Genomic DNA, 144,179 nt, shown 5'->3' on the forward strand with positions numbered 1-144,179 from the left:
AAGGACATGTATTCCTACTTCTACAAGAGATATTTCAAGGTTTTCCCATTCCAAATGAAGAAAGGAATCTAATCTCAAGTTTTACAAGGAAACATGAAGCCAAAGATGAGCAGAACTCTTCCCTATATAAGGGAGCACGAATTTTACATGAAAGGAGAGTCTCGGAGCACATTGAAGATGCCTATTGAGTGGAGATGACTCGTCCATCTTCCCTATCTTTTTTCTTTCCATTCAATCTTTTCATGTTTTTCCTATGTTTTATTTAGTTATCTTTTGCTAAACCTTTTTCTAAGGTTAGGATGATACCCTATCATGATTGTTTATGTACTTTGATGTTTTATTGATGGATTTATAGTTTCTTTATGATGAATGCTTAACCACTATTTGAATTGATGCTTTATGTTTAAGTTCTTTGATTGATCACCTTAGGGCACTACTACAAAAAATGCATCACACAACGGTGGAAATCTGTTGTGTGATTTGGACCATGTATGTCGTCTATCTCGATGTTGTGTGATGAGCACACTCCAACAATGGTGTTTCACTGTTGTGTGTATATGATAGACACAACGCATAAGTTAAAACTGTTGCACCGATTCTGCACATGCCAATGCCAAATTTTGGATGCGGCGCATTTAATTATTGTTTCGATGGTGATCAGACAACAAAAGTTAGTACACGCTGTTGTGGGCTAACTTTTCACACAATAGAAAAATGACACTCAGACAACAGAAGTAATACCATACTGTTGTTGGTTAACTTATCATACAACATAAAAATATGGCAACTGTTGTTGGTTATTCCTTCACACAACAGATATCATAAAGTAATTGTTGTATGTGTGAGGCTCAGTGTTGAATTCTTCACAAGTCATACAACATATTGTTTGTATACCGTTATGTGATTTAACATGGGACAAATGATATCTATTCTTTCTGTTGTGTGAGTACTAATGAGACAACAAAATTTTATACAGACCGTTGTGTGATTTAACATTGGACAACTGATAGTTATTTGTTCTGTTGTGTGAAGTTTAATGAGACGACAAAATTTGCTTGGTGCAGTTGTGTGATTATGCGCATTCATACAACGTAATGTAATTGACTGTTGTTTGATTATTTTCAATTCTTGACCTGAAGTATTTGCACCAAAATAATTCGCAATAGATAAGATTTAGGCATTGAAATACTCTAATTCAACAATCTAATGTACCAAAAGAGGTAGTATTCATGTATCCATCCATCCCATAAAACCAAAAAAGAAGGCATTCTAGCTAATTACATTGAAAGAAAGCAAAAGCTAATACAACTTGATTGTTCCAAAAACATGCACATATGCTGCATGTGAATATATGTATCAGCATATATAACTGAACAAATTGCCCTCTCCTTCAACCAACTTGATGACTCCTACATATATGAGTTGACGACAAATTTTGCCCATTCATTCCGGATTACATCAATGTCTTCTTGGCTATACATGTAGTTGCTTCTCCTCTCCCACTAAAACAGTTTTAAGTTAAGAACCCAACATTACCATACAGCTCATTCAAACACACAAAATATCAACTTTAGTAACACAAGTATATATCATTATATCTAGCGTGTACCTTATGAACAAACGATAGATCCTTATCTTCAATTATATCTCGCATTTATCTCATCACGAAGTAGCCACACTCCGTAGAGCTAGGTTGGGGAGGAATACCCTAAGCAAGACAGATACATTTAACAACAAAAGAACATAATCAAAATCTGCAATAGTTTATAAGGCAATTTAATTCTAACCTAGCTCAGACATACTTACCGCTAAATTGTTCCACAAAACTGAACTCCTACCTTTCCTCCTGCCTCTATGTGCATTATACATAGCAATGGCACTAAAGAAAAAAACAAGCACATTATCACTTACACACATGATTTTTTCCCAACACCATGCAAACAGTGATGGATATATGTATATATTGGTTCAAGTATAAAGAAATTTTAGTGACTGTAAACATGAATTTAAAATAAGCAGGTACTATAGAGACTATGACTTACATATCAACAATTGATCTCCATTCTCCAGTGGGTAACCGCCTCTTTAATGGATCCATGAAATAGACAGTGGCTTCCTCCGGATTCACAATAATAAGCATCCAATGATTACTACGTATAATGAAATAATCAGATTTGTGTTCTGTACCCATATTTATCAATACTTAACACAAATGCCAAGTGTTATGTATGTAACAAAGAACCTTCATGAATCACTTACTCTACGTTATAAGGCAGCAAGAAAATCTGATTTGGTTTTGCCTTTGAAAGCTGGGACTTGGCATGGCTGTCCCCATACCCGATTGCACCGATCATTGAAGGGTCAACAAAAGCAATTATATCCAGCATTTTATATCAAGTCAATACGTCAAAAGGGTACCTAACATTCCAATATACCAAGTTTGAATTCATTTGCAACAAGAAATTCACATCTATACATGTAAGGAAATAGCGTATATTACAAAGAATATAGACATCAGTTTCTATTTACCTCTGGTATACCACTATGCAGTTTCCAGTAACTTCCCTCATGCTGGCAATTCTTTCAACATCTGATCCTAGTATAAACGTCTTTCGTTGATACCCAAATACTTCATACTCCATTTCAAATGTGATAGCACGCCCATCTTGAAATGCCTCTTCACCCCAATTGCAAAGTATCTTCAATGGAGCTGGCAAGGAAGGTGCTAAAGACTTTAAGCTTGCAAGTACCTTAGCATTTTCATCTTCTTCCATTACTAATTTTTTTCTCTTCCTCTTGTCAGCTTTATCCTTAGTAAATTTCTACAATAAATTGAACTCAACTGATGTAAGATTTTCAAATCTTTGTAGCTACACAATTGACCAAATTAATTTCAAAAATGAAACTTATTTGTTATCAATTTTAATGAGAAATTACCTTGTCATGTGACATTATGACCAGCTCTTTTGGCCATGCTACCCAGCTCCCCATCGCTTGCCTAACAGTTAGTATTTCATCGGCCACAGGAAATGGAACTAAGGCTTTCTCATCTAGAGCACAATAGACTGAAACTCGCACATTATTATCCCCTAGTGGATAATCATGACAAGTTAGGGAGGAGTCATCGCATTCCATAACAGTAGCTAGAGCTACAATATGGTCAATTGACCCTAATGCCAACTTGGCATCAATCTCAACTCCTATAACCTGAAACAAACAAGAATACAATCGTTTATAAGAAACAGCTCACACCATATATTCATTCATAAATTTCAAGTCATATATAACTGTACTACTTTGCATTTTACCTAAACCAACATATATACCTTTGATTTTTCTTGCTGTGTTGTCAAATCTGTAGACCCTATAGGGTCATCATGCACCTGAGCTTGATCTTCTTCCAATTTTGCATTATCTACCACCTCAGCCAACTTGCCCTGGTCATTCTGTTTGTGGTTAATGGGGACAGATTTGGCATCCTTCTCCTTCTTCTTGGAAACCCTTTTAGGCACCAGCTTTTCTTCCATCGTATCTAAAAATTTTTGAACTGATTTCCCATCAAAACGAGTCGCTGCTTCTTCCATTACATCACATCTCACTTCACCAACACCGTGAATAAAGGTTTGAAAACAACTACCCACAGAAACATGCAGATTACTTTTCTCAGGAGTCCCACTATGCCTTCCATCTACCTTTGCTTCTAGCTCTGTAAATTTAGCAACCCAAAATGCCCTTTCTTCTGCAATTATCTGCCCCTTGGCCTCTTCAATGATCTTCTCTTTGTGCTCTTGTAAAATCTGCTCCTTGGCTTCTTCAATGATCTTCTCTTTTTGCTCTTGTAGAATTTTCTGCACACTCACTTTCACCGCCTCTTGGATGCTCTCCTTTATACGTTTAGGGAAGTGGAAGTAAACGGAGGGGTTCACATAACCTCCAACGCCTCTCACTCTTCCAGGATGCTCAGGAGTCCCCATAGCCAACGTCAATACATCATCACTTCCACTAGTGTTTAGTTTTCCACTAGCAACCTTCTCCTTCAAGGTAACCTAACACATTTATTTTATAAAACTTAAGCGGCTCATCAACATAACATTAAATATAGGCATTGATTTGAATCTTGATTGCACTCACAATTTTTTCAGCGCACTGCTTTGTCTCTTCATCCTTAAAGGTGCCCTACTTGGTCTAACGTGCTTTAATCCATAGTGTTGCTCTATCAATTTCTTCTCCTCCATTGATTCAGACTACCAAAAAGAATAGTTAATAACAATCGAAGCTCAAAATAATCAAGTACCTAACTTGGAAGAAATATTGTTAACTAACCAGCTCATCCTCCAACCCAGCATATCCCTTACGGGACATTCGATGCGGATATTTATTCTTGCGGCACCGCAAGTGTTGGGTCTTACTCATTTCCTGCAAAAACATTTCCACTTAACTAAATATCTTTTCATATGCATCCATTACAAAAACAATGTAACAACTATAATGTAAAACATACTAGAAACTTTTCATTAGTCTGTTCGGCTACAAATGAAGTCCAATGATCTGCATTAATAAATCTGTAATCATCTGGAGGATACGTTAATGATTCTGGGTCATCCAAGAAAGGGATAATGTAATTTGTAGTGAGTCGAGACTTGAACTCCCTCTATTTTGATGGAGCAGATTCAATTACCATTTTTCTGTTTTCAGGACCAAGCACAAATGGCACTTGTTTACACAAAGCATACAACAAATAAATGGATAAGTTTCAACTATTCCTTCGATATATAATGAATCACTGACCCATTTAGCTTAAGGAGAGACCAATTTTAATAAGCACCGCATACACTATATACCTGCACATGCTGCCGAATTTTCTCCTTCTCCTCGGGTGTCACTTCTCTCCATGTTTTCCTTATTATTGGTATCTTTCTGCGAGCTAACACACCGATGTATGATTGCATTTCCTTTGCCACTTTCCCACATGGAGTCCCTTTTCTGTTAAAGAGAACTGTTTTCTTTTGTCTTGTGCTTTTGCGCTTTGAAATACGAGACATTGTGACACAATGCTGCTTCAGAAGTTTCAATCCCCCCGTCTCTTCATCATCCTTCTTCTTCTTAGATTTCTTCTTCTTCTTCGAAATAGATGCTTAAGAGGATCTCGATGATGACTCCCCTAACTTGGACTTTGTCTTTGTCTTCTTTGGTTTCAATGTCTTATCCTTAGATTTGCTTGGTGATTGGACAGATTTAGATGGCGCCATTTTCTGCACAAACACATATCAGATTAGGGACTTATAACAAAAGTAATTCATCAATTAACACTGCACAAAAAAAAAATAAAAACACAAATATACCTGGACAGAGAGTTATTTAAAGCACACAACATATTCAAAAAAGGTAATTAACAAGTACAAGATCCGCTAAGCAACATGCATATATTGGCATATATGAAGCTTAAGTTTCATTCAATGAATTAAAAACACAGATCAGAGTACATTACAAAATAAAGAAATAAAACAACACTATAATAAAAGCAACTGCCATACTATCCATCGACAAATATATCTTCTTTTCCAACTCGCAGGCAGCCCATTTCTTCCTCATTAGTTAAGTGACCATAGAACTCAATAGATGGCATCGCAGCAGCGATGGGATGGTGATCAATTAAAATGTTACCAATCTCATCATCAGTTTCAAAGTCATAGTAATCTCAGTGTAAATCCAAGATCATCTACTTGAATACCCCTTCTGACTTGATACACATTTACGCAAGCGCACGTATCGTTGTCAAGATAGGGAAATATTATGCCCAAAGTTTATCGTACCACGGGGATTAGTGGCTAACCCACAATCCTTGGGTAATCGGAAATAAAGACACTTAGCAAACAAAGAAAAAGAAAAAAAAGAAAATAAATAAAAATGCTACTCTAAGGCACCAGGCCTTAGCAATGCTCGGCTTTGGTTTGCACCGAAGCCTAATCAAAGCTATGAGCCTAGTGATGACTATTTACAATGAAGTAGAAATTGTCACTGAAAATGTAATTTGCATTTCTAATAACTAAAGTGCAAGAATTTAAATAGAAACTTTAATTAATAACTAAATTAAATAAAGGAAGGAAAAGTAACAAATGAATATAGATATGGGATTGGTAGTTAGGGGTGATTCCTAACCCTAATTCAATGCTCTAGATGCTAATTTGATTTACGTGCAATTTATTAAAGATGGTAGAAGCCGTACCCAAGGCTTTTCAAGGCTCAAGGGCCGAAATTCTCTTTCATGGTATTCCTACTCCGGTTCAAGGGCCGTAGGAACTCACTTGACATGAATTAGAGCCGGTTCAAGGGTCACTAATTCACATCAAGAGGCCTAGAGTTCGAGGAATTAGGCAACCAAGCTCACCATAATTGCGATCAAGCTAATCAAGTAGTGAACCATGCTTGTACTTCCCACGAATATTAAATCGGAGTTCTAGCTCTAAAATCTAAGGATGTCATCCCCTAAATTTTAATCTAGAATATTAAAACACATACCCAAGAGTTGACAATTCCTAAGCATGCATTCTAATCGATTATCACAAAACACAAGCATCCAATCATTAACAAATTTCATATATAAATAAAATTAAGCATCCATTACATCAAATTTGGGCTAGGGCACACAACCCTAACCCCCAGCAAAGAAATTACTCACAACCCATAATTATGAACATCAAAGATACAAAATTCAAAGAGAAAAGATTACAGAAGTGTAGGAGAAAACAAAGGTAGCCACAATTAGCTAGAAAACTAATATGACTTCCCTTGAATTACAACTCCCACAAATACCTAAAGCTTGAATCTTGTAGCTCTTGATGAAATCTTGAAGCTTGTGTGAGAAATTCTATGAATACCCAAAAGAAAACTAAAACTATTATGAAAAATGGAGGAGAAGAAGGAGAGAGAGCAGCCCAAAGGGGCTGCCTCTGTTTGGTGTGGTGCGGCTACTGTAGCTGTTAGGGTTCTCTCTCTTTTATTTCTACCGAACTGCAAATATATATGGAGAGAATGGGTCTTGGGTTTTTATTTTGTGTGGCTTTGAAAGAGAAGGCCCATGATGGTGGTGCAACACGTGGCTGGTCACAAAGAGAGAGAAAAGAATGGCGGGCTGACCTTTTCTTCGTGAGAAAGAAGAAATGAGAGATATGAGGTCAACTGACGTGTGGCAGCGTGCTAGTGGCCAAAGAGAAAACAATGAGGTGATGGTGGGTGAGCAGCACGTGTAATGCGTTTTGGTAGTAAAAGAGAGAAAGAAATGTTGTTCCTCCTTGAATGATTAAACCCCAATGTTTAATTGTATTGCCGCCACGTGTCAAAAGGATAATTAAGCAATGGGTGATTAACCCATCATTCCTTGCACATGCTGCACCTTTTTTTTTGTTCTTAATTAACCAATTAAGCATAATTGCATTAATCAATTAACTTAATTGCTCAATTAAGATTTCCACAATTTCGTTTTTTTGCTAAAAACTCCGAATTGCTCCATTTCGCGTCATTTTCTCATAATTTCCGTAATTCCGCTTATTTTCTGCAAAATAAATAAAAAATAGATTAATTACATAATAATTTACTTGAGGATTAACTTATTTATAGTGTTTTAGATATAATTACACACATATAAATGCGTATAATCACACCCCCACACTTGAACTTTGCTTGTCCCCAAGCAAACTAAATGTAAATTAATAGCTAAAAATCTACTAACTCAAACACATATGCTCAAACATAAAGAAAGTGCGGTATTAGCCTTTCCAACCATAATCCTCGGAGAACTAATTATGTACATGACCATGAAGAAGATGTAAGCACAACATAAGATTTTTGAATTTGTGAGGCAATTAAGAAGCACATGTGAAAAATGCTCAAGTATATGCATGTGTTGACCATGTGTCAAATCAATCCACCACAATCAAATAGGCACATAGAACACCCGATATAACCCACTAAACTCACATAGGTTCACTAAATATTACCGCTCAAGTGTTTAGGGGCTATATGTATTTCACTCAAAAGCAATTTCACAACACGCGTCACCATATGCTTGCTCTTCGATCTCATCTCCGCTAGATAGCTCACAACATTCAAGATTAAGAGGTCTTTTATTTGGTTGTAATGGGGCTAAAGGAAAATGGCTAATAGAAATGAAGGATAGGGAAAGACAAAGTCCATGGAAATCGGTGAAGCAACTCTCTCTTATAGAGATATATGACTTTTGCTTTCGAATGCTAAGTCACTCACTCTAATCCCGATGTACAACGCACACTACACTATACTAAAATAAAAATAATACTAGCTTTTTTTTTTTTTTTTTGGTTCACCTTTTTCTTTTTCTATTTTTCTATTTTTTTTTCGTTTGAACAACTTCTTTTTCTTCTTTTTTTTTTTTTTTTTTTGAACTTTCTTTTCCAAACACACACTCACCCCCACACTTATTCTTTTGTAACCTCACACTTTTGATTTTTTTCTTTTTTTTCTTTTGAAGCACTGAGACATAAAGTCATTCTCTCGAATCGCTTCACCAACTACCATGGAATGGTAGGATAAAAGTGTATAGGCTAGGTAGGGATTTGTGGTGGTAATGAACAAAAAGGCTAAAATATATACATAGGCTCAAAGTGGCAGTCTAGTGGTAAATATCTTTGGGCACATGCTTCTTTGGCCATGGTGATATATAGTCCTAATGCCTCCATCTTTTCTATCATGTCGCAAGCTAAAAGTAGCCTTGAGAGGTCTCAAGCAAGTTCTAGATACGCAATGTCATGAAATTGTACACACATGAAAAAATAAGTGAATGAACGATGCATACACTATAGATATAGGCACAAAAGCTCACAAATAAGGGCATGCAAGTTAATCGAATAATCTATATGCTTCTCTAATTATGATGAACGAACCTAGCATAGGCTATGTGCACACATATAGTCAAGCATAGATCACATATGCACTCAATTACAAAACAAATTCAAGGTCCTATATCATGCTCAATCTATCCACAATCACAACAATCTAAGTCCATGTCTCGTCATTGGGGTTGGAAAAGGCATTAATAACCACTAAATTCTAATTACAAAAAGCTAATCTAAAAAATTTTTTTTTTTTTTTTTCATAGGCGCCCGAGCCCTCACCCCCACACTTAAAACCAACATTGTCCTCAATGTTGTCAAGTGAGCTCGAAAGCTAAATCCGTGTCAGATTTAGGCATGAGAGTGAAGTTCGGGCGAAGGCACAAAAATTAACTAAGAAAGTGTATATCTAAATGCGGAGAAAAGCTACGGAAACCCCCTTTGTAGACATCACCATTGCTCACGACCTTCGGAGAAGAAAATATGAGACACCAACCTCAAGGCACAAGGCCTTGACTTCCTTAACGTATGCTCCAAGCTAGCTCTAGGTGCTCGTGAAAAGATCAACTCCATTGAAAAATATGTAGTGTCCAAGAGCAATGCGTCACAAATAGCCCATCAAAGAATAAGGACAAAGATCCTCCATTAAAATTATAGGCTTGGTCACCTCCAATACACCTCACAACATCCCTATAATGACCACCATTGAAGAATTGAAGTGCAAGAAGTCCAACCACCCCGAGTGAACACAAACTAGTGAGTGCAGAAAACTTCCAGTAATGACCTTTCTGTCTTCAAATGCCCATATCTCATACTCAAAAAGTGATAATCAGGTGAGGTCACTTGAAATGGAAAGTAGACTCAGAGAGCTTTCTATCATATAAAGTTAGCCACCTATCTCCAATTGAAATGAAAATTAAAGCTGGTCAAACTTGCCAATCTGTCATGAAGTTTTCTGCTGACCCTCAGTCACCAAAACTGTAATATCTGAAGCTCCAGAGGTGCAAAGAGGGTGAGACCAACCGGATATGAAATTAGACTCATGAATATATCTGAAGGTAAAATTTCACTGAAGTATCATATCTGAGTCAAACATCTTTGGCCTCCAAACTCACTGATCTGTTCTGCAGTTTCTGCTGTGCCCTGTTTCTGACCTCTGTTACTTGGAACACTATATCTGAAGCTAAGAAGGTTCAAATCAAAATCTGTTTCTTCTGCATATAGATGACATGAGAAAATACATCTCTGAAAATTTTTAGCTCCAAATTGCTTAGGATGTAGAAGGTGTAGCTTCCCAAAGTCACTCTACAGTAGCTGCCTCTGTTCTGAACTTCATGCATTGACCATTAAATAAATAGAGCTCCAGTGACTGAAAGTGGCTGAAATTTTGGTACAAGATAGCAGACCCAAAGATAATAGTTTCAGAAATTTTCAGCTCAAATTACCATGTATATTGAAAACTATAGTTTCCCAAAGTCAACTGAACATCTGAACAAAAACTGCCCACTGCAGAATGCATTCTTTCTTCACACTTCCAACTCCGAACATCTCCCATCCTCCCAAAAAGATGGTAAAAAAGCCTTATTGATGCAAAATGAACAAGTAAATTTCAAAACCACCTAGGGTTGCCTCCCTAGAAGCGCTTGTTTTTAAAGACCCCAAGCCGGTCCATAGAACATGATCTTGTTAAGGTGGATACTTCTCAAGTACGACCACCCTATTGTTTGGGGCTAAGGGACTCCTTGACGTGTCATAGAGGCAAGACCAAGAGCTACATAAGAATACTCCAATTGGTGGCCAAAAGTATAGCTTCTTAATCTTCCTCTTCTTCTCAATTTTTCTTCTAGGAGCTATCCATGCCTTCTCCTTCTCAAGTGGTGTAGAAATGATGCACATAGGAACAATAGGTGGTAGAAGCTCTTGAGAGTGATGGGAAAGGGTGAGTGCAAGTGCTCCACTTCCTTTCCAATCCATCACCTCATTGTAGAAACATTGACCACCTAATGGTGGATTGAGAGGTAAATTTACCTTGATCCCAATCCTCTCATTAATAACATAAGTGCTCAATATTCTACAATCCACCTTGGGAAGCTCATGATGGATCTCCTTGGATGTAGGAGGAGAGAAAGTCCTTGGCTTTTCAACTTCTTCTTTACAAGGTAGTGAAGGACTCTCTTCTTCGATGGGAATATCAACCTCAACAAATAAGGGATTATGGTGTATGACTTCGAGCTCCGCATCCTCCTCAATGAACAAAGGATTATGGTGTATAACTTCAAATTCCGCATCCTCCTCACTAGACAAGACATCATCTTCTTCGGAATCATCTTCAAATATCTCCCCTCCATTAGGAAGCTTAGATTCCCAATATTGCACCAATTCCTCCGAAGTGTAGTCACTCACCCTACTTGCATCGAAACTTTCATAACCAAGCTCACTTTCTTGTACATCAACATCACTATCATCATTTTCAACTTGCATAAAGGATTCTTGCTCAAGATGCTCGATGTACACTTCTTCTCTTGAAATAGGCTCCACTTGGTCAAAGAAAGATTCATGCTCATAAATGGTGAAGGGTGGCTCTTGTGCAAGACTAGCCTTAAGTTGGTCATTGGATTGTATAAGCATCTCTTGAGAAGCTTGCAATCGAGCTTGGGAGGCTTGCAAGAGAGCTTGAGAAGCTTGCAATTGAGCTAGTAGTCCTTCAACGAATTCCTTCCTAGGCTCATAAGCTTGATAACCTTCACCATATAAACTTTCTTGCTCATATCCCCATGGGTCTTCCCATCCATAGCTCCATTGATCCATAGCTCAATAAGATAAGAATTATGCACCTATGAGTTCCCAAAAGTAAGATTAGTAACAAAACAAAAACAAAAAAATAGAAAATATAAAATTGGAGAATAAGCAAACAAAATATAACAACCAAATTTTTTTTTAATTATTTTTTTTTTAATACCAAAACAAAAATATGCTAAAGTGACCTAGAACCAATTTACCAAGGGATTAAGGCTATTAAACCCTAATCCCCGGCAACGGCGCCATTGACTTGATACACATTTACGCAAGCGCACGTATCGTTGTCAAGATAGGGAAATATTATGCCCAAAGTTTATCGTACCACGGAGATTAGTGGCTAACCCACAATCCTTGGGTAATCGGAAATAAAGACACTTAGCAAACAAAGAAAAAGAAAAAAAAAGAAAATAAATAAAAATGCTACTCTAAGGCACCAAGCCTTAGCAATGCTCGGCTTTGGTTTGCACCGAAGCCTAATCAAAGCTATGAGCCTAGTGATGACTATTTACAATGAAGTAGAAATTGTCACTGAAAATGTAATTTGCATTTCTAATAACTAAAGTGCAAGAATTTAAATAGAAACTTTAATTAATAACTAAATTAAATAAAGGAAGGAAAAGTAACAAATGAATATAGATATGGGATTGGTAGTTAGGGGTGATCCTAACCCTAATTCAATGCTCTAGATGCTAATTTGATTTACGTGAAATTTATTAAAGATGGTAGAAGCCGTACCCAAGGCTTTTCAAGGCTCAAGGGCCGAAATTCCCTTTCATGGTATTCCTACTCCGGTTCAAGGGCCGTAGGAACTCACTTGACATGAATTAGAGCCGGTTCAAGGGTCACTAATTCACATCAAGAGGCCTAGAGTTCGAGGAATTAGGCAACCAAGCTCACCATAATTGCGATCAAGCTAATCATGTAGTGAACCATGCTTGTACTTCCCATGAATATTAAATCGGGGTTCTAGCTCTAAAATCTAAGGATGTCATCCCCTAAATTTTAATCTAGAATATTAAAACACATACCCAAGAGTTGACAATTCCTAAGCATGCATTCTAATCGATTATCACAAAACACAAGCATCCAATCATTAACAAATTTCATATATAAATAAAAGGGAAAATTTCACAAACAGTACACCAAGTAAAGGCCACTAATAATTCTTATACATAAAGTTTCAAACCAATCATTTCGGTACACGAAATCTGAAACTCGATCCACTATCAGTACATGACGTTAATGACACCGTTAATTTGACACCAAAATGTCTATTATGCCCTCAATTCTTTTTTTTTTAATAATTTTTTTTTTCTATTCTTTTTTTTTTTCCTTCGTTTTTATAATTTATCTCTTTCTTCTTCCTTCTTCCGGCTCCAGGATGTGAACTTTGCCCATCAAATTATTAAATTAAAGTCCTCCTCGCTGTATACTATATCCCAACCTCTTGTCTCTTCCTCCTTTCTTCTTCTTCTTCTTCTGCTTCACTCTCCCTGTTGGAGTCCAGATCGCTCTGGTCCGACCCGGAAGTCATCAACTCATGGGAGCTCAAGGCCGGCCTCGACGCCAACAGCTTCCGGTTCTCGCCGCTCCTGCCGCCGAAACCCTTCTCGATTCGGACCCCGAAAACCGCGGATAAAGAGAACTCCAACCCGAACCGGTCTGTTTTAGTCAAAGGCCCGCTCGACCGGTTCGAGAGTATATGCCCGCCGGGGGGAGAGAACAAACTGGTGCTGTATACGACGTCATTGCGGGGAGTGCGGAAGACTTTCGAGGCGTGCAATGCGGTCCGGGCGGCGATGGAGAATCTCGGCGTGATGGTCTGCGAGAGTGACGTGTCGATGGATCGCGGAATCTGAGAAGAGTTGAATGACTTGATGGAGGGGAAAGGCAGAGACGCGGCGGTGCCGCGGAGGTTGTTTTTGAAGGGAAGATATATGGGTGGATCCGAGGAGGTGTTGAAGATTGTGGAGGAGGGGTTGTTGGGGGAGATTCTAGAAGGTCTACCCAAGAAGCGGGTCGGGTCGGTTTGCGAAGGGTGCGGAGAAGCGAAATTCTTGCCGTGTTTTCAGTGCAATGGGAGTTCGAAGATGGTGCTGGTGGTGAAAGAAGACGAGGTGGTGGTGGGGCAGAGGCAGGGAGGCGGCGGCACGGTGGTCGTGAGGTGTCCCGAGTGTAATGAGAATGGGTTGGTGCTCTGCCCAATTTGTAGCTGATTTTTCTGATGAAGCAGAAAGCTCAAAGCTTGGGTTTTGTAAGATTTTTTGAATTCTGTCTATTATAGTAAGATATTTAGTTTCTTATTTGGGGACTCTTCTTGAGTTTCTGGGAAATGACTCTCTCTCTCTCTTTTTTGTCTGTTTATATATGTATGTTGTGGTTTGAGAAGATCTTCTATTTGCTTCAACAATGCATAGGTTTAAAATACATGAACAAACAATTAGAGAGATAAAGGAGCAGGCTTTTCATTATAGAACTATTGATTCATAATGCCAGGTTAAATTACATGGAAAGAACGGAGTGACTGAAACTGAAGAACAGAAGGTGGGTTTTCATCGTGGGTGAGCTCGGAGTGATGGGCAAAGTTCACATCGTGGAGCCGGAAGAAGGAAGAAGAAAGAGATAAAAACGAAGGAAAAAAAAAAGAATAGAAAAAAAAATTATTTAAAAAAAAAAAGAATTGAGGGCATCATAGACATTTTGGTGTCAAGTTAACGGCGTCAATGACGCCGTGTACTGATAGTGAGTCGAGTTTCAGATTTCATGTACCGAAATGATTGGTTTGAAACTTTATGTATAAGAATTATTAGTGGCCTTTACTTGGTGTACTGTTTGCGAAATTTTCCCTAAATAAAATTAAGCATCCATTACATCAAATTTGGGCTAGGGCACACAACCCTAACCCCCAGCAAAGAAATTACTCACAACCCATAATTATGAACATCAAAGATACAAAATTCAAAGAGAAAAGATTATAGAAGTGTAGGAGAAAACAAAGGTAGCCACAATTAGCTAGAAAACTAATATGACTTCCCTTGAATTACAACTCCCACAAATACCTAAAGCTTGAATCTTGTAGCTCTTGATGAAATCTTGAAGCTTGTGTGAGAAATTCTATGAATACCCAAAAGAAAACTAAAACTATTATGAAAAATGGAGGAGAAGAAGGAGAGAGAGCAGCCCAAAGGGGCTGCCTCTGTTTGGTGTGGTGCGGCTACTGTAGCTGCTAGGGTTCTCTCTCTTTTATTTCTGCCGAACTGCAAATATATATGGAGAGAATGGGTCTTGGGTTTTTATTTTGTGTGGCTTTGAAAGAGAAGGCCCATGATGGTGGTGCAACACGTGGCTGGTCACAAAGAGAGAGAAAAGAATGGTGGGCTGACCTTTTCTTCGTGAGAAAGAAGAAATGAGAGATATGAGGTCAACTGACGTGTGGCAGCGTGCTAGTGGCCAAAGAGAAAACAATGAGGTGATGGTGGGTGAGCAGCACGTGTAGTGCGTTTTGGTAGTAAAAGAGAGAAAGAAATGTTGTTCCTCCTTGAATGATTAAACCCCAATGTTTAATTGTATTGCCGCCACGTGTCAAAAGGATAATTAAGCAATGGGTGATTAACCCATCATTCCTTGCACATGCTGCACCTCTTTTTTTTGTGCTTAATTAACCAATTAAGCATAATTGCATTAATCAATTAACTTAATTGCTCAATTAAGATTTCCACAATTTCGTCTTTTTGCTAAAAACTCCGAATTGCTCCATTTCGCGTCATTTTCTCATAATTTCCGTAATTCCGCTTATTTTCTGTAAAATAAATAAAAAATAGATTAATTACATAATAATTTACTTGAGGATTAACTTATATATAGTGTTTTAGATATAATTACACATATATAAATGTGTATAATCACCTTCCATTCTCTACCCAATCACACTTAAATATAGGGATCCTAAATTTTTCATAGTCGAGCTCCAATATTTCATTGATCACCCCATAGAAGCTCATGTCATCAGTAACCAGCCCTTTACCCCTAGCACTTGCAACTTGTGATGTCTCAGCAAGCAAGTATACACCACTGTTTTGCGTCGATCGAAGATCATCACGAGCCTTTGTGTTATACTGAACTCCCCTTATTTTGTAACCACTAAACTTTGGAACTTCATTGCTTGGTTTATCTGCAAGCCACCTCACAATCTCGGGAATGTCACAACTTGGTTCACTGAGTTGACCAGCAACTTGCATAATTAGCAACATAACAGTTAATGTCTTATAATTAGAAATTTATATGAGGTAATGTCTTATAATTAGCAATTTACTGAAAACATTTACCCTCACCTTCAACCAATCAGCAAATGTTTTGTTTTGCTTGTCCGTAGGCCACTTTTTATTATTTTTGAATCTTGGAAACTTATTCTTCAAATATTCCATGTGTTCACTGCAACAACCAACGAACAGGGTATAATTAGTGAATATAGTGTCTACTTTACTTAAAATTTTAACATAAATCATAATATTAGACAGAGGGGCAGTAAATTACCTAAAGTAGCTTCTGATTTCATCTGTGTTTTGAAGCACACAGAGATGAGCTTGGTCAAATAACTTGCCATAGACACTGACAACAGTAGCTCCTGAGGTCGGCTTGTCTTCTCTGTTTGGGGCAGTTGGGATGCCAACAGTAGTATCATTGAAAAAACTTTCTGCTATAAATTCAACCGCCTCTTCAGCAATATAACACCCGGCAATACAACCTTCTGGCCGATTTCTATTGCGAACATATCCTTTACATACCTTCATATACCTCTCGAATGGATACATCCATCAAAAGAAAACCGGTCCACATAACTCCACCTCTCTAACTAGGTGGACCGTTAGATGAACCATTATGTCAAAAAAGGATGGGGGGAAATATTTTTCCAATTCACACAATGTTTCAACAGATCACTTTGGATTTTTGACAGGCTTGACACATCAATAGTCTTGCTGCAGATTTCGTTGAAAAACAGGCATAGCCTAATCACATCAATTCTAACCGGCTTTTCAAGCACATCTCGGATGGCAATAGAGAGGAGTTGCTGCATTAAAGCATGACAATCATGGGATTTAAGTCCACTAAGCCTTAAATCATCCATGGAAACTAGATTTGATATGTTGGAAGAATAGTCTTCAGGAACCTTCATATTAAAAAAAGACCCATACATACATCTTTTTTTCATCTACAGTTAAGTTCCAACTTGCTAATGGCAAGCGCTGTTTTCTGGGACCTTCAAAATTATGCTGCAGTCCTAATCTAATACCCAGTTCTACCAAATCCAACCGTTTTTTCACCCAATCTTTTGTTTTTCCAGGAATATTTAACAAGGTCCCTATTAGACTATCGCATACATTTTTTTTTTCAATATGCATCACATCAAGGCAGTGCCGAACCGATAGAAATTTCCAATAAGCAAGTTCAAAAAATATAGACTTTTTCTTCCAACAAGGCCTGGTTTCATCCTCGGCACCCTTATATGGAGGATGAGGATATTTCTTCCCAAAAGGCCACTTTTCAACTTCCTCCTCTACCCTACACAATACTTCTTCACATGTCAAAGGCACAGGAGGAGGTGAATGCTCAAGGAAGTTGTTGAAGGCAGCATTCTGCTTTCGATAGGGATGGTTTCTGCCTAAAAATCTTCGATGCCCAATGTATGCCATTTTCCCTCCATTAACTAGCCTTGTAGGTTTTGTTTTTTCAAGGCAAATAGGGCATGCATTATACCTCTTAACAATACTCCCAGAAAGGTTACCATAAGCTGGAAAATCATTTATTGTCCAAAATAGTAAACCCCTAAGAGTAAAGTATTCATTTTGTCTTGCATCATAAACTCCCCTAACTCCTTCCCACAACAATTTTAAGTCATCTATTAAAGGTTCCAAGTAGACATCGATGTCATTTCCTGGTTGTTTTGGCCCTGATATCAATAATATTAACATCATATGTTTCCTCTTCATTATTAAACATGGAGGCAGATTGTAGGTCACAAGAATTACTGGCCAAGAACTATACTTGCTACTTAATGAACTATGGGGATTGAACCCATCTGATGACAATGCAAGTCTAAGGTTTCTAGGGTCAGAACCAAAGTCCGACCATTTTTCATCTACTAACTTCCATGAAGCTACATCTGCCAGATGACGCATCAAGCCGTCATGTTTTCTATCAGTAGCATGCCAAGTCAGACTCTTACAAGTTTCACTTGATTGAAACATTTTTTTGAATCTAGGAATAGGGGGAAAGTACCATAGTACCTTTGCAGGTACACCATCCCTCTCTTTGAAGTTTTTACCTATTTTCCACCTTGAAAGACCGCATCTAGGGCATTTAGTTTCATCAACATACTCTTTTCTATACAGAATACAATCATTTGGGCAAGCATAAATTTTAGTGTAATCCATTCCTAGAGCACTCAAGGTCTTCTTTGTGTTATACACAGAGGCAGGTATCTCATTGCCTACTGGAAGAAACTCTGCAAAGGCAATCAACCAATTAGAGTAAGCACTATAACTCATACCATGCTTGGCTTTCAAGTTGTAAAGTCTTACAAGGACATTCAACTTTGTGTGCCTATCACAACCCGGGTATAACGATTTATTGGCATCATCAACAAACTGTCTAAACTCATTACACTCATTTGAAAGCCCTTCATCCTCATCATCTTCCAACTCCATGTCACTACCTAACTCTACTTCATATTCTGCCCCCTCATTACACTGCACAGACTCAGATTGATCTGAATCATATTCCATGCTATTGGTATCTTCATATGTTCCTGAATCCACGACAGCCTCCCCATGTCCAATCCATTTATCATAACTCTCATCAATTCCATGTACAAATAAATGGTCCCTAATTACTAAACTCGAGAACTATTCTACATTTCCACACTTCGTGCAAGGACAGCTAATGTGATTGGGGTCTCTAGCATTATCCAAGGCAAACTTACAGAACTGAATCACCCCTAACTTATATTCACGAGATCTCCTATCTGCAACCATCCATGTTCTATCCATCTATACTACGCACAAACAAAAAAGCAATCAGGAAGACAAGCTTAATCAATGCTATATCAACAGGAATGCAAACCAGAAAACACAAAAGCAAATTTTTGGGTTTCTTTTAAACTGTCAATACTGGAACAGGGAATCTCAGTGTGCAATGGGCTGAAATAGCTACCAAGCCAAGATTATGTTTTATCCGATATACCTTTAGTAAAAAAAAAAAAAACAAAGAGAGACGGAGAGAGAGAGATAGAGAGAGAAAAGTAGAAAAAAATAAATAAAAAAGGATTAAAAAAATAAAAAGAGAGAAAAACAGAGAGAGGAAAAAAAAAAAAAGGAAGTGAGGGGTATAATAGTCATTTTGGACCTGTTGTGTGAGAATTCGAGAGAATAAGAACTAACTTGTTTAATTTAAAAGGTGAGGGACTGAACTGTTTTCTGGAGCAAAGTACAGGGAGTAACAAGTATTTAACCATTTTTGTTAACTCTCGAATAAATGTTGGATTCATTCTTGGTAATTGTGCTAATCTTGATGTCATGAAAGTATGAGATTTTTGAGACTAACATTGAAAGGCTTAGTGTGTTTTTGTTTGTTTTGTTTTGTGTTTTTAGTTTTCATTGTTTTGCTCAAGGACAAGCAAAGTCTAAGTGTGGGGGTATTTGATGTGCTCATATTTTCCTGTATTTCTTTGCCTCTTAATCTTGGTTTTTATGTTAGTATGGCAAAGAAATAGCCACTATACTAAAACCGCACGACTCGTTAGTTATCTCTCTCTCACAGACGTCAAACTGATTCAAAACTGTTCGTCCCTCCATACACGACTCTCTCTCTCTCTCTGACCTCAATACTCACCGTTGAACGGCCACTACGCTTGCAGGTCTTGCAACGGTTCTCCCTTTTTCCGGCTTTGGAGGTATCGAAACAGGTAAAAATTCAATTTCTGACTTCATTTTTCAGAATTTCATGTTTTCAGCGGACTCTATTGCATAAAACTTTGATGTAAACATGTTAATAGCTTAATTTGGGTTCATATTTTGTGAAAACCGACTTTGGATGAGTGGAAATCTGTGAAATCTTCTGGATCATACTTGCGAAATACAGTTATGAAAGTTGGTTTTTGAACATAAAGTGAAAATTGAGTGAAAATGCAGACTGATTGAAAGCCTATTGTGGTGTCCTAACCATAAAAGATATAACATTATTGCCTCCCAGTGGACTTTGTATTAGGGGCCAAGATCTATTCTCTGTTCAACAATGTGAGCAATCTGTTATTGGATAAGTGGGCACAAACAATTAAAGGTGGAGTGATTGGGGAAATTATTGCAATGTAAATGTGGTGTTTTTTTGCTGGTCTACTGGGGGGGGGGGGGTAGTAGACATATTATTGGCCCCCAGTAGACTTTGTACTACTAGGGGACAATGATCACTTTTATGTTCATTAAATCGCAGTAATCGGATATTACAATGTAACTGTAGTGTTTTTTTGTTTGTCTATGGGGGGCCAATAGACATATTATAGGCCAATGTGTGTCAGTGGTTCATTAACCAACTGTAATCAAGGCTTTCAAATGTCTTCTTTTTTTTGTGCTTGTTAAAAGGCAGTAGTCTGTAAATGACTTGAATCGAGCGGTCAAATGTTGGTCTAGTAGAGGGTAATGACAGGTTATTGCCCTCAATAATTTGGTGCTTTGATAGGTTACCTGTTGTTTTCTGTGTAATAAAGTCCAATACTCTATGAATCCTACACATTTTTGGTGGTCTATTGTGGGGCAGTAAAGACATTATTGCCGCCCCATAATTTCTTTTTTAGTTGTCAGTATTGTTTTCTTTTTTACTATAAGATGATCATTTTGGTTTTGCTTGTGCGTAGAATGGCTAGACCAAAGTTCACCTTGATCAGTGACTCCGAAGAAGATGTATGGAGTTCTGAGAGTTCTGACCAAGGTACAAAGTCAACATTTGACCAGCCTCTGCAACAAAAATTAGACCAAATAAGAAAGAGGAAGAAGCAATTTCCGATGAAGAATCTGCTGATGAGGACGTCAATGATGATTTAGCCAATCAATTGAAGAAGAATCATGTGAGCCCCGGAAAAGTGTGTTGAGCTTAGTGGAGATCGTTCGAGAAATTGTTTAACGATCTCGGTAATTATCCATGCGCTTGAGAGAATTTTCAGAAATTTTCATAATGTGAAATCCTCAAATTTAAGAGTTGGGTAATAAAGTACACGTCATGACGAGTTCGTGGAAATTTTCGTGGAATTTTCCGGATACCCGAGCTATTTATAACAATTTTCCGAAGTGGTGGAATTTTAGAAAATAAATTAAAGAAATAGAATTTTTGCGGTGAAATCCTAGCCGTTGATCTAACCACCGCTTCATCCTAGCCCTTGATTTCAATTGAGGTTGGGGTATTTATATTCCTTGATCAGATCAAGGATGGGGGATTAGTTGCAGAAAACACGAGAGGGAGAGAGAGCTGGGAGCTCTGACCAGGACACCACCGACCGGAGAAGGAGACCCGGCCGCCGCACCACCGTCCGGCCACCGATCGCTGACGGGCGACCACCATCTTCTTCGTCTTGCCATCGCCAACAGCCTCTTATCCTTGGATTGTCCATGCACTGAACGCCCCAAACTGCACCTCGCCAGCTTGAGCACGTCACAGTGCCGCGAGACTCTAAAACATAAACCGAATGCTCAATTTACATTCTAGAGAACCGCAAGGCATTTTTGTTGATAAACTTTTCGTAAAACGCACAGCGGAGATTTTGGAATACTTTTGAGGTGAAAGCTTCTTGAAATTACAATATTCACTTTGTTCGTCTAGAACTTGTCATTTTTGACTGGTCGAGGGTTAATAGGCTTAACCACACAATGAACATTTAATAAGAAGTTTCGGAATAGCCTGGATCAAGAAATAACGATCGAGAGTACATCTCTACGTGTTAGGATAATTGGTTTTCAAAATTGATGGAGTTTTGTCGACTTGGTTTCTGGGTTAGCTCGAGTTTGACACTGCTGCTTACGCCGGCGACATTCCCGACGGTTCTCAGTTCGTTTCTGCTTGGTTTCTGGTTCGAATTCTCCTGTAGACGAGGCCTAACTTCGATTGAAAGCTGAAGTCAAAAAGTGTCTTGGTGATCGGGTTTTTGGTTTCGATATCAAAACAGGAACTTGGAATTGTGGACGTTAAGGCTTGGATTACCAATCCATCATCGAGTTCTTAGAAGACTACCGTGAGGGAGTTGAGGTTCACCTTGCAGGTTGCAGTGCCGAAGGTAAACCCGAGTTCTAGATGGAAATGTTCATGTTTGTTTGGTTTGAGAGAGTGAATAAATTGTTGAAATAGATGTCTGCTGATGTATGAGTTAATTGTATTGAGTTGTTAAGATGGAAAAGTGGCTATGGTTGTTGTTAGTTTGAAGTAAAGGTACAGAAATTAAGAATCGACTGTGAATTTTGGGAATGGCCTAAAATGGTATTATGGGTGTCCATAGTAATTTCCGTCGAATTACTATGTGACGAAATTATTAATTAAAGAAAAAGAAATAATATATTGGGTGGCCTTAGTAAATTATGGGTACACCTAATATATTTAAAACTAAGTCATTGCTTGATTTACTTCGACGTGGTCGTAATTGGTCAAACAACGGTCAAATTTGGTCAACTCCTGGTTAAACCCGGAAAAGTTGGTTGTATGATTTGTTTTGTTCAATGCGATATTAACTATCGAAATGTCGGAATTTAGGACTCCAGCTACCCGAGGAACGGAAGGTTCGTGATCTCCGAATAATGTGAAATGGTAAAGCTTCGAAATCTAGGTAGGGGACTCGGGATTCTCTATTGGCTAGTGGTTTTCCATATTTGTTTATATACGTGATGCATGATGAAAGTATACTGTTAGTTCAAATTTGAAATGTTTTTAAGTTAACTTGCGTATAAGATTGTTGATGGCGGTGTGTGAGAGCGGAAAGGTGGTCGATGACTTCCTTGGGGATTAGCCACCCCTAAACCTCCGGAGGGTTAGCTACACCGGTCGAATGGTGCGCAATCGCAATGACGACCCGGTTCTGTGTGTGTAGCTAGTGTGTTAAGTTTGGCGCTCTGTGACTGGTAAGGTCAGATATTGGTTCTATGGAACCAGGCCATCAGGTAAAGCGCATGTAGTTTTCTAATCATGCATCGGGTTTTTAAGTTTGTGGTTCTTATATATATATATATATATATATATATATTCGCTTTGTTTTCACACTGGGCCCAAATCCAAATGATTACAAAGTTGAGTTGATTTTCAAACCTAGTCGTGGTAGAGTTTCCTGCAGAGCAGCGAGGACGAAAGCTCACCCTTACAACAGTTTGGATGCAGGTACTGTGCACTGGTGACGAGACAAAAGCGGACGGAGCTGGGTGTGCGGAATAAGTCCAGTAAACCATTGTTTGGATTTTGTTCTACATTCTTTTTCTCGAACTTCATGTTCCGAAAGTTGTTGATAGTTAGCTTGCTCATTCCTTAAAGTTCGTATCCTTCGTGTGAACATTCATTCAAGTTCTGGACGAATGAAATAGATTTCAACAACTCAAGTTTTTCACCTCAAGAACATTTGTAGCTTCCACTGTGTTTATACAAAAAGTTTTTCAAACAAAATGCCTAGCGGTTCTCTAGGATGTAAATCGAGAGTTCGGTTTATGTTTTAGAGACTCGCGGCACTGTAACGAGCTCAGGCTGGTGAGGTGCAGCTTGGGGCATTACAAATCATAATCGGAAGGTGAACAGACGACGAAGAGGTTTGTAATCAAGACAAGACAGCAGCTAAAAAGAAAAACAGTTCAAGTGAAATCCGATTTAGAAGAACGAGAAACAAAGAAGAGGAGAAAGGATCAACTGAAGATGGAAAAGAAAGGAACAAAGAAGAAGGAAGTGCAGAAGAAAAAGGTGCAAAAAGCTAAAATAGAGTGGAAGCAGCAGAAATGTACGCTCAGTTCCTTCTGGAGAGTGGTCGATGCACACAAGGATAGAATACCGGATGAAACAAAGTTGATATTGATGGGAACAGATTTTGGTGAAATGATCGAACCATTCTGGCAAGACAAGATAACCGAGATCCAGTTCCACAAGCATGAAGCGGACCTGGAGATAATCATGAGGCACTTCGACCGCATAGACAACAAGTGGAAGTTTGGGGAAGTTGTTACGGACATAACGGAGGAGGATGACACAGCTTTATTTCACCTTTCGGTTGAAGGAGAAGTGTTCAATGTGAAAAGGAGGGTGGTGAGGGATGAGATGGAAGTCTCCCCAATATTTGGTAGCCCTTTGAAGAAGCAAGCTGTCTTGAGAACACAGGTGGAATTGAAGCTGACAGCTGAGTTAACGAAGCAGGCAAAACAGAAAGACAACCGGAAGATTGTCGTGCCGATGATCACCTATCTCTTCAACACATTCTTCTTCAGCAGAACCAGAGCGCAGATCACATGGGATATGGTCGCCGTATGTGAACGAATTGGGACCATAAACATGTACAATTGGCCAAGGCTTATTCTGGACTTCTTGATTGAAGGGCTCTAAAAGTATAGGTGAAACAATCCAGCTACAATGAATGGATGTCTTCTTCTCATCTACTACTAGTTTCTTGAGAAGACCAAGGCGAAGATCTAGATACCTGGAAAGCAGCAGGAAACTCCAAGATTCATCTGATGGTCAATAAAGGAAATATTTAACCTGGAGCAGCTATACAGGAATGAGAACCTGGCCGTGGTAAGCAAAACACGATAACATTACATGCATTTACATATCTCATTATTACATCGAACTGACTTTTTGATTGTAACAGAATCTAATAAAAGCTTGACCGTGATCTGCGAATATAGAATTGGAAGACCTCGACCTGGGTGATGAGGTGCAGGACACACCACGCTTTGACAATTAGGTGAGTAACTTAACTAAGCTTGTCTACTGCCAGTTATTGTGGGGCAATAGAAACATTATTGGCCCCTAATAATGTTTTGTCACTGGTTCTGTTATAGCTTAAATTAGGCCTTTGATGTGAAATTGGCTTGTAAATCTTTGTAGTGGGTGCATCTATGGTGGTCTACTAGGGGCCAATAATATTTTTATTGACCCCCAGTAATCACAATATTGGGGCTCAATAACTTACAGGTTTTGATTATGTTATTTGCAGGCGCCACAGGCAAGCCAAGCATAACAAGAACAAAATGAAAGGCTAACAGAGAATATCAAAGAACTAATCAGTGAGATGGAGGCAGCCGTCGGTGAGACAAAGCCCACCAAAGAAATGGAGGCAAAGCTAGGAAGGCTTGCCAAAGCAAACAAGGAACTGAATGCGCAGAACAGAGAATTATGGGCCAAGCTAAAGGTTGCTGATGAGAGGATTAAAGTTCTGGAGAATGAAAAGAGGGCGAAAAATTACCTCATCAGGGTTTTGTACAACAGGCTTGAAAAGGAAAAGGGAGAGCTCCCCCCACCATAAAGACAGCTTCAGATAGTTCCTTTTTCGTCCAAAGTGCCCCACCAGGATGAAGTTGAGGATGGAAATCCAAACTTTGGACCAAGCGTGGGGGAGGAAACACATTATGCAGCCAGTGTGGGGAATTTGACAGAGACAGTGACGTCAAAATTTCGTCTTTCTATGGAACTACCTGAAGAACAAGAAGAAAGCCGAGAACGACCGAAACAATTAGTAGGTGCGAATAAAGAAGAGGAAGAGCAACCGGATAACATAATAAGGATGATTGCTGAGAGAGAAGTGATGGCAATTGTAGGAAAGGAAAAAGAAAAAGAAGGTACCCAAATTGAACAGCAAAAACAGAAGAAAACAGAAGAAAACTGCGGAGATACATTCAATAGAGAAGAATGTGAAGACATATAGGAGGGGTGCCAAGAAGGCAAGAAAAGAGGAATGGGAGTACGACACTCCCGAAGAAGCAAAAATGAGGAAGAGAGAGCTGCACCTAAGAAAGCGGGAATCATGCCGCAGGCCCAGAGAAAAATGGAGAACAAAATCAAGATCAAGGATGTCAATTGCGATAAGCCAACATGGAAGACACTGGACCCAGCAGTGGCAAGACACTATCTAGACTTCTTCAACGTTGCTACGAAAGACACCTAAGTACATAGCCTGGTTTAATATGGTACAACAATTCAATTTCTGTATTTCATACTGATTACATCTGCATTGGAATCAAATGTTTCTGTTTATACAGAACCAAGTACTGGATCGGCATTGATCTTCTACACCAGATCACCAAGCATGACCTCAGAGTAATCATCTAAGAGGGGAGATTGAAACTGATATAAGTCTTTCAATGAAAGGCCCCATTTAATGAATTATTGGGGCCCAATAGAATGAGTACTGCCCCCCAGTAATATTTGTATTTCATGCAATTTACTTTTATCTTGTTCACTTATACTGTTCTCATGGAAAATCCAATGACCCAATTGTAGGTGATCAGCGTTTATATTGGCTTGTTGAAGTCTGATGCCGCAAAGCAAAATGCATAAGTGGGATTTCTCACTGTAGATGCAGCGATAAGTAACCTAAACCAAGCACATTGGGTTTTGTGTTTATTGGAGAGTAGTAGTGTGTAAAAGGTTGAATAATGGAGGAATTTTGGTTGGTTTACTGGGGGGACAGTAGATAGATTATTGCCCCCCAATAATGTATTAAAAATATATGCCATTTTGCGTTGAAATTATGTGTTTGAAAGTTGTTCTGTTTATTTGTGTTTATTGAGTGAAAATGAAGTGTTCTAGGTACGTTGGTCTATTGGGGGCCAGTAGGCATATTATTGCCCCACAGTAATGTGATTTTTTGGAGTCAGTAATGGCTTATTACCCAATAGTTTTTAGTTTTAACTTGAAGTAACTTGGTTATGTTGTGTACAATACTATGCCATAAAGTATGAACAGACCAAAGAAAAAGATGAGGATACTAGACCTTTTGAGTGTGGTGTCGAGACAATGATTTATGAACCCCTGTGGTCAATCTTCCATTTCAAAAAGGTGGTAGTACCAATTCACCACAGTACAAGCATGCACTACACCTTGCTGGTAATCGACAATGAAAAAAAGAGCTTCACTCATATGAATTCATTGAGGCTACCAATCAATGAATTCACCAATGAGGAGAAGTACCATATGAGTGCAGCAAGAGTGGTATGTAATCATTCCACAATGCTTGTTTATGTTTTCCATACTGTTTAGCATGCTTTTAAAGAACTAAACTTTTATATATGCCAAAAAACAGGTAAAGCACATCAAGAAGTTCATACATGCTGTGAACTTGACTAAGATGAGAATCCCGAGTGACAACTAAGATCTAGAGGTCACTCGAGAAAAATGCATAGGCGAAGATGACAAGGAAAACCTAATTATTGTTGAAGAAGCAATGACCAAGGAGGAAAAACAAACCAGAAACTAGATCTTGCAGAATAACATTGTGGAGACAGAATATGAACTCTATGAAGACTTTGACTGCCCGCAACAGAAACCATCATCGTAAGTACATCAAACCACACTATTTGGAGTTGTAGTTGCGAAACATGTTGTTGCTGACTACATTCCTAAATGTTGCAAAACAATCTCTCTGTTTATTGCCCCCCAAAAAAGTTAACATAAATTCTTTTTACTTCTTTGCAGTGGTGATTGTGGGCTCTTTATGCTCCGTTTCATGGAGAGCATAGTAAATGGCGTAGAACCAACCAAGGAAGGCGGGGACAACATGAGGAAAAGAATTCTTGAGAGGATCTTGCACCTTCAATTGGGTAGAAGGTGAGCGAAATTAGAGATAACATATGTAGAAATTTAGTTTTAGTATTCGAAGAGTAGGGATTGTAAATTAAGTTCTCATATTAGCCTTATTTTCAAACTAGGGTGAAATGATCTGCAGTATTGGATGATATAATATACTCTTGCTGAATTCAATTAATAGCAAGTCCTTTACAAAAATTATGGTGAAATTACATGCAGTATTCGATTCATGCTCCAAAATAGACAGGTTTATTGCCCCCCAATAATCTTCGTAATTTTGGTCAGAATAGTATTGGGCTCCACTAATATTTAAGAAGATGGTTAGAAGTATCTTAGTTGGTATTTAAAATTGTTGGCAACAGTTGAGATGGGTTTCAAATCACAAGAAAGCCTAAAGTCCTTGAATAGATGACATTATTGGGGAGTAATAATCTGTTCATTTCCCCCCCATAAACCACTTGTAAGCAATAATTACAACTCAAACCTGTTCGAAATTTAACTTCAGCTATCTAAAAGCAATTGTAATAAACTCAAAAGCAAAAATCTGTCATCTGAAAAGAATAATGGTTGTTTGAGCCTGAATATAAACAATTACAGGCCCCCAATAAACTCATTACTGCCCCCTAATAGAAAAAAGTAAAACCTATCAACCCTTTACAGAAACACATACTACTGCTGAACGAGAGGTTCAGTGCAGCTCAACTTGTTATGAGTGCCCATTTTGCCACAACGGCCGCACCGGATCAGCTTCTTTTCAACCTCTCCAAAAAACTGGAACCGCTTCACCCTAGGCCTCCCAGGTGGCCTCTTTGCAAGGGGAGCTAATATAAAGTCAGTAGCAGATTCAGAAGAAGACATATCAACATTGGTTATCTGCCGAATAGGAAAGCTGTAGGTCTTCTTGAACATATCAACACGAAAGTACTTATCAATATAATCATAGACATTTTCAGAGGCAGCTTGTATTACAGCAAGGCCGTGAGGACAAGGAAAAAAATTGATTTGCCATTTCACACATGAACATGAATGCTCAAAAATGTTAACTACATACATAAGAAAAGTCAAATCGAACCTCATAAATTCCAGGGCTAGAATAATGGACACTGAAACGATGAGATTTCTCCATCTGCACCTTCAACCTTTCCTCCATTTTGGGAGTTAGTTTTGTGGTCCAACGTTTTGCCTCATCCCTCCTCTCATCCATCAGCTCCATTTGTTTTATTCTGGTTTGATCCAACATACAATATACTAGCATCAAACGCTCAATTGCAATCCAAGAGTTAAATGATTCTGCAATCCCATTAGCCATAATTTCATATCGGAAGCTAGTATAAAATGCACGGCACCAATTTTCCACTGGGATTTCAGCGAGAAAATGTTCGATAATATCAGCACCACCAACTGCTCTAAGCAACCACAAATTGAAACAGTATTCCTTCTCAATAGAGGAATATGAAACCTTAAAAAACTTCTGCTTAACATCTTCTATTAAGACAGAATTACCTTTACCCCTATATTTACTAGCAAGGTTCGCCACCAAGTGCTTGTAACAAAATAGATGAGGATGACTAGCAAATACTTATTGAAAGCACTCAACAATCCAATACCCCTATCACTAATAAATGTGATGACTCTTCCTTGAGGTTCAAGCAAACTCTTCAAATGCTTGAAAAAGAATGTCCAATTTGCATCTATCTCATAATCACAAAAACATATGACTAGAGGGTAGAAACCTGCATAAACCGAAGCACAAAAAAGTTAGTCTATTAGGGGCCAATAATGTTTTTATTGCAGGGCAATAAACTATTGCAGCGTGCCACTGCACAATTAAAAATGATATCAATAACAATAAAAGAAACTAAAACAAGAAATATTAAACACACAGATGAAGAAACTAAAACAAAAGCCAATATTACTGGGGCCAATAATAAAATTAGGGGGGGTTGAATAAAGTATATAGCTACCTTGATTTCCATTCCTTCCAGATGCAGAAAGAATCTGACCCTTGTAAATGCTTTTACCAAATGGTCCATCAACATACAACACAGACAAACAAAATTAGAAGCCTTTAACACAACCTCTGTAAGCTACGAAAAGCCTCTGAAAATGATTAATAGATGGGTCAACTTCCAACACAAAAGAAGAGCCCTGGTTACTCTGAAAAACAGTTTCCTTGTACCCTAAATCGCTTCCTTAGCCCTATGCTTTGCTTTCAAGGCAACCTTGTAGGAAATATCAAACCCATATGTTGACTTGAACTTGCTCATAATCTCCCTTCGCTTCAATGAAAGATTATAGCTAACATCGGCAGTAATGTAAGTCTTGACAACCCTGGACCCAAAAGCTTGTGCTTTTGAGTCCTAACTACACCCTTGCAAGTGTGAATATTATTCAACTCTATTATATAAAGGCAACTATTGGCAGATGATGAAAGAGCGTGAAGATGCCAATCACAACCTTCGATTCCAACATTTGTATAGACTGCATGAATATGGTCCAAATCATTTCTCAAAAATACAAACTCAAACCCAACTGCAATTGCATACTTCCTGAGCTTCTCAGGAGCTCAGCTACACCATAAAACTTCTCCCCAACATGGTAATTATAAGAACTCCACCCATCAGACAAATACGTCTTGTGAACTTCAGTCCTAAAGACCCCCCCCCCCCCAAAATAATCGTCTTCATCAATAACTATCGAACAACTATCCATTGAACAAGTTCTGCTGCAGCTTCCACCAATCACTACACTAAAAACCTTATCAGAAAACCATTGTGGGATTTGGAGGGGAACCGTTGTAGACTGAGCCGTTGTCTGTTGAAAATTCAGACAACGGTGGAACACAGTTGTGTGAGAAACACACAGACAACATGTATGTGTTATAACTGTTGTGTGATAGCTCGGCAGATGCCAAACATAGCTGCGTAGCAGTTGAGGCGCTGTCTTCAGACAACAATGCCAGTTTTAAGCTATTGTATGTTAAGCGTGTCAGATAATATATTTTTGTCTGTTGTCTGATTGATCTTCAAACTTCAGTTCTTGAACTATATCTGTTGTGTGATTAACTTTAGGACAACAGAGTTCAATTGGTTCTGTTGTGTGATTAAAATTGCGACAACAGAGTTTAATTGCTTATGTTGTGTGAGTGCAGATTAGAAGACAGTGATTTGTTAAAAACCGATGTGATGCATGAATGATTGCAGTGTGATTTGACCCCTTTTTGGCCATTCAGACAACGGATAGTTATCATTATATCTATTCTGTTGTCTGATTATTTGAATATCCCATTCCTGAATTAAATAGTGTATTTGATCCATTTACATACCAAAGATAAACATTACAAACCATCAAATATAAACATTCCAAACCACTAATCATTGAACCCAACATTTTAAACAAGAAAAACATTCTAGTGCATGCCCACACTAGGCCAAAAACATCAACACACAACACTTTTTGTACAACAAAAAAAAAAAATTGTTGTGTGATGAGGGAAATTGAATCATACAATACGTTTAAAAAACTTACGTCGTATAAGGCTATTAAAATTTAGAAGCTTTTAGCTAGAAGGCCATTGCACAATACTTATAACAATGGTTTGTTGTGTGAATAAAAAAAAATAAGCGGCAAATTTCCCTCATACCATGACTCAAATTTGTCTCCAGATTTGTAGTCCATTGTACAACATAATAGTTATATCTATTGTATGAGTGTAGCTTGCAAAATGTCATACAACCATTTTTGCTTTTGTGTTGTATGATCAAGGAAAATATATTGGGAGGTTTAAATGTGCCCTCCAAATGCTACCCACTCCCCCTAAAACCTATAAATTTTGATTGACATATATGTGATGATTGTAAGCTCCTACAACATAAATTACTTATTTGTGTTGTCTGAATAAGAAATGCTTATTCTAGTGCCAAAACTAAAACTTTGATTGCACACAGCTGGAACTTCCCTCTCCTTGCTGCCTCAGCTCAAATTAATGTGTGCAGAATCAGACAACATAATTTCATTTATGTGTTGTCCGAGTCATGAATAAAAAATAAAAAGAGCCAACTACTCTGTACTCACAGCTTAATTAGGTTACGACCAGCAACTTTTTTATGCGAAAACAATTTCTTCATTAGTCTTCTTCTCTCCCTGAAACATACAAGTCACAATCTTCTTCATCCATAGCCGACTTAAAAGCAAATCCGTTCCAATCGAAGCGCCCAATGGATTTCACCCTCTCTCCACTGAACCTTGCATCCCTTAGATCCCTAACCATCAACACCTTAACTCCCGATCCCGGAATTTCTTCAATCATCGAAACCCTAACTCGCTCTCTCCAACTTATTCGCGACCCCCTCGTACTCCACCACACTCCTGCTTTGTGGCCTTAGCATAAAGAACCAAAGAAGTAGTTAGTGAGCAGAGGAAAATAAATGAGAGGAAGTAGTTAGCGATCATCTCCTTCTCATGGAACAGAGCTTCATCTCTGCTAATCGCAGTCCCTTGCCTTGTCTCATTTTGGTTCCAGTAGATGTAGATTTGCCTCTCGGATTTCCAATACGGTCGTTTCTGGTTCGAGATATCGCTCGGGTCTTCGATGCAAATGATATGAGTGATGCAGATTGGGAGTTCATTGTTGAGGAGGACGAACGATGTGGTATAGTTCTAGTTCTCTCTTTGGCTTGGAGGATATGTCTGAGTTAGGTTTCTGATTTTACATTTAGTTTTTAAGAATCGTTTAGTGTTTATTTTAATTGTGATTCATGATTATAGGTTAAGGTTTCCTATAATTTCCTTACAGGGGCTAGATGCCCATAATTCGGGACCATAATTGGGTATGGTCAATGCTTCATACCTTTTTGTTTTCAACATTAAATCATGAGTGTGTGTTTGTGTATTTTATGGTTATATTTAGTAGCTTTACTGACTGCTTTTGGCTGCTCAAAACTTGTGAATGTGTTTGTTGATGATCATTGTTTCTTACGTTTAAAACAAAGATAGAATTGAGTTGGGTGCTCTCAGTTTGTTTACTACTTAGTGGAGTTGCATATATGGATTTGGAATAGTCAATTGTTCTTGATTTGCATAGTTTGTGAATTTGGTTTCCCACCATATATATAGTTGGCAATTACATAACTCTCAGTATGTGAGTGAGATTCTCTACAAACAAAAATAAATTAAAACTTGTTTATGGTCATGAAAGTTGAAAACTATGGTACTAAACTATGTGAACTCTTGTTTATGTTACTTCCCCATTTCATTGAGAGCTTAGCCTAGGATTGTGGGTAAAGTCCCTAATGTGATCAGGGTTGTATAGAAAGATTTTTTTCAAAGTTGAAAACTATGGTACTAAACTATGTGAACTCTTGTTTATGTTACTTCCCCATTTCATTAAGAGCTTAGCCTAGGATTGTGGTTAAAGTCCCTAATGTGATCTGGGTTGTATAGAAAGATTTTTTTTTTTTTTTTTTGTGTTTCCTTAATCAGTGCAACGTAATGTTTCTATGGGGTTGATTGTAACTCGCTGTTGGTGGTTGGGTTATTTGGTTAGAATAAAATAGCAGGACTCTTGAAGATTACAAATGGGCAGTAATGGAGGTGTTTTGAGAAAGAATCAAATTCTGCTTCACTCTTTGGACTTTGGTTTCTATAGATTTGAGGATTTTCTTTTCCTGCTATATGTTATAAACTGCAAGCTGCTATCTATTTATGTTTAAATGGGTGGTTCCTAGCTTCTATTAAGAGTGGAAACTAGCTGTGTTGATCTTTAGTAGTTTCTTCCACTGCATAAAATGCAGTTTGATTTTGTGTGTGTGTGTGTGTTTTTTTTTTTTTTTGAATAAATTTGATTTTGTGTTTAGGTTTATGTAGACTAGTAATGGAGTTTCAAATTGCAATTTAGAGTACATTTTTAGTTCCCTGTGGAGTAGTGCAATACTGCAATATATATAATTAGTGAAAGTCTTTATTCAAATGATGCGGAACTTGATATGTGCAAGTTAAGGCACACCCTTACTGATGTTTTTTTAAAAGGACCATCCTTGGCTAATTAAAATGTTTGTAGTAGTATGGCAAAAAACTCAGTTTATGAACTATGTGAACTCTTGTTTATGTTACTTCCCCATTTCATTGAGAGCTTAGCCTAGATTTATGTGGAACTTGGTTTCTGGGTTCATTAGCTCCATGAATTATTGCCTAACTAGCTTTTTGTAATAGAATTTGGGTAGAGGCATTTTGTGTGTGCGCACAATTGTCAAAGGTGTGTGTGGCTGTTTTCTCTTTGTTACTTGTTCTAGATTACTCCAAGGGATCATTGTGTTATTTGGTTGTACTACTTGGGCTAGTAAAATCCGTGGTTTGCATGTTGTCAGGTTCGAATATGGTGACATGTTCAGATATCTTTCAGTTGGTCAATTGTTCAATTGATTCTATAAAAACTCTTAATTGATTGTCATATTCCACTTTCATGTTTGTCGTGGTGAAAATTTCTTCTACTTGTTAGGATTTAAATAACGAAGTTACTCGAATTTTTCATATATTTTATTCTAATGCACGTATGTGATTGATAACAATAGCAAAAGCAATAAAGAGAATGGTTAAACTTGAGTTTTAAGCCACCAAGATGATGAGTTATGCTAGGAGCTAACGTTGTGAGGATGTTGAGTTAAGCCACTGTCATGTTCTTACTTTACTGTCTCCCAGCAATAAAGAAAATATATATAATGGTTGATGGCTTACTTTCTTAATTGTGTGCGCTGATATCACTTCTTCAGTTACTGAATGTCTCACTTTTGTTATTTGTTTGTGGTTTATTATTCATATTGTACCTGCCATTGGAAGACATAGTTTATAATTTAGTTATGGGCCAGAAACTAGATAATGTATATGAGCCGCAAGGTGAGACTTGTTTTCTGGAAAAATAAGAGAATGTGGAAAATGTTTTGCTGCTGAAAATTGCACATTGAGATTGGACAATCACCATTTTCAACTCTACCATTAACTTGGGCAAAGGTTTATTTTTGTAAATTTGCATTCATTCTACATACTTTCTGTTAATTTTTAACATGTCTACTCAATCATTGTACTGATTATGCATGTAAAGGATAAAGTTGATTCTGGCTACTAGTTTTTGACTATGAAGCATGGATACGGCAAAATGGCTTCGTATCCCGGATCGATCCAGGATATGGGTACGATACGAGCGGATACGCGGATCCGGATTTGTGTACGGCCTGGATATGTGCGTATCCTAATCAGATACGTATATATGTAAATCAACTGGATACGCGGGGGTAATCTTGACTTTTTACCATTAAAAAAAAAACAAAAACATAAAACACTACAGATCACAGATCGAGACCTACCCTCACTCTCAACGCCGCTTTGATAAGTTGGTCCTTCACTCGTTCCTCTTCTCCTCTTCTTCGCAAGTTGCAGCTAAGATCAATCAGGCTTATCCTCTTCTTCAATCCGCTTGGAGCTTGGAGCTGCAGTTAGACTGCTTCCGGTATGTTCTCTATTCTCTTCTTCTTAGTTCTTAGTTGCTTCTTACCCATATGAACTTGATTGCTTCTCTGAATGGTAGAAGTTCTTCGATTCGATCTGTTTCTTTCTTCTTCTTTTTTTGACTAGAAGGGTCTGATGGTGTTATAGAGTTGATGATAAAAGGATAAGGATATGGGTTTTATGGTTTGATTATTTTATAGCTTGATTGTTCAGTTTAATTGTAGATAATGTTGTCGGCAACTTTAAATGATATGCCTTAAAGAAGTGTTTTGTGGATTGTGAAATATGTATGAGAAACATTCATTAGTTGTTGAGTTGTTGCCACTTACCACTCATTCCGTAACATCACTAACATGTTAGGAAGAGGATAAGTACAAAATGATAGTTGCAATGGTCAGTAAAACCTCACCCAAAAAAACATGTTACTTGCTGCCTCTAAATGCCATAACATTTAAGTAAACAAGAATGCAACATTTACGATTCCTTGCATTATGGCATTATGCTAATTTGTGAATTGTGATCAATTGTGTATTTTTCAGGAACCATGAGTGATGGAGGAACACCTCATATTAGTTCTAGTGTCGGGTCTGTTAATGCCAGTACTAGTAGTGGAGCTGCTGATGCTAAAAATGATATCATAGATGATAAAGCACCGTTGTGGAAATTTGTGAAGAAGATTCAAAAACAGAAAGGTGGAGGAGGTTGGAAGTGGCAGTGCAATTTCTGCAAATTGTACTACAGCGGCTCTTATACTAGAGTTCGTAGTCTTTTTTTTTCTTCTAATTATATATATATATATATATATATTTAATTGACGTATCCTTCGAGTACCCGGATCCAATTACATTTAAGATTTGCCGTATCCACGGATCCGACCGTACCATATCCGGATACTCGTACCCGTATCGGTGCTTCTTAGGTTTTTGATCATTGAGATAACTTGATGAACATGTGTGTTTCATTGTACTATGTTCTACTTTGTCCAGGACTATATAGACTTTCATGAGACAACTAAGCATGCTATTTAGAGATTTAAATTTTGTTCTTTAATTTGTTCTGTTCTTGTGAACAATTATGAAATAAGGAAGTTAATCCTGCTATTATCATTTTTAGGTACCTATGCAGTTGCTCACATTGAAGTATTATGGTTATTGTGGCTTTCTATATTTATCGGTTTGAAATCTACCATAATGAAATATATAAAGAATTGGTAAAAACATATATGTATTTTCTTATTACTTGAGTTTATGTGCAGAACCAAAAAAATTGGTAGATTCAGTGACAGGGAAACATGTTCTCCTCTGAATTTCTGTAGAAACAAAGGGCTATTTCCTGCCACATCAGTGTTCTCCTCTAAGAATCACATAAGAATTGTTTCTGATCATTGATACTGCTTTGTAAAAGCTGAGGCATAATTACTAATTTTCTTGTCAATTTGAAAGCACATTCAGGCTTAATTACAGATTTTATTATAAGTGCAGGTTTCGTGGCAGATTAAATATAGCATTGAAGAAAATAACAAGATTTACTTTTCTTAGTTACTGTTTGATACTATAGACAATGAGGTAAGTAAACTGTAAATAGTTTTGGATATTAGTTTATGCCTTCTTTCAGTGCTTGGATTATATATAATTGAATGGTGAATAACTGAATCAATGTATTGTGTAGGTTGGAGCTGCGTTTTCCATGGTTTACATATTTGGAGCTCCGGTCATGTTTGTTGGGTGTGGGCGGTGCTACACACACCTCAAAAAGTTGAATGTGAAATCAATTGTGAAGACTCCTTTGGTTAGAATGCTTAGGTTAGAATGCTTTTGTTCTTTTAATGTTGGTTTGGATGATTGGAAAATGCTCCCTTTTTACATTTGAAGTTTATAGTATGAGTTTGATTAATCATTTGATGTTTGCAATCAGTTTTTTTTTTTTTTCAATTGATCACTGTTCATTAGGTAAAACTGAGCATCAATAATGCACAAAATTCAGGAAATGAAAACGATCATACAACCGATTTTAATAAATGGCAATCCAACGTTGTCTCAATACACACAATTTGGGTATCTACAGAATGCATTTTTATATATCACACAATGGTTTTACAAAAATTATGTCGTATCATTTACAATCATACAACTGTAAAAACTGAACTACGTTGTCAAAAACTAAGTCACACAACGGCCATATTCTATAACTGAAGTGTGAGTAGAAATCAGATGACAGTGAAATTCAAAAAAATGTTGTCTGACTAAGCTTTCCAACAACAGTTTGAAAACAAGTTCTGTTGTATGAAGGATGCACCTGCCATGCGCAGCATGGCTGCACGGCAGCTGTGCCTAGAGAGGGAAGGCACAACGCTGATAACAAAAAAATGTTGAGTGTTTGTAAGTCATACAACGGTGCAAAACCGTTGTGCCATTTTTTATCACACAATGCGCCGATACACAACGGACATTGTCCATATCCCACAACGAAAAATGTCTGTTGTTTGTTTCGTTTTTTGGCCTAGTGCCATCTATTTGGGACATCAAAAAGCTTATGCATATATATCCATTGTTCCAAAACATGCAACACATGGTGCATGACAATGTACCAACAGAGAAGCACAAAGAAAGATGCTTTCCTTAGCAAAAATGGACCAGCAACAAGCGCACTACTTCATAGCTCATGCACATATGTGTTAACAACAAACTTCCCCCACTCATTTCGCACTTGATCAGTATCCGCTTGGGTGTATTGGCTGCTACCACTCATTTCGAAGGAGCACTTCTTTAGCTTTATAATATGCTAAATCATGGATCTACAATATAAGAAAGTATTACTAGGGAAAGTTATATCAACATAGAGTAATTGCTTCGAACAAAATAATAGTCATAGTCGTCATACCTTTTCAACTTTAACTGCCATATCATACTCATGGTTATTCCCCATGCTTAAAGCAGTAGACTGTACCAAAGAGAACATGTTAGGACTTCAACATTTATCCTTTATGGGGAAATTTGATAGATTATGGAATGCAAAGTAAAAATTGCAATTCACTACCTCATTCTAAATTTCCAGCAAGATAGCAAGGAAATTGATGTTTTTTGAGATGGGCATATTTTAACACAAATATATAGAGTAATCAACCAAACTGAAAAGGCAAACCAGTACAGCAACAAAAACCAACTCTAGACAACAAATACAATATTATAACTAAAAGAACAAACAGAGGTATGGAGGCTAAAGAAGCTCATATTAACAAAACCTTTCCAGTTAGAAGCTCAATATCCCTATTTTAACAAAATGAATAAGGGAAAATAGAATCAAAGAAGTTTTAGAAGGCACAACTCTCCCTCTTAGGGAGACCTTCAGCAATCACCCCTCCAAAGTGCAATGTAGGTCACTAGCCTAGGCCATGAGCCTAGGACTTGCTATTAGTATCATTAGGACTATAAATTGTTCCTAGTCAAACAAATTAGAATTTCAAGAAAGCCGTGTGCTATAGTAAAGAGCTTTACATAAGTTTGGTTGGGTTTAACCAAAATGTGTTTTATAAGATGTTGCTTATGAGATTGAACCATAGAGTCTGGTAATTTTTCTTTAATGTGCAATGTAGGTCACTAGCCTAGGTCATGAGCCTAGGACTTGCTACTAGTATCATTAGGACTATAAATTGTTCCCAGTTAAACAAACTAGAATTTCAAGAAAGCCGTCTGCTATAGTAAAGAGTTTACATCGGTTTGGTTGGATTTATCCAAAATGTGTTTTATAAGATGATGCTTAGGGCCCGTTTGGTATTGAGTTTTCTAGGCAATTTATGCTTTTTTTCACCATTTTGTGCTTTAACTCTGTTTGGTTAAATTTTGATAAGTGGTTTGAGAAATCGCGGCTAAAAACCAGGAAAAATAAAAAGCAGGGAGTGGGTTGCTTTTTTATATCCACGTTTAGAGAATGCATAGTGATTTAATTAATTATTGTGAATTCTTAAATTACTCTAGTAAATTTCACAATTGGCGTGTCCACATCCTGATCTCTTCGTCTACCTATATATCTATCTCAAAACTGACTTTTATTTCTAGGGTTCATCAATTGTATTTATAATTGTAATTTCCTCCCAGATCCTAGTCGATAGATTGGGTTTCATCTCACCCTTGAGATATATTGTAAGGAGGAGTGACCGATTGGATTTCATCTCTACCATGAGATCTTATATATTTTTCAGGGAAGAGCTATCCCTGCGTCAATGATAGTAGGAATATTTGTAGAAATTTGGTTGTTCTGCAAGTGTGTGGTGTCGATCTCTAGGACACTTGTTCTCAATATATGTAAAATGAATACAGTAAGAAATATGATAAACCAGCTGCAAATCTACTGTAAATACAATTTGCAGATGCACGTGCAGATTATATGTATGTGTACATATAATTGTCGATATTTGTCTGTATTTTCTAATTGCTTGCCAAGTGAGGATTAAGAAAATATTTTGCAATGTGAAAGTGAATCAAAGATTTGAAATTTCTAGGGTTTGAATTTCGGGCTAAATTCCAGCCAATCAAGGTAATTTTGGACTTTGTTGTAGTTGTGAAAGTTGATGGGATTATTGTGATGAAGAATTTGGCATAGGTGTTAATTCCCAGTTCGGGAATTGGCCAGTCCATGCGCTGCCACTGTTGGTGGCAACTGGGGGATCATAGGGGCTAATTCTGGCCTCCAAAATTGGTTAGTTGCATTCCTTGTAACTTATGGAGCATGTTGGTATGTGTTTTGTGAAAATTGGAGAAGGTTTATTATCCATGGTCATTTTCTGAAGTGCGAGGTTCAAATGGTAGATTTAGCAGAATCCGATCGTTGGATTTCTCTCGGTGCTACTCTGGAATGCTTAAATCGACAAATCGATTGAAGTGGTGAAGTTTGGGATGAATCCGAGAAGAAATGAAGATGTTTGGTTTGCAACCGATTTCGTTTTAGAATCGTACTTAACTTTCGAATCGTTATTTATGAATTATAATTTTGTACAAGACGAGATACCGACCCATTGCTCTACGAGAATCCTCATCTTGGCCACGTTAACTGTATACTGTGAGTGGACTTTTGATTTTAAGTGATGCATGTGATTATTTTTCCGAATTAATGATTTATTTATTTATCATTTTATTATAACTTAAGCATATGATTTGTTTTTGAAAACTTGATTTCAGTTTATCTCATGGATTTGCTTTCAATGATGATTTTTGGAGATTGATTATGATTTATCTCCGTTATGATTTCAGAAATGATTTTATGTTTAATCATTATTTTACTTAATATTGAGTTTCCGATGATTCAACTCCGATAAATTGTTATTATTTTGATTTATGTTATATTATTGGATTTGAGAATATTCTTTTGGTGTGTGGGACACATCGTTGTTTTGTTTGATTATGAAGAATTTACTGAGTACAGTTGGGAACTGTTCTCGTGCTTTTATTTGCGAGATTTTGGGGAAGTCTTATTGGTTTCGGTTTTAATATGATTTTACTCCACCATACCTAGGTCGTTTTGTTTTATTGCTAGCTAGCCTATTAGTACTCCTCTCCGCTTACTATGTGATTGTGGGTGAGTTGAGCAAAGAGCCTGGGAGGCTCCCTTACTCGTATGATGATAATTTCTTCCCCATCCTCTACTGTTACTTGACTAGCGGGGCTAGTCCGATGTCTCTTAACCAGCGGGGCTGATATGTTTTCACGAGTTTCCGAGCTTAAAGAAATATGTTTTATAGATGTTATATGCATTGAATTTTTTTTTTAAAGGAATAAACGTGGGAAAATATAAAATCCCTTTTCTTTACAATTACTTATTTTTGTCCACTCACGGTAACGTTTTTATGTGTTTTCCCCCTGGGCCCTTCAGTTTCAAATGCCCAGTTGCAGAGTAGCTGGTTCGGCAGAGTAGGATTCGGGGCATAGCATCTGCTGCTGTTGTATTCCTTATTGTAGGTTACTTATTGAACCTACTTATATTTTGATTTCTTTTTCCTTTTTTAGATTGCTCTGATAAACTGTGGGACAAATACTATAAAGCTTGGGAGTTACATTTGTGTACTTGGAACATGTTGTATTTTAAGTTAAATATTGTGGAATTGTTGGAATTTGGGGAGCAAAGTGGCTCTAGGAGAATAAAGTTAGTTTGTTAGAAGTGCAATGTGTTTTTTTTACAGGTTTTGGGTAGTCCATTTTTAGAGGCGACTCAACCTAATTTTTGGTAGAGTTATTCCTAAGGTGGGCTCCACAAGGCCACCTCGGATTTCAGGGTGAAATTCGGGGCAGGTCCTGTCAACTTGGTATCAGAGCATTATGTTGTTAGGTTCTGTAGACTTCTTTTCTTTCCTGCTACTTTATATGCATAATGACGCATAGTACCTTTTGGTGATGTCCCGCCCGCGGCGGATCCACATCATATACTCTTCGGTACTAGTGTGTTCATTATGTATGTAAAGTAGATAGGTTAATGTCCTAATCCTTGAGCTTTGTTAACCTTCTCTTCTTCAGGTGCTATGCCTCCTAGACCCCGAACACGTGGCAAAACTCCTCCTACACCCAGAGATGGGGATGCTTCTAAGGGTTTTGCCGGTGCAGTCGGACGTTTCTTTCAGCAGGTAGCTGCAACACTCCCTAGCTCCAGTGTTGATTTTAGCATGGAGCAGACGAGGAGACATGGAGCTTATAGTTTCTCCTTCCCCCAGGAGCTTTTAGATGCCCAGAATTGGTTGAACAAGATGGAGAGAGTTTTCACTCAGATTAGGTGTCCTGAGGACCCGAGAGTGGGCTTGGCAGTGGACTTTCTAGAGGGTGTTACTTTATATTGGTGGCACCGGACCAATCAGGATCATGGTAATGCTGGCCAGATGACTTAGGACCAATTCAAGATTCATTTCAATAGGCGCTATTTTGGTTCAGCCATTCTTGACAGGATGGAAAATGATTTCCTGAATCTAGAGGAAGGAGACAAGACCATTTTAGAGTTTGAGCAGCATTTTACTCATCTATCCCATCATGTACCAGACTTTGTAAGCACTGAGGAGGAAAGGATTTCCAGGCTTATTAATGGAATTGGAAAGGATTAACAATTGCAGTTGACAACCATACCATTCTACACTTATCATGAGGTAGTTAATGCTGCTTTGAGGGTAAAGACTATGTTTTTGTCTGGTATTCGACCTCAAGATACGAGTGGCCCCAGCCAGGATCCATCCAAAAGAGCTGCTTCCACTTCTGGTTCGAGATCTTCAGGAGGCAGTAGACGTGTCAGTTTGGATTCGACCACCCTACAAGACTTTGGAGGACTTCATAAGGGACGTGGTCAGTCTGAGAAGTGGCAGTTCAGTGAAGGTTTCCTACTTGGAGAGATCGTCCCTAGCGTCAAATGAGGGATGTGACTTGCTATCAATGTGGGCAGCTGGGTCGTTATAGGAGGGATTACTCTATGTTGACTTAGGGTGTTACGCCAGACACCAGTAAGGGTTCCAATCGAGCATCAGGAGTTGCATCCAACAAGTACCCATGTTAACTTTGCCAGGGGCAACACTTCACGAGGTAGTGGTCGTCGTGGACTTCCAACGACTCAGACGAGACTTCATGTTATGTTTCAGCGAGAGGATCACTTTCCTCTAGATGTTCCGGACGGTACGATATTCTTCCCTTTGAGTTATTTAATGATTTGTTTCACCTGGGAGACGTGTATCCGGTAGAGTTAGTATATTTAAGTTGTTACTTGTTCATGTCAAATTTCGTGGATGAAATTTTTATAATGCTCAACCAAGCTTTGTTAGCAAAAACAGTCTGAAGAATTTTCCTAAACCCAGCTAGTTTAGTTGGGAATGCATTTCCAAATCTTTCCTGGCCACTAAACCCTAGTTCCTTTGGGGTAGCCTCCTTTGGGGAAGAGAGTTATTAGCTGTGGGAGTGCGATGTAAATTGGAACAGGTGAGTTAGCTGTTAGAATTTAGGGAGACCCATGGTTACCTTCTCCCTCAACTTTTAGGGTCATTACTTCACCTTTTCTCCCTAGTGACACCTTGGTAAAGAGGTTGATTACAAGCTCAGGTATGTGGGACGTTGAATTTATCAAAGCTCATTTTCTTTCTGTGAATGTTGAGAGATTTCTTACTATTCCTTTGGTGGGAGGAAATAGAAGAGATGTAGAGCTATGACATTATTGTCTGAAGCGACAATATACTGTGAAATCAGGGTATTGGCTAGGGATGGAAAGGAAGAATGGAGGTGCAGGAGCTGGAAGTAGTGGTGGAAGTGGTGCATCAAACTCCACAACTATATGGAGTAATATATGGGGATCTCGAATTCTGAACAAAGTCAAGGTTTTCCTTTGGAAGGCTTGCCATTCATTTCTACCTTGTGTTAGGCTTCTGAGTCAATGCCATATCAATTGTTCTGCTAGTTAGAAGAAACAGTTGTCACTCCCCGAATTTTGAATAAAGAAAATTGAAATTCAAAATGCAATAACTCAACAAATTGCCCAAAATGCATACAAACTGTTTTACATATAATCTAAGCAACAAACAAACCAAGCCCACAAATGTCAATACCGACTCATTCTCTAAAGTCACATATGCTGTCAATTCCGACACGACCCGATAACACGACTCGAAACCCGCAAGAAATCAAGCGGATTGAACCCGCACGATTAAAAAGCGGGTCGGCCGTGGGTCAATCCGCCATGACCCATTTAATAAATGGGTCGGCCACGGGTCAACCTGCCAACACGAAGTGAACCCCATATAACCCGATTATGCTACTACTACTTCTTCTTGAACTTTTAGACGTTAGGAGTATTTGATCATAGAACTAGACAATTTGAAATATTTTGCTTTATAATTATCGGATTTAATTATTTATGAATATATATAATTATTTAGATTATTTGTCTTGTGGAGTTTTTAGTGAATTTAATCAATTTATGAATTTTTTTAGTTAAATTGGTCGCATTGTTAACTCTTAAATGGATCATTTTGTCTAACACGACACGACCTATTTGTTAAATGGGTTAAGCGGGTTGGAAACGGGTAACCCATTTAATAAATAGGTTGGGTTTGAGTTTAAATTTTTGACACGATTATTAAATGGGTTGGGTTTGAGTTTGTATCTTACGACACGACAAATACCTTGACCCGACACGAACCTAACCCGACAAGACCCATTGACAGCCTTACATATTACATTACCAATTGTTTACATAAACTCAAAAGCATCAAAGTAAATGTAAACGCTCACAAGGAGCATATCTACAAGCAATAGTAGATACACAAAATAAGTTCCAAACCTAACGCTGCTGCAACAATAAGCCACGACCTCAACCATGATTTCCTTGACTTGTAGGAATAACCCCTACATAGTGCACCGAGTTGTAACAACAAACCAGGTAAGTTTTTTAAGCTCCTGTGAGTAAAACTCAACTGGATATCTCAAAACACACATGCTTATAATTTCCACAACTTATGAATAAATTATACCAACAACATTTAACTCCACAATACTCAACTGAACTTATAATCACACAAGGTAAAAATCAGTAATATCCCTGCATAGAAAATTAGTTCAGGAGATCACCTAAAATCACACCATTCAAATCATAGTAACTCCTGCATAAAGTTTAGTTCAGGAGATTACGGAAAAGCCAAACAATTCAAATGAAAAAGGAAAATAAATAAGAAAATCAAACAACTCATGCTAAACCCAATGAATCACCATTTCAACTCCAGTGAAAGCTCCCACCTTTTAAATACAACACCCATGTCCCTCATGGACAATAAAAGAAAGAAACCACCCGAAACTCTATTTTAAAAACGCGTAACTCATGAGTCGCAAGTAACCTACTTGTTACTTCTATGACATACAATGGTAGACAGACTAGATCTCTAACTGAATCGTAACCCGTGACCTGGCCAAAAGCATGGTATCCGATATATTTGCCTCTGTCACTATTGTGACACCAGATCCGTAGACTGAAAACATTTGAAAAGTCTTGTGAGACTCAAAATGTTACACCCAAAACTCAATTACTCTTTAAACACAAGATAATCAACAATTACATGATACATTGCATTTCTGAAAAGAGTAAATGCTCAAAACAATAACCTAAATAAAATCACAATTTATTGTACTCATCATAATGTGACAACTCAAGTACTCTTTCAACACAATAAAATCAACAATTACATGATATATTGCATTTTCGAAAAGAGTAAATGCTTAAAACAATAACCTAAATAGAATCACAATTTATTAGGCTTATCATAACGCCACACCATCAAGATATATTTCACGTAAATATATATATATATATATATATATACATGTGGTCATCCACTCTGGAATGCTACTAATACCAACTATTGTCCACAATTCCAAAACTCGAGAAAAATTATTTTTATAATTGAAATCTCATTTTACTTACCTATGAACCGTAGCCGATCAAGTTCATATAATTTAAAACAAAAATTTATTTTCACAAAACAAATTCTCAATTTAGCGATTAAACTGAAATGATAAAGGAAACTCTGTTCATAAATGAACCTCATAAGATTTACTCACCTTTGAATCCCGCTGCGTCTTCTTACAGAACTGAGATAACATAATCCGTCCAAAATAACTGTCTGGTACCTAGTCTCATTAAGGTCACATTTTAATGCCACTTGCAATGCGAAAGCATCTAAGTTTGAAACATACGAACTAAAGCCCGAATACTACGACAATCGAGATGAAGTATCATCCGAGACTGACCACAGTCTCTGAAAACACTCATAGGGTCAGACCACCCAACAAAAGGATGATCCAACGGCCAGATCCTCATAGATTGAAAACTGAGATAATCAAAATCACTAAAAATCCTAACATGCTCAAATGATCTCCAAATGCCACAAATCTTATATCACAACACTCATATTGACGAGCAGATGATATTGGGGCAAGGATATGCTCCAATAGAGGCCTGACGCGCCGCTATGCACAGCCACAAGTGGCTCCGCGTTAGCCCCACGTGCTGCCACTCCGACCTCCATTCCAGGCTAATCTAAATGTACACAATGTAAAGCATAACAAGAGGATCATTCGTCCTTCATCAGCCAGGATCAAGCTTGAAAGCTAGATTGGCGATTTTCACCATTTGAAATTCAATTCCAGATTCCGATCAATCCACGGCGAATCGTGTTGCAAGACCGATATAGATGAGATCAGAATCAGGAGAGGCTGAAAATAACCTCAATTACTCTCAAGTTCCTAATGTCATTAGAAATTTTTCGGAGCTCACGTATCTCAACCTCTCTGGCTCTTCCTTTTCTGGTCAAATCCCATTTGAAGTTTGGCAATTGTCCAAGCTATTAATCCTAGACCTTTCAAGGAACCACTTTAATGATCCAATCTCTGCTTTGTTGGCAAACCTTACCGAGCTGGCTATTCTTTCAGTTTGTGAGAACCAATTAACTGGTCCATCCCATCTTCGGTAGGTAATCTTACCACACTCACTAAGATAGATCTTAGTAAGAATTAATTGCATGGTCTAATTCCTGAGTCCTTATCCAATCTCACAAATCTCTACCCTTTATGGAAATAGTAATAGTTTCACTGGCACAATAGACTTCAACGTGTTTCATAAGCTCCAAAATCTTTCCTTCCTCGATCTATCAAGTAACAAATTGGAATTGATTGATGACACAAGAACTGTGAATTCAACAATTCAAGGTTAGTTGTACTTGGATATTTCTGCAAACAAAATGCAAGGCCAGGTACCAAAATGGATGTGGAACACAAGCACTGAAAGTTTGGTGTTCATGAACATTTCCCATAACTTCCTTTGTAGCTTTGGTCTACCTCTAGCTTTACTTCCTCGAGGCTACATACGAATGCTAGATTTTTCATCCAACATGCTACGTGGACCACTATCCATTCCTGGACCAAACATCTCGTACTATCAGATTTCAAACAATAAGCTGACTGGACAAGTTTCACCAGTGTTTTGTAATACGTCAAGTAGAGACCAATCTTCTACCTAAGTAGCCAAAATTCCAATTCTAAAGTGCAGCAAAAAATGAGCCCATAAAAAATATTCTGTATCCCAAATGTGAATCCAAACAGAAGACAAGGCCCAAGCAAAGGCCTATCGTGGGAAATCCAAACAGCAAGAGGCCTAGGTCCACATTTGGCACCCAAATTTGCCCTAACCTCAACCCCAGCCAAAGCACCACCTTCCTTTGCCTGAGAAAACTTGTTCCATTTCTGTTCACTCGAGTCCGAGCACCACTACCTACGCCATGAGTCTTGACGTAGGTCTCGGTAAGAATCAAAAGTGGGTTAGTGCTCTACCAAACCCAATTCCCTCTTATCACTCGTTCGCCAATGGCAAATCCTGAACCCGTATATCGATCTGCCATCTTCCCACGACTCGTAATCATTGACCAGCAACGGCTCCTCATGAATCTCTCACCTAGCCACTCTGCCACCAGGCCAGGTCCTTCCATGAATCCCGATTTCAACATCGCTTGACTCGGCCGAAGTTGGTTAACAATAAAAACTATCCCTACCCAGCTAGGTGGCGCATCCACGTCTTCCCCCCCCACCCAACGGAGCAGAGGTGTCAAGATTAGGTTGAAGGAGATGATGGCCAAGGCTCATTTGAAACTGAACAGAAGAAGTTAGCGCATACAAGCGCCCAGGTTTGGGAATGGCATAAGCTGTGTACAAAGGAGCTAGCACCGAAATTAGTACCGGAAAAGTACTCCAACGATGATGAAGAAAGTTGCATAGAGGCCAAGAATGGGGCTGTCCCAACCCTAGCAAAGCGCTAGGTATTCTCATAATTCTTTTGTGATTACTCTTTATTAGATTATGAAGTTGCTCATAGTTTTTGCTTAGTTACAATTAGTCAATTACATAATGCAAACAGCAATAATTTCTTATGATATCAATACTTCCTACAATATATAGTAATAACCAACAACCGCAGTCTCTTACAGTTCAGAGTTTTATTAGAAACAATATCTGAAATATTGGGTAATTTGACACTTTGCTAGTTTTGAAAATTTTAAAATTATCACATTAATACCTCAAAATCAATCCCCGATATACTTTTAGTACCTTTTGTAGTAACACCATTAACGTAATTGTCTTTCGCAAAAAGAAAAAATTAACAGTGTTGCTAACAAAGAGTACTAAAAGTATGTCGGATATTAAATTTGAGCTACATACCAATATGGCAGTTTTAGAATGTCGGAAATTAAAATGAATAACCCAAACTTTGGTACCACAAATTAGTCTTCAACATACTTTAGTTTTAGAATGTTGGGAAGCAAAGTCTCGAATCACCCAAACTTCGAGAACTGTTGGTGACATTTATTCTAAAGTTTATATATGATATTATCATGTAGTTCTAGATCAAGCCCATGATCATATGTTTTTAGGGTGCAAATCAGACTCATTTATTATAACTAATGCATAATACATGGTTTTACATGTCTCATTTGAAATCACAATAACAAAAGAAAAATGGCAGGGTTGGTATCCATTGATGGATGAAGTTGAAAAAGGAAATAAAAGCTCTGGGTGGCAGCTTTATAAACTGAAAAAAGAAAACTAACTAACCTCTTTGAATTTTGAACCGGAACTCATGTAGCTTGCTAGGGTTTAGGAGTGTCTCTTCTTCGTGGTTGGTTGTCTCTGATACTTTCTTAGTTGCTTTTTACTAGAGACCATAGCAGGCCGGCCTCGCTCTGCTCATTCCCGTTATGGTTGCTGTCTTCATTGATGGTATTGGTAAGGTTGTTTCGGGTTTGGATCTGGGACATATTGGAGATCCTTTCCCTCAAGAGGTGGTGGTTGCAGGTAATGGGGGCAGTGGCTTAGCCCCTTTCGCTGCAAGTGGGGTGGTAGAGCGCCTCAGCTTCACGACGACGATGGCGCTGGCTTTGCCCTATGATGACGAGTCAACGATAGTGACGGGTGTGGTAGGAACGTCGGCGAGCGTGGTATACTGAAACGCTAGCTAGTAATAATAAGTAGCCCTATGGATACGTAGGCTTAATGTTTAATTAGCATTTATGTACGGACTACCAGCTAGGGCTATGTATTCGACTATTTATCGTACTAATTTTCAAGTCATAATATCATAGAACTCGATCTGATCTCTTCATTATCACTGCCCTTGAAGGGAAACCTCTATGAATCAAAACTCACGCATCTGTGTTCGACGTCGGAGTTCTGCAACCCCATGACTATCTTCTTAAAACAGCTACAAGTATCAAAAACAACACTGAGCAAAAACCACGAACTGCGTCCACCCTGAATTTAGGGGGAACAAAAGAATGAAATCCTGACTCCCTTTAATTGATGATCGTTGATCTTAGGAACACAGAGGATAATCCGCTGGCGGTGGCTCTATTGATTGCAGCTCCCCAACTCCATTGTCCACCAAGAAAACCATGGCCAAACCCCAGTTGATATGAACATCCAAGTGACAATGCATCATCCAAGCACCTATATATTTGGGTTAAATAGGCATGTGTGAGTATTAAGTCATTGAATTCATATATTTATGTAACCCAAGATTGTTAGGAATTGTTACCTGGATTGTCAGCTACAAATCTGATGACTGCCCAACCATTTGCGGGCACCGCGACCGTGTTCCTTAGAGGTGGATCAACAAGATTAAACATTTTAGTATCAGTCTTGGGGTTGAAATTTCCAAAACCCTCTGCAAGGATGTAGAAATCATAACCGTGGAGATGAATGGGATGGTTCTCGGGTGTGACAATACTTCTGTCTTGTAACACCACCTGCACCCTAGACCCGTACTTCAACTTGTATGCCTTTGTTCCAGAACTGGGTTGCCAAAGCGAGCGGCTCACATTCCCATTGTAATCAAACTTCCGTGGCGGGTTGGCTGGAAAATCACTAGTGTAAACTCCAGGAATGTTTTGCTGGTAAGCTTGGAGAATTGACATGTTGTTTGGAAGCACAAATGAGACATTGTTCATGCTAGCATTGAAGCGTGTGCCATTGGGGCCTTGGGACCTTCTAGATCGAAAGTGCTTAGGGCATTTGTTGAGTCCGAGGCCGATTGTAAAGAAGAGGCTCTCGTCGATTTCAGTTGGGACTTCGACTTTTCTAGGGCTTCTGAAGCTCTTAGTGAAGGCAGATGCGGTGTTCGTGTCATTCAAAAGCTGGCAGCTTTGGCATTATGGGTTTAATTACTGTTTTACCCTTGTTGCAACTAGTAGCGTTGCAACGAACGGACTTGTATTCAAGAATGGCTGTCAGGGCCGGCCCTGAGGAGTTTCTGTATGTACGTTGCAGATAGTATATATATATATTGTTTCCTTCGTAAACTAGAGATGGCGCATTGCTCCAGTGGAAATGTAGTTGTTATGTATCTCCCCCACCCAAGTTCGAATCACAAGAATGGTTCATTTATTTTTTTTTATTTAATCTTTTTCAATCACCTTCTTGGACCCGGTGACTTATGTTAATTTTTATTGGACCTTGTAGCCCAGCCAACTTTTTTTCTTTTTTGTCTATTGAAAAAAAAAATATGGGTATAACAAGATTATATGTATTTTTGCAGCTAAAAATGTGAGACGAGCAAAGTACAAAATATATATATATACACATATATATTTAACTAGTTTTGTAATTCAAAAATTTATGTAGGGAGTAAATATTCATATACTGTTGTTTTGTTATTAATTTCATATTTACTTTTATTCAAAATACATAATTTTGTACTATTATTTGGCGAAAAAAATTTTATATGTATATATAGGAGGCCGCATTTTAATTTTTTGCCTCAGGCCGTTAGAATCTCAGGACCGGCCCTGATGGCTGTGGTGGTGGTGTTGTCAAACGGAGCATTTTGTGCACTGAAATAGGCACTCGCTGCCAAGTAGTATCGAGATGGTGGCTGGTCCCCGGTGATTAAAACATCAGTAGTCTGGTCTGGGCCTAGCATGAGAACTTTGGTGGTGAAAGGCTTGGTGTACGAGGCATCAGCACCAACCACAGTCAGTTTATGGTTGGCGACGGAGAAGAAAAGAGGTTGGTTGAGGGCGGCGTTTATCACTCTCAGTAGGTTGGTCTCACCAGAGTCTATTGGAACTATGACGGTGCCTGCATGCATATAAATAATAAGTTAAGAATTATAATGAGTTGCATTTCATCTGTTCAACTTTCAGTACTTGATTGCGTAACTCTATCATGATTTATTTAGAATATATATTCAATGGGACAATTCTTAGGTTCACCCCTAGGGTGAACGAGTATATTCACCAATGGGAGTTTGAATCAAACCTTTGCTGGAGCAACTGTAAAGATCTCCGGGTTGACCGTTAATGGTATATGCGTTAGAAACATTTGGAACTGCTCCTGTGCGAGTCGCCCTCCTCACCACGTCAATAGGGTTACCATCCCACCACTCACCTAGAAGAAGTGTTGCTTGACGATTCGGTTTAGTGAATGGATACGAGTCTCCTTGTTTCGGATGAATAATAAGTGCTCCATACACGGTGGCTCTAAGCCATGAGCTATGAGCGTGCCACCACAGAGTACCTTCTTGACCCTGAACTGTAAACCGATAGGTGTAACTCCCTCCTGGTCTAATAGGACATTGAGTACGTAACAAACTCGGGCCCATCCGCCCATCCAGTTCTCATTTGCCGAATGCCATGCCTGAAGTGTATACATGTATATGTCAATAACTTATAATGTCATGCAAATATCTTATGCTTTTATTATCCGAACTCGTTACTGTAATTCGGGCTCGATCAGATATAATTACCAGTGAATGGTGACGTTATATCGAGCTTTGTTAGTGACTTTGACGACCAGAGTGTCGCCATTGTTTACTTCCAAGGTTGGTCCAGGAAACTGTCCATTCACTGTGATGGTGTTGTGGGTTTTGCACAGCCTCTTCACTGGTGTTGCTTGGATCTATATTAGTTCCATTGCACGGTTAATTACTATCTGAATAAGAAAGAAGAGAATAGATTAATGAACTAAATAATAAAGAACTTACAACAAATTCATGGTGGTGAGCTTTGGGATCGGCCAAGGTCGACATTGCCGATGAAGCAAAGAGAAGGCAAAGGCCTAGTAAGAAAATGCTACTGAGTGCCTCCATTGAGAACTAGCTAGCTTCGTATGCTTTGCTTAAGCTTTAGTTTGAATATCGAGATATTGGATTAGTGAGTGACAAAGTGATAGATGGGGGATGCTTTTATATATGGGAAAATACAGGTTTGTTGTTTGAGGTTGGAATGCAGATTACGTTTTTGATTGATGAACCTAATTAGTTCAACTCTATAGGAGGAGTAGTTGCACGGTTGCACCCACTCGCCTATGCTACCGATTAAGATCGATCAATAATGAAGGTTTGCTTTACAAGTCTTCTTTCTGATTGAATTAATGAATTTCTTTAGGATTTTCCCGTATTTGACCGCTGTTCGTTTACACGCACATGCAAGTCAAATCCATTAATTCTTCTTATATTATCCATTTTTTTATGGAATTATTCTTTCATGTTTATTTATTTAAAATAGAAAGATGAATGTAGGAATGAAGAGATGAATGAGAAAAAAAAAAACTTTTGAAATATAACCTACAAGGTCATGGTGTTATTCATGGATTAATTATATTATCATCATTATTATGTTCTTGTTGTCAATATGCTGACCAATGCATTTGCAAGTGCTTCGTTAGCTTTGATACTTTTGAGAAATTGTGCGGATTGAAAGATGGCGTAGTATTTCTTGTTGATTATGAGTATTTGTCGAGACTACCGAGAGCACTTGAACTTAATAGCCAGTAAAAAAGGGTAATTCTCGTGGTTATGACATTTTTAGCTCATATGTATGTAACTATTAATTTTCTTGGGAATTAATTCTTGTCTCCCTTAATGTACTCTTTCTAAATGGTTGAACAGTGAAAGTTTTAAGAGAATTTTTATTGGGACCTCCAAATTTGCTCATTTGACCTCTATATCTTTTGAATTATTGAATTACATATATATCCTCTTGTAAACTGACAATTATAGACAATGAAATATAATCAACTAGAATTTTCTTTACAAACCTCTCCTCTTAGTTTTAACACAAATTAAAGACTAAGAAATTGTTCCAGAACTTTTATTGAGTTCCTAGTCTAGACTTCGTTCAACGTTTGGTTGGAGGATGAGAGTTTTGAGTGGGAGACAGTGGTTTTTGTTTTTGTTTTTTTTTTTTTCTGCCTTCATGAGCTGTTTTTTTTTTTTTTGTGTTCATGGTTTTTTTTTATATCAATTTCTGTAACCTTTCATTTTTTATAAGGGTTAGAAACATAGGAATCATTGTTTAACCAATTGATTTATGACCGCTTGATCAATTTCTGTGTTATGACGTTTGATTCATGATTTAAAGTTGTATAAATTTATTTTGGGCATTTTTTAGGTTTGCATGCAAAAAAAAAAAGAATGGAGGTGTAGTTAGTGAATTAGAGGTATAATGAGTAGTTTATTGTTTTGTATGTGAATAATATAACTAAGGTCATTTGAGGAATTCAAAAAGCGGTTTAGTGAGCAAATGTTTGTATTTAAAAGCACAAAGGAGGTGTAGAAAGTATGAGAGGTCAAATGAGCAAATTTGGAGGTCTCAATAGAAACTCTTGCACTTGACCTATATTTGTTGTATGTCTCTTTTTAATTTAATTAAACTTATGATTTATAAAAAAAATAAAAAAAGAAGACAAAAATGGATATGTTGGAAGCACCACTCATGACCTCAAATTCATGCACTGTAGAGGTAAATTTATAAATTTTATGTATCTTTTAAAGATAAATTTAAACAAATACTTTGAGTGCTTTTAAGGAGTTGCTTTTTTTTTTTTTCAACTAATCTGTAGAATTGATATACTCAAACAACAAAAGCAAATATTTTCTCGTCATCTAAGAATCATGAAAACCACAAAATTTAGTCTATAACTGTTGCCCATAATACAGTTTGAACAATATTCATCTGTCATTCTAAAGTGTTACAAACAATATATAATTACCAATTCTTCAAAGTGGGCTACTTCATACGACAGTTTCTTAAACTGCATATATTGTTTGAAATTGATCCATCGACGGGGATGAGTGGCTAAGAAACAGCAGCCACCAAGATAACAAAAATTTAATACATCAGACGACAGAGCTCGTCCGTCATCTGATGTGTTCGTTGGCATAGTGCTTGTAGGGGCTATGAGAACTCAAACCCCCGTGTAAAACTAAAGTCGATGATCACCCATCAACTCCCAATAAATCATATTATCACAACCATATGAAAATCAAGTCCCTCCTTGGACAACAAAAGAAAGCACACACTTGAAACTCTCTTTTAAAAACATGGACTCTTCAGTGTCATAACACAAAGTTATCCCCCAAGAATTACAACTGCAGACAAACTAGAGCTCTAATTGAATCGTAACCTGCCCCCTTGACCAAGGTGCAAGCATCTGATAACTGAATCGTAACCTGCCCCCTTGACCAAGGTGCAAGCATCCGATAACTGCATCGTAACATGCCCCCTTGACCAAGGTACAAGCATCCGATAACTTAACAACAAGTTATCATTGTAATCGTCGGACTTCGGACCACTTGGCCCTCAAAACAAAACCTTTTAAGGGAATCCCACATGACTCACAATGGCACATCACATTTTCAATTCATCTTTCAACAATATAATCATCAAACATATACATATCACAATGCCACACTATCCAGATATATATATTCCACGTAAATATATATATATATATACACGTAGTCATTCACGCAGGAATGACCACTAATACCAACTATAGTTCATACGTATTAAAACCAAGAAATTCATTTTATACTTAAATTCATTTTTTTACCTGTGAGCCATAGCCCTATGAACCTTAGTGGATCGAGTTCATATTATTTCAAACAAATCTTTATTTTCGAAAACGATTTACGGTTATCAATCAATTCCAACATTAAAGAACTCGGTTTGTAAATGAACCATATGAGATTTACTCATCTCAAATCCAGTTGCATCTTCTATATAGCTCAAAATCATAATCACAACCGTCCGCCCAAACAAAACCGTCAATCACCTAATCAAATATGATCCTAACATAGCAATTGATTCATAACACACTTAAACGACGATCCAACGGTCAGATTCTCACAGATCACCCTTAGTATCATCCCATCAAAATTATACGAAGATGCAATCATCGGATCCTTGCAGATTGCAAACCGAAGATAACGCGTAAAACCGAAACCCTAGCATGCATCAACTTTCTCCAAAATGACCTTATAATATATCCAAACAACCGTATCGATGCGTATATGAATAAACTGAAAACAGAACCCAAAACAGATACCGGACGCGTTGCCACGCTCCGCCACAAGGGGCGAGTCAGCGGATGGTCAACGCCGGGTCAACCACCTCCGATGCAAAAGTCGTCAACTAAAACCTTGTTCATATTTAAGAGATGAGAAACTTTCATACCTGGAGCTAAGCGAGATTCGGTCTAGATCATCCTAGATCAAGCTTGGAAGTTGAATTAATCTCGGTCGTCTGATCACGTTTCCAGATTCAACCAGAGCCGTCAAAATCTTCAAACCTTGATCTTTCACTCTACACTTTGAATCGTCCTTTAAGGCGGGTATTAGCGTGATCTAGAGGAGAAGACGTTTCCAGAAAGCTGACGATATTCCTGAGGGGATGCCGGAATCAGGAATTCTGGTTGGATCCTGAAAGCGTTAACTTTGGGCGCTTCGATTTTCTACTTCCGACGAGGCACCGAGCAACCCACCACCACAGGGAAGTCAACAAGGCAAGTCTGAGTGGTCCTTGGCTTGTCCCGTCGCCGGAGGTGGCTGGAGTTGCGAGATTGAATCGGGTCAAATCGCCGGGTATCGTCTCGGGTCGAGTCGCGCGGAGGAGAGAGAATAGAGAGAATTCTGGGAGAGAAAATGGAAAAAGGGAAATTTTGGGGTTTTATGAAAAATCCCGGAATTTTTGCTACTAATAGAAATTTCCCAAATTTTCAATCGATCATAACTTTCTCATACGAACTCCAATTTCTGTGATCCACATATCCACGAACTCGTATCAACACGCTCTACAACTTGGGTGAATGATGTTTTTGGATAAACCCAACGTATAAAAATTCAACCTTTGCGCCCCCCCTAAAGTCATACTTTCCAAATAAAAATTCGTACGAAACACTTCCGCAACACCCTCGAACCACGAACTCGTACAAACGAACACTTTATTAATTCCCAAAAACCATTAGGAATTAATAACGAATTTCTGGGGTATTACAAATGGACACTGAAATGACGAGATTTCTCCATCTGCACCTTCAACCTTTCCTCCATTTTGGGAGTTAGTTCTGTGGTCCAACGTTGTGCCTCATCCCTCCTCTCACCCATTAGCTCCATTTGTTTTATTCTGGTCTCATCCAACATACAATATACTAGCATCAAACGCTCAATTGCAATCCAAGAGTTAAATGATTCCGCAATCCCATAAGCCATAATTCCATATCGGCAGCTAGTATAAAATGCACGGCACCAATTTTCCACAGGGATTTCAGCAAGAAAATGGTCAATAATATCGGCACCACCAACTGCTCTAAGCAACCGCAAATTGAAACGGTATTCCTTCTCAGTAGAGGAATATGCAACCTTAAAAAATTCTACTTCACATCTTCTATCAAGACAGAATTACCTTTACCCCTATATTTACCGGCAAGGTTCGCCACCAAATGGTTGTAACAAAACAGATGAGGATGACCAGCAAATACCTTATCGAAAGCATTCAACAGTCCAGTAACCCGATCACTAATAAATATGATGACTCTTCCTTGAGGTTCAAGCAAATTCTTCAAATGCTTGAAAAAGAATGTCCAATTTGCATTTGTCTCATAATCACAAAAACATATGGCTCGAGGGTAGAAACCTGCATAAACCAGAGCACAAAAAAATCAGTCTACTGGGGGCCAATAATGTTTTTATTGTAGGGCAATAAACTATTGTAGTGTTCCACTGCAAAGCAAAAATGATATCAATAACAATTAAAGAAACTAAAACAAGAAATATTAAACACACATATGAAGAAACTAAAACAAAAGCCAATATTATTGGGGGCCAATAATAATTTTTTTGGGGGGGGGGGGGGGGGCAATAAAGTATACAGCTACCTTGATTTCCATTTCTTCCAGTTGCAGAAAGAATCTGACCCTTGTAAATGCTTTTACCAAACGGTCTATCAACATACAACACAGGCAAACAGAATTGGAAGCCTTCAACAAAACCTCCGTAAGCTCTAAAAAGCCTCTGAAAACGATTAGTAGATGGGTCAACTTCCAACACAAAAGAAGAGCACGGGTTACTCTGCAAAACAGCTTCCTTGTGCCAAGATAACTTGCTGAATGAATCTGCATCGGAACCATAAATCACTTCCTTAGCCCTATGCTTTGCTTTAAAGGCAACCATGTAGGAAATACAAACCCATATGTTGACTTGAACTTACTCATAATCTCCCTTGGCTTCAATGAAAGATTATAGCTAACATCGGCAACAATGCAAGTCTTGACAACCCTGGATCCCAAAAGCTTGTGCTTTTGAGTCCTAACTACACCCTTGCAAGTGTGAATATTATTCAACTCTGTTATATAAAGGCAACCATTGGCAGATGATGAAAGAGCGTGAAGATGCCAATCACAACCTTCGGTTCCAACATTTGTACAGACTGCATGAATACGGTCCAAATCATTTCTCAAAAATACAAACTTGAACGCAACTGCAATTATATACTTCCTGAGCATCTCACGGAGCTCAGCTGCACCATGAAACTTCTCCCCAACATAGTGAATATAAGAACTCCACCCATCAGACAAATACGTCTTGTGAACTTCAGTCCTAAAGGCCTCCCCCAAATAATCGTCTTCATTAATAACTGCCGAACAACTATCCACTGAACAAGTTCTGCTGCAGCTTCCACCAATCTTTAAAATAGAAATCTCAACACAATCTAACTTATGTATTCTAGCAGCGCAGAACAGCATTTGGAAATCACGATCATTACGAAGGAAACAAACTTCACAACCAGGAACTGAATACTGAAACTCAATAACATCACTTGGAAAAAACTGGAATGTACGAAAAATGTCTTCATACAAGTCAGAATAGTTCATACATTGATTCAAAGGAATTATATAACCTTTGCCAGAGTAAATGCACCTAGCAACCAGAGGATCACCATAATCCTGGGAAGAAAAAAGGAGAACGAATCTATTATTGCCCCTCAATAAAGAGATTATTGCCACCCAATATTATAAACAAAACTACCTAAACAAATCAGAATCAAAAGCAAATTGCTTTTAAAATAACAAAAAAAAAACTAGACAACAATTACAACAACATACTAACACATAATACATATTACTGCCCCCCAATACAGACATTACTGGCACTACTACAGAAAATGAATCACACGACACCTTTTATACGACGTAACACTGTTTTCTGTGGTGTGAATAATTTCTCATTATTGAGACGACGGTTGTAAAATTTCCATCTTCTAATATGAATTCAACCAACGGGTGTTTTTCATGCTAGAATTATGTATTGCTTCAGAAGACGTTTATAAATAGAAGCGTGGTGTGAGGTTAAATTGTTATAGAGGCGGCAAGTTTCGCACCAATTGACACCATTTAAATTTCCTCAGCATGTAGTGTTTATATGACGGTTTCTTGACAACTGTGGTGTGAATCTATAGATTTACAAGTCAAAACATGTTCACCGACATTCCCTTCAATATTTCCCACCTTCAATATTAATCCCCCCCCCCGGCTCAATTTATTTCCCTCTCACTAGGCAGCATGAGGAAGCAAAATAAAAAATTTTCAAGTGGCATTCAGACAACAGATATGAGAAACCGTTGTCTGAGCCTTTGAGGGCTTGTCCATGAATTAAACGAGGGCTTCCTAATGCTATTCAAAACCACGCCTATACTTCATTTTGGGAACGAAAGTATTGACAAAACCCAACCTCATCTCCTTGAGATTTGAGAAATCCCTTCTTCGACAGACCTCGAGTCCTCGACCCTCTCCCTCTCTCTTCTTCGACACAACTCTCCCTCCCTCTTCTTGAGAAGCCCCAACCTTATCTCCTCCACAAACCCCGACCTATCTTTTCTCTGACAAGCTCCAACAAAAGCTCTCCCTCTTCGACAAACCCCGACCAAAACCATCTTTGCCTCTAGCTAGGTACGTTATTCGATTTGGGAAATAAGGAAGGGAAGAAAACTTAATGGGTAGCCTCTAGGAAGTCTCAGAGCTCCAAAGAGAGAGAAAGAGAGCGATTTTTCGTTTCTAGGGTTTACTCTGCGCGATCAATCCGAGTTCCAAAGATGCAGAAGCTAGGGTTTCCGAGCATGAAGAGCTTGGATTAGTTCAAGTCCCTTTCCAAATCGGTCTCAGGAGGACCTCCGAAGACCTTCGCCTACACTTCACGTCCGCCGGAGTCGACCTTGTTGGGAAGCTTGGCGAATTTGAAGCTCACCGCAGGTTCTGATTGATTAGAATTTCTCATTTTCTAGTTGATTTCATTGGTGATTTTGAATTTCTGTGATAATTTCTTGTTCGTTCTCTTCGTTTGCAGAGAAATTGGTGAAGGAGAAAGCTTCTGTGAAAACAGATTTGGAAATGGCGGTGCTCTCTCTCTCTTTCTCTCTATCTTCTGTACGATGAGCCTGTGATTGTGCGAGTGTGAATTGTTAGGGTTTGGTTCAATTTCATGTCAATGTAGATGTTTGTTGTCTCTTACTTGCAGTTAAAAGGCATATGAACGAGTAATTTACTGATAAATGCAGAACACTAAGCTGAAAAAATTGGTTTAATTAATGATTTGTATTACAGTTATTTTAAGAGAATCTCTACATAGGTTCACTGGTTCAAGTTCCACTGGTTAGTCTTGTTACTGATCTCTGAGCACCCTTTTGCATTTTGGGTTTTTCTTATGCTTTTGCTTGTGTTTTCTATGAATTCATGACGTTTTGGAGATACCCAGTTGAGAATTTAGTGGAATGGTGTAAGATTTTCGAGGAATTTGGTTGATTTTGCTGTGTGTTTGATGTTTAGTGTTATGCATTGTGCTTTTGCTTTCTTCTTTGGATGAAATTTTTAGGGTACTTGGATTGTGTTTGCTTAAATGTGCGATTCTTATGGGAAAACTTTGGGATAAGCTTATAGCTTGGGGGTTGGGAAAATGTTTAAGTTTGACTCGATTTTTTAGTAGTGTAATTCATGGGGTTATTGTGATCTCAGGATCAAATCCTAGTTTTTTAGTAGGAAAGAGAAGTTTTTGGTGAAGTAGGGACTACACTTGAGCCGTTCTTTTTTGGCTTGATTTCGTGTGCGTATGTTGGGAATTTTAGCATATGGCATCCATATTAGCTGCTTTGCATCCATGTTCTACCTAAATTGGTTTAATAAGAATGTATATTCCTCCTAATGTGGTTGTTCTCTAAGATAAAGATCCTATACGAGGATTTTGTTTGTTTTCTCATCATAGAATTTTGTTACTAAGCAATTAGTATTCCTTGGTACTCTGGTCAAAACCCTGAAAGTTATTCATGTGCTTTCTGTCCTGTTTTATGTATTGTTCTTGATGCCTCATAAAAATTAGATTGAATAACTATGGGTTGCCTTAGCCCTATCGACCCTCTTTGGTGTGGTAAAAGTTGATTCAAATGCTACTGGTATCTTTTTGTATTAATAGAAGTTAGATTAGAGCTAAAAATTGGCTCTCAAAGTCTTCGGATGAAATATAAGAATATCATTGGTTTCCCTTCCCTGTTAGGACTACGGAAATCAATCAAAGCAGAGAGGTATACCCTATAGATAGTTGCATTCATAATACTAACTTTAATATCAATATTAGTATCTTTCTTCTTTATCATCCAAACAGGCATTTATTCTTGCCATGTCTGCTTCATAATTGTGTTCCACATAAACTGATAGTAAAGCAAACCATCAGTTTGTAGTCTTGAACAATTCAAAATGTTAGGAATTACATGTTAATGTTGCCTTTTGGTTTGGTTAATGAGTGAGGAATTTATCCTAAGGAATGCTCTGATTCTGTGCAAAATAAGTGTTTGTATCTATTGTTAGGAGAGAATTTTAAGCAAAAAGGAGGAAAGGCATATGTTAGATAGGTGCTTTGTGTAGTTTTTTTAAGTCATGGAGTTGCAATGAATTCATTTAGGAGTTGGTTCTGGTTTTGTTTCTATTTGGATATGCTACTGAATGACAAAGTCGAAAGTCTGGAGGACGTTATTTTAGCTCTCGGTGATGACATTATAGTTTCTAGTGCTGCATTGACACTCAACTTTAGCTATCGTGTTAAATCCCCACTCAATTTCATGTCTTGCATTGACATTGTAGTCTCAAGTGGTATGGTTGCATGCGTTCTGGACTTTTGTGGTCATTTAAAAAGCTTGCTCACACTGACCAATTCCTAGATTATGTTGCAAGAATGTAATGATTCTTCTCTGGCTGGTGTATAAATCTAGGTATCAATATATTTTTACATGTTCAAGGTCTAATTGGAATTAGTTTTCAATTCATGCATTCTGTTTTGTCATATTAGGCACTTGAGACTAAAAGATGTTTACTTTTAATGAGAATTGATTTTCTTTTTATAACTTACATTGCTAAACTCTTATCCATGTTCTTAATATAGTCATTTCTTTTTTTAGGTGAAGTGGGGCTGTGATTTGCAGAGTGAGCATTAGCGTTATTTAACTGAAGAGGCATTTAGTGGATGCCCAGTAATTGTCAGGGACTATCCGAAGGCATGAACTCTCCTCTCTCTTTTCCCATTTTATGGAATTACAGTAGAAGGGGAAAACTAATTTTGACATTTAATTCCAGTTCTGAAACTAGTATCCTGAAGCTTTTCATACACCTTACCATTGCCAGGAGATAAAAGCATTCTATATGTGGCAAAATGATGATGGGAAGACTGTGGTAGCTATGGATATGTTGGTTCTCCGGGTGATAAGGAGAAATCATTTCATGTGTCCTCTGAATAGTTTCTTGTAGAAATTTACTACTGCCTAAAGTTATTCTAGAGGATAAACTACTGTTGTTGGATGTGTCTCGAACACTTTCCAGTTCCACATTACTTTTATTTATTTTTATGTTTTCATTTGTTTTTTGTTTTTTGTTTTTTGTTTTTGTTTTTGTTTTTGTTTTGTTTTTTTTTTTTTTTTTAAATTATGATGTTATACTGCATTTTACAAAGCATGAAAATGCATGTTTTGGGTCAATCAATTTGCAAAATAGTAGGGATACAGAGGAAGAGCATTCTAAAACCCCAAGGTTGTTTGTGGTTTAGCAATCTAATCTGTTGACAGTAAAGTCCAGGTTCAGTATATCATGCCACTTTCAAGCTAATTTCATGTCATTTGTGGCATTATTGTTCCCATGTTAGGTCCAGATGGTCTATATTTTCCCATGGTTATACTTGACATCGTATTATATATATGTCTATATGTAATGGGAAAGGTCATGAATGAGCTTTAGACGAGTCTCATGTTTATTGATACTGTTATATAATATGTTGTGGTTGTGCTTTTGTCAGGTTAGAGAGCTTATCGGTGGAAGCCAGAGAGAAGAGAGGCTTGAATATTTTAGAAAACTGGTTGGATGAATTAAAGGCTGAATAAGGAGGCATACTGGCGGTATCTTGATTTGCATCATTATGTTCTATTGTTTGAAGTTCAGAAAAAATAAATATCGATTTGCTAACAATGGAATAAATTTTGAAATAAATTATTTGCAGGAAATAAAGTTTGGATTCGGTCATATGAAGTTCGCTAACAATGGTCACAAATTTATTTGCAGGAAAGTGTACACAAATATAAAGGAAGAGGACATGGCATATTGAAGTAATGCTTGGGGTATTCCTTTCTGAACTGTGAATTTTGTTTCTCATTTGTTCTTGGTATCAAGTTTTCTTGATGTGGTAGACCTTGACAACAATATTATCTTTCATTGTTTTGTTTTTGTTCAAGCAAATAGCATTAACTTATATAAGAATGCAGACACTGTTACATATGAAATCTTCCTTTTTTTTTTTTTTTTTTGGTTTTACATTTCCCACCATGGCACGTAACGTTATCTTTGTTCCCTTTGTATGTGGTAGGAAGAGACGGATAGTGGGCTCGAGATTGCTGTCTATTTTGTACCTTTATGCAGTCTGCAAATCTAGAGGAGTTCGAAGAAGAATTTAAGGGTATTAACCAAGAAGAGCAGATCTGCAGACTTCACAAAATGCTCGCTCCTTATCTTCTTTCAAGTATAAATGTAAAACTCTATTAAGCATATGTAAATGTGCACTGTTTCAGAGTATGTAAATGTTCAACGTTTCTTAAGACTGAATGTGAAATTTAGCAAGCAAACAAACCTGCAGCATTGCGCGGGCTATCTCGCTAGTAATAGCTATTTATTATGAGAAAATTACTGTTTGTTTGGTCAATTTTTGGTTTCAGCTTTTGAATCTTACCATTACTGAATCAAACAACAGTAGGAAAAATGAAAAATATGTCGTTTGATGAGGATTATAGGGTGAAATCAAACAAAATTTCTACAATTCACACGACGGTTCTTATTGATATCATTGTTGGATACACACAGACAACAAGTATTGGCAAAAACCATTGTCTCAAATATCACAGTACAACGGTTAGAGTTATATCTGTCGTGTGAAAGCACATATGCATTGAATTTTTAAGTCGTCACACCACATTTATGCTGGAAGAACTGTCGTGTGAATACAATTTGCACAACGTCTTAAAAATAAAACCGTGGTATGAATAAAAGTCACGCCACGGAAAATTTTTGTCGACAACTTGTCGACAGATCTGCCGATCCATCAGACGACAGAGTCAGTTGCAAACCGTCGACCCAATGATCGGTATACGACGGTTGAAAACCATTGTCTGACGACGTTTCATCAGACGACGCCTCGATAGACCACGGAAATGCAAAATGTGAGACGACAGTTTTAAACCGTCGTGTGAAGCCTTTTGTGTAGTAGTGTGGGGCCCAATAATATAGTCAAAACAACAAAAACACTGCGGAAAATGTAACAAATCGCAATTCAAACAAATAAAAAGATCATTACACAACAATTAGATAGTCTAACTACTGATTAAAACACATTATTGGTCCCCAATGGAATGATGATTGCCCCCCAATAATATAATCAGAACGACAAAAACACTACATAACCAGCTCAAAACCAACACGAAGCATATATGGATTCACCAAAAACAGCACAAACTTAACACATAAATTCAAAACTAACACAATGCAAACAAGAAGACCTGGAAATTTAAAATTAGAACTGCAAAAACAATTCAAAACCAGTACAAACATAACACAAAACTCAGATTCAGCAAAATCAGTTCGAGGTTAACACAACAATTCATACACAAAAAGACCTAAAATCAAACAGATTAAATCGAGCTAAAATCAAACAGAAAAAGATCGATGAGGAAAATAAACAAACCGAAACGGAGGAACATGTAGAGGATCTCCATCTCGCTCCCTGTGAAAATCGGGTACCGCAACAGATCTTCTCTCTTTAGGAAACGCAAGTCTTCTCTCACTAGCTCTAACTACAAATCGCAGAGCTTCACCGACTAAAATCGCACGGCTCCTCTCTCCTATATGTAAAAATCGCACAGCTCTTCTCTCTCTTTCTAAAATGGCAGAGCTTCACTCTCAAAGCCCAGGGAGCTTCTCTCTCTATAAATCAAGCTGATCCTCTCTCTCTCTCAAATCGGAGAGCTTCTCTCCCTAAATCTCATTTCTATTACAATTTGAAAGGTTTTAGTTATAAAAGGGCAAAACGGTCAAAATTTTTTTATAAAACAGGAATGTTTTGAAACAATTGGGTAATTGGGGTTTAAAAATGAAAACTGTTGTTTAAGTGAGCAATCTCTTAGAGCAAATGCACCCATGAACCAAGGGCAATTGCTGATTTGCCAATCAAATTAGTACTACCAATCCACTATTCATCTCAAATTAGCAATTGCCTCCAGCTTACACAATGCACCAGTGAAAGGCAATTTGCCTGCCAATCCACTATTCACAATTGGAATTTGAATAATTCATTACAATAATAATTTAATTAAATAAATAATTAACAATTAAATTAATGAATAAATTTTAAAAACAAAAAAAATTGTATATCAAGTATAAATATCTTTCCCGATAAAAAAAAAAACCTAGATACATTTGCCATGTGTCGACTTTAGATACATTTATCTTACAAAAAATATATATAATTTGTGATAAGATAATCGCCCAATCATCATTGGACACGTGTTAACTACAGATATCGTTATTTTCTGAAAATATATTTAGGATATGTGATAAGATTTTCAACCTATATATACGTGACATGTGTACTTATCCTAACTTTTTATCTTTCAATATTGGTATTAAATAAGCTTCAGACTCCATTCTCTCCTCACACATTCCTCTCATTCTACACCTACATCTCTTTTCGAATCTATCATACATCTCATTTCTCCTCTTTCCGATGGAAGAATTGAACAAATGGTTGTTAGAAAGGGAACATGAAAATATGGAAGAGCTCGAGCGGATTCAAGCAACAAACTCTCAAGCGGCTGCGATGGTGGCGCAATATCAATTATCGGATGCACCTAGAGGGCGTGGTTCACGACCTGGCCGTGCCCCAAATGTCGAAAGACATAGAGAAGTTCGAGGTCATTTTCTCCTGGAGGATTACTTTGTCGAACGTCCAGTGTACGACGAAGCTGGTTTTCGGAGGCGGTACAGAATGCAAAAACATGTCTTCCAACGCATAATGGAGGACCTATGAAACTTCGATAGTTTTTGGGGGCAAAAAGCAGATGCCACTGGAAAAATGGGATTGCTACCCGAACAAAAAATGACAGGTGCCCTGAGAATGCTTGCGTACGGTGCAGCTGCAGATCAATGTGATGAGATCACTAGGATGGGGGCTTCTACAACACTGGAATGTCTCAAGAAATTTTGTAGACAAGTCGAGTTTCTTTATGGTGAGTGGTTTCTTCGTCCTCCAAATCCCGCTGATCTATATAGGCTTCTCAACAGAGGACAACGCCGTGGGTTTCCAGGCATGATTGGGAGTATCGACTGCATGCATTGGGAGTGGAAGAATTGCCCAACCGGCTGGGCTGGAGCTTTCTCGGGTCGAAAGGGTAGACCAACTATTATTCTTGAAGCAGTGGCGTCTTACGACACGCGTATATGGCACGCCTTCTTCGGAACCCCGGGAGCTCAAAATGACCTAAATGTTCTGGGTGCATCTAATGTGTTCGAGCGTGTCATAGGTGGAACTGCTCCTCTGGTTGAGTTTGAGGTCAATAACAAAAGGTACACCAATGGTTACTATCTTGCTGATGGAATATATCCGAGGTGGTCCACTTTTGTCAAAACAATATCAAACCCTAGAACAGAAGAGGAGAAACACTTTTGTAAAAAACAAGAGGCTTATCGTAAAGATGTGGAGAGGTGTTTCGGTATCCTTCAATCTTGATGGGCCATACTGCGTCACGGTGCTAGGTTGTTTAAACTGGAGGATCTTCAAGCCATCATGATAAGTTGTATCATTCTTCATAACATGATTGTGGATGATGAGTTTGTTGAGGAAGAATTTATGGAGTCTCAAGAAGCTGATCTAATGAATCCAACAATGGCAACCATCTATGACCGGCCTGTGCATCCCGATACTGGAGCACCTATTCCTTTCGAACCGGTAGGGAGAGATGGCCAGAATCTTCCAGCATTCATGGATCGTGAATTTCAGGTAGAGTCGGCCTACCTCCACAAGTGCCTGCAAGATGATTTGGTGATGCACAATTGGAACATGGATGGTAACTGAGTATGAACCACCACAATTTGGGATCTAGATTTGAATAAATGGTGGTTTGTAATTTTAATCAATATTTTCTATGTTTGTGTGCTTTCAAGATATGTTTGGTTTTATTTGTATTTTTAATCGATGTTTATCTATGTTTGAGAATAAGATTTGTTTAACATTAATAAAACTATTGTCATTTGGAGTTACATACTTCTTATTATTGTTATTATTGTTGTTATGTTCATTCATCAATTTATTCATAGCATAAAAATTTTATTTCATAAAATTAAAATTACATAAGTGAAATTAATATTACATAAAAAAAATAAAACAGCAATTTCCTAGACAACATTTTATTATCGAATAATAAAATGTTGCTTACATAATAAAATTAGTCGAATTGAGGTATGTAGCAACCGCTACTACCACCATCGGACATTGTTTTTGCTACGATATCACCCTTTTTCTTTTTCCACCAAGCCTTTGATTGTGGTGTCATGGAATTAGTATCCATGGCCATAATTCTTGCATCTTCTTTCGCCTCTTCAAATTCAAATACCTTCTTTGTGTGAGCAGCCATTTCTTCATTTCTTTTCTTCACTAGATCAACAAAAGCTTGAGTTGATTCTGCCATGGCTTGAATAGCAAGAGCCATACTTTCTGCTGCATCTTGCGCCTTCTTTCCTTTCTTCTTTGCTTCCTTGGCTCTCTTTTGTCCCATTGGTCTCGGCATGGAGCTTGATGGTGTCTCCAAAACTATTTCATCATCCAAGTCAATTGGAGACTCGTTTTCGGAGACACTAGCTGTCGAATATGATGCCGGTGGTTGAGAATTAGATGGTGGATCCACAAAATACGGGTGATACTTAACTTTCTCCCAACATTCAAATTTATCGAACTTCTTGGGATGTTTTTTCATGAAGATATCGTGAGTTTGATTTTCCTAAACAAGAATAATGAAGCAATAAAAATCAACCAAAAAATCAATATAACATTTGTATGGGGCAAATTTAACTTAAAAACATAAATAATAATAATAATATAACAAAATAGGATCGGGAGAAAAATCAATACCTCGTCCATTTTATTTGTTCCGCTCATTATACGATTACGAGAAGTCATTTGTGCATTGTGCCAATCTTTGAGAATTCTTTTCAACGTTCGAAACTAAGATTGGAGAGCTTGAGGAGTTCAGCTTGTTGGTGGACCTTGCCAATTTTGCACATAATCGGCATGAACTTTTTCCCATAACTTTGAGGAAGTTATATGTTTACCGGTGATCGGGCACACGGTCTTACGCGCCCATGAATCGCATAATTGAATTTGCTCGTCGGTAGACCAATTGGTACCCGAATCTCCCATTGTTGGATGATAATTGAAAGAAATGATTGATGGAGGAAGAAGATGGAGAGGTAAAATTGTTGAAAATTTTGGTGTGAGAAATGAAGGTAAGGAAGTAGGTATTTATAGAATTTTAAAAAATAAATTTATGATTTTTTATTACATTTCAGATTATTTTTTTAAGGTTAAAAAATTAAGTTACCGTTGAAAAATAATTGACCATTGTAAATTAATTATAGCTGTTGGATCTTTGATCCAACGGTTGAGATTAAATAACCGTTGAAAAAAATGATTGGTCAGAAAGGAAAAAAAAAAAAAGGCTGCTGGTAGCAGCCCATGTGCCATGGAGCCCACCACCAACGGTCGGGCGTTTCGATTGCTAATTTTCAGTCATGGGATTGCCCGGGCAAGTGGTCCCCAGGTGGCCCCCTCCAATTGGTCGGGCAATTTTCTTCCGCTGCATCATCCAAACTTCCTCTTTTCTCCAATTGGTCAGTCAATCACCCTTCCGCTGCATCTGCTCTTAGAGTGTTTGGGTAAGTGGGGTTAATTGACCCCAAAATTGGGTAAATGATCATTTTCCCAATAAGATATAGTTGGCCACTTGGCCTTTGGGTGGATGTAAGCAGATGTGAAATACAAAACTAATTACCTGATGTTGTTATCTAAATGTAATCTTAATCTATGTGAATTAGGGTTCAGTATTCTATGTTAATCTCTTAGTTCAACACAACGAAACAAACCCTCCGGGGACTGACCTATGCATTTGGAATATTGGACTGGACTTTGGGAACGGATATATGAACTATTGGGTTGGGCTTGGGATGTGGACAATATGAATTGGATTGGACTATTGGATGATGAATTTCAAGCAAAACTCATCTAAGAAAAAAGACAAACTTTAACAAATTAAAACCTACTATTTTGAAAATGTACTTTTGCCTCTGCTACCATCGGATTTTTAGCGGATGAAATTACATACTTTCTATAATTAAGCACAATCATTTGCAACGATGTGATTACATGATCAAGGAAGTCGCTTGAGCAAGTTTTGACCCGCTATAAAATCTTGTGAGAAGTTTTATCGGTATAAAAAAATAATTTTGTTCATATTATCGTACTGATTTCATTCATATTATGTCATCAGTAATATATATATATATTTTTTTAGAATGAAAAACCGTATATCCAAGATCCCAGTTCGATATAACTAGACAATCCTAAAGAAGAAAATGCGTCTTCCATGCTCGGAGCTTTGCATGCTCGTCTTGTTTGGGCCCAGACACGTGCAGCTCACATGTCAAAATATAAAGAGAAAATGTTGATGGGAAAGGCTTAGCCTGTTCTCAGTTGACGTTGGATGAAAAGATTTCTATGCACGACTGGACAACCTTAGGTTGGGCTCGGGTCGGGCCGGGCTCGGAAATTAGTGAGACCGAGACCGAACCCGAAACTGTTGGTTAGGGCCTGTTCGGGTTCTTTCTGAAATGAAAACCGACAGAAACTGAACCCATTCGGGCCGGTTCGGTTTTTCGGGCTTTTCGGGCTTTTCGGGCCCAAAATGCCCAGTTCATTGAAGGCTTCAGCTTGGCCAGTTTTCCAAAGACAGTTCTGGACTTGTAGCTGATTTGCCACTCATTTTGGTACCTGGTAGACTGGAATGCATATCAAATTATAATGCTGTGTAATAAACTCATTAACATAACTGTAATCAATTTGCAATAATCAAGTTTAGCCACAGTTTACAACACAAAGTCACAAACTCAAGAGTCAAGAATACATTGTCCAACAGAAACAATCCAAATTTTTCAATCATTTCAACTAAATGCTCAATGAACTAAAATTCAAATTATGAATGGTACAACTACAACAGAAAGTGATATCAAGTTAACACTTTGGAATAGGACTTGCCTGCAAAAATGATAACACAAGAGAATAAGAAATTCAATAGGAGAATAAGAAGACATTCATATTCAGTTATAATCTGCATCAAATTAACACAAGAGATTGCAGAACCAACCAAACTTCAATAGAAAAAATTAATCTGCCACCAGTTGCTGACTCCAAAGTCCAAAGTCCAAACCCATCGTGACCGACGACTCGACGAGGTCCACCGTGTCTTCAAGAGCTTTGACTCCAACGGCGACTGCAAGATCTCAACCTCGGAGCTAGGCAACATCCTCAAGGCCCTCGGCTCCAACGTCCCTGAGGATGAGCTCCAGCGCGTGATGGTCGACCTCGGTGGTCCACTGAGATCGTCGACGACGGCGAACTTCTGGAGGGAGATTTGAGGGAGAGTGGTGGATTTCACAGACGGAGGCTTTGAGAGTTTGAGGCTTGAGGCTTTGGTTTCGAGAGAGAGAGAGGGAGTGAGGGACTGATGGAGGCTGAGATCGGGTTCGAGATACCCTAATTCTTTTTTTAAAATATTTAATATATTAATATAACACCCAATCATAGATAGACAAGTGGCAACTCAGGGTATATACGGGTCGGCTTTCGGTCTCTTCATATTTGAAACCTGAGACCGAACCGATATAATATTTTCGGGTCGGGTCCTAGACCGAACCGATATTTTCAAAATCAAAACCGAACCGATTCGGGCCTTTTGGGTCGGTTTAGGTCGGTTTTCGGGTTTTTTGGGTCCAGACGCCCACCCCTAGGACATCCCCATTCTCTTAAGCCGACTGCTACTCTGATAGGTTCCTCTGAAGTTTGAAGACCCATAGTTCCGTTCATCTCCTTTACCCTACAAGAGGAAGGACATGGCCTGAGGTAGATTAGGAATTCACCAGTAGCTCGATCTGGTTTAGAGGTCCGACCTGTGGCAATCGATTTGCTACTGGCGCATGAAAGTGCTTGACTTCATTTGGTGCAGCATGATCAAATAAGACTCATAGGAGGAACGCAAGCAACAATACCCAGCAATAGCTATCAGAGACGAATCAAAAACTCCGGAATTGCTGCCTGAAACTGGAATCATAGTGAAATCTGATGTCACCCAAAAAACACAATTCCGTCAGAACCCAATCGAATTCAAAAACTATTTATACTAGCATGTAGAGCATGACGAGAGGATTAAGTTTCATAACACTTGCAGCTCAATCCGTAGCCGGAGTCACCGGAAAACGTTAGAGAACCGCCGGGGAAGCATTAAGCTATCCAGCTTTGTACCTTCGCCGTCCGTCTATGAATGGACAATTTGAGATCAGGAAGACGTCGGCGTCAAGGATTCGAAACTAACGCCGATGTTTTGCCGCCGGTAGATAGCCTGACGGCGAGAATACGACCGGGTCTTGCCCTCGGGTAATCGGGTCGGAATACCCGGTCAGACTCTGGAACTCTCTCGATCCCTCTACAGCGTTGATCTGATCGAAGGCTGATATATAGTCTCTCTTTAATTAATTTTTAACAGTCCTAATAAAGCGGTAGCATTTTGACGGTTCACATTGCACCACTTGATTTTCAATTTTTTTAATAATTTCTCAAAATACTAAATTTTTTGAAAATCACAATAAATAGATCGGGTGTCCCAAAAATTCTCCCAAAATACGCACAGACTCGTGACGTTGTGTACTTTATCATCAAACCCTTAAATTAAGGAATTGACTGCATGAAAATTTTTGAAAAATATTTTCGAGCACCTTTACAATTTCCAAGATCAATAAATAATTTTCGCACTATCTCACTTAAACTCGATAAATTTTTCGAGGCTCACATATTAATATGCTATAAATATATGGGTAATATCAAATTTATTGATTTCCAATTTCGATTGTTCAAATCGCAAAAAATTCTTATATGTCAACTAATGTGGTCTAATTTGTTTATTAGTTGTAACAAATATTATACCTTCCTTGAAGATTAATGTGGAGGAAATAGACTTTATCAAAATCGGCCGTTGGATATCATCATGATAAGAATATATAATTATTGTTAAAATTTCAGCTATTTTCGTCGATGTTTGGGTCTCGATCTACTAGGTCACCCCTAAACCCTAAATACCACATAAAACTAATATGCTCATAACCGCTTATTCACAACTTATTTTTCGATCTGTCAGCTCTCACTCGTGGGTATGAGCTATATCCACTAATGTAAAAATTTTGAGAAGTTTATCTCCTCGTGGTTCAGCTCCCCTTAGGGACGTGTAAGTATGTTACGGGTTGACCGCTTTATTTGATGTAGAAATTACGACAGATTGGGTTAATTTTTTTTTTTGCACAATACATATTAATATGCTATAAATAGATAAGTAATGTCAAATTTATCAATTTCAAGTTTTCATTTTTTTGATCGCACAAAATCCGTATATGCCTACTAATGTGGTCCAACTTGTTTATTAGCTGTATTGAAAAGTATATCTTCCATAAGCAATAAGGTGGAGGAAATATAATTTATCAAAATCAATCGTAGGATGTTATCATGATAAGAAGAAATGGTTATGGTTAAAATTTCAACTATTTTCATCGTCGTTTGGGTCTCGATCTAGTATGTCAACTCTAAACCTTAAATACCACATAAAGCTAATATGCTCATAATCGCTCACTCGTAACTTATTTTTTAGATATGTCAGCTATCACGCTCTCGTGGGTAGGAGCTACATCAAATAATTTAACAATTTCGGGAATTTTATCTCCTCAATGGTCGGCTCCCCTTAGGGAAGTAGAAGCTTTTAAAGGGTTGACCGGTTTATTTCATGTCAAAATGACGGTGGAGGGGTTAATTTTGTTTATATAATACCTATTAATCCGCTATAAATAGACGGGTAATTTAAAATTTATCAATTTCCAATTTCGATTGTTTAGATCGCACAAAATCCTTATATATGTCTACTAATGTGATATAACTTGTTTATTAATTAGTTGTATCAAATACCATTCCTTCCATGAGGAACAATGTGGAGAAAATAGACTTTATTAAAATCAACCGTAGGATGTTATCAAGATAAGAAGATATAGTTATGGTCAAAATTTCAGCTATTTTCGTCGTCGTTTGAGTCTCGATCTAGTATGTCAACCCTAAACCTTAAATACCACATAAAACTAATATGCTCATAACCGCTCACTCACAACTTATTTTTTCGATCTGTCAGCTCTCACACTCTCGTGGGTTGGTGCTATATCAACCAATGTGAAAATTTCAGGAATTTTATCTCCTTAAGGGTCAGCTCCCCCTAGGGAAGTAGAAACTTTCAAAGGGTTGACCGGTTTATTTCATGTCAATATAACGGCGGATGTGAGCCCCGGAAAAATGTATCGAGCTTAGTGGAGATCATACAAGAAAATTTAACGATCTCAATAAATGTCAAAGTGCTTGAGAATATTATCAGAAATTTTCATAAAGTGAATCCTCGATTTAAGGATTAAATAATAAAGTACACGACACAACAAGTTCGTGAAAATTTTTGGGGAATTTTTAGGATACCCGAGTTATTTAACGTGATTTTTTGAAGTGTGAGATATTAGAAAATAATAGAAAATCAACGGTGCGATCATGGCCTTCAATTCCACCATTGCTTCATCTAAGCCATTTAAATAGATTGAACTTGGGGTTCTAAATACCCTTGATCAGATCAAGGATCGAGATCATGTCCAGAGGCTTCGAGATCTCCCGACTCGAAACTGAGAGCCAGCGACCCGATCCCCTAATCCGATCGGCGCTCCACCGTCAGGCCTCCTCCGTAGGGCTGTCAATTCCGACACGACCCGATAACACGACTCGAAACCTGCACGAAATAAAGCGGGTTGAACCCGCACGATTAAAAAGCGGATCAGCCATGGGTCAACCCTCCATGACCCATTTAATAAATGGGTCGGCCACGGGTCAACCCACCAACACGAAGTGAACCCATATAACCCGATTATGCTATACTTCATCTTGAAATTTTAGACATTGGGAGTATTTGATCATAGGATTAGACAATTTGAAATATTTTGCTTTATAATTATTGGATTTAATTATTTATGAATTATATATAATTATTTATATTCTTCGTCTTATGGAGTTTTTAGTGAATTTAATCAATTTATGCATTTTTTAGTTAAATGGGTCGCATTGTTAACCCTTAAATGGGTCATTTTATCAAACACGACACAACCTATTTATTAAATGGGTTAAGCGGGTTGGAAACGGGTAACCCATTTAATAAATAGGTTGGGTTTGGGTTCAAATTTTTGACACGATTATTAAATGGGTTGGGTTTGGGTTTGGGTTTGTATCTTGCGACACGACAAATACCTTGACCCGACACAAACCCAACCCGACACGACCCATTGACAGCCCTACTCCTCCGGCCGGAGCACGAGCACCATCCTCTTTGTCTCACTGTTGCATACATTCCTATGGCCTCGGATCATACATGCAGTGACTGTGAACAGAGAATCGACGATCTAAAGCTTGAAGAACCTCCGGCGAGTTTCAACGAATTCCGGCGACTCCGGCCACTGTTTGGGGTGCATGTGGTATGAAAATCACTCCTCTCATCATGCTCTACACGTTGGTGTACTTATTTTTCGAATTAGATTAAGTTTTGATGATTTTCATTTCTGGGTTACTCTCGGCTCCGGCATCGTTCTCCAACATTAGCGATTTTCCGGCACTTCTTGGCTGGGTTTCTAGTTCGACTGCATCTATAGGCGAGGACTGACCTTGATTGAAGTTAAAGTCTGGAACTTTCGAGTTGGTGACTGTCATATCGTACTTCTTCAGGAGATGACAAAATAAATATTTTTTTCAGGTGGCTTTTTTCTGTGAGCTGGGCAAATGTCCATGCAAATTTGTATCCATGGAGAGCAAGTAACCCAGTTAGCATTTTCAACCATCAAATTTCAGATTTGATATCCAGCAGTCCATATTATGCTGACGTGCCCAAGCATGGCAAGCTCGGAGCATTGTAGAATTTTCGCAACCAACCCAATTGGCTGGCCTTGAAAACAACTAAATTGGCAAATATTTATGGTCATAAATATTCTAAACTATATCTCCACATGTATGTACAAATTCAGAAACTTTAAGTTGTGTCCTATATTGAAACAAGTCCCTATACAAAAAGGGCCCTATGGACCCCTATGACTTTCAATTGATTAGAAACCACAACCCATTGTATATATGGTGCACAATTCTAAAGTGGTCCTAGTTCGTCCGTACATCATGTGGGTCAGTGGGTAGAAGTAATTTCCGTATGGTGCATACAGTTATATTTACTAAAATTGCACACAGTACTAACACAAATGAAATTATAAAGATTTGGTCCGGAGTTTATTAGTTTGGTTCCATATAGGGTCACAATAAGAAAAACACAAATTTAGTGGTTACGTTGAGTGTTCATTCAATAACACGACACGATAAGAACCATTAACATATTCTTGTGAATTTTGAGTTTTTCTGTCTAATATACATTAAGAACCCTAATGCATCTCTCTAATTTATCGTAACCCCTTTCTCAATATTCATGACAACCACCTAAACTCTTAGCGTTCGAAAAAAAAAAAAAAAATCTTGATGTGTAAGATTTATGTGTGCGTCTTATGTAGTTATGTTACTTAAAGTTTATAAGATGTTGTGAGTAAACATTTAGTTATCTGCTTAACGGGTCTTAATGGGTTTTAACAGTTAACACGAAATTTGATGGTTTTGTTTTGGTTTGATCATCCTCCACACATTAATTTAACAGTTTTTTTTTATCGTTTTCCATGATAAATGTACGAAATCAACTTAATACAATACGAACATGACACGGCACGGCGTTTTGCCAAGTGTACTTATGGTATGGACTGACTTATGCATTTAGAGTATTGACCTGGACTTTGGGAACAAACATTTGGACTATTGGGTTGGGTTTTGGACAAGGATCATATAAACTAGATTGGACCATTGGATGATGGAACAGTTAATTAAAACAAAGCCCAACTAAGAAAAAATGGCAAACTTTAACATAAGGGTCATTAACCCAAAGCACCAAAATTGGCCAAAATTATCACATTTACTCCAGCAACAAATTTTTATTGGGTTTTTGTCCATTTACCCCATTTTTAGAGATTTTTTTCCCACTTACCTCATTAAGTTTTTTTAATTCTCTCTTACCCAAAATACTCTAAGGAGGTCTTCCCTAATACCCCAGTAAGATTTTTTTTTGTTTTTGTTTTTTGTTTTTTTAATACCATTTTACCCTCACCCCTTTGTTACTTATAGAGAAAAAAAAATGGAAGAGAGAGAAACCATAGGAGACTTCGCCAGAGCCCGATAGCCGGAATCCGGTCACCGACTGCAGGAATCAAGCCAACTTTGCCGGATTCCAATCTCCAGATTCCACTCACCGGCACCGGACTTTTATGAAAACCTCACCGGAAAGGTTTATTGCCCCCAAGAGACATCTATTGCTCCCCAATAGACGTCTATTACCTCCTAATCGATTTTTCGGTCGCCTGAATGGAAACTAATCTTCCTAAAATTAGACAAATAAACTTTGATTAATGAAAAAAATGAAGAGATTATATCAATTTAAAATGTCTATTGCCCCTAATAGACATTTAATTTTTTTTTTCTTTTTCTTTCCTTCCTTCTATCCCATTACTTAAAAAAAAAAAAATTGATTTGGGCACCCAGAAACTGCTCTTGGCACCCACATCTTCTTCTTCTCCCATCTTTGGCTTCTACGGTTGTAGACGGAGTCTTCGACTTCGACAGTTGCAGCCCGGGACCGGATTTCTTGGAGATCGGATGCAGCCGTGGATGACATCTTCCTTCTCTCTTCCTCAATCTCACCTCTCTGTCTGTCGATCCAAATCGAAATCATTTAGGATTTCTAGGCCTTCTGTTGCAAAACCACTCAGCTCCAAGATTGAAATCGTTTAGGATTCCTTCTCTCTTTCATAATGACGGCAATCGGAGCGAGCTAGGCTCAGGTGACATTGTGAAAGACGGCACTGGATTCGTGCCATGGATTTCCAGCATTTCCTCCAATGTCGACGACGGGACTGACAATGGCAGCGGAGGTAATCTGAGAGAGAGAGAGAAAGAGAGAGTTCCTCGTGCTGGAGAGAGAGAGAGAGAGAGAGAGAGAGAGAGAGAGAGAGAGAGAGAGATGAGAGAGAGTTCCAGATTGAGGGAGAGGAGAGAGAATTCTGCGCGTGAGAGAGAGTTCCGGCGAGTGGAGAGAGAGTTCCTCGTGCTGGAGAGAGAGAGGAGAGAGTGGCAGTTATTGTAATTCTTTAATTGGGTTTAGGGAAAAATGGTTATTTGACGTTAAATTGCGTATGTGGGAACAAAAATTTGTTGATGGGGTAAATGAGATCATTTTTGTTTATTTTGGTGTTTTGGGTCAAGGACCCATTTTTATTCTCACTTACCCTGTTTAAAGAAAAATTAAAGTTTTGCCCTAGACATAATTAATTTATTACATGTGCCTCTATGTCTGTCCCTCTCTCTCTCCTCTTCCACAATCTGCGCTCGCTCGCTCGCTCTCTCTCTCTCTCTCTCTCTCCACAGACGCCGGCTTTCTCTCTCGCCTGTCTCTCCAGTCTTCTTCGTCGACGACATTCTCACCGATGATAGCGACGGCGACGAGAGCCTCTTAACCAATGCCTTCTTCTGCAACTGGACAACGGGGAGCCGGTGACAACTCAAGCCCTGCAGCTTCTCAAGATTGAAGAGCGGATTGGTAAGGCTTTGAGGTAGTGGAAAGACGAGCGCTCCAAGAATCACCGTCCATGATTTTATATCTATGAATTTTATCTGGGTTTTTTGGATTGCTTTGCTCCAATCTCTCGGATTCAGAAAGCCAAAAAAATCCAATTCAGGTACGTGCGAGTTTATTAAATCTCCAACGAATTTGTGAAATGAGTGATTTTTGGTTTCTGTATTTGGGTATTTGCGAGGAAGAAGAAATGTGTGGTGAAATGGGCAGAGTGAAAGCGAAAGGTTACTGGGGGCAGTAAGAATGTTACAGCTCTTTCTCTTTGTCTGTTATTCTGTCTCAAAAGACTGAGGTCCCTCTTTTTTTTTGGTAAAATGGGGCAAAAGGCCCAGAAGGAAAGAAAAAAGAAACAAAAGAAGCAGATTTTATCAGGGGCAATAGACGTCTATTAAGGGGCAATAAATGTCTGTTAAAAGTCTATTGAGGGACAATGGATGTCTATTGCGGGCAATAAATGTTCTGAAGTGATGTAATCTCTTATTCTTCTTTTTTTTCCCTTAATTAAAGTTTTATTTGTCTAATCTGACGAAGATGAGTTCCCATTCTGGTGATCGAAATTTTTACTGGGGGCAATAGACGTGTATTCTAGGGCGCAATAGACGTGTATTGGGGGACAATACAAGTTCATTCGGGGGACAATAAATATTTCCTGTCCTATATGAGATCTCTAACAACCTATTTGGAGACTTTCGCCGAGGTTTCATAAACCTCTATCGGCCCCAAATAGACCTTTATTGGGGGGCAATACAGATTTATTACCCTCTATTTTGGGGGACAATAGAGGCCTATTGCGGGCAATAAACATTTTTGGTGACCTTTGTGATCTCCAACGACCTCTTTGGGACCTCCGAAGAGGTTTTCAGAGAAATCTGGTGGGTGGCGGTTGGTGACTGGATTTCTGCGGCCGGTGACCATACTCCGGCGAAGTCTCCTATGGCTTCTCTCTCTCTCTCTCTCTCTCTCTCTCTAACAAAAATGTGAGGGTAAAATAGTCTTAAAAAAAACATAATTGGGTATTAGAGAAAATCTTATTAGAGTTTTCATGGATAAGGGAGAATTAAAAAAACTTAATGGAGTAAATGAGAAAAAAAAATCCCCAGAATAATGGTAAGTGAACAAAAACCCTTAACATAAACGTACTATTTCAAAATTGTAACAATTTCTATTTTCACCTCTGCTCCGTCAGACCCTTAACCGATGAAATTACATACTTTCTGTAAGTTGTTAAGTACAATCCTTTGCAATGATGTGGTTGCATGGTCAAGGAACTCGCCTGAGCAAGTTTTGAACCACTGTAAACTCTTGAGAGTGGTGGCGGACAAAAAATTGGTGTTTGGTTTAATGATTCCATTCATGTCATCAACAATGTTGAACATCCAAAGATTCTAGTTCAATGAAATTGAATAACCGTAGAAAAATGGTACCAACAAACTCATTTGACACGCTTTGAAAATGACTATACTGACACATATTTACAGTCGAGAACATGATGTGCAATTTATTTCACTCTGAATTACTTTAATGGTAATAACTCACCCATGTCTGTGTATGCTATAGGGCAACGATGTACTCATTCATGGTAATAGTATGCAATTTATTAGTATGCAATTTATTTCTCTCTGAAATATGCACCATGGATGTACTCATTCATGGTTTATAGTTGCTGGCTTACCACCTGAGTTGTGTCCCACTTTGAGATAAATGGCTATACAGATTAAAAAAAACGTGCCCTATGGACCATTTCTTTAATTGTTTTGGTCCCTAAAGTCCTACGGACCTTATAGCCTTACTGCAATGATAACAAATGCGAATAGATGTGGTCCTAGTGCTCCGAGGGGCGAAATCTACTATTAAGAACAGTGTTTACACGCCTAAATCGTAAACTCTTTTAGAGTAATGTGCATTTCAAAAGCCTATAATTCAAGAGATAAGTTCTATAATCTTTGTTATTTAAGCTACTATGACAATAATATTATAATTATTTATTATTAATGTATATATTGTAGTCATGTGATTTTATAGGAGAATCAAAATATGGTGACGGATTACTTCCATCAACCAAATTTCCAACATATTTTAGTCAAGTTGAGATCATGCACCCGTAAACAATCAACCACACTTAATATGTTCTTATCTGTGAGAGTGGCCATCAAGTCGATTCAATTTGTTTTGCTATCGATTGCAATCGCTATTAGAAAGAGTTGTTAATAATCCACTAGACCATTTTTGGAAGAGATGAGCCCATGCACTTAAGCTTTATTAGCTGATGAGAAATGAGACGCTACTTGCATATTTAGTAATGCAATGCTAAATATAACCCCATTACCAAAAGGAGGCATTTCCAAACACTCGTAAGAAGGCCCGTTACATGACCAAGATAACTTGGTTTAGGATTTTCTTCATGTTGTGGAGATCTCATAATGATGTCGTTCAAGTTAAAATTAAGTTTGTCTTACACTGTTTCTGTGTTTAAAACCGTGTACAGGACAATCACGCCGCGGTGGACTTCAAGTCTTCGATCAAGATTATTGGGCAGCACTTCTTTATCAGTATTGCTGCAATATGTTGGTGCTTATATAATGACCAAGTTTGTTCATTGTGCATAGCACATCCAGCTCTGGACTTACATACATGTAAAACACAAGAATTACACTATTTGATTCCAACTCCATCCTTTAGTTTCATCCCCTTTTGTGGAGATCTTATACGTTTGGATTGAGACCATGTAAGCTTTATTCATCTTTTCGATCTTTTATGTCATTTAGCAATGTGGATTTTTTGCCAATTTTTTTATATGTACTAAGCTGATTTGGTTCTGAATTTGCAGAGTGATTCACCATGAATATAGCCTTGCTTCTGCTTTTTTTGGTTTTCTGTAAGGGTTCTCATACTAGTGGACTCATTACTAATGTCACTACAAGACCTGATGTATTGAACATTGGTTCGATGTTCACTTTCGATTCTGTCATTGGGAAAATTGCAAAACTTGCCATAACACTTGCCGTTGAAGATGTCAATTCCAATCCCAACATTCTCAATGGCACAAAGCTCTCACTCAAAATGCATAACACCAAATCAAGTGACTTCCTCGGAATCGTGGAAGGTATGAGAAATATTCTTTAGTCTTTCAAGTTGTCATGTATTAGAATGACTGCATGTTTAACTTCTCATGTTTTGTTTGCAGCTTTGCAGTTTATGGAGAATGACACAGTGGCAATAATTGGCCCCCAATTCTCAGCTACAGCTCATGTTATCTCACACATAGCAAATGAGCTCCAAGTGCCTTTGTTATCATTTGCAGCAACAGACCCTACTCTATCTCCTGTTCAGTTCCCTTTCTTTGTTCGAACAACGCAAAGCGATCTCTTTCAGATGACAGCAGTGGTAGACCTTGTTGTTCACTACCAGTGGAGAGATGTCATAGCAATATATGTAGATGACGATTTTGGAAGAAATGCTATTGCTTCCTTGGGTGATAAGCTAGCCGAAAAGCGCTGCAAGATTTCATACAAAGTGCCTTTGACTCCCACAGCAACAAAAGATGAGATCAGAAAGGCACTGATCAGTGTGTCTACAATGGAATCTAGGATTCTGATCCTGCACATTTATACTAGTTGGGGTCTGCAAGTACTTGACGAAGCGCAGGAGCAGAAGATGATGGATAGTGGATATGTGTGGATTGCTACTGATTGGTTCTCCACCATTTTAGATACTGATCCTTCTCTCCCTCTAGTGCAAACAAACAACATCCAAGGTATTCTCACATTGCGAATGTACACACCTGATTCACAACTGAAGACTGAATTCAAGTCGAGATGGAGCAACTTGACTAGGGCAAGAAGATTACTTAATAACACTTCTTTTGGGTTAAATACATATGGTCTATACGCGTATGATTCGGTGTTGCTTCTTGCTCAAGCAATCGAATCATTTTTCGCTATTGGGTGGAATATTTCCTTTTCAAATGACACAAATTTGAAGGAGTTAAGTGGTGGGAAGTTGAATCTTGATGCTTTGAACATTTTCAATGGAGGCAGGCAATTGCTCAAAAGCATTTTAGAGGTTAACACAACTGGCTTAACAGGGCCAATTAAGTTTGATGCAGATGGGAACTTACTCAATCCTGCATTTGAAGTTATCAATGTGATTGGCACAGGGACTAGAACTATTGGCTATTGGTCTAACTCCTCGGGTTTAAATGTTCTTCCTCCAGAAAAGCTCCAAATGAAGATGCAGACTAATGGCTCCAGCGCCGGTACTCAAAAACTGTACAGTGTGATCTGGCCTGGACAAACAACTGAGAAGCCTCGCGGATGGGTTTTCCCTTACAATGGCAGAAAGCTCAGGATTGGAGTCCCCCATGGAGTTAGCTACCCCGAGTTTGTGGGTATAAAAGGCACTGATTTCAGTGGTTACTGCATTGAGGTCTTTCAGGCTGCACTAAATGAGTTACCATATGGTGTACCATACAAGTATGTCCCTTTTGGAGATGGTATCAAAAGCCCAGAAAACAATGACCTTCTGCACAGAGTCCAAATTGGGGTCGGTATAAATAGTACCTAGACTTTTTGCTTAACATGGTATGTTTCTTTGAACTCGATTTACATATATATCTTTGTGCAGGAGTTTGATGGTGTAGTAGGAGATATTACAATCACTACTAACAGAACAAAGATGGTGGATTTTACTCAACCTTATATTGAGTCTGGGCTAGTTGTGGTTGCTCCAATAAGGAAGATGGACTCCAGCGCTTGGGCTTTTCTGAGACCCTTTACTCCAATGATGTGGGGTGTTACTGGTGTTTTCTTCCTAGTTGTGGGAACAGTTGTTTGGATTTTGGAGCGCAGGACTAATGAGGATTTTAGGGGGCCTCGAAAGAGACAATTTGTCACAATTGTTTGGTAAGCGGTTAATTCCATATGCCCAAATAGAACATGTCAGATGCAAATCTTGGGTTTTGTGAGCTTGAATCTATCTAATTCTTGTTTTTCTTTTGCGGTTTCGCAGGTTTAGCTTTTCGACTTTGTTCTTCTCCCAGAGTAAGTGAAATGGCTTGTACGTACTATAGTTAATTATGTAGCCATACCACTTGATTCGAATAATATATGTTTTCTTTCCAGATATTCGACATCAAATTATATTGTGGGATTGACAATCTGTCAATCTGTCACATAATTAATTAATGGTTAGATTGACAGTTTAGACGGTCTGGCAACAAAACATTTTGTATATGGGTAAATCTTGTTTATATAACATCCCTTTTTCATGGTGTTTATGCAGAAGAGAAAACTGGCAGCACACTAGGTCGCTTTGTGGTAATCATATGGCTATTTGTGGTATTAATACTCAACTCCAGCTACACTGCAAGCTTGACTTCGATCCTCACAGTGGAGCAACTTTCTTCACCTGTGAAAGGGATTGAAAGTTTAGTGACAGGCACTGAGCCCATTGGTTATCAAAGGGGTTCCTTTGCTGAAGCTTACTTAACCGACGAGCTAAACATACATCATAGCAGACTTGTTGCCCTTAACTCGCAGGAAGATTATGAGAAGGCCTTGAAGAAAGGTCCTAGTGCAGGTGGTGTTGCTGCGGTGATTGATGAGCGTGCTTACATGGAGCTCTTCCTCTCTAGTCGATGTGGATATAGTATTGTTGGTCAAGAGTTCACTAAAATGGGTTGGGGATTTGTAAGTATCTTCATGTAAACTTTCATGTGCTTTGTTAATATTATTTTTGATCAAACCTCGTACGTAGGCAGTGCTTTTAAGTGAAGCGATCTTATCTAATGCACCAACTAATTTTTGTTACAAAAAATACAAGTGTGTGTAGTAAATGGATTTTGTTTGACGCGTCTTATTTAGCCTTAAAAAAATGCTTCTATAACTCATAAAAACACTTTAACTACTTTTGTTAAATTTTTCAAAAAACTCCTTCAATATTTTTAAAAGCCACTATCAAACAATCTTTATGAACAATTATCCGTATAACCTAAAGAAAACATAGTGTGTTTGTATGAGAGCCAAGGTTAAAATAGAAAATGCATGTTTGAAGCTCATGGGAACTATGTTGTATCTTCCTTAGGCCCCTTTTGACACATTAAAACTAGGAATGCCTCATTTGTTATTCTTGTCTTTAAGTTTCATTTGCGACAAACCAATCTTGGTGCCATACATTGTGTATCTAAATCTTTAGTCGTATAATCAAATTATCTCAGAAGAGAACATTACCCATTTTATAAGAATGCTAGACTGAATGCGTGTTTTGGGTTTCATTAGGCCTTTTCGAGGGACTCCCCGTTGGCAATCGACATGTCGACCGCCATATTGAAGCTATCGGAGAACGGAAACCTCCAAAAGATCCATGACAAGTGGCTAATGAAAAGTGCTTGCAGTGTAGAAGGAACAAAGCAAGCAGTAGACCGCCTTCAGCTAAAGAGCTTTTTGGGCCTCTTTCTACTAAGCGGCATTGCTTGCTTTCTTGCTCTTCTTCTTTATGTTCTTCGCGTGGTTCGACAGTACTACCAGCATGCAGATTCCGACATCGAGTGCTCGCAATCAACAGGACGACTAAAGTCGTTTGTTTCGTTTGTAAATAAGAGGGAACAAGAAGTGAAAAGCGTGAAAAGCAATTCCAAGAGAAGAAGGACTGATAACAAATCCTCAAATAAGATAGTGCATCGTCAAGAATGCAGTAGCGATGGTTTGGATGAAAGTTAAGCTTGACTAGCTAGACTTGTTCTCTACTGCTTAGCAGTAAAGCCTGAATATGTATAACTTAAATTTCATGCAACTTTTATCAAACAGTTGGGTGATCAGAGAATAATATAGGGAGCGCGATCACTTACCCATAATTGGGCCATAATTTCCCCAATCCCTCCACCTTCAACTGTTTGTGCCCACTTACCCAATTTAACAGTGTCATGACTCATTTAGGCTCCGAAAAAAATGATATTATGGCACTGTTATCTCTCTCTCACAGACGTCAAACTGTTCGTCCCTCCATACACGACTCTCTCTCTCTCTCTCTCTCTCAGACCTCAATAATCACCGTTGAACGGCGACTACGCTTCCATGTTTTCAACGGAATCTATTGCATAAAACTTTGATGTAAACATGTTAATAGCTTTATTTGGGTTCATATTTTGTGAAACCGACTTTGGATGAGAGGAAATATGTGAAATCTTCTGGATCATACTTGCGAAATACAGTTATGAAAGTTGGTTTTTGAATATAAAGTGTAAATTCAGTGAAAATGCAGACTGATTGAAAACCTATTGTGGAGTCCTAACCATAAAAGATATAACATTATTGCCTTCCAGTGGACTTTGTATTAGGGGCCAATGATCTATTCTCTGTTCAACAATGTGAGCAATCTGTTATTGGGTAAGTGGGCACAAACAGTTGAAGGTGGAGTGATTGGGGAAATTAAATGTGGTGTTTTTTTGTTGGTCTACTGAGGGGGAGGTAGTAGACATATTATTGGCCCCCAGTAGACTTTGTACTACTGGGGGACAATGATCACTTTTCTGTTCATTAAAGCGCAGTAATCTGATATTACAATGTAACTATAGTGTTTTTTTGTTTGTCTACGGGGGGCCAATAGACATATTATAGGCTACCAGTAATGTGTGTCAGTGGTTCATTAACCAACTGTAATCGAGGCTTTCAAATGTCTTTTGTTTCTTGTGCTTGTTAAAAGGCAGTAGTTTGTAAATGACTGGAATCGAGCGGTCAAATGTTGGTCTAGTAGGGGTAATAGACAGGTTATTGCCCTCAATAATGTGGTGCTTTGATAAGTTACCTGTTGTTTTCTGTGTAATAAAGTCCAATACTCTGTGAATCCTACAAAATGGTGCATTTTTGGTGGTCTATTGGGGGGCAGTAGAGACATTATTGCCACCCCATGATTTCTTTTTTAGTTGTCAGTATTGTTTTCTTTTTTATTATAAGATGATCATTTTGGTTTTGCTTGCGCGCAGAATGGCTAGACCAAAGTTCACCCTGATCAGCGACTCCGAAGAAGATGTCTGGAGTTCAGAGAGTTCCGACCAAGATACAAAGTCAACATTTGACCAGCCACTGCAACAAAAATTAGACCAAATAAGAAAGAGGAAGAGGCAATTTCCGATGAAGAATCTGCTGATGAGGACGTCAATGATGATTCAGACCAATCAATTGAAGAAGAATCATAATCATAATCATAATCGGAAGGCAAACAGACGACGAAGAGGTTTGTAATCAAGACAAGATAGCAGCCAAAAAGAAAAACAGTTCAAGTGGAATCCGATTCAGAAGAACGAGAAACAAAGAAGAGGAGAAAGGATAAACTGAAGAAGGAAAATAAAGGAACAAAGAAGAAGGAAGCAGTGCAGAAGAAAAAGGTGCAAAAAGCTAAAATAGAGTGGAAGCAGCAAAATTGTACGCTCAGTTCCTTCTGGAGAGTGGTTGATGCACACAAGGATAGAATACTAGACTAAACAAAAGAGATATTGAGGGGAACAGACTTTGGTGAAATGATCGAACCATTCTGGCAAGACAAGATAACCAAGATCCAACTCCACAAGCATGAAGTGGACCTAGAGATAATCATGAGGCACTTCGACAGCATAGACAACAAGTGAAAGTTTGGGGAAGTTGTTATGGAAATAACGGAGGAGGAGGACACGGCTTTATTTCACCTTTCAGCTAAAGGAGAAGTGTTTAATGTGAATAGGAGGGTGGTGAGGGACGAGATGGAAGTCTCCCCAATATTTGGTAGCCCTTTGAAGAAGCAAGTTGTCTTGAGAACACAGGTGGAATAGAAGCTGACAACTGTGTTAATGAAGTCAGCAAAATAGAAAGACGGCCGGAAGATTGCCGTGCTGATGATCACCTATCTCTTCAGCACATTCTTTTTTAGCAGAACCAGAGCTCAGATCACATGGGATATGGTCGCCGTATGTGAACGAATTGGGACCATAAACATGTACAATTGGCCAAGGCTTATTCTGGACTTCCTGATGGGACCATAAACATGGGATATGTTCCAAATGAATAGGAGAAACAGTCCAGCTACAATGAATGGATGTCTTCTTCTCATCTACTACTGGTTTCTTCAGAAGACCAAGGCAAAGACCTGGATACTTGGAAAGCAGCAGTAAACTCCAAGATTCATCCGATGGTCGATAAAGGAAATATTTAACCTGGAGCAGCTGTACAGGAATGAGAACCTGGCCGCAGTACGCAAAACACGATAACATTACATGCATTTACATATCTTATTATTACATCGAACTGACTTTTTGATTGTAACAGGTTCTAATAAAAGCTGGACCGTGGTCTACGAATATAGGACTGGAAGACCTCGACATGGGTGATGAGGTGCAGGACACACCACGCTTTGACAATTGGGTGAGTAACTTAACTAAGCTTGTCTACTGCCAATTATTGGGGGGCAATAGAAACATTATTGGCCCCCAATAATGTTTTGTCACTGGTTCTGTTATAACTTAAATTAGGCCTTTGATGTGAAATTGGCTTGTAAATCTCTGTAGTGGGTGCATCTATGGTGGTCTACTACGGACCAATAATATTTTTACTGACCCCCAGTAATCACAATATTGGGGCCCAATAACTTACAGGTTTTGGTTCTATGAAAGGCTAACAGAGAATATCAAAGAACTAATCAGTGAGATGGAGGCAGCCGTCGGTGAGACAAAGCCCACCAAAGAAATGGAGGCAAAGCTAGGAAGGCTTGCCAAAGCAAACGATGAACTGAATGCGCAGAACAGAGAATTATGGGCCAAGCTAAAGGTTGCCGATGAAAGGATTAAAGTTCTGGAGAATAAAAAGAGGGCGAAAAATAAGCTCATCAGGCTTGAAAAGGAAAAGAGATAGGTCCCCCACCACAAAGACAGCTTCAGATAGTTCTTTTTTCGCCCAAAGTGCCCCACCAAGATGAAGTTGAGGATGGAAATCCAAACTTTGGACCAAGCATGGGGGAGGAAACACATTATGCAGCCAGTGTGGGGAATTCAACAGAGACAGTGACGTTAACATTTTCTTACTTTATGGAACTACCTGAAGAACAAGAAGAAAGTCGAGAACGACCAAAACAACTAGAAGGTGCGAATAAAGAAGAGGAAGAGCAACTGGATAACATAATAAGGATGATTGTTGAGAGAGAAGTGATGGCAGTTGTAGGAAAGGAAAAGGAGAAAGAAGGTGCCCAAATCAAACAGCAAAAACAGAAGAAAACTGCGGAGATACATTCAATAGAGAAGAATGTGAAGACATATAGGAGGGGTGTCAAGAAGGCAAGAGGAGTAATGGGAGTACGACACTCCTGAATAAGCAAAAATGAGGAAGAGAGCTGCACCTAAGAAAGCGGGAATCATGCCGCACGCCCAGAGAAAAGTGGAGAACAAAATCAAGATCAAGGGTGTCAATTGCGATAAGCCAACATGGAAGACACTAGACCCATCAGTGGCAAGACAATATCGAGACTTCTTCAACATTGCTACAAAAGACACGTAAGTACACAACCTGGTTTAATATGGTACAACAATTCAATTTCTGTATTTCATACTGATTACATCTGCATTGGAATCAAATGTTTCTGTTTGAACATAACTGAGTCTGGATCAGCATTGATCTTCTATGCCGGATCACCAAGCATGACCTCAGAGTAATCATCCAAGAGGGGGAGATCGAAACTGATGTAAGTCTTTCAATTAAAGACCCCATTTAATGAATTATTGGGGCCCAATATAATGATTACTGTCCCCCAGTAATATTCGTATTTCATGCAATTTACTTTTATCTTGTTCACTTATACTATTCTGATGGAAAATCTAATGACCCAATTGCAGGTGATCAGCGTTTATATTGACTTGTTGAAGTCTGATGCCACAAAGCAAAATGTGCAAGTGGGATTTCTCACTATAGATGCAGCATTGCCAAACAATAATAGAACCTGCAATACCTGCTATTAAAGGACTAGTTTCAATAGATTCCAAAAGCTCTGTCGATTCAGTAGGAGGTAAACCTAAAGGACAAGTTAGTTCAAATGTTAAAATTCTGAGGGATCATAAAAACTAAAGTAGTTATTAAAGATGATGCAGCACAAGAAAAGAGGCACCTTTCAGCTGCAATGGTTTCACCGCAAAAACCAAGACAGCAAAGGGAAGCATTAGAAGGGCCTCTCCCCAGAATGCTCAACGCCAATTGATGCTCTCTCCCACCTAGGCAGTGAGTTAAAGGATAATGTTATTATAATACATATCTACTACAGTGAAAAATTGGGACTATATATCAATAGCCATGAATAAATAAAATTATCATACTTGATGAGGACTAAAACACACCAAAAGAAGCTTATATATTAGCTTCCTAATAATGATTACCCTAAAATCTGTAAAAGCACTAATAAACACACAGCTAAAAGAACTGATGATTTCTCAAGTTAAATATAAAAGTAGGTTTCCTATATAAAGAATTTAAGAGTAATTCAGAACATGTAGGAGCTAGGAGAAAATACGGAAGATATAATTAGTTTATATGATAGATGATTCTTTGCAATGAAAATTAGTTGCCATTAGGTGGTACTAAAAACTTCCCATTACCTCTGTAAAGGAAAGAACCTCTAAAATATGGGGAGAAATGCCACTGAGAATTAATGCCAATATTTACAGTGGAGGGGAACCTTCAAAGAGCAGGGAGGAAATAAATTTTTTTGGTTGAAAGAAGGAACAAAAATAAGCTATTTGCTGGGTCCATTGGTTCTGTAGTTTGGTGGGTAGAGAAAGAAGAAGGGAAAAAAAAAAGAGAAAGAAAGAGAGAGAGAGAGAAACTAGTCTCTGGATGTGTGTACAGCTAGCACCATCATTACAGAACCTAAAATATGAAATTGATTTTATCGTCGATGTCATGGATATCCAACAAAGTTTTACCAGATGATAGGAAACTGGAGCTTTTAAATTTTAATCAAAGAATGCTCAACTGTGGAGCATTGTCAGAAATCCATGAAAGAGGCTATAAAGGCAAATGAATTTCTCTTAGGATGAAAACTGACAAACATACATTCTGCATTCCAAAATCTGCTTGCAAATTGCACCTATATCTAAAATTATATTGATTAGCCTCCCATTAACAAGCTCCAACACCAACTCAAAATATAAAGGAAATTACATTCCAAATTCAAACAACAAAGATCCATATATATTAAAAAGATAGGAAGATAGCTTGCCACATCTAAAACTTACAAATCCACCAGAACATAGCCTATAGCAACTCCAGTCGGTATACACATGTAAAATATTGCCAGCCATGCTGATTTCTGGACCCACAATGAACAAATACTCAGCAAAATTAGGAGCATCATGAAGAGCATATTAGAAATTGTATCATTTTCCTTCTTCTTTATTTTATTTTTTTATTTTTTTTTATACCTTTTAGTTCCAGCCATAATCCCTATTTCTAATTATGAAAACCAATACGAAAGGATAAAGATGTAGGGGAAGGACCTAATCTGCAGGGGCATGGTCATCAATGAATGGAGCTGCAAGACTTATGAAAGATGCCTCACCGACTCCAACCAGCCTACAAAGGCAAAACCCAGTTATAACTCAGTATCTAGCACAGAGAGATACTAATGATGTAATATAAAGCCAACCCAAAAGAAAAACATAGTGTAAAGATAGTCACACTTACATGCGACATATTGCAATGGATCATAAATTAAATGAACTACCACACCCAGCTATGGCAAATGTCCAAATAGATAGCCCAACTCCAATCAGCCTAAAAGGATTGTGGCTACAACGCACATGAACTTATAAATCAAATCGGCTAAATCACATCTCGAATAAATTCACAGCTCATCCAGTTACACAAGTACTCACCTCTTTGCCAAGAATGCAAAGATGGGTGAGGCCATGAGAAGCCCAACCATAAACACAGATGATAGAACACCATCTTGAAAGTTGTTCAATTTAAAATCCCCCATGTAAGAAACACGCCATCGTAAGCCAAATACAGCCAATAAATACAATAAATCATGAATGTAATCTACTCACACTAGCTTTGACATCATAATAATCCTCTTAACAGCCTTCCTACACCGACATAACAGCCTAGATAAAAGTTATATGTGAGAATAACTCAGGTAAACCGTAATTTCAGCCTAATGCCTCAAACTTGTATGACAATTTATCATTACATTTCCTTGTATGACAAATAGTCAATAAAATTCTTACCGAATCCCGGTACTGGCATGGCAAATTCCGCTCTCATCGCAAATCCCTATGCTCTCATTGAACCCATCGCTGGCTATTGCTCCTCAATCAATATAATTTATCAAGTTAACTAGACACAGGATTAACAACAACCTAGCAAAAGTTTAAAAAATTCAATCACGTGATGATAAAAGGTACATAATAAACATCAGAAGCCCAGAAATTTCAATTAAAATTAAATTGAGGAGACATACCTTTCGAGGGAGAACCAGGAAGGCTTTGAAGCTGAGACTGCAGACCAATGAGAATGATCACAAGGATGTTAATGTCCAATCTCTTAATTGATAAAGCAAGTGTAAGCTCTTCCGGGCTACATCCAACCAATTTAGCAACAGTAAACAGACCTGGGGATGAAATTTGCATCTTTTAGAACACAAAACTCAGAAAAATAAAAAAGGACAGTGAACTATAAGGGTAAACTTAAACAGTCTAAAATATTATTATACAGCCCATACAAAAAAGCTAAATGATCCCAAAATATATGTTCAACTTATATACTTACTCTTACTATTAAGATTTCAACATTATTCTGGAGATCCTACCAGATCCAAGGACCAAAGTTCTTTTTCCCATTTGGATCATTAATTTTAGGACTAACTGGGGAAGGAACTAACAAATGGATTTCATGCATATAAATAATTCACAGTCCCCCAGAGAGAAGGTTGAGAACTATCAGACATACAAAGATAACTCAATATTCTCCATAACAGGATGCATGTTCGATATGATTTGTAAATCACAATGCTTCATGGCAAACACCACTTGTAAAAAACATAATATAACAATAATATAGATTCTTTTTTTTTTTTTTTCAGTCTATCATCAACATTGTGTTACCTTCATCTGCCACAGCTTCCACATGATTTTCATTATCAATCACACTAAATGAGATGTTTCCCAGCCACAAGACTGCAGCAAGCATTGCAAAGACACTTTGTTGGTCTTCCTTGTTAATATGGACAACATCTAGAGCTTCCTGAAAATAGTGAGTTCACATGCATGTAAATACACATTCCTAATCATATATCTTTAAGAATTCACAAGTAGAGATGATCTGTTGAATTAAAAATGAAAACCTACCTTGACCACACGAAATTCTTCAACATCATCAACTCCAGTAATGGAATAACAATTGCTTTGCTGCAGATATTTGTACTCATTTGCACTCTTCAAGTTCAGCATCTCTGTCACATGCAATCAAGGGAACAAAAAATGAAAATGGTATTGGAAAAGAACATAATTTGGCAATAAAAATAGTTGAACTTTTAAATTCAGCCAATACACAAAACATATTGTGCATTAGCTATAAATACACACATTACGTTATAAGCATGCATCTACAAGTTGTGCAGGTGTGCTAGGTGTTTGTCATTGTCGTAAGTATTTAGTTGAACCTATAATAGAAGACACAATAAATTGGTTTGAGGGCAACATGGATTATAACAATCAAAATATAAGGTATTGGACAATATACTTAACTGAAATAGTAAGCTTAAACTTTTTCGTGTAAACCCAGAGAAACAAAACCACAATTTCAATTTGTACTTCAAATTACACAGAGAAACAAGAAAATCGAAGAACAATACATAAAGACTCAACCTTTAGCACTATACCACTAAACCCAAATTCATTTTTTCCTGTAAACCCAGAAAGAAGAACAAACCCAAGAAAGTTCTTGCAAAAAAAAAAAAAGCCCAAATTTCACCAGAGAAGTAAAGTGGACCTGGAATCATCTCTTGATAACGTCGACCAGCTAAGTAACAGTCCGGGAAAGAGAGATAATGGTGGTTGATGGTCAAGACAGACCAAGATCTGTGCAAATCCACTTAAATTATCCAAAGAAGAAGAAGAAGAAGAAGAACAAACCCAAGAAGAAGAAGAACAAACCTTTTTGGGGAAAGAAATTCCAAAGTATCAATGACCTCAGTCCACCATCATAACGGAACCCTGAAACAAACCTTCAATCCATCGTAATCACTGACTTTTCATTCGGAAAACAATAGAAAACTGAAACAAGGCGAAAGCACACGAAACAAACCTGAAGAACTTCGTTTCAAAGCCCTAGTTTTCCAAATCGAGATCCAAAAATCGTAATAGATGGTAGTAGAGAAGTGGGTTTGATTTCTATGGTTTGATTCATCCTTTAGTTGCTGGCTATTTTGGATTTGGTTTCCAGTAAGAGTGGGTTGCTGTTTTGAAAGGATTGAGTAAGAGTGATTGTCGGGTTTGGTGTGTGGGAGTAATTGGGGGAGAGTAAAGGAGTAAGAGTGGCTGTCAGGCTTCAATTAAGTTGTTTAGTGGGAGACTTCAATTTGTCTCAAGTTTCTCTAACAACCGATAAATAAAGGACCGTTGTGTGAGTGTATTATGACAAAGCAGGTTGGGAGGGAAAATTTGCCGCCTATGCCTACATTGGTTTCATCAAATTGAAACTTTACCGCGCTATGCAACTTGCTGAGTTGCTTCCATGCTCAGACAACAGAACTATGACAATCTGTTGTACAAATTTGTGCGTCTTGCACTAGGTGTACCTAGAGGATTTCTCAAAGTTCATACAACATTTCTTATACAACAGATATAAAAAAAATGTTGTGAGGATAGTTCAAATTGAGCTCCTTCTGGGAAGGAATTATGTGCTCATTTCCCTCCATCTAGGCCTCACATTCACACAACGGAAACTTCTTAACTAAGTTGTGCAATATCTTCTTAAAAAAAAAGTTTTCAATTTGCTTACATTCACACAACAGAAACATATTTGTACCGTTGTATGATAGAGTTCGTGTTAACACACAACAGCAAAATTTAGTTCTGTTGTGTGATGAGTGTTGTGTGTTTCGATTTTTGTAGTAGTGCAAGAGTTGACAATTCCTAAGCATGCATTCTAATCAATTATCACAAAACACAAGCATCCAATAATTAACAAATTCCATATATAAATTAAATTAAGCATCCATTACATCAAATTTGGGTTAGGGCACACAACCCTAGCCCCCAACTAGAGAATTACTCACAATCCATAATTAAATTAACATCAATTAAAGAGGAAAAAATGAAAAGAAGTGAGAAGTAACAAGAAAAAGTCACAATTGCTATGAAGTAATCATGACAAGTCTTGATTTATAGCTCTCCACTTTTACCCAATCTTTAAATCTTGATGATGATGAAGTCTTTTGATGCTTGGAATCTTTGGGTGAGTAATTCTCAAATACCCAAAAGAAAATTAAGAGAATGGAAAAATGGAAGGGAGAGGATGGGAGAAGAGAGCAGCTCAAAGGGCTGCCCAGTTTTTTTGTGGTGTGCGGCTCCTGTTCATCTCTAGGTTCTCCGTGAGAGAATAGGGTGAGAGGTATATCTGTGGTTGGGAATATGGTAATGTGTGGTCGGCTTCGTCGCGAAAAGCAGAAGGGATAAGTTCATGCTACCGTGTCGGCAACAGATTGGCTTTAAAGAAAAGAAGACAACAGGGCTGGCAATACTGGTGCGTGAGAGAGTAGGATGATTATGGACTGCCACGTGTCATTTTTTGAGTGGCTGAACTTAATTAAACAAATAATTGTTTAATTGATGCATGCTTCTGCACGTGATGATGCTCTGATGATTAAATCTCTATTAATTAATCATTATCCAATGATTAATTAATGAAAAGAATAATTAATTAACAGAAATTCTTCTTTTCTTCATTTTTTCATTATTTGCTTCGATTTCGCGTCAATTTCTTCTGATATCCATGACTCCGCTTATTTTCTACAAATAAATAAAAATGGGTTAATTACATATTAATTAACTTGAGGATTAGCTTAATTCTAGTATTTAGAGTGCAATTACGCATATAAAAATGCGTGTAATCAAGATACCACTGTGGTGTTTTCTACAAACCTTGCACTCTGGCAGAGGAGAACTACTAATGCTAATGTTGTCAGTATTCTTTATTGACATATTAGTCTTTCTATCCCATTTTTTTCCTTTTCCTTTCCAGTTCTTTTTAAACTTGGAAAAAGCTACTTATATCTTGATTAGAACCACTCTGATTCTCTCTCAAACCAATGTTAAGATATTGAAAAGCACTCTTTGTTTTATTCTTAGCGTGTGTTTCTAATCTGTAATCAAAAGTTTTGAGAATTGTTATAACAGCCTCTTCACTCAAGGTCTTCATATCTTTTGTTTCTTTAATTAATGATTGCAACTATCGTTTCATACTTTTTAGTCAAACCGAGAAGAATTTTTTGAACTATCCTTTTCTCTGGGATAACTTCACCATATGATTTCATTTAATGAAATTCATCCTTTTTCATTTGGGTATATTCAAAATTCCTTCTTAAAAACTGAAATTTTATTTCTCTAACCTTTGTTGTACCTCTGGATTCTTCTTGCAAGTAGTGTTTGCTGCCTCCTCATTTGAAATGTGGAAGGCATCATCGGTTACTACACCTTGAATCACAGCGAGGGCTTTAGCATCCCTTTTCGGATGTTGCTCTTCAAAACCAATTACTCTGCTGTGGTAAGAGCATCCACGCCTATAGGCACAATGTAGTCTTCTTTGACAAAACTCTAAAGATCATGTGAGATGAAAATTGTTCTCATCTTGATTCTCCAGAAGTCATAGTTCTCACTGTTAAAGATCATAGTACTTATATCAAGTACTGCTACTTGTGTCAGCCATGATTTTGATGAAATTGATTCTAGAACTTCACTGTTTGAAATCTCCCTAATTGAATCAAAATAAGCCCCAAACTCTTAGATCATATTAGAGCTATGATACCATGTTGGTGCTTGATGGATCCTATGCACTCACACAATTTCACAACAGCAAATATGATTACTGTGGTAGGAAATAATTGCAGTGTAGTAGATGAAGAAAGGCAAAGAGAATGAAGGAGTCATGCTCACACTGTAGCTACAACCTATTTTCTGTACTCACATAATTTCACAACAACAAATTTGATTAATGTGGTAGTAAATAACTGTTGTGATAGCAGATGAAGAAAGGCAGAGAGAATGAAGGAGTCGTGCTCACACTATAATTACGATCTACTTTTCTTAACTCAACAACTGATTTGTGAGGCTTCGGACATCTCTCTAAGTCAACACTGAAGATGATCAGAGCCATACATGAGGCAAATAATCTGACCGTAAAAAATGAACTGCAGTAAAACATTTAAAAGTATAATTTTACCAACATATATAAACCATTCATTATCTAGAACGAGCCTCTATATGGGGGAGGATCTAGAGAGAGCCTCCTTAAACTTGAAGTGTGGGATGTTTTTATAGTTTAATAATCTAAATCATTCGTTCTCTAGTTACATACACACATATGAATCCTACCCAAATCGGAAAACTTTTAACCATTTGATTAGCACAGTGTTCGTTTTAATTTTATCTAACGAACTACATTTGTTTATACAATTTTGAACGACCAAATAATTATGGCTTTGGTTGATTTTTCGTATTCACAATTCTTGCATGAGAATCTAAAGGATCAACAATTGAAATCATTGAATTAGGTCATATACTACTGTAAAATAATCAAAATCCTCAAATTCTTAAAGTAAGGAGGTCATTTGTGTGTGTGTGTTCCTATGTGTATTCTGAAATAGTATTGTGTCCGATCGGACCAGCCCGTGGGTAAGACAACTAAGGCAATCGCCTTGGGCCTCACTCTTGAGAATGCCTCACTTAATCTAGATACTTATGAACTGTTTATGTCAAAATGCTGGTATATGACTTTATGGCCCAATGTTTAATTAAAGACTTAAAAAAACTTGAGGCCTCTTAGTCCAAAGTTTGAGCCTAGTGAAATTGAGGGCTTTTTTTGTCCAAATCAACTTTGTTCACTTAAACTTTAGGCTTTCTGACTTTGTTGGGCATGTTTTGTCAATAAAATCAAGGCTTCTAGTTAATGTAATTATAAGTTTTTTTTTTTCTCATAATGTAATTATTGTTGAAAGAAATTGACTTATATGTGCCTATTCAAACTAGGATTACTTTCATAATTGTAATAGGAGAGAAAATTGTTCTAGAATTCCTAGTCCTATTCGGAATAGTTTTCCTTATAACATTAGAACATGTACTTTCTAATCCCTATATATAGGGCTCCTATTCTCAATATTGAATGCATAATTCTCTCATCAATCTCTCTCGAAATCCCTCATTCTAAAGCACGTTATCAGCACGAGTTCTAACCACAAAACAGAAAACCAAAACCGAAACCAACTCCTTCACAAAGCTGCCCCTAGCCCGAGCTAGCCTAGCCATCACCGCAGCTTGCCCCGCCCGTGTCCCACGCTATGTGCCCCTACGCCCGCCGCTGCCTGCTTGCGTACCCGTGTGCTTGCAGCCTTGCACCGCACCCCCTGCTGCTCATGTACTCTGCTGCCCCTGCAGCGTCTGTGTCCTCCAGCTAGCTTGGTTAGCTTTTCTGCCCTGTGCTATCAACCGGCAGCAACTACAACCTACAGCCCAAAACCGGCTGCACATCACCACCGAACCACCTAAGGCTTCCTAACTCGACTTTCATTATCTCAAGGTTTCAAGAATTCAAGACTCAAGGTTTCAAGCTTCGAATTAACAAGTAAGTTTTAAATTAAAGTTACTGCTTTTGAAATTTAAATTCCTCATTCTCTTCTTTTTCTTCAGGGACTTGCAACCTCCCTTCTTCGACATCCCATCTTTCTTATAATGTGGGTTCGATTCTTGAAAAGTAGAATCGTGGGGATTCATGCTATTAGCGAACTAAGAGCGTCCGTAAGCATCGATTTATGACCATCTAAACATCATTGTTTCAGTCTAATCCAAAATTTCTTGAAAATCGATTTTTTGGTAGCAAAGCTCGGAAATCTTATTATTTATTAGTTGTCGTGGAAGTTTTAACTCCAAAACTAATATTTTTCTTCTTCTTGTTTTCAGGATGTCGAAGCCGAAGTTGACTTTCCTATACTTGACACAACTAGCTCATAATATCATAGTTGGGTCACGAATGTTGAGAACCATCTCAATTCAAAAGGGATCCTCCTCGTAATTCAGGCACTAAACCCTGCGCTTAATTTTGAGCGTACGACTACAAATAATGCCACCGCTCTCATCTTGATGAGATGCCACATGGAAAAATCACTCCGATTGGAGTACATGGCAATTAAGGATGCTAGATAATTAGGGGTTGCACTAGAAGAGCGATTTGGCAATGTCAAGGACTCCCTCCTCCCCGACTTGAGAGTTCAATGGAGTAATCTACGATTCGCCGACTTCAAGTCTGTAGCTGAATATAATTCAGAAGCTCTACGCCTCAAAACCATGTTGGGGTTCTATGAACAACCTATTACGGAGCAACAGCTAATTAAGAAAACTCTCTCCACCTTCCCCGTCTTAGCAATTTTAGTGTCAAAGCAATACAGAGGAGAGTACAGTGCTAGACGGATCACGAGATTTCCTTAGCTAATTAATGTCTGTAGCTGAAAAACATGATAATATCCTCGTGAAGAATTATAATTCAAGGCCTATCGGAACTAAGGAGAATTATAATAATGCACCCAAAGGAGGACGCAAGGAGTGGAACCCTAAAATTAAGGGACAAAATGGACGTTTTGGTCCATATAACCGCCCTACAAAGGAAGGAAACTGCCAAAATGGAGCGGGAGCACGTGGCAACAAAGGCCAATGTGGGAGAGGAGGACACAAGGCTGCCGGCCATAGGCGTGGCTCCATAGTCTAAAAAGGACGTCAATCTTGTCCTCATGCACAAGATGCATCTCAATTCAAGGGAGGAAATCATAATGATGCATGCCATCGATGTGGATCTATTGAACAGTGGTTCAAACAATGCAATGCAAGCAACAAATTGGCTGCACATTATAAAAATCATATAGAGAAGCAAGAGATCAAGAGGCACATTTCACCGATGAAGAAGAAGATGATGGTGATGATGCCAACGTCAATCTCACCATAGCGGACTTCAAATCTGCCAAAGAATTGCACAAGGATGCTGCATATTTTGATTAATATAGTCCTTTATTTTTCCAAGATTTATGTAATGGAAATTATGCCTTAATCAATAAAAATGACTTATTGTATTAACTCTTTCTCACTAGGCATACTCAAGAGAAATTGTGATGTCTAGGAAAGGTTTGAACTGAGAGAACAGTTTTAAAAGTGAGCAATGCTTAAGAGAGAGAGAGAGAGAGAGAGAGAGAGAGAGAGAGAGAGAGAATATGAGTGGCATGCTTTGTAATTTTATAATTGAGCTATTTCACGTTTAAATTGGGTGAGTGTGAATTCTAATCTGCTGGTGGAGTGAGTGAAAATATTTTGGGTATTGGGACAAGGTCTTATGTTTTTATCCCTCATAAAGCCACCAACATATAAGAAATATTAATATTTTATAAAAGAGCCACCGTACTTTTATTTTTCATTATTTACAAAAATGCCACTACATCCAGACAACTAATGTTATTTATCGAAAAACTACTACTAACAACTGAAAAAAATACTATCAACGAATCGAAAAGTTGCTGTCAATGAACTGAAAACCTATTGTCGATCTTTAAAAAAATTTCTGTTATACTCTCTCTCTCTCTGTGTTGTGGGTGGGCAACGTTAGTTGAATTTGATCATCATGGGGAAGACACGTTATATGGAAGCTACCCGCAAGCTGAAGAACCACCATAGAAGACAAAGGTAAGCTAACAAGTCATACAAGAAGTCACATCTTGGAAATGAGTGAAAGAAACCATTTGCTGGATATTCCCATGCAAAAGGCATTGTTCTTGAGAAAATTGGTATAGAAGCTAAGCAGCCTAACTCTGCCATCAGAAAGTGTGCTCGAGTTCAGCTTATCAAAAATGGAAAGAAGCAGATTGCTGCCTTTGTGCCAAATGATGGTTGCCTAAACTACATTGAAGAGAATGACGAGGTGCTCATTGCTGGATTTGGTCGTACGGGGCATTCTGTTGGTGCTATTCGTGGAGTCCATTTCAAGGTCGTGAAGGTTTCTGGAATATCACTTTTGGCACTCTTCAAGGAGAAAAAGGAGAAGCCAAGATCTTAAGCTTCCAATAAGATGTTCCATTTGTCATTACTTTTGGCTCTCTTCATTTAGGATTCAAATTTGCTCACCATGCACCAATACTTTAGTGGTGATACAACCACTCAATATAAAATTGTCAAGTGTTATAAAACATAATTATAGTTAATCATGATGTTTTATTAAAAAAAAAAATTTAAATATTAGATTAATTCAATATGACGTGATAAGTTTTAATAAGGTGGTGATATCACTACAAAATAAAAGTGGTGGACAAATTTGATGTCCCTTCACTTAGTTTGGTTGTTTTGAATTTTGAGTACATCCTTAGGGTTTACTCCCACATGCTTGTGCTCAACTTGCTGTTGTGTTAGATAAGTACGTAGTTGAAAGTTCTCCCAGCTGCATACATCCTTTGTCCTACATGCTTGTGCTCAATTATCTCATGTTTTTCGACACACAAACATCAGTCTATTTTAGTAGTTCTTGCTTAATCAAGGGATGAGACATGAGTAAATAATTTACTCCCAAGTTTCCTAAAATGTCGGTTAGTGCTTGATTAAGTATGAGACTTTTTTCTTATTACTTTGACTTTTATTTTAATTTAAAAAGTTATGAGTAGTTTCTCTCTTAATTTTAGGGAATATTTTCATTTTTTCATGGGAGCTATTAAATTTTTTTCAAATTTGATATAGTATATTGACTATCTTATCTTCATGTAGAAATAATTTATTTACTAATATCTTTATTATGTGAGGACATATATGGTAGTTCAAAAATTTAACCATCCCTCCTAACAATTGGCTTAATCATATACTAGCATCTTGGCATGCACTACGTGCTTGCCAATTTGCTTTTATTAAAAAAATTAAAAAACTGAAAATTTTAAGGAAATTAAACAAAAAGAAATTTTTTTTGAAGGCAACAAAAACGTGGGTATTTTTTCCTTGTTTTTTGTTTATAATTTCTTGAAATGAAAAAACTGATTTTGTTTATTTATTATTTTAGCCTTGTAATATCATTTTTATTTTTTAAACAATTCAATCAATAAAGGGCATAATAGGAGTTTCAAAAATTTAACCATCATTCCAAACAATTTGCTTTATATAATACTAGCCTCTTAACATGTGCTCCGCACATGTCAATTTGCTTATTTTCTTGAAAAACAAAATTGTAAATCATATGTACGAACATCCAATCCTATATTTGGGGAAATTCCTTAGTTTATATTAGAGAATAGAGATATTGTTTCCTATTTTATCCTAATTAATTTGCATGCATAAATTAATTTTTATAGTTTTTTTGTTAGTAAGATTTTGTAGAAATAATTATTTTTTGATTATTTTTTTGGACTATTGCAGTTATAAATCCCACTCCTTGGACAATGCTATCCCACTCCCTCACTCTCACCTCCCACGTTATGTTTTGCTTCTTTTGTTTTTTTGTTTTTTTTTTGTTTCCAATATTTTCAATTACCAATATATCCTTTATGTGTTAGATTATAAATTATAGAGTTTTTAATGAACCATGGGTAAAATAGGTAGTTCAAAAATTTAACCATTCTCCCTGAGAATTGGCTTTATTATAATAAGGTGGTGATATCACTACAAAATAAAAGTGGTGGACAAATTTGATGTCCCTTCACTTAGTTTGGTTGTTTTGAATTTTGAGTACATCCTTAGGGTTTACTCCCACATGCTTGTGCTCAACTTGCTGTTGTGTTAGATAAGTACGTAGTTGAAAGTTCTCCCAGCTGCATACATCCTTTGTCCTACATGCTTGTGCTCAATTATCTCATGTTTTTCGACACACAAACATCAGTCTATTTTAGTAGTTCTTGCTTAATCAAGGGATGAGACATGAGTAAATAATTTACTCCCAAGTTTCCTAAAATGTCGGTTAGTGCTTGATTAAGTATGAGACTTTTTTCTTATTACTTTGACTTTTATTTTAATTTAAAAAGTTATGAGTAGTTTCTCTCTTAATTTTAGGGAATATTTTCATTTTTTCATGGGAGCTATTAAATTTTTTTCAAATTTGATATAGTATATTGACTATCTTATCTTCATGTAGAAATAATTTATTTACTAATATCTTTATTATGTGAGGACATATATGGTAGTTCAAAAATTTAACCATCCCTCCTAACAATTGGCTTAATCATATACTAGCATCTTGGCATGCACTACGTGCTTGCCAATTTGCTTTTATTAAAAAAATTAAAAAACTGAAAATTTTAAGGAAATTAAACAAAAAGAAATTTTTTTTTGAAGGCAACAAAAACGTGGGTATTTTTTCCTTGTTTTTTGTTTATAATTTCTTGAAATGAAAAAACTGATTTTGTTTATTTATTATTTTAGCCTTGTAATATCATTTTTATTTTTTAAACAATTCAATCAATAAAGGGCATAATAGGAGTTTCAAAAATTTAACCATCATTCCAAACAATTTGCTTTATATAATACTAGCCTCTTAACATGTGCTCCGCACATGTCAATTTGCTTATTTTCTTGAAAAACAAAATTGTAAATCATATGTACGAACATCCAATCCTATATTTGGGGAAATTCCTTAGTTTATATTAGAGAATAGAGATATTGTTTCCTATTTTATCCTAATTAATTTGCATGCATAAATTAATTTTTATAGTTTTTTTGTTAGTAAGATTTTGTAGAAATAATTATTTTTTTGATTATTTTTTTGGACTATTGCAGTTATAAATCCCACTCCTTGGACAATGCTATCCCACTCCCTCACTCTCACCTCCCACGTTATGTTTTGCTTCTTTTGTTTTTTTTGTTTTTTTTTTGTTTCCAATATTTTCAATTACCAATATATCCTTTATGTGTTAGATTATAAATTATAGAGTTTTTAATGAACCATGGGTAAAATAGGTAGTTCAAAAATTTAACCATTCTCCCTGAGAATTGGCTTTATTATATAAGATTATATAAGATATAAGATAAGATTAATCGACATTTCTTTTTTTGTTTTTTGTGGAAAAGGATTAATCGACATTTTAGGGAACTGAATTTTGGTTGAGTGACTTGAAGTGATTGGCCTTTTTTTCTCCCTCGAACTGAAACGCTAGCTAGTAATAATAAGTAGCCCTGTGGATGCGTACGTAGGCTTGATGTTTAATTACGATTTATGTCCGAGCTACCAGCTAGGGCATTATATAATTTTCAAGTCATAATATCATTGAACTCAATGAAGATCATTATCACTGCCCTTGAAGGGAAACATCTATGAATCAAAACTCATACATCTGTGTTCGACTAAAGTAATGTAGTACGGAGTTCTGCAACCCCATGACTATCTTCTTAAAACGGCTACAAGTATCAAAAACAACACTGAGCAAAAACCACGAACTGCGTACACCCTGAATTTAGGGGGACCAAAAGAACGAAATCCTGACTCCCTTTAATTGATGATTGTTGATCTTAAGAACACAGAGGATAATCCGCTGGTGGTGGCTCTATTGATTGCAGCTCCCCAACTCCATTGTCCACCAAGAAAACCATGGCTAAACCCCAGTTGATATGAACATCCAAGTGACAATGCATCATCCAAGCACCTATATATTAGGGTCAAATAGGCATGTGTGAGTATTAAGTCATTGAATTCATATATATTATGTAACCCAAGATTGTTAGGAATTGTTACCTGGATTGTCAGCTACAAATCTGATGACTGCCCAACCATTTGCGGGCACCGCGACCGTGTTCCTTAGAGGTGGATCAACAAGATTAAACATTTTAGTATCAGTCTTGGGGTTGAAATTTCCGAAACCCTCTGCAAGGATGTAGAAATCATAACCATGGAGATGAATGGGATGGTCCTCGGGTGTGACAATACTTGTGTCTTGTAACACCACCTGCACTCTAGACCCGTACTTCAACTTGTATCCCTTTGTTCCAGAACTCGGTTGCCAAAGCGAGCGGCTGACATTCCCAGTGTAATCAAATTTCCGTGGCGGGTTGGCTGGAAAATCACTAGTGTATACTCCAGGAATGTTTTGCTGGTAAGCTTGGAGAATTGACATGTTGTTCGGAAGCACAAATGAGACATTGTTCATGCTAGCAGTGAAGCGCGTGCCATTGGGGCCTTGGCATCTTCTAGATCGAAAGTGCTTAGGGCATTTGTTGAGTCCGAGACCGATTGTGAAGAAGAGGTTCTCGTCGATTTCAGTTGGGACTTCGACTTTTCTAGGGCTTCTGAAGCTCTTAGTGAAGGCAGATGCAGTGTTTGTGTCATTGAAAGCTGGCAGCTTTGGCATTGTGGGTTTAATTACTGTTTTACCCTTTTTGCAACTTGTAGTGTTGCAACGAATGGACTTGTATTCAAGAATGGCTGTGGTGGTGGTGTTGTCAAATGCAGCATTTTGTGCACTGAAATAGGCACTCGCCGCCAAGTAGTATCGAGATGGTGGCTGGTCCCCGGTGATTAAAACATCAGTAGTCTGGCCTGGGCCTAGCATGAGAACTTTGGTGGTGAAAGGCTTGGTGTACGAGGCATCAGCACTAACCACAGTCAGTTTATGGTTGGCGACGGAGAAGAAAAGAGGTTGGTTGAGGGCGGCGTTTATCACTCTCAGTAGGTTGGTCTCACCAGAGTCTATTGGAACTATGACGGTGCCTGCATGCATAGAAATAATAAGTTAAGAATTATAATAAGTTGCAATTCATCTGTTCAACTTTCAGCACTTGATTGCGTAATTCTATCATGATTTATTTAGAATATATATTCAATGGGAGTTTGAATCAAACCTTTGCTGGAGCAACTGTAAAGATCTCCGGGTTGACCGTTAATGGTATATGCGTTAGAAACATTTGGAGCTGCTCCCGTACGAGTCGCCCTCCTCACCACGTCAATAGGGTTACCATCCCACCACTCACCAAGAAGAAGTGTTGCTTGACGATTCGGTTTAGTGAATGGATACGAGTCTCCTTGTTTCGGATGAATAATAAGTGCTCCATACACGGTGGCTCTAAGCCATGAGCTATGAGCGTGCCACCAGAGAGTACCTTCTTGACCTTGGATTGTAAACCGGTAGGTGTAACTCCCTCCTGGTCTAATAGGACATTGAGTAACAAACTCGGGGCCATCCGCCCATCCGGTTCTCATTTGCCGAATGCCATGCCTGAAGTGTATACATTTTCATGTCAATAACTGATAATGTCATGCAAATATATTATGTGGTTATTAACCGAACTCGTTATTGTAATTTGGGTTCGATCAGATATATTTACCAGTGAATGGTGACATTATATCGAGCTTTGTTAGTGACTTTGACGACCAGAGTGTCGCCATTGTTTACTTCCAAGGTTGGTCCAGGGAACTGTCCATTCACTGTGATGGTATTGTGGGTCTTGCACAGCCTCTTCACTGGTGTTGCTTGGATCTATATTAGTTCCATTGCACGGTTAATTAGTATCTGAATAAAAAGGAAAAGAATAGAATGAACTAAATAATAGAAAAAGAACTTACAACAAATTCATGGTGGTGAGCTTTGGGATCGGCCAAGGTCGACATTGCCGATGAAGCAAAGAGAAGGCAAAGGCCTAGTAGGAAAATGCTATTGAGTGCCTCCATTGAGAACTAGCTAGCGTCGTATGCTTTGCTTAAGGTTTAGTTTGGATATCGAGATATTGGATTAATGAGTGACAAAGTGAGAGATGGGGGATGCTTTTATATATGGGAAAATACAGGTTTGTTGTTTGAGGTTGGAATGCAGTTACGTTTTTGATTGATGAACTTAATTAGTTCAGCTCTATAGGAGTAGTTGTTGCACGGTTGCATCCACTTGCCTATGCTACCGATTAAGATCGATCAATAATGAAGGTTTGCTTTACAAGTCTTCTTTCTGATTGAATTAATGAATTTCTTTAGGGTTTTCGCCAATTTGACCCCTGTTCGTTTCGTTTACACGCACAAATCAAATCCATTAATTCATCATATATTATCCATTTTTATGGAATTATTCTTGCATGTTTATTTAGTTGCAAGTGCTTCGTTAGCTTCGATACTTTTGAGAAATTGTGCGGAAATTCTTGCTATTGATTATGAGTACAAATGGGTAATTCTCGTGGTTATGACATTTTTAGCTCATATGTATGTAACTATTAATTTTCTTGGGAACTAATTCTTGTCTCCCTTAATGTATTCTTTCTAAATGGTTTAAAATCTCTCTCAAAAGAGCAAGAAAAAAAAATATCTCTTGTCGGTCCAAAAAGGAAAAGGAATTGAAATGGCCGAATTAATGGTTTTGATTTGTCATAAAGTAAAGTAATCTCTAAACCCTTATAATTAAACCAAATAATAAAGAACTAGAATATATAAAGAATTGGATCGATCTTGTTAAGTAACTATAAACTAAAATAATGGTCAATTTAACAACCTAATTTACCGTTAAGGTACAGTGTTTATGTAGTCCACAACCTGTGAAGGTCACGATCGAAATGGTAGTTTAGTCGGGTAGACAATATTGTTAGATGGTTGGTTTAAGTCATCTCGATCTAAAATGGAGAGTTTGATTTGTCCACCAATAACACCAGCATCTCTAACTGCTATTCTGTTAGAACTTACTTAAACAGATAGCTTAACTCGAGTTGCAGTAGTAATTCTGTTATATATGAATTAGGTAGCCAGTCACTGGGATACTCACCCATATTTTTGTAATGTCCTTTTCTTTTCTCTCCTCTTTCCTTTAATTCAAAGAATACATAGAAGAATAGGATAATAGGAGAGCAAAAGTCAAAATTAGTTAATTAGTGACTACGACAACATCAAGATACTATGCAGAAGCATATGTTGGGATTAATGTATGGCTTTCACATTGAAATAGTAATTAATTAAGGGGGGTGAAATTTGCACACCCCCTTTTACATTCCACACACCCTCTGTATTTTTTAATATTTCTTATCAATCAACTATATTTCTCTTCTAAAACTACCCTTCCCCCTCCCCCTCTCCCTCTCTCCCCCTCCCCCTCCCTCCCTCCCGGTTTCCACTTCGGCATCAACACTTTCCAAGCCAGTAAAATCAAGAAAGTCTCAAGACCCCAAGCTCCTCTGTCAACATAATCCCCATTGAAGACGAAGACTCGATTCTCTGAAGGGTACCCAGCATCCTTCAGAAGAAAAAGAACGTCGTGCAACTGGCCGTGGACGTCTCCGACGACGACGACGACGACGGTGGAGTCAGGGCCGCAGTCGTCGATCTTGACGCAATTGGTTATTTGTGGAGAATCTTGGAGGCGCAAAGAACCAAGGAATCGAAAACCCGGACGGGAAGAACCTCCGGGAATTGGGTTGGTGTTAGATTTCTTGAAGACCAATCGAAGATGGACATGAGCTTCTGGACCCAGTCCAGGCTGAGCTTCTCGTCGAGGGGGCATTTGATTGGGAAGTCTATCTCCGGCGGCGGCGGCGATGATCCCAGGATCGCTGGTTCTGCAACTTTCAGGACGTGGTTTGGAGATAAAGATTGTTCTTGATGTTGGGATGTGGGTGGCGGAGGATTACAATGAGATGGGTCAGATTCAGGTTCAGATTCAGGCGGAAGAAGAGCTGCAATTTCAATAACATAGAGGGGGGGAGGGAGAGAGAGTCTGAGATTTGGATCAGAAGGGGAAAGAGAGAGAGAAGGGTAGTTTTGGAAGAGAAATATAATGGATTGATAAGAAATATTAAAATAATGCAAAGGGTGTGTCGAATGTAAAAGGGGGTGTGCAAATTTCACCCCCCTTAATTAAAGTGTGAAGCATATAAATAATGATGCGACCGATAATATTATTTGAACGGCATAAAATAATGCTGATTTAACATTTGCGGGTTAATATTCTAAATGGATCTGGAATCAGTCTACCAACTCATAATAAATCCGCTTAATTAATAATTATTTTATCTTTTCAAAAAAAAAAAAAATTATCAAAGCGGATCGAGTTGGGTGATCTGAATGCTGCATAGAAAATGGATAGTGTCGAGTAATCTTTTCTTCCTTTTTTTCTTTTAAAGAGTTTGGAACCCAGCCAAGCTGAGAGGCTTAGCCTCACGCTCGGTTAGGAACAACCAGGTACAGAAAGGGGAGCTAATCTACTTGTATACCCAGAACTCTGCTTATATTATTTTGAATTCTTAATGCGAACTTTCCCAAAAAAAAAAGGTCTGATTTTGCTTTGTTTATTACCTGTCCAAAGTTTAAAGCATACTCATCCATCAAAGAAAGCGAATTCCGTAAGTGTGAAATTTTACCTTACATGAACACCATCATCTGCAAAAAGTAGATGAGATGGAGGAGAGATGATTGATTGCGAAGCAATATTTACTCTTGTTCCTGGTGATCAGAGATGTAAGGCCATGCCTCAATACCTCTGTAAACAAAGCCCTCACTGAACCCAAGAGCTTTGAGAGCTCACAGCAAGAAATTCTAGTCCAGGGTGTCAAAAGCTTTTCTGATATCAAATTTGATAGCGACGTCGTTCCCGTATTTGCATTTTTGATCCAACAAATTAACACACTCAGAAGTAAGAACAATGGGATCAATGATGGAACGTCCCCTGATAAATGCACTTTGATTACTGGAAATAATTCTTGAGGCAATAGGGCCAAGTCTATCAGCAACAATCTGTGTAATGACCTTGAAAACAAAATTTGCAAGTGCAATTAGCCGAAAGTCCGAAATACTTTCTGAGTCCTGTATCTTCGGAATAAGAATGAGGATATTCAAATTGAAGTGCGGCATAATAAATCCATCCCTAAAGAAGCTTTGGACAGCAAGAGTTACATCTTTAGCTACCACTGACCAACAAAATTTAAAAAAGTTCCCTCCAAAACTATCCGGTCCTGGTGCGTTGTTCTCATCCATAGCCTGCACGGGCCTGTTCTCCTCAGGGGAAGGTAAGGCCAAAAGCATTGTACGTGTTCTCTTCCTCAATTACCATGGATGGGATAACTCTTTCCACTAAGCCAATGTCAAGAATCTGGGGGTCTCTGGTAAAGCAATCTTGGAAGTGTTGCACATCGTGGGCAGTGATTGCAGCTTGGTCACTAATAACCATTTCCCCAACTAACAAGGAAGAGATTGAGTTATGGAGGCATCAGATATTAATCATGTTGTGAAGAAAAGCAGTGTTTCGGTCCCCATCTTTTAGCCATCTTAAACTTGACTTGTCCCACAAAAAATCTACTTGGAGAGACAAGTCAAGAAGATACTTGGTGTGAGCAGCGATTTTTATAGTGGTCCTCTCATTAGACTGGCCGTGAGTAGAAATGTTGGAGGTGAAAAATTCCGTAGAGGAGTTTGACCCAACAATTAATGCGGACTGGAGCGGGAGCTGACCTGGGAACAATCGAGAAGCTTCCCTCGAGCGTTGACCTGGAGTTTGACCGTCAGCTCGAGGAAAAGGGGGGGTACCTGCAGAAAACCCTCCGATGCCTAAGTCAGCACGTTTCTTAATTGTGGAGTAGAGATTGTCGGAATGAGATGCCTTACCTCGATATCGAGCAGCCTATTTATAGGTGTACCTCGGCGTGGGCTGCAAGTAAACTTGCACAGCAAGTCGCAGCGACTTGAGCGGCACTCCGTCATCAAGGCCATATTTATTTCTGCAATAACCGTCACTTATTGGCGGCCATGATTGACATACTGAATGCCACATTTATCATCATATTTACAGCAACATCAATTGTTGCATTTATTGCTGCCATTACTTCTCTTTAATTGCTTTGATTGCACGGTCAAATTAATTGACCACCCCCACAATGCCCCCAAATTTTCTCCTTGGGAATTCATCCCAAGAGAAAATTTCCAAAGCTTAAATTTCTCTATGGGCTCCACATCTTTATATTTCTCTTTGAGCAACCCTCTTTGAATTTCATCCAGGCCTTCCTCGTGTTGATCCATCCTCGTGCTGAAAATGTAGATGCCCGTATAAGAAGATCTTCGCTCCTTATTTAGAGTCGGCATCTCATCTCGTCGATGACGCCGACGCCGACGTGCCCAAATCAGGACTCAAATCTGCCTTTGTCATGCAGCCATTCTAGTGTAGGGTCTTTGCGTTGCGGACTCGTCTGCTTGTGGAGTCTCTGGTGCCTCGCCCACAACGCCAAAGCCTAGTTTCTAGTCTCGCCTGCGCTAGGTGCCCTCGCTGAGCTACCTCGTTCCTAAGCCGTGCCCCAGTGCAGCTCAAACCAGACTCTGAGCCTGAGGTACCATACTATGAAACTCTTCCTCTTTTCCCTTCATAGTCACCTAACATTCTGTGACGTCGGCCTCGACGTCATGACGTCTCCTTCACAATGACCATGATGTCGACGTCGACGTAGGAGTTGATGACGTCTTCTTTAATGTCTATGATGTCAACCTCGACGGCGGTGACTTTTCCTCAATAACCTCGACACCAGCCTCGACGTCGGTGACATCCTTCTCAATTACTATGATGCCAGCCTCGACGTCGATGATGTAGCCCTCAATAACCTCGACGTTGGTGTCAACCTCGACGTCGGCAACGTTTTTCTCAATAACCTCGGCGTCAACCTCGACGTAGGCGACGTCTTTCGCAATAACCTCAATGTCAACTTCTACATTGGTGTCTCGTCGTCGACCCTTGGTGTCAACCTTTACGTCGTCGTCTTGTCGTCGGAGTAGGCATTTTTCTCAATAACCTCACCTCAACGTCGACCTCGACCTCGATGTCGGTGTCGACCTCGACGTTGGCGTCTCGATCTCGATGTCGCTGACATCTTTCTCAATGCCTTTAGTGCCAATCTCTATACCGGTGTTCACTTCGACGAGGGCGCCTTGACGTTGACGGCGTCAACCTCGGGTCGGCGTAGGCATCCACTTTGATGAAGGCAAGGGCGTCTCGACGTCTGCGTAGGTGTCTACTTCGACAAGGGTGCCTCGACGTCGGCGTCCATTTCGATAAGGGTGCCTTGATGTCGGGGTCCATTTCGACAAGGGTGCCTCAAAATCGAAGTCTATTTCGACGAGGGTGTCTCGAAATCAAAATCTATTTTGACGAGGGTGCCTCGAAATCGACTCTATTTCGGCGAGGATGCCTCGAAATCGAAGTCTATTTCGACGAGGGTGTCTCGAAATCGACTCTCCTATGCGCGCAGAAATCGGCGTCTATTTCAGCGATGATGCCTCAAAATCGGCGTCTATTTAGACGAGGATACCCCGAAATCGGCGTCTATTTCGGCGATGATGCCTTGGAATCGATGTCTATTTCAACGAGGATGCCTGTCCAAGAAGTCTATTTCGGCGATGATGCCTCGAAATAGAAATTTATTTCGGCGAGGATGCCTCGAAATCGAAGTCTATTTCGGCGAGGATGCCTCGAAATCAGCGTCTATTTCGACGAGGATGCCTCGAAATCGAAGTGTATTTCGGCGAGGATGCCTCGAAATCGAAGTCTATTTCGACGAGGGTGCCGCCAAATCGACTCTCCTGTGTGCCCCCTTGTATTTTCGACGAGGATGCCTCAAAATCGAAGTCTATTTCGGCGAGGTCGCCTCGAAATCGGAGTCTATTTCGGCGAGGTCGCCTCGAAATCGGAGTCTATTTCGGCAAGGGCACCTCGAAATCGCAGTCTATTTCGGCAAGGGCGCCTCGAAATCGCAGTCTATTTCGGTGAGGCCGCCTCGAAATCGGAGTCTATGTCTACGAGGACGCCTCGTAATCTTTGAAATCATCAATCTTAACGTCAAACTACGTAACGACGTCGGCCCTCGCAACGACCGTCATGGCTTTGATACATACTCCGTAATCTTCGAAATCATCAATCTTAACGTCAGACTACCTAACGACGTCGGCCCTCACAACAACCGTCATGGCTTCGATACATACTCCGTATTCCTTTCTCCTATTAGCCCCCTTGTTTTTCTTAGCTGTGCGCGTAGACGCTCAGAAAGAAAAACAAAACAAACGTAAAATATTCGAGACAAGGAGCCAAGCAAAACAATAAAAGAATCGAAACCAAACCAGAATGGAGGATCTATCTGTCTTGCATTGCGTCTTAACAACATCTGGGGATAGGATTGCCCCCAATTCTTGGACAGGACCGGTTACACACCCCATATCCTGCATGATTAAAATCCGTCACGCCATCCCACCCCCGCCTGTAACGAGGGTGTGGTCCATCATCCCACCCCGCCTTCGGTGAGGGGTGAGGCACGCCATCCCACCCCCGCCTGCAGCGAGGGTGTGGTCCATCATCCCACCCCCGCCTTCGGTGAGGGGTGAGGCACGCTATCCCACCCCCGCCTGTAGCGAGGGTGTGGTCCATCATCCCACCCCCGCCTCGGCGAGGGGTGAGGCCCGCCATCCCACCCCCGCCTGCAGCGAGGGTGTGGTCCATCATCCTACCCCCGCCCTCGGCGAGGGGTGAGGTACGTCATCCCACCCCCGCCTGCAGCGAGGGTGTGGTCCATCATCCTACCCCCGCCCTCGGCGAGGGGTGAGGCACGCCATCCCACCCCCGCCTGCAGTAAGGGTGTGGTCCTTCATCCCACCCCCGCCCTAGGCGAGGGGTGAGGCACGCCATCCCACCCCCGCCTGTAGCGAGGGCGTGGTCCATCATCCCACCCCCGCCCGCAACGAGGGTGTGGTCCATCATCCCACCCTCGCCGCCAGCGAGGGTGAGGTACGCCATCCTCCCCGAAGCATTAAGGTAACTGTCCTACTCGAGGAACCAGGTCCTATAAATCAAATGTTATTGTCCTACTCGAGGAACCAGTTTCGAACCATTAAGGCAACTGTCCTACTCGAGGAACCAACTCCTATGAATCAAATCAACTGTCCTACTCGAGGAACCAGTTCCGAACCATTTAGGCAACTGTCCTGCTCGAGGAACCAGCTCCTACGAATCAAACGTAACTGTCCTACTCGAGGAACCAGCTCCTATGAATCAAATCAACTGTCCTACTCGAGGAACCAGTTCCGAACCATTTAGGCAATTGTCCTGCTCGAGGAACTAGCTCCTACGAATCAAACGTAACTGTCCTACTCGAGGAACCAGTTTCGAACCATTAAGGCAACTGTCCTACTCGAGGAACCAGCTCCTACGAATCAAATCAATTGTCTTACTTGAGGAACCAGTTTCTACAAATTGAATGCAACTGTCCTACTCGAGGAACCAGTCATACATTTTAATAGGACTGTCCTACTCGAGGAACCAGTCCCAGTGATACTATTCACGTGAGAAATACAAAATACATAATTTCAATAGTCTCTCGAATGAGATATCAACACGCGCAAAAATCACTTAAACTCTTTTATGCTTCTTACCTGAGTTTTACGAGTTGTGCCATCTTTTGATCAAAATGAAGTCACCATATTATCGTACCTTCTCCATTACTCGAGATGAATTTCGATGCGTGGACTTTTCCATGAACCCTTTGATTGCCTTAATTTATATCATTTTATACTGAAGGAGTTTACCAGCCTTCATTGCTGTAATGATTGCTGGTCGCACTCCCTGACACTTATATATTCTGTGTCCCCTTGTCTCGTGGAGCGGGCAATATCGACTTCTTTCAACCTCGTCACTAGCCTCTGGTTGGGGGGCGGCTTTTCAAATATTCCTTCATGACTGTGTCTTTTGTATATGGTCACGGGGTGAATCGTAAACCATTCTTCAAGGGGATAATCTTGAGGCTTCCCTCCTTTATCACTCTGAATGTCATTCTTTGTGTTATTCCATTCAACTTCTCTCGAGGTGACAACGGCAGTGAGTTGGGCTTCGCGTGCTTCTTTGGCTTTTTCAATTCTGATCTCCCCCTGAACCCTTGTAATGATGTCATCCATGTCCTTTGGCGGATCATGCAGCAAACTTTCGCATAATGGGGTCCCCAAAAGCAATCCTTCTCGGAAGGCGATCGCGGCGAATTGGGGATCACAATTAACATGGCGCATTTCAGCTGTAAATCTTTCGAAAAATTTCCCTACCTTTTCCCCTGGCTTCTGCTTGGTACTGAAAAAGTTGCCATGTCCTTCTTTTGTTTGCGATTGCAAAAGTATTGTGAAATGAAAGCGCGGCTCAATGTGTCGAAATCTAGTATAGAATGCGGCTTGAGGTCTTGAAACCATGTCGACGCCGGCCCCGTGAGACTGGAAGGGAAGATCTTGCACATTAGTTTCTCGTCGGTTGTCTCGATGGACATCTGTTGCTTGTACCCCTTGATATGGTCTACCGGATCGGTCGTTCCGTCATATTTGTGGAATAACGGAGTGGTAAACCGGCGAGGTTTTGTCGCGTTTAAAATGTCGTCGGTAAACGGCGACTTACCAACGTCTCTTACGATTTCCGCTGCCAGTTCTCGAGGGCCGGCACGTTTGCATGAATCAATCATTTTTTCCATCTTCTCGCACCACGATTCATTGCGCACCCTTTTGGATTGGCCTACTCCGGTTCCGTTCTGCCCCCCATTTGCCGTGCCTCCCACCCCCTCGACGAGGGGTCCACCAGAGATTCCTCCCATAACGCCGCTGGCGCCTGCGTTCGCTACTCCGTTGTTAGTTTGATGGAGGTCACCGAAGGCGTCGTCGTCTGACGAATCACTGTCAAGTTGTAGGAACCTTTCAAGTTTTCGTCGTCGACGAGCCTCACGGTCCTGCTTTTCCCTCCGCAATTGCTCGAGTTCTTGCCTTAGCCTTTGCATTTCGTCAGCCGGAGGCAAGTTCAGGTCGCCGATGGGACTCTGGATGGACCCGTTCGGTGGCTGGTGGGGAGGAATTTCATCACTACCAGTCCTCAGTGACAGAAATGGAATCCCGTCAGGGGAAGCTCCCGCCATCACTTTTTAGGGAAAAGTGTTTCCCACAGACGGCGCCACTTGTTGGAGGTGAAAAATTCCGTAGAGGAGTTTGACCCAACAATTAATGCGGACTGGAGCGGGAGCTGACCTGGGAACAATCGAGAAGCTTCCCTCGAGCGTTGACCTGGAGTTTGACCGTCAGCTCGAGGAAAAGGGGGGATACCTGCAGAAAACCCTCCGATGCCTAAGTCAGCACGTTTCTTAATTGTGGAGTAGAGATTGTCAGAATGAGATGCCTTACCTCGATATCGAGCAGCCTATTTATAGGTGTACCTCGGCGTGGGCTGCAAGTAAACTTGCACAGCAAGTCGCAGCGACTTGAGCGGCACTCCGTCATCAAGGCCATATTTATTTCTGCAATAACCGTCACTTATTGGCGGCCATGATTGACATACTGAATGCCGCATTTATCGTCATATTTACAGCAACATCAATTGTTGCATTTATTGCTGCCATTACTTCTCTTTAATTGCTTTGATTGCACGGTCAAATTAATTGACCACCCCCACAAGAAATCTCAGCCTGAATGGCATCAAGTGCGGCTCTGGAATCAGCTATCTGGACATGCACATTTTCAACATGTTCTTTGCTCAAGATTTTAGCATGCCTTTCAGAGCATGAAGCTTTGAAGCAAGGATGAATTGTGGGCAGCCGTAAAAATATAAAGAACTCCAGAAAGCCTGAACAAGGGGTAAAAAAATCTGATTTCTACAGCCAGATACTCTGGAACAGAAAGGGAGGACGTGGGATGGCACCCAGCTTTGAACAAGATATTAATATGGGGCAGTGGTCAGAAGTTGCTTTTGTGAGAATGTAGCAATCCAAGGAGTTCCAAGAGTTTAACCATTCCAAATTACCTAAAGCTCTGTCAAGCCTTACTTCTGTGTATTTATTTGAACTAGTGTAGGCAAGGCTGGAATGTCCAAGAGATCACAAGCGGCACACATCTGACGACAAGAGACTGCGTTAGGAAGATAACCCGCGCTTTTCATGAGCTCCAAATACACAATTGAAGTAGCTGAAAACTATTCACATACCCTGGCCATACTGAGAGTGAAGGAGGCTAATGTCTTGCCACAAAAGTCTTCTGCTCAATACTGAAGTTTTAGCATATATAGACTAATGTAAAAGTGCAAGAAACACCCTCATAGTTGCAGGACACAGTAATTTGCTTGTCTGAGCAAGAGAGGACCTGTACCCTGAGAGTTTCATGGAACAAAAACCACAAATTGGGGTCTTGCTTACCTCTATTATTAGTTGCAACAAGTTGAAGGCTCAGAGACCTCTAAAAAGAGAAAGGCACAGAGTTAAAAAGAACAAAAGGCTCTGAAATACATACAATGCATGAGAGCTCTATGGGAGCACACCAAACTAGCAAGTGGTTGTTGAGTGTCATCGTTGGCGATGTGACGAGCATTCCAATAAAGAATTATCATTCAAAAATGTATGTGTTTCGCGCTCTTCTGAACAATAGCGCGGTATTACCTGGTTTCAACCTGACATTATTCTTCTCAGATTTCTTTAACATCTTCATAACCTTCTTAGTAACTACAGATGTGAATTCACTTTCCCCAAGTGGAGCCTGTTTGGAGTTTACCTCATTCACAATGCCTTCAAGTGAATCCCTTTATAGAACATTAAGTTCTGGAGCCAACTGCTTACTGAAACCCGGCAGTGCGCTGGCAGTGGATGAGCTATCCTGGATAGGAGCATTATTGGCTGGAGGAACAGCTTCAATCAGTAGTGGAATCTGAGGTTGGATAACGACCTGAAATGATGGTCCAACCATTGCACGCTGGGCAATTTCAACGTCGGTGGGTGCTGCCTCAACGATGAAAGGCTAAGGTGCTTCACCGACGGGCTGTGCGCTATGGCCAGCTATGCTAGGTGATGCAAGAGAGGCACGGACAGTAGGCCGTGCACGATCAGCAGGGGCATAAATATTAAAATATATATACACACACACATATTTTTATGGTTTCTTGTGTAAGTTTCACACATGGGCGGATCCAAGTAGAAGCCTGGGCGGGCTGGAGCCCGTTCGAGATTTTTAGGCTTAAAAAAAAAATTAGATGTATACTTTAATTGATGTGAGTTTAAATGTTTAATTGACGTGGGTAAGTGGGTTTAATTGACTTCAAAACTTATCAAGGTCGATCAATGGGTCTTCTTTCTGCTGTGCAATTGTTGTGGGTTTAATTGATTTCAATACTTATCATTTTATCAATTGTTGTGCTATCTCAATATCTCGGCCAGGAGCTTGGCCTCATTTGAATGTCGAGTAATCAATTCAAGTTTATAGAGTTAACTTTGCAGATTGGGCTTGGTTTTATTTGCTAACTATTTCGTCTTATCCATGGCTTTATATTCAGAACAAACTTTTGGGTTGAAAAAAAAAAACTATATATATGATTTATATTTTTTGTTTATATGTATGTTTGTTTAACGAAGCCACCCGAACTCTCAAATTATCGAAGTTAAACTCCTCTCTGGCTCTTCCATTCTCTCCGTCCATCACAAATTCTTATTCTTCTTCTTCGCAAAAATGCCTAAATTACGGACTAAATTCAATCTTTAAACACTTGAACTCTCAAGTTCTTATCTCCCCACTCTTGTATTCGCACACCTGTGCATTATTGTACTAAAAAAAAAAATTTGGGCTTCGCCCAAAGGGACACATAAATATGTAGCCCTCCCTATTTTCAAATCCTAGATCCGCCACTGGTTTCACATAGAAAACTATGGTGATGATTCTTGTAAATTAACTTGCATTCATGTAGCATAAAATTAGTTGATTTATTTACTATTACCGAGTGTTCAAAGAGTGGTGTTCTACCCGAGGAAGGGAGGTATTTGTCAGTTTAATTCCTTTATTAATTGAGTTGTTTTAATAACTTGTTTTATTAATTACGGGTCGTGCGAGTAACCCATTTAATAACCATTAATTGAGTTGGGTTTACGTGTGCATATCTAGACACATTTACTTAACACAACCCAAACCTAATTACATGATATGAGGTAGTGACAACTTCCTGTATTTTGTATGCTTCTGGAGAGGTTAATTGTGCTAAAAATGCCTCCGACTCTCATGAGAGAGAAATATCGCCTCTCTACCCTCAGCGACAAACCTCCTCGCATGCCCCTCCCCTCAGCGAGTAGCAGCGACAAATCTCCAGTAAGGCAGATACAGTGGTTACCGGCGGCTCTCTAAGGCAACAGTGGTGAAGCTTGCTCAAGCTTCTGATGGAGGCAGCGGCAGGCTAGAACCTGCTCTAGGTCCTGGTCTCAATTGGACTTGGACCAGATCTGCTAGGGTTCACTAGCATTGGGCCTTGGCAATTTGGCTAGGGTTTCTTGTGGACTGCGATGTTTTGTGCTGGTGGGCTTGGTTGTTCATGGCCCATCAGCAAATTAGTATATTATTGTTGGTGATACTCCTTTCTTTTTTGAATGGTGGTATAACTAATCTTATCTCTTTGTGAGAGAATAGGTCGCAAAAGATCTAGTAGCTCTATTGATCCACTTTATTCTACTTTGGAGTACTAGGTCTTTTGCTGAATAAAAGTGAGTGAACTTTCCAAAAGATAGGTGTACTGGAGATATTGGGAGCTTGTTTTGGTTCTAGAATAGGTTTTTGTACTCTGTAAAAAATGACTCTTTTTGACGATCTTAGATGGGTGGGTCATTTTTATACTGCTTGCTGAATTTCAATACAAGATTTGATATCTTTCTCTCAAAAACAAAACTTACTGTATTTTGCTGCCAAAACAAAATCCAATGAGTTTTATTTTGGTCAGAAAATCCAATGAGTTAAAAGTCAAAAACTAATCACACGCAACCAAAATATTTGCCCCTTTTTGTCCGAGCTACTGGAAAGATTGAACATGTTTGAAAAAGAAAAATAAAAGTTTGACGTGAATGAATGAATTTGCGACACTAGGCTTCCGCTTCCAGCATCACGCACCAGAATCTTGACCAAAATCACATATTAATAACGTGATGCTGGAAGCAAAAGCTTAGTGTCGCAAATTCATTCATTCACGTCAAACTTTTATTTTTCTTTTACAAACATGTTCAAGCTTTCCAGTAGCTCGAACAAAAAGGGGCAAAGATTTTGGTTTCATGTGACATTCTTTTGGTTGTGTGTTCAAGCTTCCAGCATCACGTTATTAATTTTCATTATTAACTCATTTCATGTTCAAGCGTCCAGCATCACGTTGTTATGAATAACGTACCAGACTCTTGACCAGAATCACATATTAATTAAGCTAATCAAAACCATAAGTCTAGATTTTGCTGCTGTCTTAAAAGGCTAAAACTAAAAGCCTAAAACTCCATCTATTCTTTTTCAGTTTCCACCCATGAATGACATTCTTTTATGAGAACCCGACAATGACTCAGAACCAACTATGAGCGGATGAGCCTAACCTAGTCACCCAATTGAGAAGTCTCAAAATCATTTTTGCTCTAAACTGAAATGATTGTGAGGACTTTCGTTTCTTACTCACAAAGGTTGAAACTTGAGTATGAACATATGTGGACTCTTTGATTGAACTCCTTTCCATCCATTCCCCAATCACCATAGTTCAAGTTTAACAAAACAATTATCCAGAATCTTGGTCTAGATCAAGCTAATCAAATGAATGAATGCAGCATTCAGCTTTTGGCTTTCCCTAAAGAGAATGAGGACTTAAATTAAAATAACAAACAAAGCCCTTTACTGAACTCGAGGTGGCCACCGAGCAGAGCAAAGGTAGAGGCGCCGATAGAGGAACGAGGTCGTCCTAAGAGCACCGAGAGAGAGTTGAGGAAGAGAGGAGGCGTCTCTTCGGTAGGGTTTCCACGAAGAAGTTGAGGTTGGGCTGTGTAATTCCTTGGAGTTCATGAGGGTACGTACCCATTGGTATTTCGAAACGCGCGGCTTCTACTTCTAAAAGAACTTCTGCTTTTGCTTTCAAAAAGCCAGTGCTTCCTATATAGTCTCACACAGAATTCCGCGTGAAATACAGTTTACACATTTGGCACAGAAATCCGTGTGAAATAGATTGTTCACAAGGATTGCGTTCCATTTCAGTAATTTATATTTATGCAATTATAGTGGGGCCCACGTATAATATTCACACGGACAAAATAATCCGTGTGAGATGAGCATTACCCCCCCCAAAACCACACAGTAACTCAATCTGTGCGTGTACCGTAGGTAAAAGCTATTACACACTGAAATCCATGTGAAAAAGTCTTATTACCCACATATTAAAATCTGTGGGTAATTGTTGTTTTGCTAGTAGTGTATAGCAGCAGGCTGTTAGGGAGTTTACCAAACACCAGATTGCGCTGTGCTTATGAGCACAGGAGCTAAAAGGCTCCCCCAAACTCACCCTAATGTCGCAACCCTTTGTTGGTACGTGGCAACCAGATGTAACCCGCACCATAAAAAATTGGTTGGTTTCATTCCATTAAGTACATGTCATGACTCCAACAAGGTCACCTGTTATTCTAGAATGCGACTCCAAGCAAGGACAGTGGATCTGTTTCATTTCGATCTGGTAAGGGCAAACCCTCCACGGAAAAATAAGAGACAACCACAAGTGAAATAATAAACTTGTATATAATTTCCAATTTTCCATGATATCAGTTTCGTGGACTGAATTTGGCTAATTAGGTAGCTAGGGAAATTTACATGCTATTAATTATAAGCTAAGTTTATAAGTAAGTGATGACTTTGTTAATTTCTAGCCAAAATCCCAAGCTAATTAGTGTCAAAAATTAATCACGAAGGACTTTCTGCACAATATATAGAATCTGTCAAAATGAGCACTTAATGTTTGTACTAATGACTTAATGGACAGCATGTACAATGACTTGCGTAGGAACTTGCATGCAGTTTTGCTCAATTCCATTGCATACTATGTAGGAGAAGAACGTCCTGAAACGCTGCAGTTCTATACGAATCAGCTGCATTAGTCCTAGAAACAGATTCCTAAATCTAGTGGATAAAACTACGAAGAAGAAAAGAGAAATAGCTAAAGAAGCCCCACTAATAAGGAACAGACCACGAAAGTCATAGAGGTCAATCGTATTGGGATCACTCTGGGTCATATCCTCATCAGACATGAGAGTTGTTTTTTCACGAAACCAGGTCTTTTCCATCTCTAGAAGCTTTTCTTCCTGTCTCAGACGTTCAATTTGCCTTGAGACATCGTGAACCAATTTCGAACCTTTAGGGAAAACCTGAATTCCAAAAATGGACAAAACATTAATCAGCTCAAGATAAAAGTTTTACTGTAAAACTATACAGTGCTTCAGAGTTCAGATACCTAACCATATATTCATGATTATAATCGAACTATCTGGACACATTCCAGGAACATAGAGAATACCCAATGTGGGACTACTCTACACACACCCGTTACCGTGCGGGGATCAATTGAGCCAGAAATGTGGGTACAAAACATGTGTGCCGCCTGGGATTGACGCCCACAAGCCTGGCCTAATACCATAGAAATCCAACGGAAAACCAATTGGCAATAGGTAAGTAGATAGGTAGTCCAGGACTTTTTATGTTGAAACACAAGGCTTTAGATTTCCAGATGTGGGATAAAAGCTGACTTATATTACTGAATGGATGAATAACAAAAATCTGTGAAGTAAAATATCATAGGGGAGAGGTTACTCACAAAGGCAAAACCATTGGTGATAGCCCTGGTTTTAATCATCGAGTAGTCAGCAGAATACTTTGCAAGGAAAATATTGATGTACGGAACCTCGTCAATAATCCCAGAAACCCCACCATTCTTGCTTCCTTTGGATAGAGCATCAATATATTCTTCTTCTGAATGATATGACTTTGCTGCTTTCAAATTTAAGTTCACTAGAACTCCTAATGAACCCGATTGATAACCTATATAGTTCCCTCTCGAGTTTAACTCTATCTGTTTGACCGTCATCATTGATGCCAAAGTTGCAGTATAACTTGATGACAATATAAGCACTACAAACACCCATATGATCACTACAAACTTTGCCAAATTATTTGACAACTTTTCCGCTGCAAAATGAACGAGCAAATTAATGTTTCATGCTCATTGCTAGCAAATATAGAACTGTGGAATAAACAAGCATGCAAACGAGAAAAACTAAGAATCAACTTGCAAACAAGATGTTAATATAAGAACATATGGAGTTGAGCAATCACTTGCCAGTTGACAGGAAGACTCGTATAATTGGAAATTAACTGAGATACAGCACTTACTATAAGCAAACACAAGAGTAGAAAAGGAGAACCAGAAAAGTGTTCCGATTTGCTCCTCTACTGTGCCCTGGAATTCTTTGTTAGTAGGACGCTCAATGATCCAAACAACAAAACTGGTTAGGATAAAGAAAGCAGCACTTGCTAACCAAAGATATGTTGAAAGTGGTTTAAAGAAAATCCACATGTTTTCCTTGGCATTTGGTACCAACATTCCCACACCCAAGTCGGTATATGGTATTGTAAAATCAACATACTGAGATCTGTTCTCTGTGATCGTAACATCTCCAACAACAGCATCGTATTTCTAGTGTACCGATTCACAAGCACGCCCAATATGCATGTGGCAAGAGAAACCGTAAACTTAATTAGAAATTAATATTAACTTTTGACTGATAAAAAATATCTAAATCCTACTGTCCGCATATAGAATATAACACGAATTGGTGCATGTTAACAAATGATGGTATATATAGTCAACATTTCCAAAACTGTTTAGCAAACTTAATAGGAGCGAGGAGACCTACAAATCTATTAAATTTTGTGATCAACTGATTCTACAGCTTGAGCTAAATTTAGATTGCATGGCTATGAGAAATGTAGTAACATCTGAATGAACTAGTAATACTAAAGTAAGCATGTGTACCTTGAGATAAACCTGGTAAACAAGATCATTATAAGTCCCTGCAAGATTTCCATTGGCATCCTCAATTGGAATAAACTCGTATGGCACTTCATATGGCAAAGCTCCTATTGCAGCTTTGAATACGTCTATAGAGAAGCCAGTGACATGAATTGTATTGGTTTCAAGATCATGCTCGACACGAACAAGTTCCTTGAACCCAATTCTCACTGGAACACCAATTTTTAGTTTAGGTGTTCCACTACTACTCAATTCCCTCCTGGAACCTCCAGGCCATATGATTCTTTCAAGATCAATTGTAGAAGCTAAATTTCTCCCATTATGAATGAGTTGCTGCTGGGGTGACCCTTTTCCGGATTTTACTTCTTCTTTGCGAGGCCAAAATCCAATCCTTTTGATCTCACCTTTTCCAATAACATTAACTATCTCAAATGGTTCTGATGGAATTAGTTTCCCATTCACATATTGAATTTCACCACTTAAACCTTTGAATCTGGTCTGCAATATCTCTCTAAGAAGCACAGCTCCGTCTTTGGAGGATCTAGTGGTAGAATTTTTAAGCCTTGCTCTTTCAACTGCTTCTGCTAGAGCCCAAGTTGCATCATATGCCCAGATCCCATCTGCACTTAACTCCCGAATTGCTTCCATATTTGGATCCTCCATGTAAAACTTCCTCCTCAATCTTGATGTAAGACTGTGAAGGTTTATTGATGCTGGAATAGAAGACTTGAAACCCAGCACTCCTTGCATTGACTCAATAACAGATAAATTCATAGAATGCAAGAAATTCATGCTAGTTGATGTCATGATCCAAGCATACCCTTCGCTCATCATCCCTAACTTCTTTGCATTCAAGAAAAGACGAGGTGCAAAAAAATGTGACACATGCACCACAAATACCTTAATCTTCAGGTTGATCAACTTTTGGAGCTCTGCAGTGATTTCTTCATTTGATGAGGAGGAAGCAATATTGGAACTTTTGTACGCAACACTCCCATGTGTGATCTCTTGGAATGACTTGACTAATGATGGAATGAAGTCTCTCTCATATTCTTTGCTATCATATAAAAGGATGACATCCCTCCATTTGAAAACTTCAATAATGGCACTAATTCCCTTAACTTCAGCCGCTTCATCAGCACGCATGATCTCAACAAAGAAGGGATATTTATTGTCAGTCCGAGCAGGAGAAAGAGACATTAAAGGGATTTTGGCCGCTTCTCCTAATTCTGCCAGAAGGTTTGCTTCTGCTCTTTTTGGTGCACCAATTATTGCTTCCACTTTGATATTTTCCAAAAAGTCAAGAGCTGCATCGAATCACAAGTAAAGATTAGTTACAACTATACTAGAAAAAATTACCAGAAGCTCATACATGTGCAGAGAGTTACGGTAGAGAAAGGATGGGTAAAAGTAGGGAAAGATTTTCACACAATCATTTACTATTCTTCTATCTGGAAATTGTATATACTATTAATACCTTTACAAAACCTAAAGATATACATACATATTTAGTATTCACCTATTGGTTAACAAAGAGACTTCTCCTTATTGTAGTATAAATAATAATAGTGATTAGAAAGAAACATTTGAACCCCAAAGTTCTAGGAAGCATTATACAGAAGTTCGTAGAAAGAATGAATGGCTCACCAGCTGACAGAGCAGGCAGAGGTTCACCTTTGAATCCCTACTGTAGAGAACTATTCTTGTGCTGTAGTTACTGTGGAGATGGTAAAAATCAGCGAGGGCCATTGAAATGCAGCTGAGAACAATCTTTCCTTTTGATTCCATATCGAGAATTACACCAACATGAACCTGATCTTCAACCATAATGGAACCAACATCATAGTTTAACTTCTCAATATTAGCACTTAAGTGACCAATGAGGCAACAGAAGGTCACAAAGGACGGGATGATTACTTGCCTCAACCCTCGACACTCCATATAATTGTATATGATCACCAACTTTTAGCAGCTCCTGATATGCGTGCGCGCGTCTATTATATCCTCATGATTTATATATGCGTCTAAAATAGTACTCTTTCCGGGAAGTTACTTGAAAAGGGACGACCAAGCAATGTTGATATAACATGCATGACGAGGACGCAATGTCAATAATACTCGGCTTGCAAGACTCCGGGTTCATGCGGACTGACATATCAGCTTGAACAATTCCTTAATCCGATCCTCACATAGAAGTCTTTGATTTTAAAGAGATCCCCGGGAACAAGGTATCTACATATGCATACGTGCCTCATTGCAGCTTCTCAATTACGCCCGTTTGGTTTACCAAGAGCTCCAGATCTAGGAACATCAAGTAAGAGGTATTTGATATAAGTCAGACAACTGAGTTCTATCCATTAGGTGAACCTCTTGTTCAACCAAGCTCCCTACCAAGTATATACGGCAAGGGTGGGTAAGTCTACTTTGACTAAAATACAGAAATAAAAGTGGACAATTTCAAAAGGAAAATATTGGACACTGTCTCGCAGCAGATAATCAAATCAAGCCACATGTTATTAGATACACATAACGTTATTGGTACAAGAATGTTACACGACAAGACCTAATCAGAGTTTCACTGTTCTACCACCAAGTCAACATTTCAAATCCTCCTTCAAACTCTGATCAGAAGTGCTTCTATCTTTGAATTGGTTTGTCCCCGAGGAAAATCACTAGGATGCATCCTAGTGCATTGGAAGACTACAGATTTCAAGTCTTTCATGCATATACAACATACACCCGAGTACCTGACTATCCTAACCTACAAACCAGAACTCCCTTCTTTCCAAGGACTAGGTCATAAATGTTTTCTTTCCCACTTTCCTTCTCGTCTACCGTCCCTTTCCCTCCGTTCCACCACCTGCCTGGATTTGCTCCCTCTAGAACCATGCCTCTGGCCCGAGCCAAATCCACCAGGCTGTCCATCAAATGCTGACAAAGAGTCTGGATCTCCAACACTACCCGTATCACCAGAGTCCTTGCTTCCATCCAAATTTTCTTCATAACCACTGCCAGCATCATCCAGACGATCACGTGACTGTAAAATGGTAGGCAGCTGCCCAGAAAATGTCCGAGAACCAGACAGAACCACAGTTGGTATTGTCCCCATGGATGAACTTTCAAGCTGCGCATTGCTTGATCTTGCACTACCTTCATTACCTGCTCTTCCGTTTTCTCTTTCACGATACCGATCTCGGGGCCGACTGCAAATTAATATAACATTATAACTCCAAGCCAAAAGTAACAGCAAAACATAAATGCACAACCACCAATATTCATTCAAAACATTCACGCACAAGCATGTCCCACTTCAAAACATTTGATATCAGGTCGTCATATAAACAAGACATTAACCTCGACGGAGAGCGGGCATTAATCCGACTCTAGAAGCTACAGTACAGAAAAACAAAGAAAAACATGTTCTATTTACATTTCCTGGGGCTTCATGCTATCCCTTTAGATTCAGATAAACTAAATTTCAGTATGGGATTGATTAAGCAGTTCCACTAATGACGTGAAATGCTTACCTACTGTAAGTGGAAGAAAAGTCGCGTCGTGACGGTCGCACACCTGCTTCAGCTTGCTCCAATTCACGCTGAAGATCTCTCTGTGACAGGGCAAGTTTCAAGATATTAGTGTAAGAATTTTTTGCTGAAGTATTAGTATGTTATGTTTCCCAATCCCCAGAAAAGGAGAAATTGTTTCATATTTAAAGACCCATGAGTCCTACCAATCATAATTCCATTTTCCGTCCATCTGGGTTTTGGAAGGTCAGTAAATATGATAAACTTTAATCAAATGACTCTCTTCTCCCAGAGATTCATAGATGCACATGCATACTTCCATCTAGGTTTTGGAGCGTCAGTAATATGATAAACTTGAATCCATGACTCTGATTTCCCAGAAATTCGTAGATCCACATGCATAGATACGTAGGGAGGGAGAAAGAATTCAAGCATAAATAGATACATCCATATATGAGAAGTTGTAGAAAGCATGATTTACTTGAATATAATAATTAACAGAGTAAACATAATCGAGTCCCAGCCCTTCTGGCCATTATGATCCTTTACTCAAATTAGTTTGAGGAAAGGTGCACTTTCTATGAAAATTACATATTTACAGTTCGCCAGCATCATCAACAATGGTCTAACTCATGCAGTAGCATTTGCCACAATTTGCCAATTATGTGACAGACTCAAAGAGTGACATCACTCATGATGCCAATTATGTAGCAAACAGCATACCCAAAAGTAAGAGTTGATTGAAAATTTGCATATCAAGACAATACGGAATACACTTATACCTGTGCTAGCCGTTCCTTCTCCATTTCAAGGTTTTGTCGCAGCTCCCTGGTTTTTGCACGCTCAAGTTCTACCAATCGCTGTCTCTCGATATCCTTTTCCACTTCAGCTGCTCTCTCCCTGATACATTAGTCCATATGTTAGTTTGCTACCAGGCATTTATGTTCATCACAGTACAAGGGATAGACAAGCCACCAAAGAAGCTATACCTATCAAGTTCTTGAAGTAGTTGAGCTTCTCGTAAAGCTGCTTCTTCCAAATATTTCTGACGGTCACGTCTCATAAGAAGTTTTTTCTGCCTGCGTGTGACGATGTCTTCACGGAGCTTGGAGATTTCTCTGATAACAAGGAAAAGACCAGAAATTCTGAATTTAAAGACCAAGCCAACAAACTGGAAAACTTCCCAAAAATTAAATGGTCAGAAGTTCCTGCATTGAATATGATATATTATATGGCTCTAGACATGGTGATGGTATATATTATGTTAAGTTTTATCAGCAGACCGAATCCCTTGAGCCTATACCCACTTTAAAGTAATGGCTTACTAGAATCAAAACTCCAAAGTAATATTCACAAAGGTATTTATAGACGTGAAAATATGTGTCAGCATATCATGGGTAGGGATTTAGTGGTTTGCTTGGTCCATTTCTGTTAGGTCTTACATGCTGTGGCTAAAACGGTGATAGTTGGGTGTAAGGAAATTTTGGATAAAGACACTTGTAGTTGGGGTTCCGCAAAGAAAAAATACCAGTGTCTCTATAAAAAAATATTGGCAATACCTAGTAGAAAAAAATGTCAATATTAGCAATATATAGACAAGAATGTCGCACATCTATGCATATCCAACATTTGGAGCACATCACTAAATCATGGAGATTTGATATATGGCTCCTGGTCAAATAGACAAACATCGCGAACCTTGCTCTTTCCTTTGAATTTTACATATTACAAATATATTAAGAACATATTTAGCACTTACAAGGAATGAATGCAATCCTTGATTTGCTGCAGGCGCGCATTATCTTTCAGAGGAGCTGAAAAAACAGAAGAATAAAATGACAAATGGTAGAAAAAGAAGATGTTTTTAAATAAAAGGTGGAATCTTCTTAAACAATCAATCGAAGAAAAGTATTACAGCTTAGGGAAGGAATCTGGTCTTTATCTTTGGTATCTTTAGGTGATTCTTGCAATGCATCTTCTTTCTGAAGAATGTCCAACTCTAATTCAGCCTCCTCCAATTCCTACAACAGACCAATAATATTTAATTCATGAATAAGTTCGGTATGTGACCCAACCAGCATCACTAGTAATTCAGGCTTACCATAACCTCTTGGTCAATTTTATTCGAGAAAATATCAAAGTATGACTTTGCAGAAGTTAAGCTGGCAAGGACCTGTTACAAATTATCAAACACATGAAAAGGCAGTAGGTGAAGAACATAGGATACCCATAAAACATGGAAGGGAAATTTAATTATTGATTGGATGAAATGGGGGACCGATACCAACAAAAATAAAAGTATCAAATTCATTTGTCAGCCAATCCATCATCTAACATGTATTGGAAACAGACATGGCTATCCTGGTTTTCTTGATTTGCAAACCAAAAATGGAAATGTATTTCAATTGTAAAAGCTAAGAAAGAGAAAATATGATGGACAAACATGCAATGAATCAATTGTCAAAATAAAGATAGCCACACCTAAATTGATGACAAAGCGATGGACATATACAGCAGGAAATTGAGAAACAATTGCTCACCCAAAAGATTCTACAAGATTAACTAAGCATCAATATGTAAATATTAATCAATGTCGTAATGCTGCATCCAGTTGCAAGTCTTTTTGATAAGACAACTTCCTTGCTTCATTTCAGTAAGTCTTAGCAAAACTTAATGCTATTAGTTGATTGATCTGAATTTGTGCAACCTTGAAACGGTAGTAAGTTTATGGGCATCAAAGAAGAATTTATCCTACAAAGACTGTTTTTGTGTGGAGGTGTTTGATGCAAAATAACTAACAATAGCAACAATAGCATCATAGATCATACCATCACTATCCACAGTTAAATTTTATCATGTCATCTCTACAGTCCTCACCTGAAGAACAGATTCACGAGTACTTTCAAAATCTGGGTCAACTTGTTTCGAAGAACTTGTTGAGAGCACTTCTCTCAGGACCTTACACAAAAAGTGAGGTTCAATTAATATGTAAATTCAAATTTACTGATTAGGAAAAGAAGACTTCTGAGGAAGAGACTTGATTTATAGGCCAATATTTTTTAAATTTTATGTCGTGCCAAAAAACAAACCAGTTTTTCCAGTTGTATACCTGTTTAGCTTCATCACCTTCAGCTCTCAACCTACATAATACTTGGCAAGCTCTTTTCTCAACATCTCCAAGCCTGCCATCTGAAAAAAGAACGGAATTTAAAACATTGAAAGATAGATAATGCTCCCAACATTTCCACAATAATCTTATACAATTTAAATAATTATAACAAGTGCATACCAGTTTTCGACATTGCTAGAGTCTCAATATTCTTCCAAAGATTTTCAGGAATCAGAGAGATATCTTCATCTGGACAGTAGAGGCAAGCACCAGCTATCAGTGCTAATGAAAGCCTCACCAAGGGTCCCTCAAAGTTTGGATGGGCAAGCATTCCCAATCCATGAACACTATCTGCCGCGCCAAGCAAAGACTGTAATAGACGTCGTTCAGCAAATGGGATATAATCAACAAGAAGTGCCATTGCACGAGTCTTTACAAGAAGTGATGCATCGGATGATGCCAGCACAACAACCAGATCCCACGTACTTGAAACCAAATTAGTAATAGTCGACTCAGAAACAGATATAACTAAGCCAGGTGAAACTAATTGTCTGTACAATAAGGAAGGCTGCAGGTCTGCTCCTCCACTCAAATCTTGGCCAACAACTTTGCCTAAAATCTGTAGTGCTATAGTCCGTTGCTCAGGTTCAGGATGACCCAGCATTGTACAGAACAAATTAACGAGAGGAACCTCACATTCCTTGAGGGAATGAAGGCCTCTGTCGAGTAACATCGATAACCATTTATGACTCTGCAGACGCCAAGCAATTTTTGGTGCATTGAAAGAACTATTTTTTATTGCAGAACAAATTATGCCAATCACATTGGTAAGGCCAAATTTATGAGGCACTGCAAGTACACAATCAAGCATAACAGATGAAACTTCCCAGCATCTGTTTTCTTGAAGGGTCAAAATGGTTTCAGAAATTGCTTCTAGACCAAAGATCCAAGGAACAAGGAATTCATCAACTGGCTTAGATGGAAAAGAGATTTCTGAGTCATTTTCTTGAGCACCATCAACTCTTTCCGCTATTGATGCCAAGCATCTTGAGTACATAAAACACTCTGTAGATGTAATAGTTATCTTCTTAGCTAGTTGATGATGAAGATTCCAACAAAGCTCAACTGTAGAATAAAGCTTAACAATGAGAACTCCCAAGTGTTTTGAGAATTCTTCTATCTCCTCGTGAGATAAAAGATAAACCTTATTATTCACAATATTACCACCAGAACTTTCTAACTTCTCGGAGACCCTATCTGCAAGTGAAGTGTGGTGCAAATCGCTGAGGAACCATGAATGTGACTCCAAACTACTGTCATGTGGTCCGTCAGTGGGAACCTGAAGTGGGATGGCACCAAAGAATTGTAAAGTCTGAACTAACAGAAGCTTGCAGCTCTCCATGACACTCTGGAATGCACAAAGGTAATTGTGGAAAGAAGAAGTAGGCTCAAATGCAGTAAAATCAGCCCAAAGCATTAAGGACTGCAATATTTCCTTCCTACGATGAGCAGATATATCAGGAAAGACAGAAGCCAAAATGAAAATTGTCAGTCCTCTGTTGTATTCTTTTGCTGTAGACTCATCCTGGTTCATAACCAGTCCGATGTTACTGAAAAGCTCATCAAAGCATAAGGACTCAAAATTAACACATGAATCATCCACCAACAATCTTTCCTCGTCGGACAACTTACATAAAGAGTATGAGATGATTGGTTTCAACAAACACAATACAGAATCCAGAAAAGATACATCACAATACGATGCTCTACAAAGGGATGCCAGAAGTTGCACCACTCTAGGTATCTCAGGAACCATTGCTTCCATGTGCTCAGTTACAATGGCCTCAAGTATATAAAGGATGATTGCTTTGGCATTTTTTAAAGCATAACCTTTCAAATGATCAGAACTATTTCGAGCAGAAACCTGCTCTGTATAGAGAAATGGCCATGAACACAACTCAGAAAACCAACATAATATATCAGGTACCATACTGGAAGAAATGAACCTCAACTGCAACCCAACAGCCTCCAAAATGGTTTCTCCAAAAGCTTCAAATTGTGTCTTCATATTAGGAAAGAACTTGTAGAGATCAGGGTAGATGACACGAAAAGATTGGTCCTGATCAGCAACTTCAAATCCTGTACTGACAGAAGAAACAGTTCCTCCTCCTGATTCTTCATATTTTCGATTGACAACATTGTCTACTGCAGAGAGCTCATCTGCAAATATAGATAAAAGACACGTCAGCTGTGGTAGATCCAAAGCAAGAAGAAGCCTGTCCTTTATATATTGTCTTGCATTACGAGATACTGCCATCCAACCAAGAAATCGAACAAGAGGGGATGTGGATCTGGAAAATATTGATATTCTCTGCATCCAGGCTGAAGGTGGAATCAAATTTCCATAACGGAAACCATTTTTATTGATTGCAAAATCCATCCCCTCATCGCCAGAACTTGCAGATATTACCAGTCTTTGAAGCAGTATCCACCGACGTTGTATCCCATGTACCGTCTCCGGCTCCAACTGCATATTGCTTTCTTTAAACTGATAATAAAGGGATGTTAGCGTCCCATTTAAGTACTCAGCAGATCCTAATGCAATGTCAATCACATGTTCTGGAACACAGTATAACTTTGTAGCAGAGTTCAACAAAAATATCAAACACTGCATAAGAATTTCATGCATTGAGTGTTGCTCCCTTTGCAATCTTTGAACCAGAAAGCTGCACAACAAAGCTTGATTTTGCCGAACCAAGGTGATGGCATCTGCAGCTTGTACATCAAAGGAAGACAACTTAATCACTTCTTCATCACATCCTACAGTGTCGTATGGACTGCAACTTCCATCTGATATCTTTTCTTGATACTTCTTATCTAACTCTGCAGCCTCAAGCAGAGTTTGAAGAACAACTTTGTCTCTTTTACTTTCAAGAACAGCTATTGTTTCTAGGTCACTCTTAGACTTTCCAGAGACCATTTTCAGCTCCAAACTTCCATGATTTGGTGGGATCCTTATCCCACCGGTGTTTCTATCGTTCATCAACTTTGGACTGCCTCTGAATGACATCATAAAAAATGGATTTACATAACACTCTGCAGCCAAGAGCAAAGCATCTATAGCAGCATCATGACTCTCAACAGTGATCTCATTCTGTGAATGTAAATCTGAGGCCAAACGGTGAAATTCAGAAGCCCTGAGCTCACAGTCTTGATAACTTATAAGTTGGAAATAATCCGCTTGCAAGTTGAAGTACTCCACAGAAAAACCAGAATCTAGTTTTAAGTCACTAGGAAACTGATATGGAAAACTTTTCCTAACCCCATGTTTTTGTTCAGAGCCAACATCCCCAAGGTTAGCAACAGAATTATGCTCATTTGGACCACTAAACATAATTGTCAGTACTATATTATGCAGTTCCGGAGGAGCAAATAGAAGACTGGCATCTTCTAAAATGTCCATTTTTACAGATGTTTCGTCTGTCTTCCCATCAGATTCACCCTGACTGTTTGATTTTGAAGAAGCTATCCCATGGTGAGAAACTGCAGGAGGAGATAAACCAGATGAAGGTTCAAGTTCCAGTGGTCTGGGGACAGGAGATATGCGGAGGTCAATTTCAGGAGGTAACTGCATGTGAGGTTCCAATATCGAGAGTAGTACGCTGCATCAAGATTTGTACATCCATCATCAATCTCATATAATAACATCACAGGTTCGTAAAACACAGCCTCATGGGAAAACACAATAGTGTTCATTTTTATCTTGACGGGATGGGTGATTCAGAAATTTTGGAGAAGAATTGCCACTAGATCACAATTAAGTTAATTTGAAACTCTATGGAAACCAATAAACAAAGTGGTATTTAAGAAATAGCAGGAAAGCATTCACAGTTCACTTGTGCATTGATATGTGTGAATTCTGATGCCAGTAGTAGAATATTCATAATTTTTTTTGTGAGAGCTGTAGGGAAAATTCATATACATTTGAGGAAGATGGATTTCAATTAAAAGGAGAACTATACAGAAAAGCAAACATGTATTAGAATCAAGGCACTCAATTTATCTAACAGATATCTTTCACTTCCTTCTCAACCAAGCATTTCTCAAATTTGCACGGCCACTACAGAAAGGTCTACATCTGCTCAGAAAGTCACAAGAAAAGATTTGGAATAATACAACCATGTATTACCTAGGAGCAACTGATCCACGTCTCCATTCAGATTCCAGTGAAGGAAGAACTGCTGGTTTCTGCACTGCCATACGGATCACATTAATAGCAATAGCACAATTCCGTTCCTGTGTTTCTGGATATGCAGAAGATAGGTCTCCAAAGGCTATTTTACCCTTAAATCTGCCTACAGCAGGATCAAGGAATGGCTCTAGCATCTCTAAAAGAAACAGTATCTTGTGCTTAACTTCCTGAAAACAGAGAAAAGTAAACAATAGAGAAGCTAAATAGCAAGATTTCATTAACTTCACAAATAAACCAAACTTTTGTGCGCTTCTAAATCTCAACAATACCAAAAGCATATCAACAATGACATTACAAAATGCTAACACTGTAATAGCATTAATTCAGAATTGATATAAGCATAGACAATATAGCCTCTACTAAGCCAAGACATAGTTTTTTATCCAACGCAACACATTTATGAATGAGAAAAATGAAGCAATGCAATTGCAATGAAAAACTGACAACATTATTGCATACCTTATACTTTCCCAGGATATCATCCATATGACCAGAGATAGCCAGAATGATGTATTTTATTGCAGCACGAGCACGAGCCAGGTAATGTCGAGCACCCTGACACAACAGCAACATGAGTGTTGTTACGTAATGAAAAGAAGAGCTATTACAAGAATGTTATTACAAGAAACAGATAAAGGGAAGATACAACATCTATTAGCTGACTTTGAAAATTGAACTACGAGAAAGAATACTTGATTGCAAGAGCAAGTTGGGAATAGAAAATTGATTTATTTCTCTAGGCAAGGAATAACGTATTCACTTTCTTTCAGGATGACCAATGAGGTCTATACTGATGCAGAGAACAAAGGGACCAAAAATCTACTGTAAGCCACTGTGGAACTGAATTTTTATACGTGAAATATAACACAGTACTCACATAATGATTCCAAAAAATATGTAAGAGCAGGGACGAAAATAAAATCACAAAAGTAAGAGACTTGACCCAGTTGGCATCTCTATAAAGTATTATCATATGCATGTAATTCTGCCACTCGTTACCTTTGGACAGTGGCGGATCCAGGATTTAAGAGTGGGGTGGGCTTGGAAATTTTTTTTTTTCTCAAGTAAAGTGATAAGAGAAATTACTGCGACACCAATATTTAACTAAAGTATATGCCTATTTTATTGAGCTGTCAAAAACATAGACACAACTTAAACCAATATTAAATAAATCACAGCAAAAGAAAAATAATTTGGAATCATTTTTTACTAGAAGAACATAATGAGAGATAATATTTTCGACAAAAAAATTAAACCTATTTAATAGAGGTATGAGTGGAAGAAAATAGGAAAAAGTAATTAAAACTATCATTTAATAGGTGTGAGTAGAAGAAAATAAGAAAGTAATTGAACACGTGGTGGAAGACAATAGGAAGAAGTAAGAAATATGAGCGGAAGAAAACAGGCGGAAGATGAAGTAACCAAAAAAAAACAGAAAAAGAAAAAGGCAAAAAGGAAGAAGTAAAAGAAAATATGAGTGGGATGTAGCCTGCAAAGAAAAACACGAGACTCGAACTGGGGTTGGCTTGATGAAAGCAAAGCATGTTTGCCAACCGTCAATTAACCTGCCCCATAGACGTTGCTTATACCAGGAAAGTTATAATGCAAATCTCAGGCGGGCTTGAGCCCACCCAACGATGTACGTAGATCCGCCACTGCCTTTGGAAATATGAGTTGAAAGTTTGAAACATATGAACATTATACCATTTATTAGTTCTCTAGTTCATGTAAAAACATACCTGAATTACGCCCAACAGATCCTCTAGAAGCTCTACAGCCAGATCAACCTATATTATTTCACCCTGAGTACTTAGAATTAAAACTAAAATAAATAAAAATTCAACAAGAACCAAAAAAAAAAATTACAGAAAAGTTACAAACAATAAATCTGCCAAAAGACAAACCTTTGCAATCACTTGAGTAAGCCAGGGTGCTAGTGCACTACAACACAGATCGATCAAAACACATGCTGCCTTAGCCTGCAAAACAAACCAGGGCCAATTAATTTCTTGAAAAGTACAGCTTCAAGCCATATATATGTGCTGAATACAAGTTATATTTTGCGATTCAATATATCCTAAAGACCTCTTCTTTTTCATTTTTCTTTGTTAAGAAGGAAAATCCGGAATTCCTTCGAGAGCCTGTTGAATAATTTTTATGTATTCCATCATTTCACCAATTTGGAAGTTAACCGTAACATATTTTGAATGGCACACTCTTTACGAGTATAATTATCAAGCAGGCATTAAAAATCTCACAAGACACCGTCAATTCCAAACTAATACCCTGAACCAACCAAAGTTATGTTTCTCCATGTCAGACAACAATTTTTTTTTTTTTTTTTTTTTTGCAATAAACCAATTTTATTGAAAAAAGAACAATCACGAAGTGGTGGACAAGATTTTTCACTAAAAGGAGCATCCTAAAGCACAAAAACCAAAACACTTTTAACTAAATTAACTCACTGCAGCAACCCAATGTAATAAATATCCAAAAAAGCAAATTATTTCTAAAAGCTGAAGAAATAAATGCCCATAGAGAAACCCAAAAACAAACTCTACCCCATTAGATGTCAAGATCATCCCCTCCCAAATTCTCAAGAATTCTTCTGTTCCTCTCCATCCTCATAACCTAAAACACTGCCACAATGGCACATTTTCCCAGAACCAATCACTTCTTTTTACCTCCAAAAAACTGAACCCTTCACCCAATAATGTCACACACTGTTGGTGAGACCCAGCTCACTTTCGCTCTCTGCACACCCTATTCCAGAGAGCTAAAGCAGTCGAACAATGCAACTGTATTTAATGAAATCAATCAATAGCTTATATTCTTAAGTGCAAACACAATTTTCAGGAGGTAACTATTATCTAAAACTATCATATGTTCTTTTTCTTTCAGTAAAATTCTATTCCTTTATCCAAAAAGACTTGAGAAAGAAAAAAAGATCTCAATGTCGTGTGCATGTGTGTTACGTGGGAGGAAGGGTTGGCAAAAGAGAAGGGAGATCCATTTCTCATTTCTTATTCTTTTGTCTGTGGTGCCACAAAACTAAAGTAAGTGAGCCATGTTGCCAGACAGCAGTTTGGTTTACATGAGGCCTGCCATCAACAAGTGTAAACGAGTAAGAAGGTATAAGATCTCAGTTCCGCATAAGGAGAGCCACTACGCAATCCCCAGAGTCATGAGTAAACTTGAAAATACGTCAATGGAGAGGTTTCAAATCGCAAAGGCTCATAGCAATTCTCTATAACATCAGAATAGAATAACATAGTGGAACTTGTGCTGCAATGAGCAACATGATAAATTGGTCAGCACTCTTGCACCTCAAAACCATCAGTGTCTGAGACAACTTATTGGACAGCCATATACCTCTGCATGCATCAGAGGGGCATCGAACAGGCATGCACATCCCTCCCATTACTACATCCATGCAACAGCTAAATGATGGACTTCAAAAATAAAAATACGATGGAAAAGAAGATACGACCATCAACCCACTATTTGTCCAGAAACGGACGATATCTAAACTATAGCTTGAGGAGACAAATGGAATGTACTTGGTGAGTCAAACTGCACCATGTATAATTAAAGCACCCTAATCATGGGACAGTTAATGAAACCTCTTCCTGCCATAATAGAGAGTAAACCACAGCTCTCTTTGAAATCCCGGAGAACTATCTAGCCCATGACCAGGAGAGAAGGCTGGGCAATAATGCTTACGTCTGCCCACTGTTCCAACTTCCAACCATAATTTTTCCCGGAATTCACTTTGTTTTTTGTTTTACCCTCTCCCTCTACTTTCTACTTTCAGTCACCTTCAGCTACTTAACTAAAGAGCAGCCCAATTCCTGAATTAGTCAGTGGGCCAATCCTAACTGACATGTGAGACTGCACAACTCACTTATGAAGGTTTTTGGAATGTCTTAGGAGGTCACTAAACAATGAAAGACATATTCTTACTTAACAAAAACAAAGTTATATAATAGAATTCTGATAGGATAATAAAAATGAATAGAGTGACTAACATGTGAAGGCGAAAATGACGATAAATAGCCGGCACAGGCATGGAGAAGTGGACGGTATAATAATGAAGATGATGTTGCTACAATCTGCAATCACAACACCATGATCAGAATATGATCTAAAAGTCAGTTAAGTAATCAAAATTTCCAGGCCAAAATGAATCAACTTGCAAGATTCAGTATAACCTGAGATAGGGCTTGTTGCACAATTGGTTGTCTCCATTGAGTGAAACTATCATCAACAATGTCAGAAGGACGGCTTGACGAGGGACGAAGTGCTACAAAAACCATAGATGACCATAAGAAAGAAATCTATATTGGCCACTCCAAGATACTCAAGTCAATAATGCCAATGACATTTTACTAGTTAAATGAACTTTTAGGTCTAGCTTATTAAAAATAAAGGCAACAAGAAAAGTCGTGTGGTTTTGATAGAAATTTGAGAGTTTGCATTTCAGCTCTGTAGCTCCGTATATAAAATCCTAATATTATATTCTCGAATTTCCTACAAGTTAAATTTAATAATTAACCTCTTTTACCATACTTTTCTTGTGTTCCTGTGAAAAAAAAAAAGCTTCAACAGTTGCTCCTTGTAAGCTACATAAGTTGAACAATGCCCAAAAATATACAAAAACTAAATATAATCCCCAAAAGTTAGAAAATTTTTATTTGCACACCCTAGAAATCAATCTATAAACCCTTTCTATTTTTAAATAACGTCACTATGAACTCTTCATAATACCTTCTTGGCTTAAATATACCATACTCCCTTCAAGTAGAGTAGTATGGACAACTCATATAATAAGTCAAGTTGAAAAAATAGGGGGCATGTAGATTGACTTAAAAATCACACCCCACCCCAACCTAACTATATTACTAATTGGTTCCAGAGCAACAGTACACACTCGTCTGTCTTTTTTTCCCTTAGGTTCAATGAAAAGTATAGATTCTGGTTTTCTAAATCTTAAAAGTTTGGAATCTGAATTTATATTTTTTTTTTTAGTGACATCTTTATGACATGATTGTAGTAGAAGGATATATATTGGGTATGAAACTCACCTGGTAGCAATGATTGAACTAGCGGTAATGCGGACCAAAGGTCAGATGTCCTATCTGCTAATTTGCTGCAGAGAAGTGGCTGACATCACAGGTTAACAGTGAATGGATCAGAATAACAGCAAAAGAAAACTGGCATCAAAGGAGAGAATGCTTATGGAGTTTTTTCTGCTAAACCAACCTGTGACGCACAAGCATAAAGTACATGTAAAATCCCTTCCTCCACTGCTCCTATATCCAAGATGTTAAGGTAGCTTGAATCCCAGTGATCATCAGGCAACTGGAAGTCTTCCCCAAACAAGTTTGAGTAATCAACTAAAGGAGCCGGATTTGTTATCTCTGATTTTGATGCTTCATCTCCAGATGTCACTTCATCAGGAGATGCTGATCCTTCACGTACTGTAACAGGCTCTATAAGCCTATGCAGAATCCTAGAAGCCTGAGATAAGGAGTATAGAGATAAGAAGCATAGATACAGCCAAGTATGTACTATAGTCAAAATGTTGCCAACACTATTATGCTAAGGAGTTGAAAGAAATAAATTACCTTTCTGCAAACAATTCCCAGATCAGAATCTTTATATGCCTTTCTCAACAGCACAAAGATTGCATCTGCACGAAATACTATAGAACTTGATGTGGACAGAACAAAAGGTGCTGTGGTGCGTGATCTACGTGGCTGTACACAACAAAAGGAACAAGACTACCAGTCATTTAAGACCATAAATAAGTAAGTAATATTAGAGATATTTCTTAAATTACCACGACAGAAGCACCTTCCCAGTCATGGGGAAAATTGGAGTACAGTTATGCATATCAGGTAACAAGCAAAAGTAAAGGAGATGAGGATAAAAAAAAAAAACAAATAAAAAGCAGTAAAGAGACCTCAAAGTTAGAGGACACGGTTAAGGATGATAATGGCTGACTGTTTTTAGAAACTTCAAAGTCTGAGATATTGCCTGAAGACTTTGTAGTTGCCCTACAGCATCAATTAGAAGTACCATTAGATATACATTAATGTAGCTGAGAGACGTGTGTGCAAATTAGAGCAAAAAGATGAGATAACTACATAAGCATGATAACTGAAATGCCAAAAGTAATGAAACAAACTCTTATAACTAACAGGAAATACAGTGGAATGCTTCGAATGGTTGATCTTTTTTCTTTTTTTTTCTTTTGAGACTAGGGTATCCGAGTCTTTGACCCGACTAATCCCTAGGCCCCGCCTGACCCCACAACATTTGGGGAACTGGAAACTCTAGCAATTGCTAGGTGGGTACCTTTGGAGAGGGTTGAACCCCAGACCACTTGGGAGCAAACCAAGGGCCTGATCACTAGACCAACAACTCCTTGGTGCTTCAAATGATTGATCATCAAAACAAGATGATTGCGCTCAATACAGCCTCATGTGATGTTATGTAATTCATTTAGTTATGACTTCATTCATTGTGCCATTTCACTCTTTATAGCTAGAAATCCCCCAACATGTTTTGTGGGACCTGGGCTCGAAACTGGGGCCTCCAGGAGGAAGGAAACACTAGCAAATAGCTGGGAGATATTACGAGGGGATTCAAACCCAATACCACAAGGAAGCAAATCATGGGCCTGACTATTTCTGCTAGTAAATTCGTTGCGCCATTGGAAATCAGTATTTAATGGCACTCTGCTCATGGAACAAGACAAAATGCCAAAAGTGATTTGTAATACCCTTCATTACTAGTCCATCATTCATGCGTTTGAGAGGACTGCATGAATTTGCAAGGACTTCATCTCATCAGGATAAGGCTCATTATTAAGGTTAATTTCAGACGGGATAAGGTCCATAACGTCTACTTGAATAAAGTGACAGAGCGGAAGGAAGCCTCTGGTAATGGTAGAATGACATTTAGCAAGCAAAACACCCCTATTCAGATTAATGCTCAAATAAACAGCTAGCTTGTGGAACCAATTTCCTTGTTCTGTAGAACAGAGTTGAGAAGACTTGTAGCACTAGTTTCAGGGGTTTTGTTGATTTTTCAGTATAGTGTTCCAAGTTTCGTGTTATTCTCCTCCGCTGACCAGTGCATTCTCTTTTTTTCTTAATAAATTGGTGAATCCTATCTAAGAAAATGCAACAGTCCTATAACATCACCTAATTAAAATCCTTTCATTACCAGTCAAAACTAGAAACCATTTGAGATAGCAATTAATATCCTTATAACCCTAAAGGGCCTAACACGTCTATCCATGTAACCCCTACAAATATGCCTAAAATAACCTTTTCTCATATGTCCCACATAAACAGTCTTCTTCCAACCAACTCTTAAGCATGTAAACCATTATTTAGCCCTTGAAGAACTTCTACACCATTCTCTTTTTCCTTAATTTTGCAATAAAACTATTTGTTTGCATTAGTAATTTAGTAAATGAGCTGGATTAAACTAAACTATATACTTTACAGCACGATAAGGGAGCAATGGCAAATCAACAAGCAGGAAAAGATATGAATAAAATTATAAGATTAGATACCAAAAGCATTTTCCCTTTTATGAATTGAGCATTTGTCTAGTTTGACAAATCAGATAATTAAGATGCAAAATGAAGAAAGCCAAGATAATCAAGAATATTTTGAGATTGTCGTCAATTTATGAAAAAAGAATGCTCTTAGATAGGGTGCATATAAGAAATATTAAAGTAAAATATCACAAATAATCATTTCTGCTCAGAAAAATCAAGCAATTGAGTCGCAAAAGCACTATAAATTATTGCATAGTCATAGACATCATTAATAACAACCATGCAAGATCATTGAAAGCTGAATTTGGATATAAAGCAAGTACATGCCTTTCTTTGCCAAGATCAAGTATTGGATAAAATGGGCCGGCAAGCATAGCAAGAAAACGTAAGTTTGGTTCCGGAGCATCCACGAAGCTGTTAAGATCTGCCTGCACAGTTGCAAACAAAGGCACACAACAAGGCCATCAATTAATAGGAAAGAAGATGGAACCAGATAAAGGGGAAAACCAAACAGAAGAACAGTGACTAAAGCTGAAAAAAAAGAGAAATAAAATACTAATTGTGGAAAAACTGAATATACCTCAAGTTGGGGAAGGAACACAAGCAACCGACTTGCCATGTCTTTAAGCAACTACAAACTAGTAGGCATCAGAAAAGAGAGAGAGAGAGAGAGAGATGAAAATACAAGAACAGTGTATAATGAACATGATAGATAGAATGGTCATACACCTGAAGATGCATATCATGAGCATCTTGTTTGTGAGATATAATAGATGGTAACAAGTGGTTAACAACCGGTTGAAATTCTGGTTCCAGTCCAGTCACTGAAACCCCAATAAGCTGCAAGGGAAGAAAAAAAAAAAAGAATATAAGACATTTTAGAGCCAACAAATATGCGTGATTTAAACAATGATGTTTCTCAGAAAAACTAACCAAAAACAGTTCCCATCTCGTACCTGTATGAAGAAAATGGCAATGGGATTCCCCCTCAAACAAGATATTCGCACATAGCGGCACGGGGTGTAGTTCGTGGGATACACCATATCCCGCCGCGGCGCTTCACAACGCGGGCGTACCTTTACAAACGTCTCTGGCTGTTTGAAAATGAAAAAAAAACAAAACAATGATACCCTTAAAGCAAACAACTTTGAACAGAGTGTAATCGAAAACATGTATAGTAATCAATGATGCCAAGTAATCACTGCTAGAAGTTCTAAAGCTAGATTAGACAGTTCAAAATTGGAGAAAGCAATGAAATGTGAACAAGGCAAGAGAGAGAAATTGAGTGACCTTGTAACGCAAGCCAACAGAGATTTCCCATTCGAGGACGGACTTGTTGTAGATTCTGATGTGAGATAACAAGCAAGGTTCCTAGCAAAACCCGAAAGCACAGAAATTGAATAAGAAAATTGGGCCTTTTTTTAGGGTTGAAGGATTAGGGATTAGGGAAGTTACGTTGAGTTCGAGGAGGATCCACTCCTTGGTGTTGGTGGCGGTGGACCAGTGAGAGCGGAGGTCGGCGTCGAGCACGTGACCGGCCTTCTGCGACGGGGACTCACGTGACATTGCCTTCACTTTGTACTCGAGAGGCTTCACTCTCGCTTCGAACTCTACCTCCATATCTCTGTCGCTCTTTGTGGGAGTGAAAAGCTGAGAAAGGTGAGAGCTTTTTAGAGAGAGAGCATTTGGGTGGGTGTTCTAAGGAGGAAGATCAAAAACCCCTTCTGCAGATGGTGGAGGAGAATTGGGTGGGTTTTGTTTTTGGAAAAAAAAAAAAAAAAAACTTGAGTTGGGTTTGTGTTGGTTTTTTGAGATATTTGTCTCAAACTCTCAACCCTTTTGTGTTGGTTATCTACAGTAAAGAACTCTTATCTTGCCAAAATCGGTTTGAAAAGACATAAACATCCTTTAATCATAAGTCCCCACTTCAAATAATTTTTAGTATATAAACATATGAAGGGCACTCTGCAACTACCTGGTTAGCTTTGTATTAAGAAGCTAACCATCTCTTAAACCAACTTTTGGTCACATATTGGCATCTCTACTGTTCAGTTTTTAGGTCGCTATGACTATAAGTAAATCACTTCTACAAATTTTCAGCTAAATTGATGATTATTTTGGTATTCATAATCGTGATTTACTAATTATGAAAACATGAACTGTTCATGTTTTACAGATTCGGTTCGTTCGTTGATTTAATCTAGTTCGTTACCCAAACGATCATCAGCTTGGCTGAAAATTTGCAAAAGTGATCTACTCATAGAGACTTAAAAACTGAAATGGTGGAGATGCCGATATGTAACCGAATGTTGGTTTAAAAAATTGTTAGCTTTTTAATATGAAACTAACCGGTTAATTGTAGAGCGCTCTTCTGTATTATAGTAATTTATTATTTGTGAAGTAGAGACAAAGTTCTATTAATGAATGGTACTGAAGGGCATCCAGAATAAACTTTGGACCATGAGAAAATCATTCCTTATGAATCTTATAATCAAACCAAACTCTGCTAGTCTATGAGCTACATGATTAGAAATTCTCTATGTATGATGTGTACCTATATATTGGGACTCACCTAACAAATCTTTAATTTCTTCAATAATGATCCCAAGAGTAAAAAAAAGTCTTGACCCTCAGCTATTGCAGCCTTCACTACTTCCAAACAATCACTCATTAGAGCAACACAACACACCAAGCACTCAAAAATTTTGACATATTCTCATGTAAATTTTCCAATTCGTTTACATAAACATAGTAACTGTA

At 38.5% G+C, this 144,179-nt stretch overlaps 6 protein-coding genes, 3 long non-coding RNA genes and 5 pseudogenes across 19 annotated transcripts; 5 read left to right on the plus strand and 9 right to left on the minus strand.

Moving 5' to 3' along the window:
• Positions 1-1,253: 1,253 nt before the first annotated feature.
• On the minus strand, positions 1,254-6,962 carry LOC112190476. 4 transcript variants are annotated; one of them, XM_040513008.1, is made up of 13 exons: positions 6,814-6,962; positions 4,842-5,252; positions 4,502-4,685; positions 4,324-4,416; positions 4,132-4,244; positions 3,327-4,046; positions 2,938-3,207; positions 2,530-2,822; positions 2,260-2,418; positions 2,043-2,150; positions 1,807-1,879; positions 1,610-1,708; positions 1,254-1,502 (listed from the first exon to the last, which is right to left on the minus strand). In XM_040513008.1, exons 6-9 carry the CDS (start codon positions 3,972-3,974, stop codon positions 2,394-2,396), a joined length of 1,236 nt encoding a protein of 411 aa, XP_040368942.1. In that variant the 5' UTR covers positions 3,975-4,046; positions 4,132-4,244; positions 4,324-4,416; positions 4,502-4,685; positions 4,842-5,252; positions 6,814-6,962; the 3' UTR covers positions 1,254-1,502; positions 1,610-1,708; positions 1,807-1,879; positions 2,043-2,150; positions 2,260-2,393. The 4 variants fall into 4 exon arrangements, with proteins under 4 accessions (XP_040368942.1, XP_040368941.1, XP_024185678.2 ...); XM_040513007.1 differs by having other exon boundaries at positions 4,502-4,713; XM_024329910.2 differs by lacking the exon at positions 4,502-4,685.
• A 4,741-nt stretch (positions 6,963-11,703) lies between these two features.
• Positions 11,704-14,222, plus strand: LOC112165472 (annotated as a pseudogene).
• Positions 14,223-15,568: 1,346 nt separating this feature from the next.
• Positions 15,569-18,448, minus strand: LOC112165478. Its single transcript, XM_024302003.1, has 5 exons — positions 17,087-18,448; positions 16,693-16,833; positions 16,200-16,450; positions 15,979-16,097; positions 15,569-15,897 (listed from the first exon to the last, which is right to left on the minus strand). The coding sequence occupies exons 1-5, from the start codon at positions 18,446-18,448 to the stop codon at positions 15,569-15,571; spliced, it is 2,202 nt and encodes a 733-aa protein (XP_024157771.1).
• A 30,740-nt stretch (positions 18,449-49,188) lies between these two features.
• On the minus strand, positions 49,189-52,214 carry LOC112181545 (annotated as a pseudogene).
• Positions 52,215-56,288: 4,074 nt separating this feature from the next.
• LOC112165488 lies at positions 56,289-58,168 on the minus strand. Its single transcript, XM_024302015.1, has 4 exons — positions 57,505-58,168; positions 57,173-57,409; positions 56,777-56,931; positions 56,289-56,657 (listed from the first exon to the last, which is right to left on the minus strand). Exons 1-4 carry the CDS (start codon positions 58,166-58,168, stop codon positions 56,289-56,291), a joined length of 1,425 nt encoding a protein of 474 aa, XP_024157783.1.
• A 3,789-nt stretch (positions 58,169-61,957) lies between these two features.
• Positions 61,958-63,518, plus strand: LOC112182071. The gene is made up of 3 exons (XR_002929263.2): positions 61,958-62,721; positions 62,885-62,940; positions 63,186-63,518. It is a non-coding gene; the product is annotated as an uncharacterized LOC112182071 (long non-coding RNA).
• A 2,421-nt stretch (positions 63,519-65,939) lies between these two features.
• On the plus strand, positions 65,940-66,938 carry LOC112165491 (annotated as a pseudogene).
• A 13,444-nt stretch (positions 66,939-80,382) lies between these two features.
• Positions 80,383-83,717, plus strand: LOC112180605 (glutamate receptor 3.6). The gene is made up of 6 exons (XM_024319163.2): positions 80,383-80,680; positions 80,783-81,058; positions 81,140-82,497; positions 82,579-82,856; positions 82,963-82,994; positions 83,236-83,717. The coding sequence occupies exons 2-6, from the start codon at positions 80,794-80,796 to the stop codon at positions 83,658-83,660; spliced, it is 2,358 nt and encodes a 785-aa protein (XP_024174931.2). The 5' UTR covers positions 80,383-80,680; positions 80,783-80,793; the 3' UTR covers positions 83,661-83,717.
• Positions 83,718-88,466: 4,749 nt separating this feature from the next.
• On the minus strand, positions 88,467-91,316 carry LOC112179081. 6 transcript variants are annotated; one of them, XR_002927637.2, is made up of 7 exons: positions 91,190-91,296; positions 90,836-90,908; positions 90,645-90,749; positions 90,458-90,533; positions 90,197-90,270; positions 89,074-89,176; positions 88,467-88,980 (listed from the first exon to the last, which is right to left on the minus strand). It is a non-coding gene; the product is annotated as an uncharacterized LOC112179081 (long non-coding RNA). The 6 variants fall into 6 exon arrangements; XR_002927638.2 differs by lacking the exon at positions 90,836-90,908 and having other exon boundaries at positions 91,190-91,316; XR_002927632.2 differs by having other exon boundaries at positions 90,645-91,066; positions 91,190-91,312.
• A 1,635-nt stretch (positions 91,317-92,951) lies between these two features.
• On the minus strand, positions 92,952-93,944 carry LOC112179099. Its single transcript, XR_002927641.2, has 3 exons — positions 93,267-93,944; positions 93,116-93,175; positions 92,952-93,040 (listed from the first exon to the last, which is right to left on the minus strand). It is a non-coding gene; the product is annotated as an uncharacterized LOC112179099 (long non-coding RNA).
• Positions 93,945-99,836: 5,892 nt separating this feature from the next.
• LOC112183149 lies at positions 99,837-100,268 on the plus strand (annotated as a pseudogene).
• A 3,193-nt stretch (positions 100,269-103,461) lies between these two features.
• On the minus strand, positions 103,462-105,909 carry LOC112176703 (laccase-12). The gene is made up of 5 exons (XM_024314758.2): positions 105,735-105,909; positions 105,497-105,648; positions 105,014-105,387; positions 103,911-104,882; positions 103,462-103,821 (listed from the first exon to the last, which is right to left on the minus strand). The coding sequence occupies exons 1-5, from the start codon at positions 105,837-105,839 to the stop codon at positions 103,688-103,690; spliced, it is 1,737 nt and encodes a 578-aa protein (XP_024170526.1). The 5' UTR covers positions 105,840-105,909; the 3' UTR covers positions 103,462-103,687.
• A 14,938-nt stretch (positions 105,910-120,847) lies between these two features.
• LOC112194826 lies at positions 120,848-125,330 on the minus strand (annotated as a pseudogene).
• A 121-nt stretch (positions 125,331-125,451) lies between these two features.
• On the minus strand, positions 125,452-143,224 carry LOC112194805. 3 transcript variants are annotated; one of them, XM_024335039.2, is made up of 26 exons: positions 142,875-143,224; positions 142,710-142,790; positions 142,376-142,513; positions 142,149-142,259; positions 142,000-142,050; positions 141,747-141,847; positions 139,809-139,902; positions 139,471-139,602; positions 139,106-139,363; positions 138,928-139,006; positions 138,055-138,146; positions 137,872-137,955; positions 135,748-135,822; positions 135,583-135,630; positions 134,303-134,398; positions 133,781-134,010; positions 129,772-133,253; positions 129,592-129,671; positions 129,360-129,440; positions 128,584-128,655; positions 128,398-128,503; positions 128,242-128,296; positions 127,472-127,600; positions 127,265-127,382; positions 126,486-126,565; positions 125,452-126,161 (listed from the first exon to the last, which is right to left on the minus strand). In XM_024335039.2, the coding sequence occupies exons 1-26, from the start codon at positions 143,037-143,039 to the stop codon at positions 125,756-125,758; spliced, it is 6,444 nt and encodes a 2,147-aa protein (XP_024190807.1). In that variant the 5' UTR covers positions 143,040-143,224; the 3' UTR covers positions 125,452-125,755. The 3 variants fall into 3 exon arrangements, with proteins under 3 accessions (XP_024190807.1, XP_024190822.1, XP_024190828.1); XM_024335054.2 differs by lacking the exons at positions 142,710-142,790; positions 142,875-143,224 and having other exon boundaries at positions 142,000-142,057; positions 142,376-142,406; XM_024335060.2 differs by lacking the exons at positions 142,710-142,790; positions 142,875-143,224 and having other exon boundaries at positions 142,000-142,040; positions 142,376-142,390.
• Positions 143,225-144,179: the final 955 nt, after the last annotated feature.

The sequence above is a fragment of the Rosa chinensis genome, chromosome 1 (genome assembly GCF_002994745.2).
Source record: "Rosa chinensis cultivar Old Blush chromosome 1, RchiOBHm-V2, whole genome shotgun sequence".
Taxonomy (NCBI): Eukaryota; Viridiplantae; Streptophyta; class Magnoliopsida; order Rosales; family Rosaceae; genus Rosa; species Rosa chinensis.

Excerpts from the sequence above, each read along its gene's own strand:
- LOC112176703 (XM_024314758.2), bottom strand. The coding sequence starts at position 105,839 with ATGGAGGCACTCAATAGCATTTTCCTACTAGGCCTTTGCCTTCTCTTT. Across the intron at positions 105,649-105,734 it reads CTCACCACCATGAATTTGTT|ATCCAAGCAACACCAGTGAA; the intron begins GTAAGTTCTTTT and ends GAACTAATATAG. Across the intron at positions 104,883-105,013 it reads TTACAGTTGCTCCAGCAAAG|GCACCGTCATAGTTCCAATA; the intron begins GTTTGATTCAAA and ends CTATGCATGCAG.
- LOC112165478 (XM_024302003.1), bottom strand. The coding sequence starts at position 18,448 with ATGGAATATGATTCAGATCAATCTGAGTCTGTGCAGTGTAATGAGGGG. Across the intron at positions 16,451-16,692 it reads GAGATGTGCTTGAAAAGCCG|GTATGTAAAGGATATGTTCG; the intron begins GTTAGAATTGAT and ends AGGTATATGAAG. Across the intron at positions 15,898-15,978 it reads GGTGAGGGTAAATGTTTTCA|TTGCTGGTCAACTCAGTGAA; the intron begins GTAAATTGCTAA and ends TAATTATGCAAG.
- LOC112190476 (XM_024329910.2), bottom strand. The coding sequence starts at position 3,974 with ATGGGGACTCCTGAGCATCCTGGAAGAGTGAGAGGCGTTGGAGGTTAT. Across the intron at positions 2,823-2,937 it reads TCATAATGTCACATGACAAG|AAATTTACTAAGGATAAAGC; the intron begins GTAATTTCTCAT and ends AATTTATTGTAG. Across the intron at positions 2,419-2,529 it reads TGCATAGTGGTATACCAGAG|GTACCCTTTTGACGTATTGA; the intron begins GTAAATAGAAAC and ends TTGGAATGTTAG.
- LOC112180605 (XM_024319163.2), top strand. The coding sequence starts at position 80,794 with ATGAATATAGCCTTGCTTCTGCTTTTTTTGGTTTTCTGTAAGGGTTCT. Across the intron at positions 82,498-82,578 it reads TGCACAGAGTCCAAATTGGG|GAGTTTGATGGTGTAGTAGG; the intron begins GTCGGTATAAAT and ends ATCTTTGTGCAG. Across the intron at positions 82,995-83,235 it reads GACTTTGTTCTTCTCCCAGA|AAGAGAAAACTGGCAGCACA; the intron begins GTAAGTGAAATG and ends GTGTTTATGCAG.
- LOC112165488 (XM_024302015.1), bottom strand. The coding sequence starts at position 58,168 with ATGAACTATTCTGACTTGTATGAAGACATTTTTCGTACATTCCAGTTT. Across the intron at positions 56,932-57,172 it reads TGGAAGAAATGGAAATCAAG|GTTTCTACCCTCGAGCCATA; the intron begins GTAGCTGTATAC and ends TGGTTTATGCAG. Across the intron at positions 56,658-56,776 it reads TGTTGAATGCTTTCGATAAG|GTTGCATATTCCTCTACTGA; the intron begins GTATTTGCTGGT and ends GAATTTTTTAAG.
- LOC112194805 (XM_024335039.2), bottom strand. The coding sequence starts at position 143,039 with ATGGAGGTAGAGTTCGAAGCGAGAGTGAAGCCTCTCGAGTACAAAGTG. Across the intron at positions 142,051-142,148 it reads CTCATGATATGCATCTTCAG|TTGCTTAAAGACATGGCAAG; the intron begins GTGTATGACCAT and ends ACTAGTTTGTAG. Across the intron at positions 133,254-133,780 it reads CGTGGATCAGTTGCTCCTAG|CGTACTACTCTCGATATTGG; the intron begins GTAATACATGGT and ends ATCTTGATGCAG.